Source organism: Salvelinus alpinus, chromosome 27, assembly GCF_045679555.1.
Source record: "Salvelinus alpinus chromosome 27, SLU_Salpinus.1, whole genome shotgun sequence".
NCBI lineage: Eukaryota > Metazoa > Chordata > Actinopteri > Salmoniformes > Salmonidae > Salvelinus > Salvelinus alpinus.
In genome coordinates this window covers 37893440-38036943 of record NC_092112.1, presented here as the reverse complement: position 1 = coordinate 38036943, position 143504 = coordinate 37893440, and the positions used below count along the sequence as shown (strand labels likewise).

Here is a 143504-nt window from a genome sequence, read left to right as displayed (position 1 = left end):
TGGAAGGGGAGGGGACATTTGGCTCACAGGGAGAATCTTAATCGCACACTGCGCTCCTCTTTCTCGAAGCACATTGGATGAGAAAGGCAGAGGTCCTGCCTCTCTGAACTTCTGCTCCAATGGGGTTTAAGAAGGAGGCAAGGAGAGAGGACACGAGGAGTATGCAGTTGAGATTCTCCCAGAGACTTGCTGGTCTCTTTAGTATGATCTCTAACCCGTCTCTCCCCAGAACTTAATCAAGTATCTGGCGCAATTACGCAAGATTTTCGTTCTGGTGTCTAACTCGATAACTGTTGGATAACATATATTAATATTTTGATGTCATATTCTTTATCCACAAATAATGTCAGAATGATGTTTTATTATACAATATAACACTTGAGAGTTGCATAGATGTCAGAAATCAGACGGACAGAATGGTGGACAACTCTGTTCGGCTACACAACTCATCGCTCATACACCCTACAGCAGGGGTCGGCAATAGGCTAAAACCGGCCCACAAGTGTGTGGGGGGGGGTTGTCGTTTTTGGTCAAGAAAGATATGTTTCATTTCGGAAATCTCTTCCCAAGTATTCCCACAAATTAAGCGACATGTGGGTCTTGTCTCATTGTAATCAAGGTATGAAATGTTTGTGATTTTCCAGTATAATCTCTTTTTGGGCTTAGTTGTGGTCAATTTGCAGTGTACAAATTATTATAATTATGTTCTGGCCCTCCGACCATTCGCGGCGACAAAAATTGTCCCGCGGCTAGTCGCCTACCCCTGCCCTCCAAGGTAACAAACAGTACAGAGAAAATCCATTATTGTTAACTTGCTGATATTGAATAGTCTGGACAGGGAAAGCCAGAGCGGAAGCTGCAAATGCATGACATTCCATATTGATTTAGTGATTGGCAAGCTTTTTGGTTGACTTGGTATAATGGCTATAGAGAGGTGCATAAATTCTAGAGTTCTAGGTCTATTTTTATGATAATAGCTATGCCTCGGTTTAGGGTCAAAGTAGCTTTGAGGAGGCCACCATTTGTTGTTGTTGGAGTATATATCTGCCTGTTTAAGTTAGTTCTATGTTTAAATGAGTTATACCTGCAAGTACGCATTTCATTGCACTTTGTACACCATGTACAGTATATCATGTGTATGTGACGAATAAACAATCTTGAATTTGAACTTGTGAGTATTTGCAAACCCATTCCTTCCTAGATTACATGCTACATGCTGAGATAAGCAATAATAATAGCCATTTATTTATTTTTATTATCTAAACAGTCATGGGTGCATACATTTCCATATGTATGGTCCCAGCAGGAATCCTACCCACAATCCTTTGTCCCGTATGGCTCAGTTGGTAGACCACGGGGGTGAGTATTAAAATGTATGCGCTGATAGAATTTTTTAAATGATAATGTAAATCCTGGACCTTGCAAGCACTGTGCTCTACCAACGGAATCACTAATGATAGATGCCATACATAGGGATGTTGGAAAATGTGTGATTGACAAGATTGTAATATGGTTGACTAGTTTGTGTGAGGAATCTGGTTAGTGCTATCTATAATGAAATGCACATGCAAATACAGTGTAATGTGATTGGTTCTTAGCCGTCTATGGTTAACATGGCAAAAGCTTCTAGGTCTAGGATAAGACACAAACCGTCATGGTCCATTATCTACTATGGTTTGTAGCGATGAATAGAATTTGAGTTCATGAATTACTTCTCATTTCACATTGCAGTTAATCAGTCAAATAAAAACATGTACAGTCCATTCATCAAATACAGTAGATGAATCACGTGAGATATACATATTTTGTCATTTTTCCCGACCCAAGTAAACTGTATCAGTATACACATAACTTTGCCAGTGCATGTCATTTAAAATACTAGACTTTATCTGTTTTCGACATGATTTCGTTGAAGATAATCTGAAATGATTGTGCATCAGGCTTTTTGAAAATTTGTTTATTGGCTTTTGGTAATGTCACAGATTATCCTACGCGCTATTGCGCAATCACAGTAATGTGTTGATCATGCTCAGAAGAAAAAAATGATGGGTATAAAAAAAAAGTCACACCACACCAGTGTAAGATTAAGAAACAGAACGATTTGTCACTCACCGTGCCGATCCCTCTGGGTAGAGAGAAGGATCGGTAGGGGTATCTCATCACCAGTCCCTCATCCCACAAAACTGGACTTGGACTCCTTATTCTTCCCAAAGTTTTCTGCCGCAATTCTGGAGGAGCTGCTGTTCCTACCACACCCATTTTCCTCTCCCTCTCCAGAGTTGACAATGTGTTCTCCTTCTTGATCTTAATGTCCTTCAGCTCATCCTCCCTCCGGACACTGTCAATGTCCGTCTCCAGGTAAGCTTTCCCCACAGGCATTTCTATGGGACCCTGCTCCTCCTGCATCCTGCCCCGCTGCAGTGACGCTGAGCAGGGCAGACTGCTCCTCCACCGGTACTCCACTTGGATCACGTCGTCTCCCGACCCTGTGGTGGTGCTGGGGCAGTTTCTGGGGCTGAGGGAGCTGGATCTCTGGGGAGGAGGGGGAGGCGGTAGTTTCTGGAAGGCCTCCAGGCTGCCTGGGACGAGCACTCTGCCACCGACGTCGTCCAGGAAGTTTGAGAACTTGAGTTTGGCTTCGATCTTTTTCTCCAGCCAACAATAACGTGTTGATCGTATTGCCGCTGTTGCTGCTGCTGCTGGTGGCTGTTGTGGTGTCCTGGCTACTGGAGGTCAGGCTCTGCACGGAACCAGCACTCCTCCCCCTCCCTCTCCCCCACCAGGCTCCCCCTCCCAATGCTGCCTGTTCTGCCCCCTCATGCAGCTCCACGAGGCTGCACGGCCCTCCCTGGACTCCGTGGGGACGAGCTCTGCTGTAAGGCCCTCTGGCTGAGCTGGAGCTGTTGAGTCTGGCCTGGAAGGCCTCCTGGCTGTGCTTCCTGATGGAGCTGCTGAGCATGCAGACCTCCCCGGAGCTCCCGCTGTCTAGGCTGGCGTAGGCCTCACTGCTGCTGATGATTCTGCTAGGGCTGGGGCTGGATGTCAAGCTGCATGGGAAAGTCAAGCTGCATGGGAAAGACCTGCTGGAAGTGGGGGCTGAAACATCAGATTCCTCCAACTAGAAATGCATGAATCCAGGGCAGGAACCAGAGGTGGTGGAGCCTGGGGATAGCTTGCCCAGCCCAGCCCCCTGAGAGAGCAGGGATGCTGGGGAGGCTGTCCCTGTCCGGTCAGCCAGCATGGAGCTTCTCTGCATGGTAGCTACTAACTAGATAATTTTGGTGTGCAGCACTCCCTCACTCTCTCAATCAGCATTAATGACTGGACCATTGTTCAGTGCACGTCACTGATTTTAAAGTGTTCAGGTCCAATTCTGTCCTGTTCTGCCAGTCAGGTTGACCTAGTACCAGTCTGGTTCGTTAACACCCCAGGACAAACGAGTGGCCCCTTACCATGCCAATCTGTTTCAGGACCACCCTAACTCAGATATTAAACTAGGACCCCCTGTGAGGGGTGCCACATTGCCCGTACATGCCAATCTTACAAAATTAAAATTAAATGCCTAAATGTGTGGCCCACATACTATAACCCCATCCCCCCTGTAACAGCCAGGCTAAACTGAGTGCTGTGTTAGTTACTACCCCCAAATCCACCCCATAAAAAGGCTGAAACTAGCATAACAGAAAAACTGCAAAAATACAGTTTCCTCTAATTATATCCCACATTTACATTTAAGTCATTTAGCAGACGCTCTTATCCAGAGCGACTTACAAAAGCAACAAGCCAAGCAACCTTGGAATATCTAAGTTTAATATGTTCATAGGAAGTATCAAGCAGTTCAACAGGCCCTGCTCTGAGAGCACAGTCAAAGTCCTTAATTAGACCATCTATAGATAGCATTGGAGCCAATGAGACTTTTTATGCCTTTTCCAGGTCAGTGGCTCCAACAGGGCATTGGTCACAGATAGAAACACATGGCAATTGATGGGGAGAGAGAGAATAATGGGACGCAATGTGAGAGAGGGAGACACTAATGGATAATAATCAAGTAAACAGTCACTTGTATGGCATACAAGCTACAGGCTACCGTGGCCTATATTTTCGCAGTACAAAAAGCACAGATCTGTGCAAACAATACTGTAAACCTTATTATAATCTGGCAGCTTGATTTAATTATTTACTTTTCTTCTACAAGTGGCATTATGAGGGCGTTATGAGGAGGCGCTGATGCTGTCGTACACATCGATCCAGAGCATCCCAAACATCCTCAATGGGTGACATGTTTGGTGAGTATGTAGGCAATGGAAGAACTAGGACATTTTCAGCCTTATAATGCCGAAACATGGTGTGATGGCGGCGGATGAATAGCACGACAATGGGCCTCAGAATCTCGTAGCGGTAACAGTGCATTCAAATTGCCATCGATAAAACGCAATTGTTTCCATTGTCCGTAGCTTACGCCTGCCCATACCATAACTCCACCGCCACCATAGGGACTCTGTTCACAGCGTTGACATCAGCAAACCGCTCATCCACACATCTGCCATCTGCCCGTTACAGTTGAAACCGGGATTCATCCGTGAAGAGCACACTTCTCCAGGGTGCCAGTGGCCATTGAAGGTGAGCATTTGCCTACTGAAGTCGGTTACCACGCCGAACTGCAGTCAGGTCAAGACCCTGGTGAGGACGACGAGCACGCAGATGAGCTTCCCTGAGACAGTTTCTGACAGTTTGTGCAGAAATTCTTCAGTTGTGCAAACCCACAGTTTCATCAGCTGTCCGGGTGGCTGGTCTCAGACTGAAGAAGCTGGACGTGGTGGTCCTGGGCTGGCGTGGTTACATGTGTTCTGCGGTTGTGAGGCCGGTTGGACGTATTGCCAAATTCTCTAAAACGACATTGGAGGCGGCTTATGGTAGAGAAATAAACATTAAATGTATGTCCACATGCTACAGCACAAGGTGCACCTGTGTAGTGATCATGCTGTTTAATCAGCTTCTTGATATGCCACACCTGTCAAGTGAGCGGATTATCTTGCCAAAGGAGAAATGCTCACTAACAGGAATGTAAACAAATTTGTGCACAACATTTTTGAGAAATAAGCTTTTGTGCGTATGGAACATTTCTGGGATCTTTTATTTCATCTCATGAAACATGGGACCAACACTTTACATGTTGCGTTTATATTTTTGTTCAGTTTACATAGGGAATTGTTGACATGCTGTCAAATGTTTATTCTCGATGAAATGTTATTTATACTTTTTTTAATGCATTTTTCATACCTTTCTTTAATATTTTAAAGATAGAAAGATGATCGGCTATGTGTAAGTCCGGTTTGCGAGTCTCTTAACAAAATGAATGACATCATCCAGTGTCCCAAAATGTGTATTTGTGTGATATGCAAATATGTGCATACTTAAATAAATATAACCTAATTTTCATATTTATTACAATATTTCCGGAAAATGTTTAATACAAAAAAGTATTATATTTGTGTCCACGTTCAACTGGTAAAAGTTGACTGTGATATGATTAAGAAAAAAACGACTTTTAGGGTGTGGTGCGTAGCATTAAATCACACTGCCAGATTATTATTAGAGGTTTACGGTACTTTTTGCACAGATCTGCACTTCTTTTGCACCACAAAAATGTCACCCTATTTTCTACTTGTCAATCCCTATCTTTGTAATTCCAACCCTTATCAGGGTTGGGGTGAATTCCAATTCCACATTTTCCTCATTGAAAAGCATGGAAGAGAATAGGAATTGGAATTTCAGTGTACTTCTTGAATTGTCTGGAATTGACCCCAACCCTGACTCTGATCCTTAAACTTGGAGGGATAAGCAAAATCTACATCAACAGGCATGAGTGAGTATAAGGGGAATACTGAATATACTGTGCATACTCTATTCAAATGAGAGAGCCATAGCTGTGATGTTCATCAATATTCAGCACGTTACATAACTTGGTCGATAACGCCTCTGTTCCTCTGTGTGTGTGAGAGCAGAGGGGTGTGTGTGAAAGATTATGATTGGCTATCGAGTGGCAGATAGTCAGACAGCAATGAACTCTACTTATTGCAATGGAGCAGCAGGCCAATTGAGTCACATTATACTCATCCCTGTACCAAGCTCTCCAATTTGCATGCACCCTAACTAGGCAACCATTTAATAACATACCCCACCCAAAATGCTCGCTCGGAGCTCGTATAATGATGCCTGCTACAGTCAGCATAATCACAGAGGATGCCCTGGATCAAAGAGCCGAGATCTGAGATCAGCACGACAGCCTAGCCTAGCCCCACAGTGTGTCCCTATGAAGTCAACTTAGATACAGCCATAGAGATACAGTATAATAGTGTTCTAGTTCATTCTGTGGATACAGTATATTGTGGTTTAGCTAGTATGTCTGTATTGTAAGTCTCTTGCTGGGTAAAACCCAGACTCTCCCAGTCTCCAGGGTGGTCATTAGTGGTCCATCCGTTATGTAGGGCTTGAGCGATGGCTGTGCTGGGGGGCCCTGCGCATGCGTGCCCCCTGGTGTTGGGCCCCCACACCCTGCCTGCTGCTTCAGCCCAGCCGGTCCAACGGGCCCCGAGGGGCCACCAGCCTGTCTGCTGCTGGGGAGGACAGTCAAGCCTGGCCTACAGTACATGGGGCTCTGTCTCTCTATTTCTCTCTCTCTCTCTGCCTCTCACTCTCTGTCTGTCTGTGTTTCTCTCTGTGTGTCTCTGTCTGTCTGTTTCTGTCTCTCTCTCTCCCCCTACCTATCCCCAGACTTTTCTCGACAGTCTCAGCCTCTCTTATGATAAATGTTTTTAATAATCTCTTTTCAATCTCAGGAGGAGATGGGAGGTAGCCAATTTAGAAGTATCGTCCTGACAGAGAGAGACTGTCAGCCTGTGGCTGCTGCTAGGTAATGTTCCTAAAATGAATTCCTGCTATACAGGCAGTAGAGGTGGAGATAATTGGGGGATGCTTGTTCAATGGTTGCACTGTATTTTGCTCCCCATTGTCGACTGGTTCTGGGGCTCCGGGCCTACATGGACCTGCCTGGCTGGTCAGGGGGTCTCTTGAGGGAGGAGTCGGCGACAGCCGGTCGACTCGTACTAAGCTCTTGTTTATTGCAGGGAAAAGGCTGTGTGTGGCTGTACAGTATGTCTCCAAGCAGTTACTATGGTATTGTCTTGTGTCTGGGAGATATGTCAGGAGACCTATTAGGTCCCTCTCCCATTCTGTCAGTCATTGATCTGTCTCTTTCTCTGCATGCTGGTTGGAATCTCTAGGGGGAACCCCCCCCCCCCCCCCTCCCTCTATTCAATTCAATGGGCTTTATTGGCATGGGAAACATATGTTTATATTGCCAAAGCAAATGGAATCGACAATAAAAGGAAAATAAACAAGGGAAACAGTGAAGAATACACTGTTTTAAAAGAATATAGACATTTCAAATGTTATATGACTGTTTATGTACAGTGTTGTAACAATGTGCAAGTAGTTGAAGAATTAAAGGGTAATTAAATAAATAGATAAATATAGGTTGTATTTACAATGTCGTTTGTGCTCCACTGGTTTCCCCTTTCTTATGGCAACGGGCCACAAATCTTGCTGATGTGATTCCACACTGCGTTTTTTCACCTAACAGGTATGGGAGTTTATCAATGTTTGAATTGTTTTCAAATTCTTTGCAGGTCTGTGTGATCTGTGGGAAATATGTGTCTCTAATGTGGTCATACATTTGTCAGGAGGTTAAGAAGTGTAGCTCAGTTTCCACCTCATTTTGTGGGCAGTGGGCACAAAGCCTGTCTTCTGCCAGGTCTGCCCATGGCGGCCTCTCTCAATAGCAAGGTAAATATACACTACCGTTCAAAAGTTTGGCGTCACTTAGAAATCTCCTTGTTTATGAAAGAAAAGCACATTTTTGTCCTTTAAAATAACATAAAATTGATCAGATATACAGTGTAGACATTGTTAATGTTGTAAATGACTATTGTAGCTGGAAACAGCTGATTTCTTATGGAATATCTACATAGGCATACAGAGGCCCATTATCAGCAACCATCACTATGTTCCAATGGCACATTGTGTTAGCTAATCCAAGTCTATAATTTTAAAAGGCTAATTGATCATTAGAAAACCCTTTTGCAATTATGGTAGCTCAGCTGAAAACTATTGTGCTGATTAAAGAAGCAATAAAACTGGCCTTCTTTAGACTAGTTGAGTATCTGGAGCATCAGCATTTGTAGGTTCGATTACAGGCTCAAAATGACCAGAAACATAGAACTTTCTTCTGAAACTCATCAGTCTATTCTTGTTCTGAGAAATAAAGGCTATTCTATGCAAGAAATTGCCAAGAAACTGAAGATCTCGAACAATGCTGTGTACTACTCCCTTCACAGAACAGCGCAAACTGGCCCTAACCAGAATAGAAAGAGGCCCCGGTGCACAACTGAGCAAGAGGACAAGTACATTAGAGTGTTTGAGAGTGTTTCTAGTTTGAGAAACAGACGCCTCACAAGTCCTCAACTGGCAGCTTCATTAAATAGTATCTGCAAAACACCAGTCTCAACGTCAACAGTGAAGAGGCGACTCTGGGATGCTGGCCTTCTAGACAAAGTTGCAAAGAAAAAGCCATATCTCAGACTGGCCAATAAAAAGAAAATATTAAGATTGGCAAAAGAACACAGACACCGGGACAGAGGAACTCTGCCTAGAAGGCCAGCATCCCATAATCGCCTCTTCACTGTTGACGTTGAGACAGGTGTTTTGCGGATACTATTTAATGAAGCTGCCAGTTGAGGACTTGTGAGGCGTCTATTTCTCAAACATGACACTCTAATGTACTTGTCCTCTTGCCCAAGTTGTGTACCGGGGCCTCCCACTCCTCTTTCTATTCTGGTTAGGGACAGTTTGTGCTGTTCTAGACCCCAAACTTTGGAACGGTAGTGTATATATCTATATATATATATATATATACATACACATATATATATAACATTCATACATATACACATATATATACCTACAAACACATACACATATACACACTTTTTAAAATATACCTTCCTTTATTATTCCCCGCAAACCTTCCCCCAATTGGAGTAAACTATTAAACAATAACACTTAGGCTTCTACTTCCAGCTTATACATACTATACACATTTTACAGACACAATCTATTTTACAATAGTTATTATATTTTGTTTGTTTTTAGTCCTGGCCTTCCTCTCCTTCTGATGTCCATCCAGTTTGATTTCTGTTTGCCATATATTTGTAACTGTACTATTTCACAAAAGTTCTGAACCTATATACATCTTACAGACCCCGTATGTTTTACATTTGTTATCTTGTTGTTATTAGTTCCACTCTTCAGCTCCATTCAACCCCTCCCAGCTATCTCTGAACACCATCCATTTTGGATTTCTATTTGCCATATGTTTTTCAACTGTGCTGTGATGCTTCACAAAAGTACTGAACATTTTCATTCTCATAGTTTCTACAGATTGTAAATTAAAAATAATTGCTATCTGCAGCTTTAGTTCTAGGTAAATGTTGCAGGTCTTCAGAGTCTGTACATTCTTCATTTGAGATCAGTCACAGTGGTCAGGTATTCTGCCACTGTGTACTGTTTAGGTCCAGATAGCATTCCAAATAGTTCTGTTTTTGATTTCTCATAATTTGGTTGGGTCTAAATGCGTTTCTGTCCTGGGGCTCTGTGGGGTCTGTTTGTGTTTGTGAACAGAGCCCCAGAACCAGCTGGCTGAGAATACTCTTCTCTATGTTCATCTCTAGGCGAGGGCTTTGTGGTGGACTGCTTGTGCATTGCTTCCTTTTAAGTGGTTGTAGAATTTAACGTCTCTTTTCTGGATTTTGATCATTAGTGGGTATCGGCCTAATTCTGCTCTGCCTAATTCTGCTCTGCATGCATTATTTGGTGTTTTACGTTGTACACAGAGGATATTACTGCAGAATTCTGCATGCAGTATCAATTGGGTGTTAGTCCCATTTTATGAATCTTTGGTTGGTGAGCGGGCCCCAGACCTCATAACCATATAGGGCAATGGGTTCGATATTTGATTGAAGTATTTTTAGCCAGATCCTAATTAGATGTTGAGTTTTATATTCCTTTTGATGGCATAGAAGGCCCTTCTTGCCTTGTCCCTAAGGTCATTCACAGCCTTGTGGAAGTGACCTGTTGTGTTGATGTTTAGGATCAGGTAGGTATAATTCTTTGTGTGCTCTAGGGCAACAGTGTCTAGATAGAATTAGTATTTGTTTTCTGGACCTTTTTAGGAACACCATTACTTTTGTTTTACTGAGATTCCGTGTCAGGGCCCAAGTCGGACAAAATCTGCGCAGAAGATCTAGGTGCTGTTGTAGGCCCTCCTTGGTTGGGGACAGAAGCACCAGATCATCTGCAAACAGTAGACATTTGATTTCTGAGACCAGTGGGGTGAGACCGGGTGCTGCAGACTGTTCTAGTGCCCTCGCCAAGGGTGGGGCTCAAGCTGCATCAAGGGTGGGGCTCAAGCTGTTGATAAGTATTTTGGTAAGAATTTCTTGATTCGTTTTTTACGTTCTTCATCAAACCATTTCTCATTGTTGTTAGTTGTCTTAGGTTTTCTGCCGGAATGTTAGTTGATAGGTCAAATATATTGTTCAGGCTTCCTCCTCTTCCTAAGTTTATACCTTCACTATTGCAGGAAAACATCTTGTCTAGGAGGGATTGGATTTGTTGTTCGAGACACTCTGGGTTGTGGTCGGTGATAAAGTAGTCTACAGTACTACTGCCAAGAGATGAGCTATATGTACAGTATACGTACCGTAGGAGTCCCCTAGAAGCCTACCATTGACTATGTACTGCGACAGAGCTGCAGGAGTTGTGACCTGTTTTTGTTGGTTATGTTGTCGTAGTTGTGTCTAGGGGGGCATATGGGGGAGGGAATGCTGTCACCTCCCGGTAGCCGTTTGTCCCCCTGTGTGCTGAGGGTGTCAGGTTCTTGTCCAGTTCTAGCATTTAGGTCACCACAGACTAGTACATGTCCCTGGAGCTGGAAATAATTGATCTCCCCCTCTAGGATGGAGAGCTGTCTTCATTAAAGTATGGGAATATACAGTGCCTTCGGAAAGTACTCAGACGGTTTGCCTTTTTTTCACATGTTGTTAGGTTACAGCCTTATTCTAAAATTGAGTAAATCGTTTTCCCCCTAATCAATACACACACAATACCCCATAATGACAAAGCAAAAACAGGTTTTTAGAAATTGTTGCTAATTTATTTAAGAAAAAACTGAAATATGACATTTACATAAGTATTCAGACGCTAAAATACAGTAGAATAGAATACAGTATATACATATGAGATAAGTAAAGCAGTATGTAAACATTATTTAAACATTATTAAATTGACTAGTGTTCCATTATGAAAGTGGCCAGTGATTCCAAGTCTATGTATATAGGTGCAGGGTTGCGTAACCAGGTGGAAGCCGGCTAGTGATAGCTATTTAACAGTCACCACACCAAGTCTGATGGCTTGAGATAGAAGCTGTTCAGTCTGTTTCAGTCTCTCGGTCCCAGCTTTGATCCACCTGTACTGACCTTGCCTTCTGGATGATAGCGGGGTGAATAGGCCGTGGCTCGGGTGGTTGATGTCCTTGATGATCTTTTTGGCCTTCCTGTGACATCGGGCACTGTAGGTGTCCTGGAGGGCAGGTAGTTTGCCCCAGGTGATGCGTTGGGGAGACCACACCATCCTCTGGAGAGCCCTGCAGTTGCGGGCAGTGCAGTTGCCGTACCTGGCGGTGATACAGCCTGCTCTCAATTTTGCATCTGTAAAAGTTTGTGAGGGTTTTACTGGCCTGGTTGTAAAGGCTGTTCAAGTCCAGGGTGGAGTGGTGGGCCAGGTAAACATTCGGTTTATAGGCACAGTCACTGGAAGTACTTACGTTTACCCGTTTTATGGTAGCAGGGTGGAATGATTTTTGTGGTAGCAGGGTGGAGATTAGCAGGGTGTGGTAGCAGGGTGGAGACCACTTATGCGTTGGGGAAGTTAGAAGAAGCTTTTTCAATCATTCCCTTTCCTGCTGTGCCCACCCTTTCCTGCTGTGCTTTCATGTCGTTTGTGCCTGTGTGTATTATTATGTGGCTGGGTGATCCTAGTTGGTCCTCAGACGGTAAGGTCTAAGGTCTCTCTCTCTCTCTGTCTGTCTGTCCTAACGACCACTCTACCACAGGCTGGTGTTATTTGAGAGCCAAACATCTCTGAGTTTAAATTATGATTTCGAGCAACATTGTGTGATAGATAAGATAAATCTCCAACCCTGAGACACAAAAGCAATCATCCTCACCACTGTATTCTCACACTCAAGAGCAGTTAATGCTATTCCTCCCGAGATAGATCATATTTTGTCAGTGAACACTACTAGGACACTTTCCCTCTCATCTCTAGGGCTAAGTGTCTTATCAACAAAAATCCTGCTTTCTCCATTCTTTAAAAAACACTGGCAAAGCAACCATTGATTTTAGCTTGTTTGCGGCAGTCTTTTAGGGATTCGTTCACCTGTTTCTTTTCTTTGGGCTTCAAATTTGAATTGGATCTTACGAATGTGTGTTTCTTCACTTTGCTGTGGGTGTCAATAACAGGTGATTTTGTGAAAGACATGATGGTATAGACCTGGCAGTCAATATGACATCAATAACCCATCTCATGCTGTCGATACCAGCAAACGGCTATAGGGGCCTTTCCGTGAAAGCTCACAGTGCAATCGAATGAAACACACGGATAAACTGAATAAGGTAAGACCCATTCTGGAGAAAGTAAGATTGGTTTCCTGGGATCTCAGTCGAACAACGCCGTTAGGTCTGCAATAACATCAGTTTCCGACCAATTACAGTCCTACAAAACGGAGAACTTGGAAAACAAACATCTATTGCTTAGAGGAGCAGTGTGAAGCAGCAGGATTCAAACCGGATTTGCAGAATTCAAGGCTGTTATCCCACTGAGCTAAAGCCTGGGCAATAACTCAGGGAGCCAACGCAAGTCTTCAGGTCTCAGTTTACTCATCACACCCATACAGTAAAGCAGGCCCGGACCCAGAATGAATCATTTGGATGGGCATTGGATTTCCATGGGGGTGGGGTGGGGGGGGGGATGTGTTTTTTTCAGGGATGTGCCAACAGCTTACTTTATTGAGATGTAAAACTACAATTTATACAATGGGTGGGGTTGGAATTCCCATTGTTATAGAGCATTTCAAACCCGTAATAAAAAGCACAACATGCATAAGCCTACCCATGTCCACGTTCCACGTGTTGACGTGGCTTGCCGCCGATCGGCTTCGGCATTACCGGTACGTTGATCTCTAACTTCAGCACAATGAACAATCCCGTATATTTGTATCATGCATGGCCTAGTACCTACATGACATAGGAAACACATTGACATTTAAATTAAATTCAGATGCTTTTACTAACACTCATCGCAGCTGCTTAAATCACCTTTATAATAGGCTAATGCAAATCTTTGATCGCATTTGCAGAGCAAGGAAAGATGAATTCATGACAGTAATTAGCCAGCCTGCCAGCTTAGTGGAGTCTGACACTAGTATAGTCGGTGTAGTCAGCTCAGCTATCCCCATTGAGACTGTGTCTGTGCCTCGACCTAGGTTGGGCAAAACTAAACATGGCGGTGTTCGCCTTAGCAATCTCACTAGGATAAAGACCTCCTCCATTCCTGCCCTTATTAAAAGAGATCGTGATACCTCACATCTCAAAATAGGGCTACTTAATGTTAGATCCCTCACTTCAAAGGCAGTTATAGTCAATGAATTTATCACTGATCATAATCTTGATGTGATTGGCCTGACTGAAACATGGCTTAAGCCTGATGAATTTACTGTGTTAAATCAGGCCTCACCTCCTGGTTACACTAGTGACCATATCCCCCGTGCATCCCGCAAAGGCAGAGGTGTTGCTAACATTTACGATAGCAAATTTCAATTTACACAGAAGAAAATGACGTTTTCGTCTTTTGAGCTTCTAGTCATGAAATCTATGCAGCCTACTCAATCCCTTTTTATAGCTACTGTTTACAGGCCTCCTGGGCCATATACAGCGTTCCTCACTGAGTTCCCTGAATTCCTATCGGACCTTGTAGTCATAGCAGATCATATTCAAATTTTGGGTGATTTTAATATTCACATGGAAAAGTCCACAGACCCACTCCAAAAGGCTTTCGGAGCCATCATCGACTCAGTGGGTTTTGTCCAACATGTCTCTGGACCTACTCACTGCCACAGTCATACTCTGGACCTAGTTTTGTCCCATGGAATAAATGTTGTAGATCTTAATGTTTTTCCTCATAATCCTGGACTATCGGACCACCATTTTATTACGTTTGCAATCGCAACAAATAATCTGCTCAGACCCCAACCAAGGAGCATCAAAAGTCGTGCTATAAATTCTCAGACAACACAAAGATTCCTTGATGCCCTTCCAGACTCCTTCTGCCTACCCAAGGACGTCAGAGGACAAAGATCAGTTAACCACCTAACTGAGGAACTCAATTTAACCTTGCGCAATACCCTAGATGCAGTTGCACCCCTAAAAACTAAAAACATTTGTCATAAGAAACTAGCTCCCTGGTATACAGAAAATACCCGAGCTCTGAAGCAAGCTTCCAGAAAATTGGAACGGAAATGGCGCCACACCAAACTGGAAGTCTTCCGACTAGCTTGGAAAGAAGAGCCCTCACTGCTGCTCGATCATCCTATTTTTCCAACTTAATTGAGGAAAATAAGAATAATCCAAAATGTATTTTTGATACTGTCGCAAAGCTAACTAAAAAGCAGCATTCCCCAAGAGAGGCTGGCTTTCACTTCAGCAGTAATAAATTCATGAACTTCTTTGAGGAAAAGATCATGATCATTAGAAAGCAAATTACGGACTCCTCTTTAAATCTATGTATTCCTCCAAAGCTCAGCTGTCCTGAGTCTGCACAACTCTGCCAGGACCTAGGATCAAGAGAGACACTCAAGTGTTTTAGTACTATATCTCTTGACACAATGATGAAAATAATCATGGCCTCTAAACCTTCAAGCTGCATACTGGACCCTATTCCAACTAAACTACTTAAAGAGCTGCTTCATGTGCTTGGCCCTCCTATGTTGAACATAATAAATGGCTCTCTATCCACCGGATGTGTACCAAACTCACTAAAAGTGGCAGTAATAAAGCCTCTCTTGAAAAAGCCAAACCTTGACCCAGAAAATATAAAAAACTATCGGCCAATATCGAATCTTCCATTCCTCTCAAAAAAAATTGACAAAGCTGTTGCGCAGCAACTCACTGCCTTCCTGAAGACAAACAATGTATACGAAATGCTTCAGTCTGGTTTTAGACCGCATCATAGCACTGAGACTGCACTTGTGAAGGTGGTAAATGACCTTTTAATGGCGTCAGACCGAGGCTCTGCATCTGTCCTCGTGCTACTAGACCTTAGTGCTGCCTTTGATCACCACATTCTTTTGGAGAGATTGGAAACCCAAATTGGTCTACACGGACAAGTTCTGGCCTGGTTTAGATCTTATCTGTCGGAAAGATATCAGTTTGTCTCTGTGAATAGTTTGTCCTCTGACAAATCAACTGTACATTTCGGTGTTCCTCAAGGTTCTGTTTTAGGACCACTATTGTTTTCACTATATATTTTACCTCTTGGGGATGTCATTCGAAAACATAATGTTAACTTTCACTGCTATGCGGATGACACACAGCTGTACATTTCAATGAAACATGGTGAAGCCCCAAAATTGCCCTCGCTAGAAGCCTGTGTTTCAGACATAAGGAAGTGGATGGCTGAATACTTTCTACTTTTAAACTCGGACAAAACAGAGATGCTTGTTCTAGGTCCCAAGAAACAAAGAGATCTTCTGTTAAATCTGACAATTAATCTTGATGGTTGTAAAGTCGTCTCAAATAAAACTGTGAAGGACCTCGGTGTTACTCTGGACCCTGATCTCTCTTTTGACGAACATATCAAGACTGTTTCAAGTACAGCTTTTTTCCATCTATGTAACATTGGAAAAATCAGAAATTTTCTGTCCAAAAATGATGCAGAAAAATTAATCCATGCTTTTGTTACTTCTAGGTTAGACTACCGCAATGCTCTACTTTCCGGCTACCCGGATAAAGCACAAAATAAACTCCAGTTAGTGCTAAATACGGCTGCTAGAATCCTGACTAGAACCCAAAAATTTGATCATATTACTCCAGTGCTAGCCTCCCTACACTGGCTTCCGATAAGGCAAGGGCTGATTTCAAGGTTTTACTGTTAACCTACAAAGCGTTACATGGGCTTGCTCCTACCTATCTTTCCGATTTGGTCCTGCCGTACATACCTAAACGTACGCTACGGTCACAAGACGCAGGCCTCCTAATTGTCCCTAGAATTTCTAAGCAAACAGCTGGAGGCAGGGCTTTCTCCTATAGATCTCCATTTTTATGGAATGGTCTGCCTACCCATGTGAGAGACGCAGACTCGGTCTCAACCTTTAAGTCTTTATTGAAGACTCATCTCTTCAGTAGGTCTTATGATTGAGTGTAGTCTGGCCCAGGAGTGTGAAGGTGAACGGAAAGGCTCTGGAGCAACGAACCACCCTTGCTGTCTCTGCCTGGCCGGTTCCCCTCTCTCCACCGGGATTCTCTGCCTCTAACCCTATTACAGGGGCTGAGTCACTGTTTTACTGGTGCTCTTTCATGCCGTCCCTAGGAGGGGTGAGTCACTTGAGTGGCTTGAGTCACTGACGTGATCTTCCTGTCTGGGTTGGCGCCCCCCCTTGGGTTGTGCCGTGGCGGAGATCTTTGTGGGCTATACTCGGCCTTGTCTCAGGATGGTAAGTTGGTGGTTGAAGTTATCCTTCTAGTGGTGTGGGGGCTGTGCCTTGGCAAAGTGGGTGGGGTTATATCCTTCCTGTTTGGCCCTGTCCGGGGGTATCATCGGATGGGGCCACAGTGTCTCCTGACCCCTCCTGTCTCAGCCTCCAGTATTTATGCTGCATTAGTTTATGTGTCGGGGGGCTAGGGTCAGTTTGTTATATCTGGAGTACTTCTGTCTTATCCGGTGTCCTGTGTGAATTTAAGTATGCTCTCTAATTATCTCTTTCTCTCTTTCTTTCTCTCTCTCGGAGGACCTGAGCCCTAGGACCATGCCTCAGGACGACCTGACATGATGACTCCTTGCTGTCCCCAGTCCACCTGGCCGTGCTGCTGCTCCAGTTTCAACTGTTCTGCCTGCGGCTATGGAACCCTGACCTGTTCACCGGACGTGCTACCTGTCCCAGACCTGCTGTTTTCAACTCTCTAGAGACCGCAGGAGCGGTAGAGATACTCTTAATGATCGGCTATGAAAAGCCAACTGACATTTACTCCTGAGGTGCTGCACCCTCAACAACTACTGTGATTATTATTATTTGACCATGCTGGTCATTTATGAACATTTGAACATCTTGGCCATGTTCTGTTATAATCTCCACCCAGCACAGCCAGAAGAGGACTGGCCACCCCTCATAGCCTGGTTCCTCTCTAGGTTTCTTCCTAGGTTTTGGCCTTTCTAGGGAGTTTTTCCTAGCCACCGTGCTTCTACACCTGCATGGCTTGCTGTTTGGGATTTTAGGCTGGGTTTCTGTACAGCACTTTGAGAAGCAAAGGGAAGCATCCAAAATTTGGGAAGCATCCAAAATGGAATTGCCTCATAACAATACAATTACAATAATCACTCTGTGAAAATGATAGGCTATAACACAATTTTCTGTAAAATGTTTGAACCAACTTGTGCGCTCAAGACCATTCGTGAAATAGTCACATTATGGTTATTTTGAACAGATCGCCACCACCTGGGTAAAATTATAGTTTAACAAATAAGCCTATACGATCAAATTCATTGCTTCCAAACTACAATAATAATAACACAAAAAGCTACAATAATAATAACACGAAAAACAACTGCTTTAAATACAAAGATCACCTTATTTCAACATACATCCGGAAAGTATTCAGACCCTTTGACTTTTTCCACATTTTGTTACGTTACAGTCTTATTCTAAAATGGATTAAATACATTTGTTTCCCCCATCAATCTATACACAATACCCCATAATGACAAAGCGAAAACAGGTTTTTTGAATTTATTGCAAATGTATTCAAAATAAAAACAGAAATATCTTATTCGACCTTGAGATGTTTCTACAACTTGATTGGAGTCGAGGTAAATTCAATTGATTGGACATGATTTGTACAGGCACACACCTGTCTATACAAGGGCCCACAGTTGACAGCGCATGTCAGAGCAAAAAACCAAGCCATGAGGTCAAAGGAATTGTCCGTAGAGCTCCGAGACATGATTGTGTCAAGGCACAGATCTGGGGAAGGGTTCCAAAACATTTCTGCAGCATTGAAGGTCCCCAAGAACAGTGGCCAGAGACCAGACTTTCTGCCAAAGTTGCTTCAACAAAGTACAGAGTAAAAAGGTCAATGGGTCTGAATACTTTCCGAATGCACTCTATACGAAGGAATCCGTTGAGAATGTCCATGTCATATCAATAAAGAGTAAATTATTCCATATCATTGCTGTGTTGTGGCCAGATGTTTTAAGACTACTTGTTGCAGCAGATTAGGCATTCTTTTTAGCAAACCAATTTCTAATATTCATTTTGACCACGATGAAAAAAACAAGTTAAGGTAGCCTACTCTTGAACATGACATTCCGAACGATCACAAGGCTGTTTACATAACGCTCCACCCACTATTAATTTGACTCATCAAAAAGAGAAATGAGCTTCATGATGCATTTATGATAGGTCTAAATCCCTGTCAGTCATAATTTCTTGAGCCATATTTATTTTAAGTAAAAATGTTTTGCGGTAATTAAAACTTTAAAAGGCCAAATATCCTACATTAGTGTTATAGCAACAACAAAAATATAAGTCATGCAAAGTTTCATTCAACCATGTATTTTATTTGGACGGGCTAGGAGGTGCGGCAGGGCGAGCATGGCTCCCTAAGGCTGTTAAAGGAATTTTGATTCCTGTTTATTAACCAATTCAATTAAAACACTCTGCCCATAAATAAGAATTTGTAAGATAATTATCTGCATAAAATGGACAGATACCAGTCTTAAAATCAATCAATCAATAGCGTTTATTCTCGAGAGTACTGATCATAATACATTTTACATCAGGTTATATAATAAAGATGATGTCATAGGTTTTAATGTCCAACCTCCTCTCGGATACAATGGCAATACAGTTCGAGTTCTCATTACTGTCTGCCACCTGTTCAACTATCTACAACCAACTCAAGGTCTTTCCCCTCCCTGGGTAGAGACATCATTCTAGCCTGTCTGAAGATAAACCCATTCTTTCTAACAAGGAACACATAACATTCAACATTTATGATTATAAGTCAAATGTATACATATTTTAGTCATTAAACACAAAAATCCCGTAACAAAGGCCCACCCACAACGCCAGGCCTGCAGTAAAGTAATATATGGTGTTAAATTTAAAATGCACTTTATTTACATTTGATATTATGTTTATGAAATAGATAAATAATTTTTTTGATATTTTGGAAACATATGTATAAATAATATACCCATCTGTAAAGTATGTAACATAGAGAAATGCACAAGCGATGGGCTTGTAAAGGATGCCAGAAAACATATCAAAGCTACGTGAACATACAGACTTTTAATAACTTCTCTATGCCGAAATCTTATTTTTTGTCTTTTAAAATGCTGAAATATCAAATGATCCCTCCTGGAAAACGACCTGTGAGACAAAAAATAAATAGCTTAAACATCACTGCAACTACAGCCAGGCGTTGCTGTCAATTAAAGCTAATTGAATGAATCGTTGCGGAAGGATTGTTCAGTGTCGAACCTCAAAAGGGTAAAGTGCCTGGGCCAAGTTTCTGCCTGTCAACATCGAATGGCACAGTCATCGGTGCCATGAGTGTTGCATGCTGGGCAGGGAGCAATCCAGGACCCTGGTATGGAGGCGTTGTGGTGATCCCACCAGGGTAGAATAGCTTGGGATACCTTCCCCCTAGGCTTCCATTATCTGCTGTTAGAAGGAAAGGTGTTAGCAGGAGATCATCAGAGAGGGCTATCAATGCCTGGCACAGTCTGGTAGTTAAACCTCGTGTAGTCTAAAGCACTATTCACCTGCTTTCATGGAATAAGGATTCACTCCTTTGGGGAGACTAGAGTTCCCCAGATACATCCCCATCGGTGGAGGAGGTAGAACAGGCTTGTTCTGGAAAACACATCAACAAATTTGCAAATGTATTAGTAACGTTCTTACAGTTGAAATACAATGGTCATCCACTGCTTTAATGACGTGAGTTAAAGTGAATACCTCAGTCTTGGGCATGGGACTTGCGTCAACCCATCTGTGCAGGTTTTGATCCCAGACAATCTAAGGAAGAAGATAATAAAGACAATGTGAATAAAGACACTGAGAAATAGATGAATCCACTAGAGTGGTCTCTGTATACAATATACATAACAGGTTCCTTACAGAATTATGCTTGTCATCTGGTATCCTTGTCATCTGAGGAACTTCTTCCTTTTCACCGAAGAACCACCTGATCCAGCCTCCACTGTTTGGTGTTTTCTGTACTTGGGTTGCTGGGTACTGAGGTTTAGCCACCGGCCAACTGCCAGCCTGGCTCTGAGGGTTGGCCTCGAAATGTTCTGGCTTGGTGATGGTCATTAAAGCAGGATCCGCCACATATCTACTCCGGATATCTGTGACAAGTGGGAGAAATCAAGCACTCTGCTTGTCACCGTACAGAACAACCACTAGCTGACAGTGTAACTTGCAATGATACTTTGTTACAACCCAAACACAACTACAGGCAAATGGATGAATTGAGTTAAACCTGTTTAACGTAGACACTTAGACACCACACTCATAAGATAAGGCTTTTCTTATTACCTTTTTTCCTGGCATAGAAATCTCCACAACGTGGAGCATTCAATCCAGCATCCCAGGATCCCACTATGGGGATGATGGGAGGTGGAGGTGGTCCATGAAATTCCATCTGTTCCATTCCATTGTTTTTTATTGGGATGATGCCTTGTTGGAATGATTGGTTCTTGTTGGGATCCTCCCCCTGGATGATTCCTATCGGGAGGATTCCGTCCCGCTGTGCAGGGGTGATGTTTTTCGGTTGGATCCCCTCCGCTTCAGGTGCCACAGGCATGTTGTCATCAAGGAGCTATCCAGTACAGGTGGAGTACAGGAGTTACAAAGACATAGTTACCATTACCATTCCAGTCATCATCATCATCACAATCCCAGCCATCATCATCAATCTTCATCATGATTACACATGACTCATTCTACTCTTGCCGAGACTAATCTACTACCTGAGAGAGGGCACTCTGCAACTCAGTAAACTGCTTCCACATGGAATTCAGCTGCTCATGCATGTGGTTCATTGACTGCTGCAAGTTGTTCACCTGGTTCTGGGTTCTCTGCATCTCATCCCTAGCGGTCATCAGGAAGTTAAAGATGACTTTAAGATAAAGAGACTTCACCATGTCCATTGGACCATCTTTAGGATTCTTTCTCACCCAATTCCCATTTCATTAGGATTGCACCTCTGTGCAGATGTTACATTGTGTTATGTAGAAAACCCTTACCCTGACATGGGCTCATGGACCAATGGGATCATTGGTATGTCTCCCTGCTCCTGGTTAACTAAACAAAGAACGCGAGGAAGATTAGAGGACAACGCCTTGGTTCAGCAATGGCACATTCAGCACACCATGACTATTGGACTGTACAAATGAAGTCAAATCTTGCTCCATTGGTAGTTTTGGGACAATTACCAGCATTTTTCAACCTTACATCAGTCCAGTCAGTGCTTACCTTCAGGAGAGTTATCCATGGTTAGCTTACTCAGAAAAAGACAATCCTTGTGAAGTGCACTCCGTCTGGGTCAACAATACAATGATCCACAGCCTTCAGGCAACTTTCTGTCTTGTGCCTGAATGACAGAACCACAGAACTAGAACGTGATTCTGTTTCTATGGACAGAACAGCAGTGGTATTGCTCAGTGTTCTGACCTATTGAGTCATAATCATGACTAACAGTTCATCTAGGTTAACAACGTCATAGTAACCAGAGACTCTTCTATTGATTGTGACATAATCAATCCACAGTTCCATTTATTTCCATTATCACGTGGAATTGAGATTGAATAAGTGACATGTAGGCTATAATCCTATGAGGATTATTATGTCCAATGCCAGAATCAGGACACATGAAACCACAAGGCCTAGTGGAACACTGCCGTTTCCACTGCGGAAAAGTGAAGTCATTCTAAAACCCACTGAAACTCAATACATCTAGTTTTTAAATATAAACAGAACCATTTTGTTACACTAGAAGTCTATAGCAGAGTCCTTGCTGAACATCTGCTTCCAACTCTGTGTTATAGGCCAATGTCTGGTAAAAAATGTTACCACTAAACAACTGAATAAATTCCTCTATAAATAGACCTACAATAAGTTACAGTGAGTTGATAGTCATTTGGTTGGATTACAGTATTTTAGGCCCCTCCCAGATTTTGGTGACCTGGATAATGTTGCTGCTGTGGGAATCATCCTGCTCCTTCTTGTAAGGAACGGGGCCAGCTGACCTCAATACATGTCATTATCATATCACAGTTTCCTGTTGGCAAGAAGCAGCCGTGTCACTGTGTGTGTGTCAGTCCTACATAACACAGCCTAAAGATGTGCCACATGCTAGCGCCCTGGCAGCACGATACAGTCAAGTGCTGTTGCTGTTGTTGACTTCCCTGTAGACACCAAAACATCCCCATCCCATCCCGACACACACTTATCACTAACAGACAGCGTTCATACAAACCCTCTTCAAAGATCATCCGAAATAAACCCCACATAGCCATATACCTTCTGTTTTCGTCCACAGACATGATAATACTCCGCTTCTTCTTCTTCTTGATGTTCTTGGGCTTGAACTCATTCTGGGAAGCACAAACACATACAGGTCAGTCCCAGACATCTATGGCAGTAGAGCAACAACCACAATCAACCATCTGTTGCATAGGTAAGTGCATATTGGTAGTGGATGAGGTGAACTATCTATTTTACAAAGTAAAATGCTTTGATTAAGCACCATGATCTCCACCTTCACACAAGCATACACCCGCACACGCGCACACACAGCTAATTATAGTGCCTGTGTGATGAGGATGAGGTGTATCTCATAGAACCCAGCGGGTGTACTTTGTGCCTCTAATCCTTTGTTATGATTTGTGTCTTAAACAAGCAGTGCCTACTCAGTCCTCCTAGTGTCAGCACCCAGAGTATCCATGGCAACTGCAGGCTGGGCCCAGCTCATGGAGATGCAGTCTGTTGCCCAACAGGCAGAAAGATACCTCGTGTACACTAAATAGTGTGAATGACAGTGCTCTCCTATGGGGCGTTCCTCCATGTGCATGGAAGAGAGGGTTTTGATCAATTCTGGTTCCAGCAGGGGGAGGCTGATTGATGCAAGATTTTACTCCAGGATCTGAATGAGTTTTCTACATTTGATTGCTATAGTTCACGTGAGAGCAAAAAATGCTAAAGCGAAGGCCAATGTAAACATCACAAACCAGTGAACAAAACAATTCAGCTATTTTGTAGCCATCAGCACCATCTATTGGTGAGATTTGATAATAGATAAAAACAAATCGACCATTCAAATCTATTTCTAACCTTTATTCAATCTCGCTGCAACACCATACTGCTATACGCACATGATAAACCCTTTATTCTCAGATAAAAGCAAAAAAACCTATCTTGATATTCTTAAATATAGAAATTATAGTTAAAAGGTGAACAATTCCTCAAATATGTGTTATGTAAAATAATGTTTTTTAAATACATGTGCAACATGAAATAGACTTTCCTTTTGCATAATGTTTATTTCAATTTTAAACTGTAAGCGTAACACCTGACATGTAACATTTTACAAGTGGAACAGTAGATATGGTCAACTAACTTTCTTGATATTTTGATAGAGTCTCATACAGCTTTACCTGCAAGTTGAGGTTAATTGCATTTAAAAAGTCATGTTTTTTTTATGGAATAGGAAAAACGAATATATTAGAAACATGAATGGATAGTAAAAAGTGGAATAGATATTAAGTGTAAATAAGTGTAATAAAGCCTGTTTTATATGGTAGCCTATGCATGAAAACCAAAATGCTTCATTTTCATATCAATAAGTATTCTACAGTTGAATTCGGAAGTTTACATACACTTAGGTTGGAGTCATTAAAACTCGTTTTTCAACCACTCCACAAATTTCTTGTTAACAAACTATAGTTTTGGCAAGTCGGTTAGGACATCTACTTTATGCATGACACAAGTCATTTTTCCAACAATTGTTTACAGACAGATTATTTCACTTATAATTCACTGTATCACAATTCCAGTGGGTTAGAAGTTAACATACACTAAGTTGACTGTGCCTTTAAACAGCTTGGAAAATTCCACAAAATGAGGTCATGGCTTTATAAGCTTCTGATAGGCTAATTGACATCATTTGAGTCAATTGGAGGTGTACCTGTGGATGCATTTCAAGGCCTACCTTCAAACTCAGTGCCTCTTTGCTTGACATCATGGGAAAATCAAAAGAAATCATCCAAAAAATTGTAGACCTCCACAAGTCTGGTTCATCCTTGGGAGCAATTTCCAAACGCCTGGTACCACGTTCATCTGTACTAACAATAGCACGCAAGTATAAACACCATGGGACCACGCAGCCGTCATACCGCTCAGGAAGGAGAAGCGTTCTGTCTCCTAGAGATGAACGTACTTTGGTGCGAAAAGTGCAAATCAATCCCAGAACAACAGCAAAGGACCTTGTGAAGATGCTGGAGGAAACAGGTACAAAAGTATCTAAATCCACAGTGAAACGAGCCCTATATCGGCATAACCTGAAAAGCCGCTCAGCAAGGAAGAAGCCACTGCTCCAAAACCGCCATAAAAAAACAGACTACGGTTTGCAACTGCACATGGGGACAAAGATCGTACTTTCTGGAGAAATGTCCTCTGGTCTGATGAAAGAAAAATAGAACTGTTTGGCCATAATGGCCATCGTTATGTTTGGAGGAAAAAGGGGGAGGCTTGCAAGCCGAAGAACACCATCCCAACCGCAAAGCACGGGGGTGGCAGCATCATGTTGTGGGGGTGCTTTTCTGCAGGAGGGACTGGTGCACTTCACAAAATAGATAGCATCATGATGCTGGAAAATTATGTGGAAAAATTGAGGCAACATCCAGACATCAGTCAGGAAGTTAAAGCTTGGTCGCAAAGGGGTCTTCCAAATGAACAATGACCCCAAGCATACTTCCAAAGTTGTGGCAAAATGGCTTAAGGACAACAAAGTCAAGGTATTGGAGTGGCCATCACAAAGCCCTGACCCCAATCCCATAGAACATTTGTGGGCAGAACTGAAAAAACGTGTGCGAGCAAGGAGGCCTACAAACCTGTCTCAGTTACACCAGCTGTCAGGAGGAATGGGCCAAAATTCACCCAACTTATTGTGGGAAGCTTGTGGAAGGCTACCAGAAACATTTGACCCAAGTTAAAAAAATGTAAAGGCAATGCTACCAAATACTAATTGAGTGTATGTCAACTTCTGACCCACTGGGAATGTGATGAAAGAAATAAAAGCTGAAATAAATAATTCTCTCTACTATTATTCTGACATTTCACATTCTTAAAATAAAGTGGTGATCCTAACTGACCTAAGACAGGCAATTTTACTAGGATTAAATGTCAGGAATTGTGAAAAACTGAGTTGAAATGTATTTGGATAAGGTGTATGTAAACTTCCAACTTCAAATGTACCTTGTAAATGCTCCCTTTCATACCTTTACTATGCACATATCCTTAACGTTCCTCTATGCAAAGGATTTCAAAGCTATGATAAACCGCCGTACACAAAACCATGACATGCATGGGCAGAAGTCTAGACGCAGGAGTGTTGAGAATATACAGGTCAAAATAAAGGAAACACTCAAATAAAATGTCTTAATAGGCCGTTGGGGCACCACGAGCCAGAACAGCTTCAATGCACCTTGGCGTAGATTCTACAAGTGTCTGGAACCCTATTGGAGGGTCGAGACACCGTTGTTCCATGAGAAATTCCATCTTTGGTGTTTTGTTGCTGGAAAACGCTGTCTCTGGCACCACTCCAGAATTTCCCATAGTTGTCCAATTGGGTTGAAATCTGGTGACTGAGACAGCCATGGCATATGGTTTACATAGTTGTCATGCTCATCAAATCATTCAGTGCCTACTTGTGCCCTGTGGATGGGGGCATTGTCATCCCATGGGGGCATAGCGAGGGTAGGCAAAATAATGGCATGCCCAGCATTTTTTTTTTTTAAATACAGGATGGGATGCTAATTGATTCATTAACTCAGGAACCACACCTGTATGGAAGCAACTAATTTCAATATACTTTGTGTCCCTCATGTACTCAACTCTTTTCATTATTTTGGCATTTAACTGTAAAACACATGTTTGTCTCTGCAGCAAATGAGACCAAATATCCTTCTCTAAAGATATAAAAACACTTCCCTGTGTGAAATGTGAACACACTTCATGACATACATTTTCACACAAAAACTAGATACATTTACATTTAAGTCATTTAGCAGACGCTCTTATCCAGAGCGACTTACAAATTAGATACTACATTCTGTAATATGATGACTATTTCAGAAAAGTATTCTCCCTTTTCTTCTTATGAAAGAGAACATTCGGTGACATTGTAAACTTGTTTTATTTTAGCAAAAATCCCTGAAGTGAGTAGTACATTTTTACTACAGTATATTCTGATAAAAATATCTTAGTAGAAGTGGCTTTAATTTTTTTATACAAAATCCAGCACAAAACAAAAGACTGCTGAAGACAGGGTTGTGCGCAACTAACTATTTGCATAATGTATGATACCTTCCCACCCCTAGGAGGCTCACTACATCATGTCTTTGGCAGGCTGCTCAATAAATATTCCCTTGTTGTACTTCTGTCCAATCCCATAAGGCACGTGTGCAGCGATAGTCCCCAGCTCCTTGGCACCTTCAATGTGGAACATCTGGTCATCAAAGAAGATGTGAGGCTGGATCTTCTGTAGGAGGGGCCCTTTAGGTGCCCCGGCTAGGAACAGGGCCTCATCGATCTCCAGGCCCCAGCACCTGAGTGTCTTGAGGACGCGGACCCCTGAGCTGGCTGCACTGCGGGATGTGACTAGGTAGGTACGAATGGGGCAGGTCATACGCTCGTTCTTGGCGTAGAACTTCCTCTGGAGCATCCCCAGCGCCTCCAGGAAACACTTTAAGGGGCCCTGAGTGAATGAACGAGACATAGGGTTGGCATAACATTATTATTATTATTTTTTTTTTTATCTAAGCAAATAACACATCAATGGGTTCCACTTTATTTGGACATTCTCCTATTATAGATGGTCTTTAGACGCTCAAACTATCACCAATCAATCAACTACCACGGATGATATGCAACAACTTGCAAGGGTTAAGGTTAGGTCTAGGATTACAGTAAGTGGGTGTGTTAGTTAAAACGTTTGTTGATAGTAAGTTGAACATCTATAACTATAGGGAGACTCCAAATAAAGTGTTAGCCATCGAGAAAATAAATAAATAATAATCAGAATCAAAAAGCTAAAAGAAAAATGAAGGCATGTACTCTCATGAACACCTGTGCAAGAGGTTTGTTCTCAAACTCCTTCTCATGCTCAAAGGACGTGTCCAGGCCGTGTTGTTTCACGATGATCTCCGACTCAGAGAAGAGGACGGCGTCCCCGTCAAAGGCAACTTTCAGCTGTGTGTCGGAAAGCTGGTTCTCCACATCTCCGGACGCAAACATGGTCGCTGCTGCAATGCCTATTTATAAAAGACATTATAAGGGGCTTATACATGCTCATAACAATGGTATCCTAATGTATTACATCTGTAGGCTATATTATACCTATAAAGCGTTCCCACAACGTACATCTACAGTTTTTTTAAAAACTCTGTTAAAAATGCTGTATCCATGCTAACCTAAAACAGTTTAATCCCTATAGGACAATAAAGGAAAGTAGCATTATCAACTACCCTCCTCAATGGCCTCTATGACTTTCTCTCCATCCTTGGAGAGGTACAGGTTGGTCATGTAGGCCTTCAGATAGCCAATGGGGCTTTCCCCTCCCGTCATACAGAATCTTTCAATGGTTAAATCTGTCAGGGAGAGTGAAAAACAAAAACATATCAGAACCACATAGAAATCCGATAGTATAGTCATCAGGCTGGTAGCCAAAGATGGCCACTAACATCCATGCAAAACAGGCATTTAACTATTAAGAAAAAAATATTTTGTCAAAAATACCAGTCATTCAATGAAATGCAGCACACAAGTAGTGAGTCTTAACCAAAGAAATATAATTACTAGAATTACTGGTCATTGTATTTCTCTGCTTATAGCACTGTAGTAGGCATGGCTGAGCGTCGACCACGAACCGTAGTGGTTGATGCTGTTGATGAGGCGCACCCCGACCTGGGCGTGGTTATTCGTCATCAGGATGACGTCAAACAACTCGTCGCTGTCGGGGTAGAGCCGCCTCAGCCGTGCGTTCACATTCATCAGAGCCTGCAGTGTGTGTGTGTGTGTGTTTTTAGGACAGAATTGACACAGGGATAAAGTCAAAACCTGACTGGTGGGTACTAGAGCAACTACTTACAGGTGGTTGCTTCAGACTATTTAGTCCCAAGTTGCAACATACACATATGCAGGCAGGCATGCTCACATGTACTGATAAATGCACAGGAGCGGAAGGGGACAAGAATTCGGCCCTGGCATTTTATCCACGTCAGCCCACGTCGCTGTATAAACCACCATCATGCTACCACCCCCGGCAGGCCACCAATCACAAACACTATATACCCTGACATAACATTGGTAGTACTATACAGCGTTTCTCAACCATTTTCTGTTCCAGTGACTGGCAACACATGGTCCACTTTTTTAACCAGCTTATGTAAAAAAATAAAAAAAAAGACGTAAAAACACCACAGGAAATACAACTCACCACTATAACTGGGCCTCTTCTTTAACCATTTTGCTTTGCCTCCCTGTTGTGCTGTCTATTAGTCTAAGCATCTTCTCTGCTGTCACTGTGCTGCTTTTGTTCTGTCTGCTTAAGCATTAGACGTTATAAAAGCCAAGCTAACGACTTGGGCACTAGTTTGCAATATAGCCTGGCATATATGTTCTCCTGAATCAGCACGGCTAACTCTTAAACTGGGTTAAATCAAGGTTTCTAATAATCTTGGTGCAACAAATTAAAGTTGAATTAAATCTTTCCTCTAATCTAAGCTTAGTTTAAACTTCAAACCTAGATTAATTTTAAACCTGTTCCTCAATGAATAAAAATACACCGCTCAAAAAAATTAAGGGAACACTAAAATAACACATCCTAGATCTGAATGAATGAAATATTCTTATTAAATATTTTTTTCTTTACATAGTTGAATGTGCGAGCAACAAAATCACACAAATTATCAATGGAAATCAAATTCATCAATGGAGGTCTGGATTTGGAGTCACACTCAAAATTAAAAGTGGAAAACCACACTACAGGCTGATCCAACTTTGATGTAATGTCCTTAAAACAAGTCAAAATGAGGCTCAGTAGTGTGTGTGGCCTCCACGTGCCTGTATGACCTCCCTACAATGCCTGGGCATGCTCCTGATGAGGTGGCGGATGGTCTCCTGAGGGATCTACTCCCAGACCTGGACTAAAGCATCCACCAACTCCTGGACAGTCTGTGGTGCAACGTGGCGTTGGTGGATGGAGCGAGACATGATGTCCCAGATGTGCTCAATTGGATTCAGGTCTGGGGAACGGGCGGGCCAGTCCATAGCATCAATGCCTTCCTCTTGCAGGAACTGCTGACACACTCCAGCCACATGAGGTCTAGCATTGTCTTGCATTAGGAGGAACCCAGGGCCAACCGCACCAGCATATGGTCTCACAAGGGGTCTGAGGATCTCATCTCGGTACCTAATGGCAGTCAGGCTACCTCTGGCGAGCACAAGGAGGGCTGTGCGGCCCCCCAAAGAAATGCCACCCCACACCATGACTGACCCACCGCCAAACCGGTCATGCTGGAGGATGTTGCAGGCAGCAGAACGTTCTCCACGGCGTCTCCAGACTCTGTCACATGTGCTCAGTGTGAACCTGCTTTCATCTGTGAAGAGCACAGGGCGCCAGTGGCGAATTTGCCAACCTTGGTGTTCTCTGGCAAATGCCAAACGTCCTGCACGGTGTTGGGCTGTAAGCACAACCCCCACCTGTGGACGTCGGGCCCTCATACCACCCTCATGGAGTCTGTTTCTGACCGTTTGAGCAGACACATGCACATTTGTGGCCTGCTGGAGGTCATTTTGCAGGGCTCTGGCAGTGCTCCTCCTTGCACAAAGGCGGAGGTAGCGGTCCTGCTGCTGGGTTGTTGCCCTCCTACGGCCTCCTACGGTTGTTGCCCTCCTACGGTTGTTGCCCTCCTACGGAGCTGCACTACCTGAGCCACTTGTGTGGGTTGTAGACTCCGTCTCATGCTACCACTAGAGTGAAAGCACCGCCAGCATTCAAAAGTGACCAAAACATCAGCCAGGAAGCATAGGAACTGAGAAGTGGTCTGTGGTCACCATCTGCAGAACCACTCCTTTATTGGGGGTGTCTTGCTAATTGCCTATAATTTCCACCTGTTGTCTATTCCATTTGCACAACAGCATGTGAAATTTATTGTCAATCAGTGTTGCTTCCTAAGTGGACAGTTTGATTTCACAGAAGTGTGATTGACTTGGAGTTACATTGTGCTGTTTAAGTGTTCCCTTTATTTTTTTGAGCAGTGTATATTAACTTAGATTGGAGATCATTTCTAAACTGCCACTTGAGGTGGTTTAACTGATAAAATGGCAGCATATCTACTGTGGAGAAACCAAAATGACAGAGTTCCTCAGAGAATAATTAGAAACAGGTTGAATCCTGTTGAGTTTTATGATAATTAACAAATTATTAGTGGGCTATTTACATGCCCATTTTGTACAACAATTGAATTGGGGCTTATGACATGCCCAGCCTTGATACGAGTGATGTTACGCAACAATCTCAACGGGACTGATTACGGTAACATTGTGGTGAAGTTGCATTAACGTTAGTTTTAACGTGCATTATAGGCATTGATATTTACCAGTTATTTATGCTTACTAAATATTGGTGGGTCGAGTTGTCTGTCGTCATCATAGGGGTTATGGAGAGGGGCAAACTGCTGGGAAATAATCTCGCATAACTTCTGGGTGATGGGATCAATTTCATTGGACGGAGGCCCCCCTCCGAAGAAGTGTAATATATAGACAGACTAAGTTGTTTCATCTAACATGTACAAGCAGGAATGCATGACTCAATTCATTTTGTGCAACCTAACCCAGTGATTGTCATGAATTATGGGTTGACAATTAGACTATAGTTGCTATATTTCTGTCAAAAAAGGATGCCAGATTTTTTTTTTGTTCAATAGAGATGATACATCTTAATGTGCACCTCTAATATCATAGGCTGATTAATTTGGGGTTCAAAACCTGAGGAAGAGGAAACTCAAAACACATGAACTAGATCGATAACACCCACTGCTAGTAGCCATGTATTCAACCAACAGTACATTTTATGTCCTAAAATACTTTGCATTTGTAGGCTACTACCCACCTACACTACACTTGCAATGGCCTTTGCGCATTTCGCACGTGCACCGTTCCATATCTCAAAGCCATATCAAATATCTAGGTGGTAAAATAATTGCTATTGAGCGTTGAGAAATAAAAATGATACCTACAGAAAGCTGAGGCCCTCCAATCGTCAACCAGGACAAAGCTTACAAAGCTGTGTTTCCCCCCCAATTACATTTTGAAATGTCATACGATTAGAACATATTTCTCTCTCAAGTGCATGGGGTGGGGGAGAGGAGAGTGGCTTGTTCATTACAGAAGCAGGCCCCAGTGAAACAGGCACAGGGCACACACTTTCATTACAGGAATCATGAGGCTAATGCTCTTTACCGTTTGCCCAAATCATGGTTTTAGCCACCCCCAAAAAATGACATTTTGAGTGAGATGAAATGTAAAATGTGCTCTTCCTAAGTTTATAGGCTGTGACACCCACCCTTACAGTTTACGATCCACGATGTCTGTCTAACTGATGACAGTGTCGGAACAAGTATCTTTAGCTATGCCGCATTTCACTTTGAATATGAGTTTGCATGACCTCAGCCTACCAGAAAAATCAGGCCGGCCCATCTTGGCAGATTAGTATAACAGAAACTGCACAAATTAAAAAATAAATAAATCAAACAAAACAAAGAAACTGGTCCAGCCCATCTGGCATTTCCCAGAATTGAACACCTGTGTGTAAACGGAGGACAGACGCCACAAAACATGTCACTGAAAAACACTGTTGGCTGCAACTGTGTTAAAACATTGTACTGCAGTGGAGGAGGATGGGGAAGACCATCCTACTCAGTGAATTGCAGAAATGTTTCAATAGTGAAACATTAAAAAACTTTTTAAAATCCATTTTAGATACAGTAAATATATTCACATCACCAAATAACTGATTAAAATACTGTTGATATAACGAATAATGAACCCAAGTTTGAACTCATTGGCCTGAATGCCAAGCTTCACGTCTGGAGGAAACCTGGCACCATCCCTACCGTGAAGCATGGTGGTGGCAGCATCATGCTGTGGGGATGTTTTTCAGCGGCAGGAAAAAAATGAACGGAGCAAAGTACAGAGATCCTTAATGAAAAGGTTCACGTTCCAACAGGACAACGACCCTAAGCACACAGCCAAAACAACGCAGGAGTGGCTACGGGACAATTCTCCCGAGTATCCTAGAGTGGCCCAGCCAGAGCCCGGACTTGAACCAGATCGAACATCTCTGAAGAGACTTGAAAACAGCTGTGCAGCAACTCTCCCCATCCAACCTGACAGAGGTTAAGAGGATCTGCAGAAAAGAATGGGAGAAACTCCCCAAATACAGGTGTGACAAGCTTGTAGCGTCATACCCAAGAAGATTTATTGTAATCGCTGCCAAAGGTTCTTCAACAAAGTACTGAGTAAAGGGTCTGTATACTTATGTAAATGTGATGGTTGCTTAAAAAAAATAACTATTTCTAAAAACCTGTTTTTGCTTTGTCATTATGGGCTATTGTGTAAATTGAGGAACAAAAACCTTTTAGAATAAGGCTGAAACCTAACAAACTGTGGAAAAAGTAAAGGTCTGAATACTTTCCGAATGAACTGTATATCTACCACAGTCATATACCCTTGAAAGCAGCCTCAGCTATGACATGTTTGTTTGTAAGGTCCACGTTTTTTTAAATGCCGTATTGCTACGCCATTTTACTTGTCTGTAAAGGAATGCCACTTCTGAAACGGAATAACGTCAATCACTAGCCGACCAGAATTGTCAATCAAATAATCACGAGCTGCCGGTGCACTCTCTCCAAAATAAAGTACTTTGAAATATGTTAAATACCGTGACATTAGAAAGAAAACATCTACTAGGAATGAACTCCTAAGGATTCAGTATTTTTGTAAAGGAGGAGACTGATTAGTGGCCGTACCTCCGCAAACACAAACACTTGCATCTTTCATAATGAGCTACAAAGGGTCGGAGAGAGAGGAGAGGGGCACAGTATAGGTAGGTCGGCCACCAGGCAGACGGAGTCAGAACCATGCGCTAAGCTTATATATCTGCAATCAAAAGCTGTATCTGGCACCTTCAGTAAAGAAGGGCCTATCATCAATAAATAGGCTACGATATTCTACACACAAACGACCAAAAGACTGAACACACACACACACACTCGCATAATTTGCAAAGAGAAAGAGCAGGCTAGCCAGCTGCACTGTAAATGTTTCTTAAATTTTAAGGATCCATATTTTTTTTGTTTAAACATTAACGTTCACACCCCCTCAGACTTACACAGAAATTATGAGGACTTTCGGAGGACGTCCTCCAACCTATCAGAGCTCTTGCAGTATGGACTAACATCTTGTCCATCCAATCAAAGGATCAGAGAATGAATCTAGTCCTGAAAGCATAAGCTACAGCTAGCTAGCACTGCATAAAGTGTGGTGAGTAGTTGACTCAGAAAGAGAAAGACAATCGAACAGTTAAATTAATTTCTTCCAAAATGAATGAGAAGAAGCAGAGAGAGCTAGCTATATTTCATTGTATTTATTTCCCTTCAGAGTTTACCTTTCACTTAGCTAGTTAATGCAGTTAATTTAGCCTACTCAACAACCTGCCTCAGAGGACTGCTATTTATGCAAGCTGGCCAAGCTTACCTTGACTTGCATTAATTTATTGCCACCGGGGCCGCCGTTGTAACTACTTGCTGTACTGCGTGATTGTACACATGGATTGTATTGTGGGTTTACTAATGTTTTTTTGCCTGGTCACAGATAGCTGTTGTGAACTGAAGTCCAAATTCGAGTATCATGTAGTAGCCTAAACCTATTGATGTTACATTGAGCTGGGTGAATGGAATATGAATCTCATAAAAAAATTAATTGTCCTACAAAATCTTGAATGGCACTAACCGCCACTGGTGTACAGTAAGTATATATTTAGCATTTGTGAAATTATTTTGATGTGATATGAAAGTAGGGGGCTATGTTTCTAGAACCTCAATGCAATTTAGAATCGATCTGTGTTTAAATAAAAATGTTGGCTGTTTATGCTGCCAGAGCCAATTCTCCTATAAACAGAAAATGTAAGACCCTTACCAAAAAGATTGCAGTCAGAGTGCAGTATACCTGTAGTAATGTAGTTAGAATGCAGTATAACTGCAGAAGCCTGCAAATACTACATCCAAAATAACTTTACCATAGTAATTTTGCAGTGTAACTGCAGTTACAGTGCAGTATAACTGCAGTTGTGCAATCCCTGGTCCAAAATACCACAGTCGACTGCAGTTTGTGCACTTTTACTGCAGTTTCAAAACGGCAATAATTGTAAGGGCACCCTCTGCCTTTTCCTAGCACAGACATGCAGGTAGGCCATATCCTTCAATCACTCTCTGAATTAACCTACCTTCACTAGAGGAAACGCCACCCCTGGCATGAGCGGCTCATTGTCGTGCTCCTGTTGATAGGTCACATACTTCTCGACCCCATCTTCTTTGTAGATCTTCCCCTCTGCAACCATGTTGAACAGGGAGCGAGAGGAGACGGCGATAGTAACGGCATATTGGGGTTTGGGCTGTTTGCAAAACAAGAATAGTAAAGAAAGAAAATTACGATACGAGATTAGCAGCAAATATACCCGTATTGACACTTTTTTCTACAAACTGCAAACAAGATATGCGAATGTATCACTTACAGGTCTAGGTTTGTTTGTTTTTAAACTGTCAAAAAAGGCTTTTGCTGCTGTCCAGTCCTTTTCCTCTCCAGCCTCCGTGGCTGTTGGATCGGTAGTTTTGATTTCAGCCATATTTGGCCTGGAATTGAAAAGTTTTCAGTCTGATAATTCCGTAACAATGATTACCAATGTAGACGACCAGACCATGCGACTACAAGAAAGTTTGCAGGAATGCTTGCGCGATGGTGAAGATGTTCGTGTGTTTTTACCCATGACGCTTAATCACATGAGGTTGGTGGCATCTTAATTGGGGAGGACGGGCTCATGGTAATAGCTGGAGCAGAATCAGTGGAATGGTATCGATACATAAAACCAGGGCCGGCTCCAGCCTTTTGGAGGCTCTAAGTGAGATTTGGTTGGGGGGCTCCCATCGCGGCAAAAACATTTTAGTGGCCCCCCGCTTGACGGTGGATGGAAAATGTTAAAGCTGCAATATGTAACTTTTTGGACAACTTGAACAAATTCACATTGACATGTGTGTTATAGATCTGTCATTCTCATTGACAGCAAGTCTAAGAAGCGGTAGATATGTTCTATGTGCTCTATTTCTATGATTCTCATTCTTAAGTTTAGTTGTTACACCTTTTACTTTTGGTTTTGTACACCACCTTCAGACAGCTGAAAATTCAATATTTTGGGTAATGGGAAATATATATTTCACAGCGGTTTAGATGGTACAATGATTATCTACACTATACTTGTTTTGTCACATAAACTGAAATTAAGCAAACTATTAGAATTTTTGCAACCAGGAAATGGCGGAGTGATTTCTGCATAGTGCATCTTTACACATTTTGCAAAGAGGCGTAGAGAAAATGTGGCAGTTTTAAAGCAAGTTTTCTTCTACACGTTTTGTAATGACTTATGACATGTTAATATTGTAACGAATATGATATCTGAGTGAGAATGACTAACAAAATCAATGGGGGCCCCAGAAGGTCAGGGCCCCTCGGCACGTGCCCTGCTTGCCCAGTGTGTATTCCGACAAGGTTACTACAAGTTTAGAACATGGCTAATTGAGTGACTGTCAGTGACTGACATAACGAGAAACTGCTGATGCACAACCAAATTTCGAAATTGCACCTTATGTATTCTAATATTCATACTCTTCATAGTAAGTTGAGACCCTAGCTGTGTTCGAATACCCAAACTAACATACTGTATACTACATACTTAATGAGTATATACTACATACTATATACTATTAGTTCATTTTAGTATATTGTAAACGGAACAGTATCCTTTCAGTTGAGCGTACTAGCTCTTTGCCAGTCTACCGGAAGTTGATGCTGCTGCTATGCAACCTCTTGCTAGCTAGTTAGCATAACAAATGACTAGTTAAGACATTTTACGACTTCGGGTGTGTTGTTAAATTCAATCTGGAGTGCCAGAGTGCGCTCGAAAATTCAGAGCATTGTCAGATTGTCCGTTTGTAAATTCAGAGCATTTCGCTTTCGGAGCACACTGGACGCTCGGGCCGAGGAGTAGCATTGATTTGAGCGTTCTGACCTTACAACGGCAGTCAAGCACCCAAACTAACGTTGGCTAGCTTGCTAGCTACTTCCGGAAACAAATGAGTGACCATTTTACTCGCCCTGGCAGAGCTGGTTAGGCACTTTTCATGTTATCCAGAGCGTTGGTGATTAACTGTGTTGCTGGCAACATTTGCCTTAACTGACACAGGCCATATTCAACCGATGTTGAGCGCTCGTAAATTCATTATTCTAACCTCTGCTCTGAAATTAGAGTAGATAGCCAGAGCAAATTTACGAAAGCACCCGAATGTCCATTGAGAACGCACAACTATACCATTTAGCTAAGCTAAGAATGACGGGTATAATCAAGTCAATAAACTTTGGGTAGTTAGTTAGATAGTCTATTGTTAATATACTGGCAAGTTTGATGTATAAGTAGCCAATTAACGTTAGGTAGCTAGATAACATACCGGTACATACTGCTGTAATGATGTGGTTCGTAAGGAATGCGCAGCTAACAAATGGTCAGCCAACATAACGTGTAAGGTAACTATTTGAAAAGTAATTACTTTATTACATTTTGCTCAACATTTTGTTAACATTTCTCCTAATTAGTTACAGCCATGAATTTGTATCCGCCATCGTTGTCCTTCGGCAGTAAATTTTCCGCCATTTTCTTCAAATCTGAAAACGATGTGAAGCCACGCCCATTTCCTGAAGAATTGCATTATGGGCCCTAAAGCACAGAAATAGTGTCCTCTGCGTGTATACTTCATATTTTGGTGAATTTAGTACGACATCCAGGAACTTTTGGCATACTAACTATATCCAATAAACATACTATATACTCAATTCATGTCACAAATAGTACGGTTAGTGTGGGTAGCATGAGTATTCGAACACAGCTCCTGACTGAGTTCCTAAGTGACCACTTATGTTGCTTTTGCCTGGAACCGGCCCTGCATAAAACACATGGCTTCCATGCATTTGATGCCATTCCATTTACTTTCTTCCATTGTGACTAAAACTAGCCTGTCCCTAAAACCACTACTATTGCCATCAACTGGCTATGATTAATCCTTACCACATTCATGTGAACTCCTCCTTTTCTTTCCTAGATTCCTTTCCTTCTTTCCTTGCTACTTCCGTTCCTTATTTCCTAGCGTCCTTTCCTCCTTTTCTAACTTCCTACTGTATCCGTCTTCCTTTCCTCTCTACTGCCCGTGGTTAATCCCTACCACATAAATGTGGACTCCTCCTTTTCTGTCCTAGATTCCTTTCATCCTTTCCTCCCCCCACCTTTCCTCCTATCCTACATCCTTTTATTTTCTTCTTTCCTAGCTATCTTTCCTCCTTTCCTAGCTTCCTTCCCTTCCTCAATTTCCTCTCCTCCTTCCTTATCTATTTTTCCTTATATCCTTACATTTCCTAGTTCCTTTTCATCTTTCCTTTTCATCTTTTAGCTCCCCTTTCCTAGCTTCCTTTCCTTCTTCCTTTTCTCCTTTTCTTTCCTAGATTAATTTCTTCCTTTCATCGCTCCCTTTAATTTCATCCTTTCCTGGCTCCCATTCCTCCATTCCTATATTCCTTCCCTACCTCCCTTTCCTATCCTCCATCCCTATCTCCCTTTCTTTATCTCCTTTCCTTTCCTAGCTCCTTTCAACCATTCCTATCTCCCTTTCCTTACTTCCTTTTCTTATTTTTTTCATAGATTTCTTTCCTCGCTCCCTTTCCTTTCTTCCTTTCCTAGCTCTGTTTCTTTTTCTCCTTTCTTGGCTTCCTTCCCTACCTTCCTTCCTCTCCTCCTTCTGTATCTCCCTTATCTCCTTTCTTTGCTTCCGTTCCTTATTGATTTAATTTCCTACTTTTGTTTCCTAGATTCCTTTCTTCCTTTACTTACTCCCTTTCCCTTCCTACTTTCATAACTCCTTTTTCCCCCTCCTTTCATAGCTTCCTTTCTTTTCCTCCTTTCCTAGGATTAACCATGGCCAGTAGAGAGGAAATGAAAGGAAGAAGGAAAGGCAGGAATCTAGGAAAGGGAGCTATTAAAGGAGGAAGTTAGATAAGCTAGGAAAGGAAATTAGATAAGGAAAGGGATATAGAGAAGGAGGAGAGGAAAGAGAGGTAGGGAAGGAGGAAAGGATATACATCTAGGAAAGTAGAAAAATAAATGGAGTTAGGGAAGGAGGAAAGGAAAATGAATCTAGGAAAGAAAAGGAGTAGAGTTATATAGTTACTGTTTATCTGGGCGTTATTACTAATTCATTGTAATAAAATTGATACCAGCACAAAAACACAGAACATGCAATAATGGGAAAACTGATTAATATTGAAAACTACACAAGATGATTCCACAGGTGAAGAAGTCAGATGTGGAGGTCCTGGGCTGGCTTGGTTACACGTGGTCTGCATTTGTGAGGCCGGTTGGACCTATTGACAAATTCTCTAAAACAATGTTGGAGGCAGTTTATGGTAGAGAAATTAACATTAAATTATCTAGCAGTAGCTCTGGTGGACATTCCTACAGTCAGCATGCCAATTTCACACTCCCTCAAAACTTGAGACAGCTGTGGCATTATGTTGTGTGACAAAACTGCACATTTTAGAGTGTCCTTTTATTGTCTCCAGCACAAGGTGCACCTATGTAATGATCATGCTGTTTAATCAGCTATTTGATATGCCACACCTGTCAGGTGGATCGATTATCTTGGCAAAGGAGAAATGCTCACTAACAGGGATGTAAACAAATTTGTGTCCAACATTTGAGAGAATGAACATTTTGGGTGTATGGAACATTTCTGGCATCTTTATTTCAGGTCATGAAACACGAGACCAACACTACATTTTGCGTTTATTTTTTGGTTCAGTGTATAAATATTACAAACATTTTTACTTTACGACAGTATGCATTACATAAAATAGCCTATTTGATACACACATAATGCATTCATGTTGACCTATACACTTTTTTTTATACATAATCCATCATGCAAATTAACAATTATTAAACGATGTATTGCAAATAACCTACTAGTTCTCATTGCACCTACAGGTAGGCTACAGTCAATGTGTGGTGCTGATGAACAGCGTCAAACAATGTCCCCCTCCCTCAAACACAAGAATAACTTCTCCCGAGTTTTCACCCCCTCGCCTTGGACCAGTCCGAAACAGAACATCATGGCGATTGATGGTAAGTACACCTTGCATGGGACATGGCTAGAATGCTTAGTGACAGTACCATTTATTCAGCAAGATAGATGTCTAGTAATGATATAGATGCACATTGCGTTGTCCCGTCAGCTTGGGCTGTAGGCAGCCTACATAGCGAGACGGGATGCTGAAGATTAGACGCAAGAGGCAGGGATGTTGCAGTACCTTCACCGGATGCGCGCGAAGTGGTGTTGAAGTGGACAGCGACCAATAACATAAATGTGACTCGGACATTACCTTGTCTTACCTTAGTCGTATGCATGAAGGTATCGAAATCTTGATAGGCTACACAAATGCTTCCTTAGAAACAGGAGTAAGTGTTCAAGTGTATTATAGGATAATGGGATGGGAACTTTAGGAGTGGGCCAGTCAGATAAATGCTGTCAAAGGTAGCCTACCTGTCACTTTGTCTTTTTAAAGCTCTGAAAATGTCTAGATTAAAAACGGCATGCGTGCTTCTGGGCAATACTGCATGTCAAACACATTTATGGGCTACTTGGTCACGTGTACTCGCACGTTGGTTGGTTGCGATCCCATCTCAGCATTGGAAGTGCTGCAGTCACACCTGGCAAATGTGGTGCTGTGAGATGGAAGAGAGAGAGAGAGAGGAGAGACTGTCAGCTGTCAGTTGGTGAATGTGCTAGTCCTTAGCCAATGCTCATCTATACTTTCCTGGTCATTGGTGTAAATACACAAAATGTTTATAAATGACTTAGGCTATTGCTTTTTGTGTAACCTATATCAATTTTTTTAGGAGGCAGGCTTCGGCTCAACAGAAAATTGCGTTGAGAGCAAATAGGAAGCATTTTCTGTAAGCTACAGATATTGCCAGAAGATAGAAAAGCTTTGCCTATTTTCAAGTGCTTTTGGTTTTTACCTGACTTTTTGTGCTAGACGGCTGACGGAAAATATAGAAACGGAGAGCGATAGAAAAAGTAGTCACTACTGGTCATATAGGGCTACTGCCAAAGTAAAAACATCATTCATTTCTAAGCAGTAGCCTGTTTTGCACTCTTTGAGCAACCTCTTGTTTTTTTCCCCCTTTTCCTCTGCAAAAAAATGTCAACACGGGAAGGAAAGCTTTAACCAAGCTGTTAGTCAAGTGGCTTAGACTCACAAGACAGAGTAGGGTTGAGGTTGATTTGTGTGAAAGGAGAGAGGTTGCCTCAGTGCCCTGACTGCCCTTGCTGCCTTATTGACCTCAGTGAAGTATTTCGATTTCCTTCTTCAATGTGGACTTCCCGTGTGTGCTCTGTCTCTGTAAACTCACACTCCATAGGGAGTATAGTGCACATTCAGTAGTGAGAGGGTAGTTTGAGGGTCAAGAGCCTGAGCTACTATGCGACCTAGAACCATAGTACACTCTCTCTGTAGCCACTCAGAAAAGTAAGTCCTACACGACATAGTGCCAAGTATGTGTGTGTTGCATGAGTGCATGTGCCTACGTGTGTGTACCTTGCATGTGCGTGCCCGTTTGTGTATTTGTGTGTGTGTTTGTCTTTATTGTCTTATGAGTTTGTGAAGGTTGGGATACAGGGTTAAGAACATTGATCTGTTTACAGTGCATTCAGAAAGTATTCATACCCCTTGACTTTTTACCCATTTTGTTACGTTACAGCCTTATTCTAAAATGGATTAAATAAAACATTTTCCTCATCAATCTACACACAATAACCCATAATGAAAAAGCAAAAACAGGTTGTTCAAATTTTTTGCAAATGTATTAAAAATAAAAACAGAAATACCTTATTTACATAAGTATATACTTTATATAATGTAGCAAAATGTGGAAAAAGTCAATGGGTCTGAATATTTCTGAATGCGCTGTATATAAGTATACTCTGTGTTCTCTATTCTATTTTACTTCTCGACGTTTAAATTCAACGGTTTAATGGACAGACACATTTTGTTCCATTTTAAACCCCTATTCAGCTATGATTCCCCACAGATAAGGTATTGAACCCTTTAGTGAATTCCTCCAGTGAAAGAGCTTCTCGTTATGTAATGGGACAGTGCCTTGATAAATCTAATTGAACATACTTAAACACTTGATAACCCCATGAGATTAGTTGGCTCGAGTTAATTAGTGTGACATCTGCCTCAGTAGCCTGAGGAGGAGCCAACATAGGAGCCAGAGCAATTTCTTAACCCCTGACCCCTGACGCTCGTATCCCTTTACTTACCCCTTAGGTGGTGGTGGGAGGAGCTGTGGGGTGCATGAGCTCATCTGTGCCAGACGAGGTAAGGGTTTCCCTGTTTGTCTGTCTGTACTCTACTGTACTCTATGCTTCCTTGACTGTCTGCTTGACTGTACTTGTATCCCCCTAAAAGTAGAGAGCTCTATCAAAGCACTTAGCTATCGGTTTTGCTTGTTTGTAACTTTTGAGTATAGAGGGCTACTCTATTGTTACACACTTCTAGAATATTCTATATCTGTGTGTGGCAGTGGAGGCTGGTGGAAGGAGCTATAGGAGGACGGGCTCATTGTAATGGCTGAAATGGAACGGAGTCAAACGTGGTTTCCATATGTTTGATACCGTTCCATAAATTCCATTCCAGCCATTACAATGAGCCTGTCCTCCTATAGCTCCTCCCAACAGCCTCCATTGGTGTATGAATCAAGTTTTAGACCTCTTCTCCAGAGAAGGCAATAGTATTCATTATTTATTTACCACTGAGGTTTTGTTTCGTATATGGGGGGGGGGGCAAGGTTTTCAGATTAACCAATTGCGTTTAAGTAAGCGTGCCCTACATTTCCTTAGTAACCTCAAACACGCATACAATGGCACTCTGATACTGGGTCCTGAAAAAGGATATTGCCATTGCTACCATGCTCAGCTAGTCGGGTGGCAGGTGGTCTAGCGGTTAGAGCGGTAGGCCAGTCCATGTGCCCTTGAGCAAAGCACTTAACCTTCATTTGCTCCAGGGGTGCTGCTGGACTGCTATGGCTGACCCTGTAAAACAACACATTTCGCTGCACTTATCTGGTGTAGCGAATTATGCAAAGAGGAAATACTAGAATAAATATGGCGGTTTTCTTTTCTTCTCATCAGTATTTCAATGTCATATCGTAGACTCTCTTTTTTTCCATTCGAATTTTGTGGACAAACATGGTACACATTTTTGTCAGAGTAACTCGGCTGTTGATGTATATATTCCATTAGTTGAATGTCAAATGTTCATGGTCTTTTACTTTTAATTCGTGTTTTTTTGTTGTGAACAGAATATTGTGGCAGTTATCTGGAAAACAGATGTAGCCCTGAGGCTTGGGAGTTCAAGTTCACATACTGTACAGCAGAACGCGCTCGTTGTTTTCTTTCTCTGATGCTCGGCTCATAGATTGCCCTTGGGGAAACACAACACACACACATACACAAACACATGCACGCACATACACGTACTGTACATACGCACACACAAACACAGGCACACACACACACACCCCTACCCATTCACACACACACACAGACAGACACACAGACACACAGACACACAGACACACAGACAGACAGACAGACAGACAGACAGACAGACAGACAGACAGACAGACAGACAGACAGACAGACAGACAGACAGACACTCGGCTGCTTTGGAAACTCATCATACGAGCTCATCCCATCTGTCAGTATGAGATGAATAAGTCCACAGTGTCCATGAATTCACTCACCATCAGCCTCTATTGCCTTATAACAGTAATCCTTAGTGTGTGCAGAGCAGGACAACAGCATCTCACTACGAGTGCTGATCTAGGATCAGCTCTCCCTGTCCATATAATCATATTCATTCATCTCTAAAAGGCATAACTGATCCTATATCAGCACTCTGAGACTTTGTGAACACAGGCTCGGGTCAGGTTAGCATGGGGCTAGCTAATGGCTAACGCTCCACCAGCGTCTGTCAATGAGAGAGGCATCCGGTTACTGCAGGTGTTTAAATTATTTAGGAGCAGTTGACATGCAAACAGCAGTAGCTTATGAAGTGTCACCACACTCAGGTCAGGGACAGGGACATACAGCACAGGACAGTTAAGCCTGGCTTTTGGACTTCAGGGTCACTTCAGGACCTAATTTGACTCAATTACCAGAATTGTCATCAGTGAGAGAGGATAGGTACTGTAACTGTGTTGGGTGTTGAAGAATCAAGGAATTTTTGACCAAACACGAAAGATCACCTCATGGTCTCGAAGCGTTGTTAAAGATTTTGGCTACGTTGGACTCAATATTAGGATCATAACCGATTTTTGTGTTTTTTTTTACTTATTAGAATGTCCTTTTCTTTGTGTTAGACTCAATAGTTGTATTGGATAACCGGATTACCACTAAGGGGAACAGCACACAACGCTGGTGTTTTGACAGAATGGAATAATTCACCATAGCCTAGGCGTGAAGCAATTGAGAAACATACACAATCGAAAGCTGCTAGAATGGAGGTGAGCTATGCCCGTGGGTTATTGTTCTCTTATCTCTCCCTCTCTTTCACTCTTCCTGCTGAGCTTTGACTATCAGTCTATCCGTTTTGGGAGGAGGAGGAGACAGGAGAAGCCCTCAGGCTTCAGTGGTCTCTGCCTGTTGCCATGGTGAGAAGAAGAGATAGTCCACGAGAAGTAGTTCCTTCTAAACTCAGCCAGGGTTGGATGAATGGTGGACCTTTTCCCGTGGAGATGTAGTGTGAGCGAGAGCTGTAAGGCCTTCACTCCTCAGGCAATAGACGTTTTCATATTGATGAACGTCCGCCCACGATACTCTGCCAATGACCCTTCATAGTTGCTGAATTATTCTCAGTGTTTCTGAATTGTTCTGTGGTAGTGCATGTGCATATCAGATCGAAATGGAGGCTCTCGTGGACTTTTGGTGTGTTTTCCGAGCTTTTCTGGCAGCTCTGTGTTATTTTTGTAATTGAACGCCCACTCATGCACCTGTGGCTATTCCATGGCCTGTATATTATCCATTAACTACCCTGTTTCCATAACTACAATTCCAACTACAACCCCAAATGAATGGGAACGATAAGCACCATATCATTTCCAGATCTTATTTGGTGCTATACTCTTTCCATTCATTTGGGGTTGAGGCATTTAGATGGATCGACACAATTGATGGCGTGAGACCTGGAATTGTCTTGACGTCTGGCAAACGTACATTTTTGACTGTAATATCCCTTGAAAGCTATTTGTGCCCTGTTTGTCCCTGTATCTGCTTATCAGTGAAACTCAATAACTCAGAGGTCTCCGTTGAAAATAACACATCGGCAAGAACAGGGGGATGCTGCTTAGTAACATGAGGTATTGTTGGCCTGCATAAGTGTATGCTGAGCCTTTGAAGTGAAAAATGAATCACGAACTGAACCGTAATGGGGAAGCTATCGGGTTTCTCTACTCATTCACGAACTGACCTGTACCGTAATGGGGAAGCTATCGGGTTTCTCAACTCATTCACGAACTGACCTGTACCGTAATGGGGAAGCTATCGGGTTTCTCAACTCATTCACGAACTGAACTGTACCGTAATGGGGAAGCTATCGGGTTTCTCAACTCATTCACGAACTGAACTGTACCGTAATGGGGAAGCTATCGGGTTTCTCAACTCATTCACAAACTGACCTGTACCGTAATGGGGAAGCTATCGGGTTTCTCTACTCATTCACTAGGGAGCATTCTCGCATTGTCTCCTTCATTTGTCTCTGTTTGTCTTCTCCCCCTCTTCCTTTATGTCTATGTATGTTTGTCTCCCCTCTCTCTCTCTTTCTCTCTCTCTCTCTCTACTCAGTGTCTCCTGAGCTGCTAGGGGTCCTGTCCTCCATTGCAGCCTTCATGGGCCTGATGGCTCTCTTTTTTCTTTACCTCAGCAACAAGCTGTCAGTGGAGAGCACAAGCGACCTGTCATGTCTAGACGACTATAGGCCCGACCAGCAAGGTAAACACGTCAAGGTGTATAACATGCAAAGTCTGTAAACAGTTTGTTTATTGTTCAATGGGCCTGAGATAGTTTCTCGGACCAAGATTAAGCCTAGTTCTGGACTGAAAATAATATTTTTCTTGTCCAGGTTTAGGTGTAATCTGGGCCTGGGAAATTGTCTCAAAATGATATAAATAAATCCATATACAGTGCCTTATGAAAGTATTCAGACCCCTTGACTTTTTCCACATTTTGTTACGTTACAGCCTTATTCTAAAATTGATTAAATACATTTTTCCCTCAGCAATCTACACACAATACCCCATGATGACAAAGCAAAAACAGGTTTTTAGACATTTTAGCAAATTTATGAAAAAGAAAAAACAGAAATACCTTATTTACCTAAGTATTAAGACCCTTTGCTATGAGACTCAAAATGGAGCTCAGGTGCATCCTGTTTCCATTGATCTACAACTTGATTGGAGTCCACCTGTGGTAAATTCAATTGATTGGACATGATTTGGAATGGCACACACCTATCTATATAAGGTCCCACAATTGACAGTGCATGTCAGAGCAAAAAGGAATTGTCCGTAGAGCTTCGAGACAGGATTGTGTTGAGGCACAGATCTGGGGAAGGTTACCAAAAAATGTCTGCAGCATTGAAGATCCCCAACAACACAGTGGCCTCCATCATTCTTACATGGAAGACGTTTGGAACCACCAAGACTCTTCCTAGAACTGAGCAATTGGGGGAGAAGAGCCTTGGTCAGAGAGGTGACCAAGAACCCAATGGTCACTCTGACAGAGCTCTAGAGTTCCTCTGTGGCAATGGGAGAACTTTCCAGAAGGACAACCATCTCTGCAGCACTCCAGCCATCAGGCCTTTATGGTAGAGTGGCCAGACGAAAGCCACTCTTCAGTAAAATGCACATGACAGCCCGCTTGGAGTTTGCCAAAAGGCATCTAGAGACTCTCAGACGATGAGAAACAAGATTCTCTGGTCTGATGAAACCAAGATTGAACTCTTTGGCCTGAATGCCAAGTGTCATATCTGGAGGAAACCTGGCACCATCCCTACGGTGAAGCATGGTGGTGGTAGCATCATGCTGTGGGGATGTTTTTCAGTGGCAGGGACTGGAAGACTAATCAGGATCGATGCAAAGATTAACGGAGCAAAGTACTAATTTTGGGTTATTGGTGTAGATTGATGAGGGAAAAAATGTGTTTAATAAATATTACAATACGGCTGTAACGCATCAAAATGTGGAAAAAGTATAGATGTCTGAATACTTTACGAATGCACTGTATTTGACTGTCTGACTAACAACTTAAAACTATCATAATCACTGTTGAGATACATGCTTGTGGGTGAGAATGTTGTGAATAGACATGATCCCTATTCCCAACCACAAATTGTCCTCCTCATACATGTATAAAGTGTAAGTCATGGATTTCAGATAGTAATACCTTTCCCACACACTCTCATGAACCAAATGTCCCTGCCAGAGCTGTGATTATGATATAATCTAGAACCCACCAGACAGTGGAGAAGGACAGCAGCTCCAGCCATCAGCGAATCCAACCAACATGGCGTTCTTCAAGAGCTTCGGTCAGAACCTACCATCGGTCAGCATCTCCTCCATCTTGGATTCAGTCAGCAGCAGAGTGGACGACCTAGCCAGCGCTGTCACTGATGCCACCTACAGCGTCAGTGACCAGCTGACCGAGCTCAGCGACCAGGTCATCAAGAAGGTGCAGACAGAGGAGGAGGAGGCTGCAGATGCGGCAGAGGGGGGCCCGGACAGCAAGGAAGGGAAGGCCCAGGAAGGGATGGCCGAGTCAGTGAGGAGCAAAATCAAGCGGCAGGCTTCTGAGGCCTGCTCAAGCCTAACAGACTACAGCTCCAAGCTTAACCAATCCAGTGACTATGGTTTGAAGAACAACCAATCGAGTGAAGTGACCGCAGATGACTATGTTCCAGCCCACTTGGAATGGGTGTGGAAAGACGGAGGCTGGCGAGCCGTATAACCAGGGGAGAGTTCTGCGGGGGACAAGGAACCAGAAGAAAAAAGGAAGGAGGAGGAGAAGAATAAGGAGGAGAAGGAGAAGAGGAAGGCGGATAAAGAGAAGAAGAAGGAGGAGGAAAGGCTGAAACAGGAGGAGGAGAGGCTGAAACAGGTGGAGGAAAATAAAAATAGTCATGGGGAGACAATCAAGAAAGAGCCTAAAGATATAGAAACCAGCTTGTCACCTAAAGAGAACCACACTACTTGTCAGGACAAAGAGGGCCAGAAAGAGGACAAATCCAATGGGCTCCACCAGAGTGACGACCATAGCGATCCACCACAGTCTCCTTGCCCTGAGGAAGACTCGAGAGCATCCAAAAAGAAAAAGAAGGGGGAAGCTGAAGAGGAGGAGAACGAGGTGAGCCCTGAGGGAGATGGAGAGCAGAACGAGACTGAAGGAGCTATATCTCCCGCTTCTGAGGGAAAGAAGAAAGAGCGTGACAAGAAGAATAAGAAGAGGAAAGGGAAGAAAGAGAGCAAGAAGAAGAAGAGAGGGGATAAAGGTGAGAGGGTGTGCTGCTTCCCTCCAAATATCTCTCTGGATCTCTCCTACTCTCTTCTACCACATTCCATCCCTCTTCTTCACTTCTACTCTTCATGTCTGTCTGTGACGTTAATTAACTGAAGTCATGGGTTCTAAAACTGAAAACAAATCCTATTTTAACAGTCATGGATGGATCAAAATACATCTGTCCGTAGCTGTCATGTTTACACTTTCAGTTCTTTCTCCTCACGGCTTTACCTATTTCTCTCAAATGATTGTTGTAGATGTGATATTATGGACACAGCAGAATAGCTTATCAGTTAGAAATATGATAATTCTCTGACGATCGGCTAAGATCAAGTGTAGTATCCATTCTTATCAGTCTGCTATCTAATACGTCCCCTAACTGGAGAACATGAAATACATACAGGGTCAACAAAAAAATATCCTTACATTTTTTTGTGGGGACACATCCTCTTTGGTCTGTGAGTGGAGATGTGTCTTATGTTGGCTGATTGTGATGATGTACTATGATCTTGTGTGCGTATCTGTTTGTCCAGACCAGAGCTGCCCAGAACGTGGCTCTGAGGAGGATAGTGAGGAGGACATACCAGGGAGACACTCTGAACCCTCAGCCCAGCACAGAGCCTCAGTCTGGGATAACAGACAGAAACACACCAGCGATCACAGCAGTGAAGCCTCCATTGGACAAAGTGAGAAACTCATTGATGTGACAACATACACGCATGCACACATACACACATCCGAGATGTTTACTAAGTCACAGATGAATCGTATCCATCACTCTGTTCCACAGCCAACAATATCCAGAGGATGAGACGGGGCTCTCCCCTCAACGAGAACCAGCCTCCCCCGTATCAGGACGAGGATAGACCGGTCCGGGTGTCTCTCTCACGGTCGGAGGTAGGGGGCCTGGGGGAGTCGAACCCTGACGGCAATGGTACAAGGCGCTCCAGCAAGGCCAGCGTTGACCAGGACACTGCGAGTTACCTCAACAAGGGCTATGATGAGGATGTACCTAGTGACAGCACTGCCGTCCTGGGACCAGAGGTGAGCTAGGACAAAGACACTCATGTACCAGATGGTGGACTGTTAGCATTTCCCATAGGACACTGTGTCACGCTAGCCGAGCATGCCAACACTACCTGAGCATGCTCACTGGCGTAGCACTAGGTAGTGTATATATATCGAAAATATTTAGAAAATTCTTGAAAAAATATTTTCCTTTATAACATTCCCCTAAATGTACATTTTAAGCTCAAATAATGCAACAAAATAAAATATAGTTTCCCTGCCGGACAAGGATTGTCCCGACTTTCAAGAATCCCTGAGCTCATTTCCTGCTATTCTACACATTTTGCCATGAGGCTGAGAGACATGTGTTTTTGCCCCCCCCCCCCAATCTTGGTGTTCTCTGGCAAATGCCAAAAGTCCTGCACGGTGTTGGGCTGTAAGCTGACAGACACAGCAAACCTTCTTGCCACAGCTCGCATTGATGTGCCATCCTGGATGAGCTGCACTACCTGAGCCACTTGTGTGGGTTGTAGACTCCGTCTCATGCTACCACTAGAGTGAAAGCACCGCCAGCATTCAAAAGTGACCAAAACATCAGCCAGGAAGCATAGGAACTGAGAAGTGGTCTGTGGTCACCACCTGCAGAACCACTCCTTTATTGGGGGTGTCTTGCTAATTGCCTATAATTTCCACCTTTTGTCTATTCCATTTGCACAACAGCATGTGAAATTTATTGTCAATCAGTGTTGCTTCCTAAGTGGACAGTTTGATTTCACAGAAGTGTGATTGACTTGGAGTTACATTGTGTTGTTTAAGTGTTCCCTTTATTTTTTTGAGCAGTGTATATACATATGTGTGTGTGTATATATAGATATATATATATATATATATATATATATATTACTGTATATACACACATATATAAATAGCAATAATGAACATTGACTGTAAAATTATATTTTGTAGTTTCTTACAATAGCCCTCTGTGACATTAAAAAATATTTATCTCAAAACTATGATTCATAAAAGATGTGCCTGGAGATTGTCAGATTTGTAAAAAATCCGGAAAGAGCAGGATCAGCTATACCATAAGGACCCCTTATTCATGTCCTCATTAAAGTGTTTGTACTGAACTTTTATTTGTAGAGGCAAGAATATGTCTGTTTTGAGAATCTTTGTTGTCAACTCCGTGAGTGGCTTGTCAACTACGTCACTGATGGCTAACCCCTCAATATCCTGAAAATATATTTCAATCGCTGTTCTACAGCATATGCTTAAATAATGGAAGCATTTGCTGTGCTAGACCTGTTTGCTTAATAAATGTTTTTTTATGTTTTAAATCTAGAAAAAGATGCCAAAATGCTAAGAAATTTGCCCTAGTGCATTTAATAGTGCTATAAAACAAAACAAAAAGGAGTTTGGAGATTTGTATGACATATTTGATCAAGGCCTTTAAACACTTGTTGGTGAAATGCCTTTCATGGTGTCTGACGGAGTTGACAGAAATCCATATAGTTGCATTTTATGAGAAATAACATGGTGTGAAAGCTAATACTTTGATCTATCAAAATATGTATTTCACATTTTGTTAATATTAAGACAAATATTTGTGGGAGATTATCCCGGCTTTCCAGAATCCCTGAGCTTGCTCGTACCTTGTGGTTTTATGCATTAAAATGAATCTTATCATCCTCTCTCTCTCCTCTTTCCCTCTCTCGCTCTAACACCCTCCCCCCTCTCCCACAAGATGGTTCACCATCCCATCTGCCCTTCACCCCGTGCTCTAAGGGACTATATCTACCCTCACTCTGTGATGTCATAGATGAGGACTGACTAACAGATTCATGCATTAAAATGCATATTTTCATTCTCTCTCTCTCCCTCTCACCCCTTCCCCCTCCCTCACAGGATGGTTCACCCTCCCAGCTCCCCGGTGGCTATGAGCCTGAGCCACTGGCTAAGTACGGCACGCTGGACGTGGCCTTCGAGTATGACTCGGGCAAGCAACACCTCGCCGTCACTGTTACTGCGGCAACCGACATCCCCGTGCTCAAACAGACCGGCAACATCGCGTGGCAGGTGAGAAAACTTTACTGTTGTACTTGTCTTACTTGCTCTCACACGTAAACATATTTTCTTACTAGCACTCATTTTGCTAATAGCGTTTATTTCCCAAGAAAGTTTTACTTGCAATGATTGTGATATGTGATTGTACCTACTACCTTAGTTGCCAGCACTGACTGCAAGTCACCCTGGATGAGAGCATCTGCTTCAGCTTAAGTTACGGTGAATTATACAAAAAGAGAAATAATATATTATAAGATGAAGGCTCATGCATGCCTACCGCAAGCTATAAAGCATTATACCAAACTCTCCTCCTGAAGATCTACCACCTGTAGGTTTTTACTCCAACCTTCATTTGAACACCTTATTCTACTTGTTAGCTGTTCACCAAGACCTAACTAGCTGAATCAGGTATGTTAGGTGAGGTTTGGACTGGAAACCTGCCGGACGATAGATCTCCAGGAAGAGGTTTGGGCAGCTCTGCTTTAAGTAAAGTGCTACCTACAGTGCATTTGGAAAGTATTCAGACACCTGGATTTTTCCCCACATTTTGTTACGTTACAGCCTTATTTTATAATTGATTCAATAAGAACATTTCCTTATCAATCTACACACAACACCCCATAATGACAAAGCAAAAACAGGTTTTTAGAAAATTTTGCAAATTTATATAAAAAAACAAACAGAAATACCTTATTTACATAAGTATTCAGACCTTTTGCTATGAGACTCAAAATTAAGCGAATGCTGCATCCTGTTTCCAGTGATCATCCTTGAGATGTTTCTACAACTTGACTGGAGTCCACCTGAGGTAAATTCAATTGATTGGAAATTATTTGGAAAGGCACACACCTGTCTATATAAGGTCCCACAGTTCACAGTGCATGTCAGAGCAAAAACCAAGCCATCAGGTCAAAGGAATTGTCCGTAGAGCTCCGAGACAGGATTGTGTCGAGGCACAGATCTGGGGAAGGTGCCAAAAGATTTCTGCAGCATTGAAGATCCCCAAGAACATAGTGGCCTTCAACATTCTTAAATGCAAGAAGTTTGGAGCCACCAAAACTCTTCCTAGAGCTGGCTACCTGGCCAAACTGAGCAATCAGGGGAGAAGGGCCTTGGTCTAGGAGGTGACCAAGAACCCGATGGTCACTCTAATAGAGCTCCAGAGTTTCTCTGTGGAGATGGGAGAACCTTCCAGAAGGACAACTATCTCTGCAGCACTCCACCAATCAGGCCTTTATGGTAAAGTGGCCAGATGTAAACCACTCCTCAGTAAAAGGCACATGACAGCCTGCTTGGAGTTTGCCAAAAGGCACCTAAAGACTCGCAGACTATGAGAAACAAGATTCTCTGGTCTGATGAAACCAAGATTGAACTCTTTGGCCTGAATGCCAAGCTTCACATCTGGAGGAAACCTGGCACCATCCCTACGGTGAAGCATGGGGGTGGCAGCATCATGCTGTGGGGATGTTTTTCAGTGGCAGGGACTGGGAGACTAGTCAGGATCGAGGAAAAGATGAACAGAGCAAAGTACAGAGAGATCCTTGATGAAAACCTGCTCCAGAACACTGTCGTGTCTGTGACTATCATTAATGTGAAGACTGTTATTTTATCAAATCAATTCTCTATGTGTAATTATTATTATTATGTGATTAAAGTACTCATGTATACTTTAATTAACTAAGAAGTCGGGGCACCATGGAAAAATGTTTATAGTGTCTTTATTTCCCGAATCGACTCTTTCAGATATTTTCATATCTTATCAAAACAGTCACTTATTAATGAATTGTACCTCATCAGTTCTCATTACTGAACGTCGCAATCCCTTGGATATCTGCACGAACCCTAGCAAAAATTATGAATCAGCGATATACAAATTGGCTTAATTATTTATTTACTAACTAATCAAATCACAGAAAATCATGAAAACACACACAATTAGTTCATACGTGGGGTATTGCATGATACAAAGAAAAAGTCCCTAGCGGACAAAACCGATATGACGGCTTGGTAGACAAAGGAAAGGGGGTGTGGACCACTCAATAGCGTGAAACTCATAGCTGATAACTACACTCATAGAAATTGCTAATACTTTACATGAACGACCACTCATTGGGGGGAAAAAAATGCAATTTACATATTTACGAGCGTATGTCTTGTTGTCTCTCTCTGTGGTCGCCGGTCCGTCTGCTGGAGAGAGTTGACAGAAAAGTCTCTGGTTGTGTTCCCCAGAACTCAGTCTGTCGTAGTTGTTATAATGGATACTTCAGAGTCCCATTCGGAAATCTTCTTAGAATCAGATGCGTTTACCAGACTAAAGTATTTAAACAGTTGCAGTTTGAATAATTATTCTTTAGTTTTTAGATTTCTTTGCCATTTCAACGTGGGAATGATCTCCACGTTCTCTGCTCTTGTCCTCTGGTAGAGTTGTAGTTTAAACCACTTCACACACCAGCGTCACCAGGCATGTTTTGGTCTTAGGAATTCAACCGTTTGCAACCTTAGCTTACACCGTGGTTTGCGTGGTCTGCTGTGAATTGTGCCACGGGGGCTTTTATTCTTGAGTAGAAAAGGGCCGTCTCATCATGTTTGTGCCCACCTGGGCATGGCTACTGACTGCATAAGTTACCATAAAACAATCAATTCTCATTTAGAATACTATATCACATTGTTATCTTTCCAAAAGTATTCTTATACTTATTCATCCATCTTATACAACACTCAGAAGTAAACCTGACGGGGGGCCACGATATACACCCAAAAGACCACGTCGTGACAGCACTCAGGACCTCAGACTGGGGGCGAAGGTTCACCTTCTAACAGGACAACGACCCTAAGCACACAGCCAAGACAACGCAGGAGTGGCTTCGGGACAAGTCTCTGAATGTCCTTTAGTGGCCCAGCCAGAGCCTGGACTTGAACCCGATCGAACATCTCTGGAGAGACCTGAAAATAGCTGTGCAGCGACGCTTCCCATCCAACCTGACAGAGCTTGAGAGGATCTGCAGTAAAGAATGGGAGAAACTCCCCAAATTCAGGTGTGCCAAGCTTGTAGCGTCATACTCAAGGCTGTAATTGCTGCCAAAGGTGATTCAACAAGTACTGAGTAAAGGGTCTGAATACTTATGTAAATGTGATATAAGTTATTTCTTTCTTTTTTCTTTGTCATTATGAGGTATTGTGTGTAGATTGATGAGGGGGAAATAACAATCTAATCTATTTTAGAATACGGCAAGAACGTCACAATGTGTAAAAAGTCAAGGGGTCTGAATACTTTCCGAATGCACTGTATGTAGGTACACCTGGTATTACTGCCCACTAAGAAGCAGCGGGCCAAGACGGGGGTGCAGAGGGGGCCGTGCCCAGTGTTCACAGAGACCTTCGGCTTCTCCCGGGTGGAGCAGGAGGCACTGGCGGACCACGCTGTCCGGTTCCGCCTCTACAGCATCAGGAGGATGAAGAAGGAGAAGGTTTGGGGGGGAAAACAAACATGTATGCAATAATTGTTGTAAGTCACTTTGGATAAAAGCATCTGCTCAATGGCATATATTATTATATTATTATTTATGTTAGGTGTTGGGCGAGAAGGTTTTCTATTTGACTAAACTCAACCTGCAGGGCAAGATGGCGCTGCCCGTTACGCTGGAGCCTGGCACTGCACTAATGGTGAGTGGCTGCGAAGATAGGGGTAAAAAGATGTGTGTGTGTGTATGTTTGTTTTACTATACTTGTGAGGACCAGAAAAGAGAATTCGGACAAGTGAGGACATTTGGCCGGTCCTAAAAAGGAAAAGGATTAGGTTTAGGAGTTAGGGTTAGGTTAGGTTTAGGGAAAATAGGATTTTGAATGGGCCTCAATTGTTGGTCCGCAATTTAATGTAGTAATACACAACTGTGTGTCTGTGTGTGTGGTAGGGGTCTGTTTGTGCAGTTTCTTGCCAATAAGAAGTAACCTGATTTGTATGATGTCCACTTAGATAAATGATCTTGTCATTTTTCCTATTTTGTTGCCTTACCACCTGGAATTAAAATAGATTTGGTGGGGTGGGGGTTGTATCATTTGATTTACATAACATGCCTACCACTTTGAAGATGCAAAAGCTTTTTTTATTGTGAAACAAACAAGAAATAAGACAAAAAATCGGAAAACTTGAGCGTGCATAACTATTCGCCCCCCCAAAGTGAATACTTTGTAGAGCCACCTTTTGCAGCAATTACAGCTGTAAGTCTCTTGGGGTATGTCTCTATAAGCTTGGCACATCTAGCCACTGGGATTTTTGCCCATTCTTCAAGGCAAAACTGCTCCAGCTCTTTCAAGTTGGATGGGTTCTCAATTGGATTGAGGTCTGTGCTTTGACTAGGCCATTCCAAGACATTTAAATGTTTCCCCTTAAACTACTCGAGTGTTGCTTTAGCAGTATTCATAGGGTCATTGTCCTCCGTCGCAGTCTCAAATCTCTGGAAGACTGAAACAGGTTTCCCTCAAGGATTTCCCTGTATTTAGCGCCAACCATCATTCCTTCAATTCTGACCAGTTTACCAGTCCCTGACGATGAAAAACATCCCCACAGCATGATGCTGCCACCACCATGCTTCACTGTGGGGATGATGAGAGGTGTTGGGTTTGCGCCAGACAACGTTTTCCTTGATGGCCAAAAAGCTCAATTTTAGTCTCATCTGACCAGAGTACCTTCTTCCATATGTTTGGGAGTCTCCCACATGCCTTTTGGCGAACACCAAACGTGTTTCCTTATTTTTTTCTTTAAGCAATGGCTTTTTTTCTGTCCACTCTTCCGTAAAGCCCAGCTCTGTGGAGTGCACGGCTTAAAGTGGTCCTATGGACAGATACTCCAATCTCCGTTGTGGAGCTTTGCAGCTCCTTCACGGTTATCTTTGGTCTCTTTGTTGCCTCTCTGATTAATGCCCTCCTTGCCTGGTTCGTAAGTTTTGGTGGGCGGCCCTCTCTTGGCAGGTTTGTTGTGGTGCCATATTCTTTCCATTTTTTAATAATGGATTTAATGGTGCTCAGTGGGATGTTCAAAGTTTCTGATATTTTTTATAACCCAACCCTGATCTGTACTTCTCCACAACTTTGTCCCTGACCAGTTTGGAGAGCTCCTTGGTCTTCATGGTGCCGCTTGCTTGGTGCTGCCCCTTGCTTAGTGGTGTTGCAGACTCTGGGGCCTTTCAGAACAGGTGTGTATGTATATATATATATATATATATATACACTGAGATCATGTGACACTTAGATTACACACAGGTGGACTTTATTTAACTAATTATGTGACTTCTGAAGGTAATTGGTTGCACCAGAGCTTATTTAGGGGCTTCATAGCACCACTTTTCATTTGTTTTATTTTGTAGAATGTTTTTGAAACAAGTTATTTTTTTCACTTCACCAATTTTGACTATTTTGTGTATGTCCATTACATGAAATCCAGATAAAAATCAATTTAAATTACAGGTTGTAATGCAACAAAATAGGAAAAACGCCAAAGGGGATGAATACTTTTGCAAGGCACTGTTTAATGGTACACAGTAACTCGTAGACTAACCTCGTCCCCAGCTTCCAATTGCTGGCGCATGGAGCCTGGTGACAGTGTGGGACTGTTTGGGACTTAGTGGGTGTGGCCCCCATTGATTTTGTTAGTTACACTCACTCAGATATCATATTAAAACATGTCTGCAAACATTTCTCTCCACCCTATGGTAAAATGTGTAGAATGTCAGGAAATTAGCTGTAAAACTGCACATTTTTGCACCAAGGCAAGTAGAGTAGAATTGCATGAAATTAGTTCTAAAATTACTAAATCTTCTCTTCGCTCCATAGCAAAATGTGTAGAATTGCAGCAAACGTTATTTAAAACGGCAACATTTTCTCCACACCCCATAGCAAAATGTGTAGAATTGCAGGAAATTAACTCTAAAACGTTTTTTTTCTCTCCTCTGTCAAGAGGGGGACTGCTAAAATGTTTTGCTCGCAAAGCTAAGGCCAGCTCTGACTGCATGTGTGGATATGGATGTGGGTACACCGACCGGCGAGCCACTGCGGCTTCTCATGTTGAGTTTCGATTTGTTTGTTGCTCCCACCCATCAAAGTTTCCCATCTATACACTCGATGGTGATGGACTGAGAGATCAGCCAATTAAAACCAGCGGTTGTTTTGTGCTCTCCTGTTGTGCTTGAAAACCAGACGAGAGCCAGCTGCTTTAGACAAAGCATAGTCTCACCCAATCCAAGCCATTCAGTTGCATTGTACTGATTGTTACCTGCCTCTAACTCTGCATGTGGTGTCTGTCCTCTCCTTTCTCCCTACAGGGCTGTGGGTCGTTGGTGAGTGTGTCCCGTAGTGCAGGGGCTCTGTCCTACCGTTCCAACGGGGACTCCACACCAGAAATTCTACTGGGCCTCATCTACAACGCCACCACTGGTAGGCTCTCTGCAGAGGTCATCCAGGGCAGTCACTTCAAAAACACAGCCTCAGACAAACCTCCCAGTGAGTGGACAAATAACATGTCTATTTTCTGTTGTGTCTTTGATAATGTTATGGAGTAGTTGGGTAGCTTAGCATTCAAATCCATAGAACTGAATACCTGTTCTTATTCCTATTTCTGTGTGTCTACCAGCTATTTACTTCATCAGTCTTCATACAGTCTGATCTCTCTTCTTTCCTCCCTCTGTGTGGTGTCCCCCAGGTGGTCTGTTTTGTTGTATGAAACAGTTCATAGGGGGACAACTTTACATCATGAGAGGTGAGCCCTCTGTTATCAATCCATGTACCTCTATCTATACCAGAGTCACTGTCTGTTCCTCTGGGTGTACTGATAATGTTGGCATATTGGGAAAGGGGGATACCTAATCAGTTGTACAACTGAAATGTGTCTTCCGCATTTAACCCAATCCCTCTACATATTGTATCGTGAAAAAGAACCCCAAAAAATGGCTGGTATCAAAAAGCCATTCGTATCCTATTGTGAGTCAACACAATATATTTCATTTTTTTAACAATTGCTTTTACGAGAGACCTGGCCAAAATAGTAGCACACAAAGTTGCAGACGCATTTTCAACATAAACCAGTTTAAAAACATGAATTTACACATTGAACAACAAGATGTATTGAGAAAGCGTGGTGCAACTAGGGGTCAAAACATTGACAGGCCTGGCCCCCCCCCCCACACTTTATTTTCCATCTTAGTGTTTAACCTAACTTTAAACTCATTTAAAGGGACGGGCTCCTGTAATTTCAGGACCCTTTGAAGCTCGTTCCAGGCAGAAGGGGCAGAGAACTGGAAAGCTTTTTACCATAGCTCTGTACGGCCTTAGGCACAATCAACCAAACACAGTCAGGTGAGCACAGGCAATAGTTTATTTGTCTGCTGGACAATGTAGTTACACAAGTAAAATGGTAGCTGGTTATATATACACTCTCGCAGAGGGCACAGTGATGAGTGAGGGCTTTGGAGTTAGTAACAAACTTCAGTGCCCCATGGTACAGGGGCATACATATACAAGATATCACCAGAATCAATTACAGGCACAAAATAATGGAATTACAATAGACTATACATGACTTGAAGATCTTCTTCCGCAATACGCCATTTTCTATTATTCTCCACTAGATGGCAGCCTCTCACCATCTTCCTCCTCCCTCCTTTTTCTCCCTCCCTTCCCCAGACACCTATGTGAAGCTGACCATGCTAGACTCCAAGGGCTTGGAGATGTCCAAGTGCAAGACGTCAGTTTGCCGCGGCCAGCCCAACCCCACTTACAAGGAGACCTTTGTCTTCCAGGTGAGAGAGAGGGGGGGGAAGAGATATGATGAAGGAATACATTTTACATACATGGACCCTGTTAAACAGCACACCCCATCTCTCGTCTTCCAGGTGGCCCTCTTCCAGCTGTCCGAGGTCTCGCTGGTGGTGTCCGTGTACAGCCGGAGGAGCAGCATGAAGGCCAGGGAGAGGGTGGGCTGGGTGTCCCTGGGGCTCAACAGCACCGGAGAGGAGCAGCAGGCCCACTGGAGCCAGATGAAGGAGGCCGGGGGACAGCAGGTGTGCCACTGGCACGCGCTCTTGGAATCTTGAACAGGTCTTAATGAGAATCACAAGATATCATCTCGATGACATAGGAGAATTATTATGGGGTATCTTGATCTCGGTGTTGAAAGGGGATTGGTTTCTTGACCTTCCGTCAGAGATGGAGACGAGGAACCATCTACCAATGCTATGCATATGAACCTGGAATGGGATGTGTGTGAGGGTGCAGCGCTATGAGAGGCAGGTGGATTCCACATGGAGTCTCTGTTCATTAAGTGCTGCTTTAAATACCCTTTCATATGTAAAACAGCCACTTGACCTGAGAAAGACAGACTGGTTCTAAGCAATGACTTCCTGCTCCTGTCATGATCAATGGGGACTGATCTTTTAATACAACAGCTGATAGACCTCAGTTATGAACTGATCCTGAAAGACGAAACTGCTACTGAAATGAACACAGCTGGTCCATTCAGTCTCAGATTGAGGCCAATTTTGTGTAATTCATTTCCCATATTCTGGTCCATAATAATATTTTTGCATGTAATTGTTTACAGAAGATGATCAAAATACGACCATACATATCTCGTACAATGGACCATTTTCATCCTGAACCGAGGACCAAAGAGTGTGTGGAAGAACAACGACCAAAACAAGCCAGCCCCCTCACATTCTTCTGGAGTTGTACTGGCCATAGAAATAGAATTACAAGAAAGGGAAAAGCCCCTCAGACCACTGCAATTTAAATGATACAATCATGGATTCACTCAATATGGCCGACATGGTAATTCTATTTCTAATGGTACTGACTTCAAATAACACCAGCATCAGTCATTTCTCAACTGATGCTCGCAGCCATTGGTAACAGGTATGATGCAATGGAAGACTGTTACCATGACTGTTAAAGCCAGTTGGGCCTGTAACCTGCTGCAACAACTATGCTACCGAGCTATGCTTATTTTTACACTGTTACATTCACATGACATTATGCAACATCCATTTGACTGATTTGTAATTTTTTGTTTAATATTTGGGGTTTCTTTTTACAGCTGTTTCATCTCCCGTTATAATACCGTGTATTTTCGTGTGTGCATGTGTTCAAGAACACAAAATACATCTTCAGAGTGGCCTTGCATCATCTGAATCACATTTAGCATCATTTGAGAATAGAAAAACTGTATTTGTTTTGTGGCTCACTGAATCAAACAACTCTGGAGCCTATACCATCCTTATAAAAGACCCATCACCTTTCATGCATTACATATTCGAAGCCTTGACCTTTTCCACATTTTGTGTTACAGCCTGAATTTCAAATGGATTAAATATATTTTTTTTGTCACTGGCCTACACACAATACCCCATAATGTCAGTGGGAAAAAAATATATAAATTAAAAATTACTGAAATATCTTGAGTCAATAAGTACTCAATCTCTTTGTTATGGTAAGCCTAAATAACTTCAGGAGTAAATTTGTGCTTAACAAGTTGCATGTACTCACTGTGAATAAGTGTTAAACATATTTTTTGAATGACTACCTCATCTCCGTACCCCACACATAAATATAATTGTAAGGTCCCTTGCAAAGAAGAGCACCTTTTTGTAGATGGGTAAAAAAAACAATCATTGAATATCCCTTTGAGCATGGTGAAGTTATTAATTACACTTTGGATGGTGTATCAATACACCCAGTCACTACAAAGATACAAGCGTACATCCTAATTCAGTTGCCTGATAGGAAGGAAACAGCTCAGGGATTTCACAATGAGACCAATGGTGACTTTAAAACAGTTACAGAGTTGAATGGCTGAGGATGGATCAACAACATTGTAGTTACTCCACAATATTAACCTAAATGTAGGAGTGAAAAGAAGAAAGCCTGTACATATTACAAATATTCAAAAACATGCATCCTGTTTGCAACAAGGCACTAAAGTAATACTGCAAAAAATGTTCCAAAGCAATTCACTTTTTGTCCTGAATACAAAGCGTTATGTTTGGGGAAATTCACTTTACTGAGTACCACTCTCCATATTTTCAAGCACTGGTGGCTGCATCATGTTATGGGTATGCTTGTAATCAATAAGGACTGGGGAGGTTTCCAGGATAAAAACTAAACGGAATGGAACGAAGCACAGGCAAAATCCTAGAGGAAAACCTGGTTCAGTCTGCTTCACCATTCAGCAGGACAATAACCTAAAACACAAGGCCAAATCTACACTGGAGTTGCTTACCAAGAAGACGGTGAATGTTCCTGAGTGGCCAAGTTACAGTTTTTAATCTACTTGAAAATCTATGGCAAGACCTGAAATTGGTTGTCTAGCAATGGTCAATAACCAATTTGACAGAGCTTGAAGAATTTTTTAAAGAATAATGTGCAAACGTTGCACAATCCTGGTGTGGAAAGCTCTTAGAGATTTACCCAGAAAGACTCACAGCTGTAATCGCTGCCAAAGGTTCTTCTACAAAGTATTGACTCGGGTGTGAATACTTACGTAAATTAGATATTTCTGTATTTAATTTTCAATAAATGTACAAAAATGTCAAAATACATGTTTTCACTGTCATTATGGGGTATTATGTGTAGGTGGGTGAGAAAATATATATTTAATTCATCCACACTATCCGCTCTTCCATAGAAATACAATCTAGTCATTATATTTCTATGTAGAGAATCACTGGTGAAACAGAGCATTATGGGTACTGAAGTTATGCTACAAAGGTGCTACAGTATGACAAGCAGGATTCCACACAGTGTGTCATGCAGGCCTGGACACAAGGTCTATTTCATTGTGAAACATGTTTGATGGCTGCCATCGAGAGGCAGAGGTGAACACTAGAGTCTCGTAACCACTAGCACCACACCCCGGCTTTACTGTAACAAGAACCCCCTCCTTCGCTCTCCTGGCTGGAGATGAGGGGAGTATTCTCTCATCTCTCCCTCTTGTGATGTTAGTGGCTCAGTGTTTAGTTCAGGCTTGCTGCCCGACGCCCCACACCCATTGTGTCAGGGTTTCTACAGTGTGCAGCCACACCTCGCAGCATGGAGTCATGGAGAGATGAGTGACATATTGCCTTGAGATCCACAGTATGCTGACTGAAGTAAATCCCAGAGTCTAACTTCCAGTATCATTGATTAAGCTGAACATGCTCATATTGGCTAATAACGTGTGAGAATAGAGAACGTCAGTAAATGTGTGCCTACTTTTTCATTTCTGCGGTGAAAGGAGACAGGGAGTTGGACGACAAAAGAACAACACGAGTCAGAGACACGCTTTAAACTAACGTCGAGATTTTAATTCCATGTCTGGCCTTCAACAGTTTGTTTTACCCTGTCATCAGTGGTCAGTCTGGTACAGAACAGGGCAGGCAGCAGTAGTTGCAGTTGTCTGGGAGCCTAGCCCAGGGTCCTATTCATTGGGGCACACTAGCAAACAGCTTTAAAGCGTTTTTTGTTGTTTTCAACAGAAAAAAAAATAAAAAGTACTGGACCAACACCAGGTAGGGACTTCCTGTTTCAGTCTGTTTGGTGCCTAATGAACAAGACCCAGGGCTGGGCGTGTTGGGGGAAACAGTCCCATGAGCGCATAGTTTCAGAACACTTAAACAGCTAGCTAGAGGAATGATTGGTGTTTTTTTCTGGCCCTCTTTCTTCATCTGTTGACACTAGAAAAACCAGCTGTGTCATTGTCCGCCGAGGGGGAAAACTGGGAGGGGAGAGGTGGGACTTCCGAAGCACTGCATGACACGTCACCCGAGTCGACCCCCTCCCTGCCCCAGGAAATGTTAGGAGTGTGTCTGTCAGCCAGGTAATTATGCAGACAGCATCTAGAGCTCAAACTCAAGCCACTGGTATGTGTGAGTGCACATTATTGCAAATGGACTGACTGAGTCAGTCAAAAACAGGTTTGAGCACATACCCAGACTGTAGTGGTCTCCAAGATTTGATCTCAGATCAGTTTTGCTTTTCACCTCTTAAAAAGGTTCAAGTTAGGATTGGCGCAGGCTAGAGATGATCCCTAGATCTGTGTTTTAGGGCGAGTTTTAAGTCGAGCTGTCAATGCCACCTGCTGGTTCTCGTTAGTGTCCTATTGAGCCCCCCCCCCCCCCCCCCACTGTGCACACATACACTGGTTGAATCAACATTGTTTCCACGTCATTTCAATGAAAGGACTTTGAACCAATGTGGAAGTGGGCCAGTGATGCGTGGTCAGTCAGGTGAGGAGGTTCCGTTGACCAAGATCACGTTTCATTTTATTGCAGTCATCATTTCTATTCACAAAGTTAACCCCTTCAGAAGCAAGCCTTAGTATACCCATTTTATATATTCAATTCAATAAATATACAGACATTATGGGGACGATAATGTGGAGTCCCATAGTTTGAACTTCCCAGAATCAAATAGATTCCTATTGCTGATCAACAGTATCGTCACATCTCCTGAATCATCTCAAATAAAGGATGTAGTGTTACAAAATAGATCCTCAAGTCAAATCAATGGAATGAAGCCAGAAAAGGTCAAAGTACGTTAATTAATAAGGGCTGTATAGGCACTGCCATTTCAATAGATGAGGGAGAGTCAACTTTTCTTTCTTTTTTTTTTTTTTAGGAGGGGGGAGTGCGGGGATACTGTCTAAAAGGGGTGAGGGGGCAAGGGTGTACCAGACCGCATCCTATTAACAAGCGTTCACATTGTGCACTTTGCAAAACATTGTGCTGTTTTTCAGCAGTTAAAAATCGTACCTTTTTGGCAAAGAAAACATTCATTGAGCATCAATTGTTACAAAATGAAACTTGAGGGACCTGACGTGGAGACGCTGTACAGAGAAGCAGCTCATTTTGGAGGTTAATACTGACTGGAACTGTGATGATGATGAGGGATAGAAACACCAAAATAGCTTCTGTCGAAATAAGCTTGTTTTTCAGTTCCTTGCACTAAGGTCTGATATATTTTTAGACTTGTGTTTCCCACAAGTGCCCAATTGAAACCATTATTAAGTGTTCCAGGGTGAAGTCTTCCCCTTGGTATAGATCTGGGATCAGCTTCTCCTCCCCCAATCCTAACCTTAAAAAGGTCCAATGCAGCCATTTTTTTTCTCAATATCAAATCACTTCTGGGTAACAATTAAGTACCTTACTGTGATTCTTTTTGGCCATTTTAATTGAAAACAAAACAAAAATAGCTTCTTAGCAAAGAACAGTGGTCTGAGCTGTTATTGGCAGAGAGGTCTGAAAGTCTTATTTACCGCCTGGTAATGTCACCAGGCACGCCAAAACTCCCTCCCACCAAAACAGTCTGAATTGTCTGTCTTTTCAAATAGCTCTTACACTAAAAAAAGGCGTCATAATTTTCACAATTTCACAGTATTATTCCAACCTCAGTGTGGAAATACATGATAAAACACAAATATCCCCAGTTTTGACTGCACTGGGCCTTTAACCATTGGTGGGGGAAATGCAAAACTGACCCAATATCAGAATCTAGGGGCAAGTTCACCCTCCTCCATTACTGAACACTTCATTAGAGGACTATATAGGAACGACTACTCCGTCATTTAACGCCGACCATTGATAGGTAGCCTAATACCACCAAGATCCAAAAAGTCACAAAAAGCCGTGTAAACGCTCAGTGCCGGCAGGTGACAACCATTCTGAAAACAACAGGGCCTACTAAGTGTTTCGGTCCAGCTTAAAACCATTGTAGTCTGCTGTAGCCTTAACAAACGTGTTAGGTAATTGCTTTCCCATTTTCCTATGAATATTTGAGCGATTTTTTTCAGGGGGGTAATTGTATAGAACTTGCGGCCTAATGGTCCTGTTCTTACTCTCCATCTAAAGTCATTGAGAGGCAGAGTGACAAACGGGACACTGTCTGGAGTTAGCTTACGTCTGTCCATAGAAACAAAATCTACTCTGAGAATGCCATGGTCTGAGGGGCTTTGCCCATTCTCGTAATTCTATTTCTATGGGTCTGCCAACAACAAAAGTGACTGATAATCCCACGTCGAGATTGAGATACAAAATTAAACACCACGTAAAAAATAAAAAATAAATCACTGAAAAAAAATACTTCTGCGACCATCAGTGCCTCTCTTGCGGTTTTATATACAAGAGTAGAGTATATAAATGTAAAATGAGTAAAAAAAATGAAATAAAGAAATGAGTGCAATGACAAACCGTACAAACCGTATATGCCTTTGCCCCTTTGTTTCTCTCCCAAAAGGTTACATGTCTAGCTAGCGATTCAGGAGCTCAGGGCCCACTGCGACAGTCCACTGTCTCTCGGTCTCTCTCTCCCTGTGTCAGTTTAAAACCAGTCGTTTACATTGTCAGTTTGAGTTTGGCTCTGCGAGTCAAGTTAAGTCGTTGGGTAGGCAGTGTTACCACCCCTCTTGCCCATAAAAAGTGGCGCAAAAAATTGAATCTGTAGTGGTTGCTGATAAAACACACAGACGACACGAGGACAGAAAAAAAATATGAAAAGGCTTTTTGATTGGCAGCGGCCCTTCTCTGCTTCCAGCCTATCAGGGGTTCCAGTAAAGGTGTGGGGGGGCAGGTCTGAGGGGGTTCAGCCAATTAACTGGAGAGGGTTGTTATTGTACATCCTAGATCCAATTCTTGGGTGTAGGCCCTCACCCCCAAACCTCCATCCATCTCAGAACCAGCCCTCTCTGCTCCCTCTTTCGCCTTTCTTCCGTTTTGCCCGAGTTCCTCATTCTCTTGCTTCGTTCTGCCCAACTTCCTTAGCTGAGCCTAGCCCTGGGCTAGATGAACTTGAAGCACTTAGTCTTGTCGTGGGGCAGACGTGTCTTGAAGAGCACAGAGTCCACGCGGAACTGTGTGTAGAGTAAGGGCATGTAGCCGTACACCTTGACAAAGAAGTTGATGCACTTATGGCGCTCGTGGAAGTGAGAGTCGTCGTGCGACAGGGCCTGCGGGCAGCCGGGGCAGCGGAAGGTCCAACGAGACGTCACCTAAGAGGGAGGAAATGGAAAGGGTGTGTCTGATCACAATGCTACAACCATTTTGATTGCTTTGTCGATACCATGAACATGTGGTCGTAAAATATGGCAGTGTGTGCCAATGAATACTGGCACAGAATACTTGCACAGAATTGAATACTGCGACACATATTACAGTGCATAAAATGAGGATGACTCTTAGGGTTGATTCTCCAGGAAAAGGAAAGTCACTCATTGGTTATAGGAGGTTACTTCCCACCACATGCATTATTCACCTGCCTTATTCCTACCAGGGCCAACTTGCTGTCAAGTCACACACGCCATCGAAGCCTGTTCTAATTCCTGAATGGAACACCTGGGAATATTCCAAGATTCCGGGTCCCACAATTCCCCCTGGCTCGATTGGCATAATTAGTCCGCTAGCCATAAATATGTATATACTAGTATAAATTTCTTGCAAATAGATGTCGAGGGAAACGCAAGCGTAGGGCAACAATCCAATCTTGCTGTGCTCTGATTTATAATTTGCCAGAGAATATTGAACATGTCAGGTTGAGTAATGGTTGGCTAAGTGAGCAGAAATATAAATAAACAGTGCCCGGGGTGTGTGTGTCTTTTTGGAGTATACGTGTGTGTGTGTGCGCCCCACTGACCTTGATAGGGGGCTTTCGGGTGATGTGTGACACCAGGAAGTTCATGGCGATATCCTCGCAGTTGATGTACTCGTCCACCATGTCGCGGATGGCCTGAGGCATCACATACGAGTACAGGTACGCGTAGTACTGCAGCAGAGAGACAAAACATATGAGGGAATCAACCGGCGCCCCGTTCATTTGAACACGCAACCTTTTTAAACATTTTGCAACAGAAAATGAGCGAGTCCAGTGGACAAGTCATCCCTCCCTGTTTTACGTTCTTTTCTTCCGTTTAGTGCCTAATGAATATGGCCCAGGTGGAATGAGGAGAGGGTGAGACAGGTCAGACCAAAGAACGTACAAGAAAGTCATGGAGAGGAGGGATGAGGGTGATGCATCTTACAGAAGACAGGTAAGTTTCGGAAAGCATTCAGACCTCTTCACTTTTTCCTTTTTGATACGTTACATTCTTATTCTAAAATTGATTAAATAAAACATTTTACTCATCATTTTATACACAATACCCCATAATGACAAAGTGAAAACAGGTTTTTTATTTTTTCCCCACATTTAATAAACCTAAAATATAGAAATACCATATTTACATAAGTACTCAGACCCTTTACTATGAGCTCAGGTGCATCCTGTTTCCATTGATCATCCTTCAGATGTTTCTACAACCTGATTGGAGTCCACCTGTGGTAAATTAAATTGATTGGACATGATTTGGAAAGACACACACCTGTCTATATACGGTTCCACAGTTGACAGTGCATGTCAGAGCAAAAACCAAGCCACGAGGTCAAAGGAATTGTCCGTATATCTCCGAGACAGGATTGTGTCGAGGCACAGATCTGGGGACGGGAACCAAAATATTCCTGCAGCATTGAAGGTCCCCAAGAAAAAAAGTGGCCTCCATTATTCTTAAATGGAAGAAGTTTGGAAACACCAAGACTCTTTATACAGCTGGCCGCCCGGCCAGATTTAGCAATCGGGGGAGAAGGGCCTTGGTCAGGGAGGTGACCAAGAACCCGATGGCCACAATGACAGAGCTCCTCTGTGGAGATGGGAGGACCTTCCAGAAGGACAACCATCTCTGCAGCACTCCACCAATCAGGCCTTTATGGTAGAGTGGCCAGATGTAAACCACTCCTCAGTAAAAGGCACATGACAGCCTGCTTGGAGTTTGCCAAAAGGCACCTAGAGACTCTCAGACCATGAGAAACAAGATTCTCTGGTCTGATGAAAGCAAGATTGAACTCTTTGGCCTGAATGCCAAGCGTCACATCTGGAGGAAACCTGGCACCATCCCTACGGTGAAGCATGGTGGTGGCAGCATCATGCTGTGGGGATGTCTTTCAGAGGCAGGGACTGAGAAAATAGTCAGGATCTAGGGAAAGATGAACAGAGCAAAGTACAGAGAGATCATTGATGAAAACCTGCTCCAGAGCGCTCAGGACTTCAGACTGGGGCAAAGGTTCAACTTCCAACAGGACAACGACCTTAAGCACACAGCCAAGACAACGCAGGAGTGGCTTCGGGACAAGTCTCCGAGTGTCCTAGAGTGGCCCAGCCAGAGCCCGGACTTGAACCAGATCAAACATCTCTGGAGAGATCTGAAAATAGCTGTGCAGCGATGCTCCCCATTCAATCTGACTGAGCTTGAGATGATCTGCAGAGAAAAATGGGTGAAACTCCCCAAATACAGGTGTGCCAAGCTTGTAGCGTCATACCCAAGAAGACTCGAGACTGTAATTGCTGCCAAAGGTGCTTCAACAAAGTACTGAGTAAAGGGTCTGAATACTTATGTAAATGTGATATCATTTTTTTTTTTATATTAGCAAAAATGTCTAAACCTGTTTTTGCTTCATCATTATGGGCTATTGTGTGTAGATGAGGGAAAACTATTTAATCAATTTTAGAATAAGGCTGTAATGCACAACAAAATGTGGGAAAAAGTCAAGGGGTCTGAATACTTTCCGAATGCACTGTATGATATAATAATATACGCCATTTAGCAGATGCTTTTATACAAAGTGACTTGCAGTCGTGCATACATTTTACATTACGGGTGGTCCCGGGAATCAAACCCACTATCCTGGTGTTGCAAGCGCCATGCTCTACCAACTGAGCTACAGAGGACCACCGAACAGAGCTACGTGCAGCATAGAGGTCAGGGCTCACGGGGTTGAAAGGTGTCACGACGGGGGAGGGAGGAGGTGAGTACCTTGTGAAAGAAGGCGGCGCCCGTCAGCACCATTGACAGTTCACAGGAGTAGTTAGAGTTGTAGAGCCAGGACTGGTGGTTGACGTCCCAGGCATGGAACCTCCCGGGGAAGCCCACGATGCGGTCCCTGGCCTCCCGCCACACCCTGATCCACACAACCACACCAAGAGAAACATGACGAAAAAGGCAGCAATATACTGGGGAGAATGAGCTGAGGAGAATTGCATCAAAATGCGACCACAATATATTCATATTTTATTGTACATGTAGGCCTATAAGGAAAATCATACTGCTGACAAAAAGGTCTCCACAGCTCGTCAGCGAGGACGGCAATCTACAAGGAGAAGAGATAAGTGTTCTGTTGTGTATTATTTTCGGACGTGCACACAGACACACACGAGACTACAAGGACGTGCTCACTGAGTGAGGAGTATCAACTGCTACATGTAGTTATCAGACGACACGTTCCTACTTAGAAAAAAAAATATGCTTTGCACGTATAAGAGTATAACCTCTTCCCTTGGAGATGTAGTACATTCACGCTATAGAACGTCCCAGTGGGAATTTAGCGGTGGTTCTAGGTGAGGAAAAAAATTATTACAGGATATTTCATGACAAATGACCCCATTCATACGGTGCCTGCCTGGACACGCTGCAAAAGTGGTAAAACCTTTGGACAATGCTGCAGTCGGGGATTTTGGGAAGCTGTTCAATGGTCATTTCAATACTTGATATTTACCCATTGATTCTTGAAGAATGTAACTTATAAATAAATGACTTACGGGCAATGATCTATCTTTATCATAACCCAAAAATACAGGCCAAGGTTGTATTTCTCCCTTGTTTACAAACAAAGAATGTAAACAAAGTACGTATAGTTTCAAGATATGGTTAAAATATGAACAAACATGTCCAGTCATTGCATCTAGAGCGCTGTCTATGGACTTGAGAGGTGTTACATTTCCTAGCTCAGCTTTTTTTTCTCTCCTGTAGCTTTGCACATGGCCCTGATGTGATATTCAAGGTGAGGCAAGTCTAGTACTGTACGCTCATGTGGCGTTTGAACGTCAACATGGTCCATTTCTCTCTTGTTGATCTGTTAGGGTAAGTTGCATTAGTGTCAGGTTTTGGTTTATGCTGTGGTACTGAGCTGAAAATGCTTTTAAAATGTCAGTGTGCGTTTTTTCATTATTATACTTTATTTTTTTTAAACTTTTGGAATAAGTGTCGATTCACATGATGCTTGTCGATATCTGTAGACAGATCATCGGTCTGCTGGGCTCCAGCAAAAATGCATCTCTTTGAAAATCAATGAGGCACAAAACAAAGTAAACTTTCTTTCTCCAAAGAGCTTTGGATCCAATGACTGGTCCCAGATTCCCCTCTAACTGACCTGAACCCAAACATAATCTCGTCATGGCGGAGGTGGGCGTCGTCGTCGATGGACAAGATGGCCTCCGTCTCCACGGCGTCCCAGGGCAGGAAGCGGTTGTTGAGGCTGTTCTTCTCCGTGCGCACCACCTGCAGGACAGGAGAAGTGTTAAATAGAAAATATTTGAGTATTTTCTTAATTAGTTCACTGTTAATACAATCCCAAGAATGTGTGCATGTCGGTAGTCAACTTTTCAAGATAGAGGACTTTTAAGTACAGAGCAAAAACAGTATGTTTTGCATCACTATTCATTTAATGTGGAATATCATGAAAGTATAGCACAGGGTAATGGTCCAAACCACTCAGCCCCCCCTTTCTCAACAGCTTTATTAAGCTAACCCATCTAACAAACAACATGAAAGTATGGAATGAGCTAATATCATTCAATAGTTATGTGGTTTGTCAAATGTGTGGACCAATTAGGCTATTCATTCAAGATCATTAAACTATCCTCCCATATCTCCCTACAGAGAGGGAATCTCTTTCCTACAGACAGTGTAATTGGGATACTTGAGTATTCTGTTGAAGTTCCATTCTAAAAGCCAGACCTATTCTGTGGACGTAACACTTTCTATTTCCTTTATATCAGCTGGTGTAATTTGTCTGGCTGCCCTGCAGAGTTGTAAGCGAAGCAGGGGGAGCAGATGAAATCAGCGTCAGCAGCTAGACCAATGTGCTTGAGCACACTCTCAGACACATACGGCCTTCCAAGACTGCTGCGCCACAACAAGTTACACTATTTGCATTTCAGAATGGAGTAGACGAGCAGGGCCTTTCAGATCACCCTCTCCCATTCAATCATATTGTTCAGTCTGAGCAGTGAGCACTAAGCAGCAGGGCATGTTTTGTATTCATCGGCGGTGGAAAGTACTCACCACGATGGGCAGGCCGATGTCTGGCCACAGCAGGTCGTCTGAAGGAGGCTTGGGGGAGTTCCACACCACCACCACCTTGTTGAGGTAGGGCAACCCGTTGAGCCGTTCCAGGGAGTTCATTAGCACCTCCTCCCTCTCGTAGGTCAGCATGACCACCGTGAACTGCTCCCGGGGCACGTTACCACCCAGCGCTGCCTGAAACTCCTTCCCCGAGCCCCCAGCACCGCCGCCAATGGGGCGGAAGCCCGTGCCCGAGCCCAGAAACTTGGCCTCCGAGGGCAGCACGGGGTCCAGCGGCGTGTGGGGGAACAGATGGAAAGGTCCCGGGGCACGGTTCCAGGTCTGGTAGGTGTTGGCTGACGTGTAGGTAAAGTTGCGGAGGAAGCGTGGCGAGGCGTAGGGTGGCTCCGTCTCCACGGGGCCCAGGTCCAGGTCACCGTTGTCGGCCAGGTTGGCGTCCGTGCCGGCCATCTTGCCTGCTTTGTGAGGGATCTCCTGGGCGGGCTCCTCGCGGATGGGTGCGGCAGGCACCTGGATGCTGGTCCGGACGCTGGCCAGGATGGTGCCCAGTACATTCTCCGAGGTGGAGAAGTAGGTCTCCCACAGGAAGCGGCCCTGTCGTCGCATGGCCAGCAGGTCGTTGTCTGATAGGCTGCGCAGCAGGAAATGCAGCTCGGTGATGCGGGGCTTAGGCACCATGATGGCTGCCTCGCTCCAGCGGATCAGCATATGGTAGGGCAGCCTAGCGTGGTCCCCAAGCACCACAGGGATGGCCCCCACCTCTAGGGCTTCAAACAGCCTCATGCTACTGCCTGCCGAGGCCACCAACTGACAGTCCCCGGGGGAGATGACCAGGGCGAAGGTGGAGGCCTTGAGGACCTCGAGCCGCTCCTCCCTCTCTCCACACAGAGCCCACTCGGTAGGCAGGCTGGGCCGCGGGGTCTTACAGGTGAACTCCACCAGCACCTGGTCCAGGTGGCTGTCCTGCACTGCCTTGAGCGTGCCGATGATGCGGTCGTCGTAGTCGGCTGGCGCATCTCCCTCCATCTCCTCCTCAAAGGACTGGTGCGGTCCCTCCTGCAGGCTACTTCGCAGAGACTCCACCTTCTCGCCCTGGAAGGTGAACAGGTACTTCCTCTTGACGGGCACCTGGGGCGGCACCTCCAGGAAGTTGGGCTCAGAGAGGGCGTGGACCAGCGGGGACACCACCAAGTCAAAGCCCTCGCGGTACTGCTGCTCCAGGAAGGTGGACTGGGCCACTGCCGCTCGGCCCGTGCTCACATTGTACAGGAAGTTCTGCGTCATGGACTTCCTGGAAAGATGGACGAGGAGGTGGTTGTGTCCATCGGACCTCCAGTAGGGCAGGGCCTTCAGCTGCTTCTCCAGCTCCAAGGGAGCCGGGAGGGGGGAGGAGGGAGTCTCCTGCAGCTCCCCAACCAGCACCACATACAGACAGGCGATGCTGGGGTTGTTCGTCACATAGATGCTGCTCTTTACCGAGGTGGCAAAGGCCTGCTTGACCAATGGGTCCAGGGACTCGCCCCAGGGGTAGGAGGCCGTGTCATAGACGTACACAGGGAAGCCAGAGGTCAACGGGCAGCGGGCGTAGTCGAAGCAGGAGCGCAGGCGGCAGGCACGGGCAGACTTGGGCGGGGGCAGGCCCGGGTCGTCCTTGTCGGGTAATAACCTCACGGGCAGAGAGAGCTTGGGCTGGTTCTGGGCCATCAGCTCTTTGTACGAGTGCTCCGTCTGGCTGATGACATTCTTCAGCTGCAGCAGGTCCTGCTTGGCACTGTCGATGCTCCGCTTGCACGCCTCGATTCGCAGGTTGAGCCGGGAGATCTCCCCGTTCAGCTCCTGCCGCTTTGCCTCCAGCTGTAGCAGCTCCTCACTGACTGACTCACGGATGCGGCACAGGTCTTGCACGTGCTTGGCCTCGCACAGTTCGCCACCGGGCCGTGGGCCGAAGATGCGCTTGTCGGGGCCGCCCGCCTCGTCGATGGTGGTGAGGTAGTAGTGGGCGATGAGTGGGAAGAAAACCAGGATGAAGAAGAGCATGAAGCTGAGCCAGGTGAGGCGCACGCGCCGCAGCAGCCACGGCTGGCCGCCGGGCCCCACCCCGCCACCGTTACGCTGCATCATGGGTTAGGGTCACTGGGCTTAGCTCAGCGCCGCGCCGGAGTCTCTACTAGTCTACAGGGATCAGCAGCCATGGTGCAACCTCGTCAACATGGTGAAACAGTGTTGGAGCTAAACCATCAGAATTGTTAACTCGACTTGTTTTGTCCTCATAAAATGTCATCTGAGTGGCTCTACCTGATTGTGGTTTTCCTTTTGGTATCAGGATGTAGGGGGACTTCACCTTTGTCTTGCTGGTGTGCCATAGTTCAAACAAGTCCTTGCCATCGTTCCTCTTGTATGGTGTAGTTGTATTTCTGACCTATGTGAGCAAACTGTCGGGTGGAGAGGAGCCCCTTCTGGTAAACGTTGGGGAGGAGGGCATGGCTGGTCACAGTCCTGCAGAGTGGCATCATGGGTCAGCTGCTACTGCCCTGGTTGTGCCCATTTTCTAGGTCCGTCAAAGAATGAAAGGCCTCCAAATTCTCCTCCAACGTTGAATAACAAGACCTGAAACTGATAAAGAGAAACTATGTCAAAACGATATTATTTAAGGTCACTTAGTTGGCATTCTTAGTATATCAGATTAAAAAGAAAAAAATCCAGAAAAGTCCAGCCTTCACCTCATAGCCCAAATAAGTACCATACCAGAATTCTGATGATATCACTAGGATAAATAACATTCTTAACAATTAAATTGTGTGCGTGACGTGACATATGTTTTAAGTTAACACAAAAATGCATCATTTTAACATACATTTGAACGTAAATACAAACCAGCCAATGTGAAAATGTATTTCCCCAAATAATGCTTCTTTGATGGTTTAAACATTGTTGTGTTATCATGATGATGAGTCTAGTTTTTCCCATGTGTCTCCACAAGCCTGAAACAGAGATCAGTAACCTATCTGATAAGCAGCACTGTGCATACTGTATCAAAACTGCTGACACAAGGTATGGTTCATAGTAACAGCATCTCATCCCTTTAGGCAACATCCTCATTAGGAACTAACGGTTTTCTCCTCCTTGCTGGCTTTCCCAGGCTAAATCACGAAGGAGACAGGTCTTCCTGTTGAACAGCTCATTTCTAAAAAGAGAGACTGCGAATCACAATACTCTGTGTTGGAGGAAACAGTAACAACAAAGTTTAGGCTTTGCAATCAGCAGATAAACTAAAGCGCTGATAGGAAAGACATACTGATTAAAATGGTAAGGACAGCCAGGGACAGGAGGAGAGACCAAAAAGGACATTTTGGGCATTTGTTCCCAGACAAGAGTCCTAATGCATCAGAAAAGAATGAAAATAGCCCATTCTCCAGCAGACCAAAGACAAAAAAGGCATGGAACACAAACTAATCAATGCTGGTTCACACCAGTCTTTGGGAAGGCGACAGAACACAAACAGGACAGAACTAGACTATCTAAAGGCCAGAGAGTACAGTATCCTCACTGCTACATATTGGTAGATAAGGCTTGTTTGGATGAAGGCCTATCAACTAGGCCTACACACTAAACCCAAAACACTATGTTCCCTGATAGGACTAACGTTACAGAATGGAGTTCAGAATTACATTACATTGATATAATATCACAGAATACAAAGTGTGAACAAGTACGTGTTTACCTTGGCAACAGACAAGGTTCAGTTGCAGATGAGTCATAAACTCACAGTCCTGACAATTAGGCTGCACCATTCATTGGGCTACTGTGAGACCTAATCTGCAGAAGGGCCACTTTCACTGCTGTCCGATTATAACATGTGTGCCTGCCTGCTCGATTATAACACATAGATTACTAAAAGCCTTGTGACGATTTAGAGGCTCAAGCATCCAGCATATGCATTTTTCTTCCCTAATGGAGCATATTGCAATATGGCCACACAAGTCTGCTCTTATTTTCCACACTGTACTGGCTATCTGGCTAGCCTTCTTAACACAGTGTGTGCCATTACAGCAGCAGTGGTCATCAGCACAGCTCCCAACAGGTCAGCTCCAAAGTGCTACTGTGTCACATGACGTCATCTCTGCCTGCTGGCCCTTGCACCTCCGAGGTGCCACTGGGAGACAGAGAGAGGTGCTGGCACTCAAACCCTCTAGGTGCCACTGGGAGACCCGAGAGAGTGCCTATCAGGAGCCTCCGATTAATTGCTGCGGGGCTGGGATGCAGATCTACAGTGTAATGGGAGGCAGATGCTGCAGCCTCTCGGGGGCAAAGCCACATCTAATCTGGGGCCATAAACACACAGACTAGAGCCCCAGCTCGTGTTAGCCCTTGGGTGAAACAGTCTCATCTACAGCGGCAGGACTTCGGTAATCCTCAGAGTGCATAGTCTTTACTCTACACCACAGAGTTTAATTTAATCTGTAGAGCATGGATGTGGAACACACAAACATCCACGCCAGTGTTTCCTCTGGAAAGTTTTGTAGCAGTGGGGGGGAAAGGTCACGGAGTAGATGGACTTCTACGGTCCAGTAGGACTGAGAAGCTCAGTTCTGGTGACCTTTTAAAAAAGGACATTCTAACAAAAATGTGTTAAAATAAATTATGTTGCCACAATCTAAAATAAAATTTCCACACTGAGAAATGAGCCCAATAACATATTGGTAAACTTTGCATGGCCCATATTATTAGGCATGTTATTAGCAATAAGAATGGCAGTGTTTTCCACGAGTGAATAGAAAACACAGCCAGCCAAGTGTCACCGGGTCAGAGCTCTATTTTGCTGGCCTCTGGTACATTCTAATGCCTAGATTCCATCTGAAATACACAGCAAAATTATTGCACACTTGAATACGAGTTTACCTCAGATTGGAAATATTTGTTGTGGTATTGTGTAGGAAAGTCATGACTTCACAATTTTAATGACTGAAAATGTATGAATTCAGGATATCGTAAATTGTTCTGGATATTGTCTAGGTCTAGGCCTGCAGTGCCTTCAGAAAGTATTCTTACTCATTAACTTTTTTTGTGTTACAGCCTGAATTCAAAACGGACTAAATATATTTTTTTTTACCTCACCCATCTACACACAAAACTCCATAATGACAAATGGAAAACACGTTTAGAAATTTGGTGAAATGTATAAAAAAAATGTAATTGCAGAAATCTAATTTACATAAGTATTCACACCGCTGAGTCAATCCTTTGTAGAAGCACCTTTGGCTGCGATTACAGATGGGAGTCTTTTTGGGTAAGTCTCCAAGCGCTTTGCACATGTGGATTGTACAATGTTTGTCCATTATTCATTTTTTTTATCTAAAAGCTCTGTCAAGTTGATTGTTGATCATTACTAGACAGCCATTTTCAAGTCTTGCCCTAGATTTTCAAGCCGATTTAGGTCAAAGCTGTAACTAGGCCACTCAGGAACATTCAATGTTGTCTTGGTAAGCAACTCCAGTGTAGATTTGGCCTTGTGTTTTAGTTTATTGTCTTGCTGAAAGGTAAATTCGCCTCCCGGTGTCTGTTCCAAAGCAGACAACCAGGTTTTCCTCTAGGTTGTTGCCTCTGCTTATTGCTGTATTCCATTTACTTTTATCCCCCCAAAAACTCCCTAGTCCTTGCCGATGGCAAGCATACCTGTTACATGATGCAGCCACCATGCTTGAAAATACTTGGTGATGTGTTGGACTTGCCTCAAATGTAACACTTTGTATTCAGGACAAAAAAAATGCATTTCTTTGCCACATTTTTTGCAGTATTACTTTAGGGGCGCATTAGTCATTTACAAATCATGTTAAACACTATTATTGGACGCAGTGAGCCCATGCAACATACGAGACTTTTAAGCACATATTTACACCTGAACTTATTTAGTCTTGCCATAACAAAAGGGGTTGAATACTTACATAAATCTGAAATGTCTCGAGTCAACGAGGGGCTATGCGTTCTATGGAAAATAATGAACGACGTGGACTGTGTGTTCCACAACGCGCTAGCGGAGAGGAACTGACCTTCCACGGAGTTGCATTATTTTCCAGAGAAAGCATAGAACCCCGAGTTGATTATCCCTTTTATACCATGGCTATAATTTAAAACATTTGTTGATAGAAATGTGTCCATTTGCCAATATAATTGCGTTAAACATCCACTGAAGTAGCTTGCAATTTTCTAGATAGCTACAGTAGGCGCCTTCGTAACCAAACCGACTTGCTAGTTTAGCTAACCAAACCATCAGTCCAAGCTTGCTTTTATGAAAATCAAATTCAACAATGCCAACAATGTTTTCAATTCGACTTTTGCTTTCAAAAGCAGCTCAAACATAGAACATGAAAGAAATTAACTATAGACATTGAATTCTACCGTGCTGATATACTGTGCGTTATAATCAGAAATGAGTATTCAACAATGACATGGTATAACAATTTAATAGATTTTTAATTCAGGCTGTAACAAAATGAAAGGAAAGTAAAGGGGTGTGATGAACTGTACATGATCAAGACTAAGAGAACAACTAAGCCAACAAACCTGTTAACATTTAAACTTCTTCTCTTGAGATGAGTCTTATTTACAGTTGTACTGCAAGATATGAATTTCCACATTGTATGTTTTTCAAATTATGTATTTTATTAAAACAGAACAATTTAAGGTTGAGTTTTTTCAGGTTTCCACGTTTCCCCTCTGAAATCACAAGTCCACAGCAATGCTTAAACCGCATCAGGAGACTACTTTTGAGGTCTGGGAAGAATCTGGAATAATTTTGGGTGTAGTTACTCTTTATTTGAAGTGCTCGCTCACCTAGCTGTTTTTGTAGTGCACACGTGATGGTAGAGTTTGCAAAACAAATACCCACTGGATTGATTAAAATAATTAGGATATCATTCTGCCAGGGAAGCATAACTTGTAGTTAACATTTAATTGAGAAGGTTTTTGGGAAAGCCTTTTCATCTACCAGAAGAGTGTTTTTATTAGCATCCTCGCTAATGGCTACACAAAGCGTTAGACGCCCGCACTGCATTCACTTTGCCTCTAAAGAAAGTTTCATTTTTGACAGGTTTTGGCGAGAGTGAAACCGCTAGCTTCGCCTCTTTCTCGCTGCTGCGTTTCCCCGTCGTCGTTCGCTTGGTGACTAACAGGCGCCTATCCTATCAATAGAGCACTAGAAGATGCATATCGTTCTTTCTAGCTGGAGAGGGCTCGACGGACTAGCGAATTGAAACGTTTAAATGGAAAGTAGCCTGGTTAATATGAAGTGGAAAATGTAACCCGCTGAGTAGCGACAGCCGGTGCTAATGGAAACACTAGCATTATCACCTTTAGCCCAACTGAAGCAGCATAGAAAAGAAAAACATGCTTGGTTAAAAACAACCCAATTTGGATACTTTGGTAACCCAGCACTGCGTAAATATTGGACTGAAAACACGCAGGGTTATTTTTACCCAGCCAGTTGAGTTGCATGAATAACCCAACATGTTTGGTTGTTGGGATTACCCAAACATGGGTTAATTTAACCAACAGTTTCTTACTTTCATGCTGGATTTTATCCCAACAATGAGATTTGCATATGCTTTTTGGGAACTCATAGGTCTGTATGCCTCATTGAAGCTACACAAATTTGAATGTTCAACCTTATAACATGTGATAACTATACAAAAGAACAGGAATACATTTTACACAGGTGGAAAGCCACGCCCCTACTAAACTACGCCTCCAGTCTTCTGATCTGACCTGCTGGGTCATATCTTTATAACGCAGCACCAAAACACATCAACAACCACCCATCCTGGCTCTTTTTAAAGAAAACCCAACACCTACAACCCAGCAGCTGGGTCAACCAAACAACCCAGCAGCTGGGTAAACCAAACAACCCTGCAGCTGGGTAAACCAAACAACCCTGCAGCTGGGTCAACCAAACAACCCTGCAGCTGGGTCAACCAAACAACCCTGCAGCTGGGTCAACCAAACAACCCTGCAGCTGGGTCAACCAAACAACCCAGCAGTTGGGTCAACCAAACAACCCAGCATGTTTTAGTGTAGCGGTAATAAATAAAGACTGAAACATGGGGTTGCCTATCTGCATTTACTCAACTGAGCTCATCATTAGCTAGATCCAAAACGTGATCTTTTAACTAGTTAACATCCATTTAATGAAATTGAAGTCCCAAAAAACTTGCACAAACACAGTTAATATAACGTAGGCCTATCTGTTCGGGTAACGTGATTCCAGTTCATCTGTTCTTTTGTATAGTTACCACAGTTATTCATTGGATGGTTCTCCATCGATCGGGTTCCCGTACATAAATATCTGGGCATTTGGATTGACAACGTTATTTTTTTTAAACTACGGACGAGCTAGTTAAAAAGTGAAGATTCAAATAGATCTTGCCTCTCCTTAAATAGCAGGAAGCAGATTGTACAGTCAACTTTCCTGCCAGTTCTTGACTATGGTGACACCATTTTCCAGATTGCAGCAGCCACTACTCTTAAACCTTTGGATGCCGTCTACCATAGCGTTCTTCGCTTTATCAAGGGGACAGTTTTAATACTCGCCATTCTGTATCAAAATGTTCGCTGGTCCTCATTTAACCTCTCTTGGGTAGGGGGCAGTATTTTCACATCCGGATGAAAAGCGTGCCCAGAGTAAACTGCCTGCTACTCAGGCCCAGATGCTAGGATATGCATATTATTAGTAGATTTGGATAGACAACTTTCTAAAACTGTTAGAATGATGTCTGTGAGTATAACATAACTCATATGACAGGCAAAAACCTGAGAAAAAATCCAACCAGGAAGTGGGAAATCTGAGGTTTGTAGTTTTTCAACTCTTTGCTTATCCAAGATACAGTAGAAATGGGGTCATATTGCACATCCTAAGGCTTCCACTAGATGTCAACAGTCTTTAGAACCTTGTTTGATGCTTCTACTGTGAAGGGAGGCCGAATGAGAGGGGAATGAGTCTGAGGTCTGCCAGAGAGCCATGAGCTGACCAGGCGCATTCATGTGAGAGAGTTAGCTTGCGTTCCATTGCATTTCTGAAGACAAAGGAATTCTCCAGTTGGAACATTATTGAAGATTTATGTTAAAAACATCCTAAAGATTGATTCTATACATCGTTTGACATGTTTCTACGGACTGCAACGGAACTTTTTGACTTTGTCTGCACCTAGTGATCGCGCGTCATGAATTTTGATTACTGGGCTAAACGCGCGAACAAAAAGGAGGTATTTGGATATAAATGATGGACTTCATCGAACAAAACAAACATTTATTGTGGAACTGGGATTCCTGGAGGTGCATTCTGATGAAGATCAAAGGTAAGTGAATATTTATAATGATATTTCTAACTTCTGTTGACTACACAACATGGCGGATATCTGTTTGGGTTGTGTTGGTCTCTGAGCGCTGTACTCAGATTATTGCATGGTGTGCTTTTTCCGTAAAGTGTTTTTGAAATCTGACACAGCGGTTGCATTAAGGAGAAGTGGATCTAAAATTCCATGCATAATAGTTGTATCTTTTAGTAATGTTTATTATGAGTATTTCTGTAAATTGATGTGGCTCTCTGCAAAATCACCAGATGTTTTGGAACTACTGAACATAACGCGCCAATGTAAACTCAGATTTTTGGATATAAATATGAACTTTAACAAACAAAACATACATGTATTGTGTAACATGAAGTCCCATGAGTGTCATCTGATGAAGATCAAAGGTTAGTGATTAATCTTCTCTCTATTTCTGCTTTTTGTGACTTCTCTCTTTGGCTGGAAAAATGGCTGTGTTTTTCTGTGACTTGGCTCATACCTAACATAATCGTTTGGTGTGCTTTCATCGTAAAGCCTTTTTGAAATCGGACACTGTGGCTGGATTTACAACAAGTGTATCTTTAAAATGGTGTAAAATACTTGTATGTCTGAGGAATTTTAATTATGGGATTGCTGTTGTTTTGAATTTGGCGCCCTGCAGTTTCACTGGCTGTTGACGAGGTGAGACGCTACCGTCCCACATACCCTAGAGAGGTTAAGTACCGTAGGTCTCTTAATTATTCCCTTTTTGTTTACAAAGCTCTACTACAAAAGCTCCCGACTTACCCAACTTCGCTGTTAAAATATATAAACATGATACCAAACCCTTTCACAAAGATGTTTAACTCTTGAGGTTCCCCGGGTCTCCACCGAACTAGGTAAATCCACTTTTAGTTTTAAACTAAGCATCTCATTGCTGGAACCAACTACAAAATACAGTGTACAAAACATTATGAACACCTGCTCTTTCCATGACAGACTGACCAGGTGAATCCAGATGAAAGATGTGACATCAATAATGGATAATTTGTTAAATCCATTTCAATCAATGTAGATGAAGTGGAGGAGACAGGTTAAAGAAGGATTTTTAACCATTGAGAGAACTTAAAAGCATGTATGACATGTATTGGGGTCCAGAACGGTGGATTAATTTAAAATACAAAAGAAGAATCTTAAAATTAATTCTAAAACTCACAGGCAGCCAGTGCAGAGACCTTAAAACCAGTGTAATGTGTGCTCTGGTCTTGGTCAGTACACATGCTGCAGCATTCTGTATGTTTTGCAGTTGACCAATGGCTTTCTTGGGTAGACCAGACAGGAGAGCCTTACAGTAGTCAAGCCTGCTTGTAACAAAAGCATGAACGAGTCTCTCTGTATCAGCCTGAGAGAGAAACGGTCGCACCTTGGCAATGTTCCTCAGGTAGTAAAAAGCTATTTTGGTCACATTCCTAATGTGTGATACAAAACTGAGTTCAGCATCTAAAATAACACCTAGGTTTTTTACCTGGTGTTTTATCTTTATTGCCCGTGAACTAAAATGTGCAGCCAGATTCTCAGCTCTGTGCTTTTACTCCAACAATAAGTACCTCGGTCTTGTCTTGATTTAGCTGGATGAATTTGTGAGCCATTCAAGTATTTAAATCACTAATACAGTCTAATAATTAATCTGTGGCGCTAAAATCCTCTGGTGACACAGAAATGTAATGTTGTGTATCGCCTGCGTAGCATAGGAAATCAATGCTGTGCTTTCTGATAACGCTGCCTAGGGGTAACATATACAGTTGAAGTCAGAAGTTTACATACACTTAGGTTGGAGTCATTAAAACTCGTTTTTCAACCACAGCACTAATTTCTTGTTAACAAACTATAGTTTTGGCAAGTTGGTTAGGACATCTACTTTGTGCACAACACAATTTTTCCAACAATTGCTTACAGACAGATTATTTCACTGTATCACAATTCCAGTGGGTCAGAAGTTTACATACACTGAGATGACTGTGCCTTTAAACAGCTTGGAAAATTCCAGAAATTATGTCATGGCTTTAGAAGTTTCTGATAGGCTAATTGACATAATTTGAGTCATTTGGAGGTGTACCTGTGGATGTATTTCAATGCCTACCTTCAAACTCAGTGCCTCTTTGCTTGAAATCATGGAAAAATCTTAAGAAATCAGCCAAGACCTCAGAATTTTTTTTGTGGGCCTCCACAAGTCTGGTTCATCAGTGGGAGCAATTTCCAAATGCCTGAAGGTACCACGTTCATCTGTACGAATAATAGCATAAGTATAAGTACAAGTATAAACACCATGGGACCACCTACCGTCATACCGCTCAGGAAGGAGATGCGTTCTGTCTCCTAGAGATGAACGTACTTTGGTGTGAAATGTGCAAATCAATCCCAGAACAGCAGCAAAGGACCTAGTGAAGATGCTGGAGGAAACAGGTACAAAAGTATCTATATCCATAGTAAAACGAGTCCTATATCGACATAACCTGAAAGGCCGCTCAGCAAGGAAGAAGCCACTGCTCCAAAACCGCCATAAAATAGCCAGACTACGGTTTGCAACTGCACATGGGGAAAAATATCGTACTTTTTGGAGAAATGTCCTCTGGTCTGAAGAAACAAAAATAGAGCTGTTTGGCCATAATGACCATCGTTATGTTTGCAGGAAAAAGGGGGAGGCTTGCAAGCCGAAGAACATCATCCCAACTGTAAAGCACGGGGGTGGCAGCATCATGTTGTGGGGGTGCTTTGCTGCAGGAGGGACTGGAGCACTTCACAAAATAGATGGCATCATGAGGAATAAAAATGATGTGCATATATTGAAGCAACATCAAGACATCAGTCAAGAAGTTAAAGCTTGGTCGCAAATGGGGGTTCCAAATAACCCCAAGCATATTTCCAAAGTTGTGACAAAATGGCATAAGGACAACAAAGTCAAGGTATTGGAGTGGCCATCACATGGCCCTGACCTCAATCCTATAGAAAATTTGTGGGCAGAACTGAAAAAGCGTGTGCGAGCAAGGAGGCCTACAAACCTGACTCAGTTACACCAGCTCTGCCGGGAGGAATGGGCCAAAATCCACCCAACGTATTGTGGGAAGCTTGTGGAAGGCTACCCAAAAAGTTTGACCCAAGTTAAACAATTTAAAGGCAATTCTACCAAATACTAATTGAGTGTATGTAAACTTCTGACCCACTGGGAATGTAATGAAAGAAATAAAAGCTGAAATAAACCATTCTTTCTACTATTATTCTGACATTTCACATTCTTAAAATAAAGTGGTGATCCTAACTGACCTAAAACAGGGACTTTTTATGAGGATTACATGTCAGGAATTGTGAAAAACTGAGTTTAAATGTATTTGGCTAAGGTGTACGTAAACTTCCGACTTCAACTGCACATTAGAGTGTCTAGTTTGAGAAACAGACGCCTCACAAGTCCTCAACTGGCAGCTTCATTAAATAGTACCCACAAAACACTAATCTCAAGTGGCGACTCCACGATGCTGGCCTCCTAGGCAGAGTTGCAAAGAAAAAGCCATATCTCAGCCTGGCAAATAAAAAGGAAAGATTAAGACGGGAAAAATAACACAGACAATGGATAGAGGATGATTGGAAAAAAAGTGTTATGGACAGACGAATCTAAGTTTGAGGTGTTCGATCACAAAGAAGAACATTTGTGAGATGCAGAAAAAATGAAAGGATGCTGGAGGAGTGCTTGACGCATTCTGTCAAGCATGGTGGAGGCAATGTGATGGTCTAGGGGTGCTTTGATGGTGGGAGGTTTGTACAGGGTAAAAGGGATCTTGAAGAAGGAAGGCTATCACTTCATTTTGCATCGCCGTGCCATCGCCTGTGGACGGTGCTTAATTGGAGCCAATTTCCCCCTACAACAGGACAATGACTCAGAAGCACAGCTCCAAACTATGCAAGAACTATTTAGGGAAGAAGCAGTCAGCTGGTATTCTGTCTATAATGGAGTGGCCAGCACAGTCACCTGATCTCAAACCTATTGAGCTGTTGTGGGAGCAGCTTGACCGTATGGTATGTAAGAAGTGCCCATTGAGCCAATCCAACTTGTGGGAGGTGCTTCAGGAAGCATGGGGTGAAATCTCTTCCGATTACCTCAACAAATTGACAACTAGAATGCCAAAGGTATGCAAGGCTGTAATTGCTGCAAATGGAGGATTCTTTGACAATAGCCAAGTTTGAAGGACACAATTATTATTTCAATTAAAAGTAATTATTTATAACCTTGTCAACATCTTGACTATATTTCCTATTCACTTTGCAACTCATTTCATGTATGTTTTCATGGAAAACAAGGACATTTCTATGTGACCTCAAACCTTTGAACGGTAGTGTATACAATACCAGTGAAAAGTTTGGACACACATACTCATTCTAGGATTTTAAAATGTTACTATTTTCTACATTGCAGAATAATAGTGGAGACATCAAAACTATGAAATTACACATATGGAATCATATAGTAACCAAAAAAAGTGTTAAAATCAAAATATATTTTATATTATTCAAAGTAGCCACCCTTTGCCTTGACAGCTTTGCACACTCTTGGCATTCTCTCAACCAGCTTTATGGGGTAGTCACCTGGAATGCATTTCAATTAACAGGTGTGCCTTGTTAAAAGTTAGTGTGTGGAATTTATTTCCTTCTTAATGCGTTTGATCCAATCAGTTGTGTAGTGACAAGGTAGGGTTGGTTTAAAGGAGATAGCCCTATTTGGTAAAAGACCAAGTCCATCATTACTTTAAGACATAAAGGTCAGTCAATTCGGAAAATAGGGCCGGGCAATGAAGTTATATCTACTGTAAACCTTTACAGACATAGAACACCGCTACATGTTGATAGTGACAATTGATCACTTTTCAGACGATAAAAAAAAAAAAAAAAAGCCGCATCAGGTCTGTACCTTTTCCAACAATAGAATTCTGCTCCGGCATAAAATATTCTGTATTTTTCCCCGACAACAATAAACGTTGCTGATTGATGTGCTGCAGTGTTGTTGTTTTTTATGCTGTGTTAGCTAGATGTGTTTATTTATACTAAATGTCTTGGTAAGTCACGGTATTCAACTAACTTTAAAGTACTTTTTTAGGAGAGAGTGATCTGCGCGCAGGCAGCAGGCTGCATGCGTCAAGCTCACGATTATTTGATTGACAGTTCTGGTTGCCTGGTGATGGATTTTAGTCCCGGTTCAGAAGAGGCATTCTTTTAAAGGTAAGTAAAATGTCTGTTCAGATCACCAGAGAAGGTTTCATGTCGGCATAAAAAAAACGTAGCGTAGCCTACCCTAACAGACATTCCATAGCCGAGGCACTTTTAAGGAGCCACATTCCATTGTCTGAAAAGCATAAATCGATCCAGGCTACCGGAAGCCTACTGCAATTTCATACGAGGCAAAAATGAAGAGCAGGCTATCACGTGCCTGCAAGACTGGCCCGAAGACATCAGTGCCACGAATAGGCTAGGGTTTCCTTTAAACCTGTTTGGGATAGAGGGTAGCATTTTCACGTTTGGATGAAAAGCGTGCCCAGAGTAAACTGCATGTTACTCAGTCCCAGTTGCTAATATATGCATATTATTAGTAGATTTGGATAGAAAACATTCTGAAGTTTCTAAAACTGTTTGAATGATGTCTGTGAGTATAACAGAACTCATGTGGCAGGCAAAAACCTAAGATAAAATCCAACCAGGAAGTGGGAAATCTGAGGTTGGTCGTTTTTCAACTCATTCCCTATTGAAGATACAGTGGGATATTGGTCATGTTGCACTTCCTAAGGCTTCCACTAGATGTCAACAGTCTTTAGAACCTTGTTTGATGCTTCTACTGTGAAGGGGGGCCGAATGAGAGGGGAATGAGTCTGAGGTCTGCCAGAATGCCTTGAGCTCGTGACGTTCTTTCACGTGAGAGCGAGCTCTATTCCATTGCTTTTCTACAGAAAGGAATTCTGCGGTTGGAACATTATTGAAGATTTATGTTAAAAACATCCTAAAGATTGATTCTATACTTCGTTTGACATGTTTCTACGAACTGTAATATGACTTTTTGTCTGAACTTTTGCCTGGACCTGCCCGCGCATCGTGAGTTTAGATTGTGTACTGAACGCGCAAATCAAAAGGAGTTATTTGGACATAAATTAAAAGATACACTATGTAAATCCAAAAAGTGAACACCCCTTCAAATTAGTGGATTTGGCTTTTTCAGCCACACCCGTTGCGGACAGATGTATAAAATTGAGCACACGGCAATGCATTCTCCATAAACAAATATTGGCAGTAGAATTACCTTACTGAAGAGCTCAGAGACTCTTAACGTGTTACCATCATAGGATGCCACCTTTCCAAACAAGTCAGTTTGTCAAATTTCTGCCCTGATAGAGCTGCCCCGGGCTACTGTAAGTGCTGTTATTGTGAAGTGGAAACGTATAGGAGCAACAACGGATCAGCCACAAAGTGGTAGGCCACACAAGCTCACAGAACGGGATCGGTCTGTCCTTGGTTGCAACACTCACTACCGAGTTCCAAACTGCCTCTGGAAGTAACATCAACACAAGAACTGTTCGTCGGGAGCTTCATGAAATGGGTTTCCATGGCTGAGCAGCCGCACACAAATGTAAGATCCCCATGCACAATGCCCAGCGTTGGCTGGAGTGGTGTAAAACTCGCCGCCATGGGACTCTGGAAACACCTTCTCTAGGAGTGATGAATCACGCTTCACCATCTGGCAGTCCGACGGACGATTCCGGGTTTGGCAGCTGCCAGGAGAATGCTACCTGCCCCAATGTATAGTGCTAACTGTAAAGTTTGGTGGAGGAGGAATAATGGTCTGGGGCTGTTTTTCATGGTTCGGGCTAAGCCCCTTAGTTTCAGTAAAGGGAAATCTTAACACTACAGCATACAATGACATTCTAGACGATTCTGTGTTTCCAACATCGTGGCAACAGTTTGGGGAAGGCCATTTCCTTTTTCACAATGACAAGCACAACGCGACCTCACTAATGCTCTTGCGGCTGAATGGAAGCAAGTCCACACAGCAATGTTCCAACATCTAGTGTAAAGCCTTCCCAGAAGAGTGGAGGCTGTTATAGCAGCAAAGGCGGGGACCAACTCCATATTAACGCCCGTGATTTTGGAATGAGATGTTCGACGAGCAGGTGTCCACAAACTTTTGGTCATGTAGTGTAAAATAGAAATCCATCCCTGGTAACAAGCCCCCTGCCTGTACTTCTCACAGAAACCACTTCATGTCACAAAAGTATGTGTAGACTGTTCTAGCATCTTTAAAGTGCGCCTCGACAGAATTGTTTTCTTCATTTTCCATATTTTTTGGGGCGGTGGCGGCAATTCATTTGCAGTGGCACAGCTCCACAGCTAAATTACTTCAGCGGAAACACTGATCCACACACACAGTATTGATCATGCCAGACACAGCTTATGTGAGAATCAATGATCATCTAATCATCGGCGTTGCGAGGCAGTTTTATGTTCAGCTCCTAATCGACGGCAGTGTCCGTTTGCACTTGCACTTTCGGGGGATAGACAACCACTAGGAGGTACAGACTGAGGCTGTAAAAGGCAGCCCGGAACGCATTGTATTACAGCGGCATGCATTACGATACTGTTTCTTTGTCTTCACCTTAAAGCGGCTACATCAACAGGAACATGTAAGGCTTGGGCCACCTCTATTATTTCAGCTCTATTTCAGAATTCTGCAACATGATCAAATCAGGAGGCCCGGGCTGTTCTCCCGGGAGGGGGTAGAGGCAGAAGCACAGCCTGATGACGCAGACAAAGGAGCAGCCAGTCGAGGAGTTATTCAGCACGTCGGTGCTCAGAGCCGGGGAACAGAGCCGTCTAATCTAATTGCGATTTCAAAGTTAATTTCATTTCGGCCGTATAGTGAGGCTGCTATGAACTCTTGAGCTATTAACGTCTAGCTAACTTTTTTAATTTATAGAATGTGCGTCAGGTGACAGTGACAAGGCAACATGATGAAGTTGTCATGAGGAAAGGGGAGTAAAAAGGGAGAATTGAGCGCAGAATCATGAAAAGGGCCAAATGTAAGCCTAGTTAGTTAGGCTGGAAGGCTTTAGGCCTAGATCTTTATGGTAAAGAGTAAGACCAGGCAGGTCTAGACTGAGCTCGTCAGAGCGTAAGGCCCTATAAATCTTGTGATGCGGTGAATGCGGACGGAATCACAGAATCCAGTTATTAAAATGGAATTTAACAATATTCCATATGGATTTAATCAACTAGGTAATCAACTAAATGTATTGAACTAGAAAACGTATTTGCCCAAGATTATGACAAGACACGAACAAAATGCATAAGTGATTCATATTTCCCTTCAACTTTTCTGAAGAGGCATTGGCGCAGGAATGCCCGGCTGTGTGTGTGTGTGTGTGTGTGTGTGTGTGTAGCCGTTAGCATCATGTTCTATAAAAAAAAGTGTGATTGAGTGAAAGCTAAAAAAAATAAGGAATTGGGCAAAAAATACAAACCGATTTTATAAGGACCTAAGAGAAGTGAGTAAGGCAAGCGTCAGTGGCTCTAGTTTCTGAGGTTGAGACGAGTTGAGCCCCCACTGGCTAACCCTCCAGACAGAGTTTAAGAAACACACAGTCAGAGGAACAAACTTCCCGGTTCCCATACTATCATTTCGCCAGGCAAGCGACAAGTGCATCTCTAAATGTTTGAACAGTCTCTCTGCACATTGGCTGGGTGAGTGAATGAGAGGGAGTCATAGGACACTTCTGGCCAAAATATCATATCAGGGTATAAAATAAATAAAAGAATTGACAGTATTTTATGTTTTTGAATAATGAATGTTCAAAATTTGCTTCATGAGTAGTGCATGACCCTAGAGTGGCAACAGATACATTCTAAGTGATTTCAATGCGTCTTTCTCCATTCTGATTGCTTTATACTGTTCAATTCAACCAAAAATAATTTTCTGCATTTCCTGCACTCATTTGAGATCATTTCCACACTGCCACTTAGGGCTGCACAATATGGGCAAACAATCTAGGCCTTATTTTTAACCAAATATTTCAATTGCGATTTGACTTGTGATTTAGAGCAAAACACTTGGGTGAACTGTTGGAATCATGAAAAAATAATGATTATTCTAATTCTATAGTTATAATATAATAGCGTACATTTTGAATACAGTGTTAGACAACAAATGAAAAATGCCAAGGAGGAGTTATTGTGACGGGAAGGAACCAAGTGTTGACAAGTGATTCTTAAGGGGCCCTATAATCATTGGCTACATGTAATGTTCTCTCTTAGCTACTTCACGTTAGAGGTCGACCGATTAATCGTAATGGCCGATTAATTAGGGCCGATTTCAAGTTTATAACAATTTTGCAGATTTTTTTGACACCTTTATTTAACTAGGCAAGTCAGTTAAGAACACATTCTTATTTTCAATGACGGCCTAGGAACAGTGGGTTAACTGCTTTATTCAGGGGCAGAACGACAGATTTTTACCTTGTCAGCTCAGGGATTCAATCTTGCAACCTTACGGTTAACTAGTCCAACGCTCTAACCACCTGCCTCACGAGGAGCCCGCCTGTTACGCGAATGCAGTAAGAAGTCAAGGTAAGTTGCTAGCTAGCATTAAACTTATCTTATAAAAAACAATCAATCAATCATAAATCACTAGTTATAACTACACATGGTTGATGATATTACTAGTTTATCTAGCGTGTCCTGCGTTGCATATAATCGGTGTGGTGCGTATTCGCGAAAAAGGACTATCGTTGCTCCAACGTGTACCTAACCATAAACATCAATGCCTTTCTTAAAATCCATACACAGAAGTATATATTTTTAAACCTGCATACTTTAGCTAAAAGAAATCCAGGTTAGCAGGCAATATTAGCCAGGTGAAATTGTGTCACTTCTCTTGCGTTCATTGCACGCAGAGTCAGGGTATATGCAACAGTTTGGGCTGCCTGGGTCGTTGCGAACTAATTTGCCAAAATTTTACATAATTATGACATAACATTGAAGGTTGTGCAATGTAACAGGAATATTTAGACTGATGGATGCCACCCGTTAGATAAAATACGGAACGGTTCCGTATTTCACTGAAAGAATAAATGTTTTGTTTGAGATGATAGTTTCCGGATTCGACCATATTAATGACCTAAGGCTCGTATTTCTGTGTGTTATTATGTTATAATTAAGTCTATGATTTGATAGAGCAGTCTGACTGAGCGATGGTGGGCACCAGCAGGCTCGTAAGCATTCATTCAAACAGCACTTTCGTGCGTTTTGCCAGCAGCTCTGCTGTTTATGAATTCAAGCCTATCAACTCCCGAGATTAGGCTGGTGTAACCGATGTGAAATGGCTAGCTAGTTAGCGGGGTGCGCTCTAATAGCGTTTCAAACGTCACTTGCTCTGAGACTTGGAGTAGTTGTTCCCCTTGCTCTGCATGGGTAACGCTGCTTCGAGGGTGGCTGTTGTCGATGTGTTCCTGGTTCGAGCCCAGGTAGCGGCGAGGAGAGGGATGGAAGCTATACTGTTACACTGGCAATACTAAAGTGCCTATAAGAACATCCAATAGTCAAAGGTATATGAAATACAAATCGTACAGCGAGAAATAGTCCTATAATTCCTATAATAACTACAACCTAAAACTTCTTACCTGGGAATATTGAAGACTCATGTTAAAAGGAACCACCAGCTTTCATATGTTCTCATGTTCTGAGCAAGGAACTTAAACATTAGCTTTCTTACATGGCACATATTGCACTTTTACTTTCTTCTCCAACACTTTGTTTTTGTTTCATTTAAACCAAATTTAACATGTTTCATTATTTATTTGAGGCTACATTGATTTTATTCATGTATTATATTAAGTTAAAATAAGTGTTCATTCAGTATTGTTGTAATTGTCATTATTACAAAAAAAATGTTTAAAAAAAAAATATCATTTATTTTTGTATTTTTTTAAATTATTATTATTATTATTATTATTATTATTATATATATATTTTTTTTTTATTTTTTTTTTAATCGGCCGATTAATCGGTATCGGTCTTTTTTGGTACTCCAATAATTGGTATCGGCGTTGAAAAATCATAATCGGTCGACCTCTAATGGCTAGTTATGTTTGCTCTGACAGTACATGTATTAGCTAGCTAGCGATTAGTATTAGTGATTAGCGGCTAACAATATTTGGGCCCAACTTGCTAAAAAATGACGAACTTGCTGTTTGCAGATGTAAGAAGCAAAGTAATAGTGTAATTATAACAGCATCGTTGTCATCAACATTGTTGCATGTGCTACATTGACCATGCAGGGACTGAATGAAAGTGTCTCGTGGTCGAGGAACGACAAACGCGCTCCTTGAGTGACAGGGGGCGGGGCAAGGTCTGTGTGGAAAGCAGCATGGAGAGAGAGAGAGAGAGAGGAGAACGATGACTAAAGCGAAGTAAACTATAAAAATGGACATTACACACGGCGGATCACATTTAACAAACCAAACATTCAAAAACCGTTATAGAAGGTAAAGTAAAAACCCAAACTGGTCCGTGCATCACTACCGGTATATCGTAAAATACATAATATCATTCAGCCCTAGGAGAGAAGGATGGCAGAGACAGAACTGGCAGTCAGGCACATCCAGAGAGAGAGAGAGAGCGAGAGATTAGAAGTGAGTGGACTCAAATAGACCGGGGGCATTGTCTCAACTAGATTTGGGGATGGCAGGAAGAGAGATTTTGTAGCTTGTCTGCGGTTGTCAGTGTGAGTAATGAAAAAGTTTATGCAACACCAATGGAGAAAAAAAACTGCACAGACCTGAGGCCTGCCTGGCTGCAAAGTTATTTTTAATGTGAATTTGACAGAGAGCGAGCGAGACAGACAGTGAGAGAGAGATCACACAGCCTGTATTTTTAATAAGGCCCAGTGTACTGTGTGTGCACTCCTCCAGATGGGTACAGAGATCTCACTCTGACGCTTCGATTTCTGTTATTCTTTAGTTCTTGCATCTGTCTTGTAAAGTAGCCTATAGCTCCGCAACGCACAACTTATTATATAGGTCTTAAAATGGAAAGGTTCACACATTTTGAATGTTATTGTTTTTCTACATCTGCGCGATGTTCTATTGATTCCCTGGGTCAATTCATGTTTGAGTTACGTCAAAATACAACATCTGTTCACAAAAAATATTGTTCTCACAGAATTATTTAACACTGTAAATGAAAGGAATTAGTGGTTTGGGGTGGATTTTTATTTGAATTCACACAAAGCAGACTTTAGATGACATGGTTAAAGCTTGCTGACCATTGAAGACAGGGGGCCTCGGTGTACCTCGAGGGGGCATCATCGTTGAGCAGATGTACGCCAGTCATGAACAGCACGAGGGACTTAGGGATCCAGAATCAGAATGCACAGACTTTGCACAGAATGTCTGAGTTTGCTGCTTGCTGAGGCAGCAACTGGCACAGGCCTCTGGAGGTGCTCTGCTATTGAACAGATGATCCCAGCAGATGACACTGTCTGCGTCCCAAATGGCACCCTATCCCCTACATAGTGCACCACTTTTGACCGGGCCGTGCGCTATACAGGGAACCGTTTGGGACGCAGCCACTGTGTGAGCACTAAGCGAGTACGGAGTGAGAACAGTATCTGAGAAATGTGCCTGCGCATGTCTGATTTCCTAATAGGGTCCCTCCCTTTGTGCTTCAGTAAACTACCAACTGAAATCACAGTAACTTCACGGCAAGGGGAGTATTCTCTGAGGAGAAGAATGAGGAAGAGGAGGAACGCAGCTTTGGAGCAAGGGGACAGGGCTGTGGGAGGGAGTGGAGAGCAGCAGCTGTTTCAGCCATGGCTCATGCCTCATCTGCAGCCAGCTGACTGCCCTGGGGGCCTGTCTCTAGCAGAGTTACAGTGGACCCACAGAGAGGAAGAGAGACACAGAGAACATTCTTCTCGGACTCCTCATTAAAAGCAGATAACTCAGCACCAATAACTAACAATGAACTGGATTGTGATCAGACCGTGTCTGTGGTGGTGCGCATACATTGGTAATTGGAATGCTCGCCACCACTGTGTGTGCAGGTACAGGTCCTGTGTGGCTCAGTTTGTAGAGCATGGCGCTTGCAACGCCAGCGTTGTGGGTTCAATTCCCACGGGGGACCAGTACGAAAAAGTATGTAAGTCGCTCTGGATAAGATTGTCTGCTAAATGACTACAAAAAAAACGACAAGAAAGACAGTCGTTTAATGTGAGCGGCGTTGTCAGGATTTTGAAAGCCGCGCAGTATATGCCTGGTATTAGAAAACTAGGCGATGCATGGTCCGTGTGACGCATTGGTGCGCCCATCGTCAGGATGAGAATCCATCTTCACAGGGGATTTACAAACGAAAGGGCTGTGAGTGATTGCCGTTTGACCCTTTCATTACCGCAATCAAATTACAGACAAAGGCCTCATGGTACTCGTTAAATCCTATGTGCCAGCCTAATTTGGCTAGATAGAGGAGGGAGTGGGGTGCAATTAAGTTAGTAGCCACTAGACTAGCCTAAAAGGTCAAAGTCCGGTTCTGTACACGGACAGCGTAATGGAGCAGCAGAGCAAACATCTACTGTTATGAATGAAATACAGCATCAAAAAGGTCTGCAAGCAATATATTACAAGCATGTGCGTGAGCGAGCGAGAGAGGTGAAACCGAAAATGCAGAAGCACTGACCAGAAAAACAGAGAGAGAACCTTTCACGCCCATTTCCCTAAAATACTTATGACACGAACAAACTGAAAAACACCTCATTTTAAAGCACCTTGCTTTATTCCCAGTTAGAGACTCGCAGGTAGCTACATTAAAATAATTTTGAATTATGGGAAACATCTGATACAGATGGGGTAGTGCGGGCCCCTCCTGATAACGGCTGTAAATCCACCGGGAGGAGATTCAAGGCCTGAGAATGACCAAGGGCTCCAATTGAAATGCATTACTTCTCTTTCCAGGTCTTTCCAATCACAGCCTTCTCTCACTTACTTATTATCTGACCGGGAGTCTTTTGCATAAGTGTATTGGCTATAAAGCTCAACGCTAATTTTCTTATGTCATTGAATGCCCCCTAAAATGTAAATTTCTACTCTTTTTTAAATTGATTTACACTTTAGGCTGCAGATCAAACAGGCCGTAGGACTCTGACGCAGTTCTTGATGAGGATGGATTGGCGCCAATTTAATCATGAGCTGAGGACCAGCGCTCGCTTTGGTATTTGAAGGGCAGGGCAACCTTAATTAGTCAACCGGGCTGTAATCAAGCATCGTCTCCAGCAACGCGAAGCCAGACATTACACCCCACAAGCACTTCGACGGCTTAGCGTCACAGCATTACAACAGGACATTCAAGGGAAGTGAGAGAAAAATTTGAGGGGGGAAAAAAAGTTCCTTTTTATATTCTAGAGTGGAGGCGGCTGGCTTCGGTGATTGATTCCATTTCAAATTCCCTGCGGCTGACGCTCTCTCTTGGAGTGTCAGACGCACGCACACGGACACGCACGCCTCTCCCTTTCTCTGGTCAGGACTGACATCCGCAGCCATCCGAGGCGAGGCGCTGCAGTGAAGTGCCCCAGGGCAGAGGGCACAACAGGAGACGCTGGCTGTCTGTGCTAATGGAGAAACGAAGTAGAGAGCAGCAGAGGAAGCAGCACAGGCCAGATCAGCTCCATCCATGGCACACAGACAGACAGCACTGCAGTCAGTCAGCAGGACCTTGTGCCAGGCAGAGAATGGAGACCAGTTTAACCCACAGACAGGATCTGTCAAGCAGCGCAATAACGAACAGGCAACCACACAGAAGAAAACAGGTGCTCTGAATGTTAAGGCCACAGCATATTAAGTCTACCTGCCAAACATTGTCAGTGTAATGACTCAAGCTTAGTCAATAGAACTGTACAGTGCTATAGTTAACTTTTGGGAGGGCGGAGTTTGTGCCAGAACTCTCCATGAACACAGAAAGTTGATCATGCAGCTGACCAAATTAAAGGGATACTTCGAGATTTTGGCAATGATGCCCTTTTTCTACTTCCCCAGAGTCAGATGAACTTGTGGATACCATTTTTATGTCTCCTTGTCCAGTATGAAGAAAGTTCGAGGTAGTTTCGTGAGCCAATGCTAACTAGCGTTAGCACGACTGGCAATCTATGGGTATCTACTAGCAGATAGCGCACCGACTGGAGGTCTATGGGTAACGCTAGTTGGCAATTACACTAGTTAGCAACTTCCTTCAAACTGCACGCAGAGACAAAAATGGTATCCGTGCGTTCATCCGACTCTGTGGAAGTAGATAAAGGCCCTCGTTGTCAAAATCCTGAATATCCCTTTAAGTAAGATTAACAGAGGTTAGAAGCAACCCAATGGAAACAGCGGTGTAAAAAATCTGCCAAATTAGCCTAACACTTGCACACAGCAAACCAGTTCTAAATAAATAAATCCTACCTCTTGTAATCTGGCCATAGCAGCGGTGGCAGCCCTGGTTTCCAGGGCCTCCTGAGAGCCTCTCTCTCGCTCTATCCCAGCCTAGGCAGCTAGCTTAGCCCATCACAGATGGAGGTAAGCCCTGCCAACAGCTGCCAGCCCCCCCCCCCCCCCCCTCTTCCTCCCCCCACCCCATTCTCCAGACTCTCTTGGATTGTGGGAGAGGAGCCAGGGTGATTAGCCCCTACCATGGGGGATTTACTTCGGTATACCGCCCCAATGGAAACGGCACCCAAATCTTAACAGTTAACGGAAACATTCACAAGGCATAGACCTACATTTCACTTGTATGCATTTTGTACGTCAATGAAAGAGCAACAGTGAATATCTGGCGTTGGAGACTGCCATTGAGCCATTCCAGTAACAAGTAAGCACCATTCCAACAGCATCTAGACAAAAGCTTTCAAGAGCCCAGAAAACAGAGGGCCATGGCACTAGCAATTTGGTCTGAAAAGGACCCACGTAGACCACGTCCTGTTCATTGACAGCCTATTCACAGGACTTTATGTTCTGCCACCACTCTAACACAACACACTGACTGGGCTTCCATTCAAATATTTACCCTTGGCCCGTGCTAGGCTAGCTATTTATTTCTAACCGCTTTCATCTTAACTACACATATGTTTACATTGTGTGGGGGTGGGATTGCCATCGGGATCCTCTGGGAAGTGGGCAAACGGGGCTCTGGAAAAATGTATCTTGGGGGAGGATGGATTAGCTAAGTAATCCCGATAGTGAAGCGGGGCCAGGATTTAACATGCGTGTTCCTCTGCTATCCACCGTCTCTGCCAAGAGCACATTAATTCTGCCACCTCCCTCCCTCCCTCTCAAATACCAACATTATATCACAGTGCAATGTCTTTACTCTCCATGCTGATTTAATCTGCCTCTGATCCCTTCATGTTCTCTGCCTACACAGTGGACTACTCTGCATATTCTCTGAAACGCAATGAACTGAACTTCAGAAGTGGCGCTTGGCCCGTATAAATACCTTTTCCCCTCTGACAGAGAGAGAAAATAAAACAGATGTTGATGAGTCAGGCTTTAGAGCCCGCCCTGCAACACAAACATTCATCGACAAACACGGCCAAACTTCTGCACTCTCTCAGCGCGGTCGGGAGAAAGTCGAGCAGACACTGCAAAAGGCAACACCTCTGGCTTATTTGCTCATTTATTGTCCTTAAACTGGCACCAGTAGACATAGCTTGCACATTAAAAAAATGAAGTAATTACCCACGCACATAGACGCCTGAGCAATGGATCAAACGGAGCAGCTGCATCCATTCTCCCACAGGAGCTTCATGAAATAGGTTTCCATTGCCAAGTAGTCGTACACAAGCCTAAGATCACCATGTGCAATGCCAAGCGTCGGCTGGAGTGGTGTAGAGCTCGCCACCATGGGACTCTGGAGCAGTGGAAACGCGTTCACTGGAGTGATGAATCACGCTTCACCATCTGGCTGTCCGACGGACGAATCTGGGTTTGGCAGATGCCAGGAGAACGCTACCTGCCCCAATGTATAGTGTCAACTGTAAAGTTTGGTGGAGGAATAATGGTCTGGGGCTGTTTTTCATGGTTTGGGCTAAGCCCATTAGTTTCAGTGAAGGGAAATCTTAACACTACAGCATACAATGACATTCTAGAAGATTCTGTGCTTCCAACATGGGTTAGACCCTTTCCTGTTTCAGTATGACAATGCCCCCAGTGCACAAAGGGAGGTCAATACATAAATGGTTTGTCAAGATCGGTGTGGAAGAACTTGACTGGCCTGCACAGAGCCCTGACCTCAACCCCATCCAACACCTTTGGGATGAATTGGAACACCGATTGCGAGCCAGGCTTAAATCGCCCAAGATCAATGCCCGACCTCACTAATGCTTGTGGCTGAATGGAAGCAAGTCCCCGCAGCAATGTTCAAACATCTAGTGGAAAACATTCCCTGAAGAGTGGAGGCTGTTATTGCAGCACAGTGGGGGGACCAACTCCATATGAATGCCCATGATTTTGGAATGAGATGTTCGACGAGCAGGTGTCACATACTTTTGTATTGCATTTTCTTTTGTTGAGGTGGAATGAAAAACACACTTTTTTCCCACAAATTGTGCTCTGATGGACTAACAGATACTCTAAATAATGATTCTTTATTATGAAAATGTATATTATTTAATTACATGTTATTTGTGGTTTACATGATAACCACTAAAAAGCAACTATATCCTCTATAAATACGCAAGTAAATACGAAACACTTGTTCAGGTTACCTTAGGTACAACTTAAAGATCGATGGCAGTGGATAAGAATGCAGAAGTGTTTGGGCTGAAGCACCACAAGCACACAAAAAAACAAGGCGGCTGAATGAATGAAACTGTCTCAAAGTCAATCTGAAACTTTCCACAAGATCAAACTATGCACTGAAATCCTGTAACATGCAGTTCATAATGTCACCACTTTGTATTGAGTAGATTCACTACATTGCTTTACAACAGTCAAAGGTCATGTAAAGAAATACTTTTCTCCATCTCTGGCTTGTTATCACAATGCACTAGCACACGCTAGCTGTTCATTACGAAAAATGTTTTCTTACGGAAATCAATGTAAACTACACTGTTATCGAATTCAAAATGTATTAGCTATATATTTCAACTGTAAATGGCATGCGCTGGCGACTGAAAACGTCAATGCAGGAAAATGCTTGCCACACTGGTTTTAGTCACGCGCTCTAATTTAGCTAGCTAACAATATTCTCATCACGAATGAAGCACATGGCCTGACTGATAGATCTTCACCAACTCAGGGTTTCCCAAACTCGGTTTGTTCATTCACTTCCTGATCAGTCTTGGTCAAAAAGCCCTGAGTAAAGTAGGTGCAACCACATAGGGTGGGGTGATATGGCCAAAATATCACATCACAGTATTAAAAAAGACATGTTATGAGACTGTATTTTATCTTTTTGAATAATAACAATTCTACATTTGCTTTATGAGTAGTGCGTGACCCTAGAGTGGCAACAGATACATTCTCAGTGATTTCAATGGGTCTTTCTCCATTATGATTGTTTTATGCTGTTCAATTAAACTTCCACATCAAATTATTTTCAGCATTTTCCTGCACTCATTTGTGGTCATTTACACACTGTCACGTAGGGTTTCACGATATGGGCCTTATTTTTAACCAAATGTTGCAATTGCGATTTGACGATTAAGAGCAAAAGACGTCGGTGAACTATTGGAATCAGTGGGCACTTTGAAGTGTTGTTTGACATGACAACAAATTAAAATGCCAGGAGGAGTTATTGTGACAGGAACTAAAGTGTTAATAAGTGTTTCCTAGGGGACCCGAGAATCTTTGGCTACATTGAATGTTCTCTTTTTAATTTTACCTTTATTTAACTAGGCAAGTCAGTTAAGAACAAATTCTTATATACAAAAAGGCCTCCTGCAGGGACAGGGGCTGGGATAAAATAAAAAATAAAAATATAGGATAAAACACATCCCAACAAGAGACACCACAACACTACATAAAGAGAGACCTAAGACGACAACACAGCATGGCAGCAACACATGAAAACACAGCATGGCAGCAACACATGGCAGCAACACCACATGGCAGCAACACCACATGGCAGCAACACCACATGGCAGCAGAACAAAATATGGTACAGACATTATTGGGCACAGACAACAGCACAAAGGGAAAGAAGGTAGAGACAACAATACATCACACACAGCAGCCACAACTGTCAGTAAGTGTCCATGATTGAGTCTTTGAATGAAGAGATGGAGAAAAAACGGTCCAGTTTGAACGAGCTGCAGCGAACTGAAAAGAGGAGCGACACAGGGATGTGCGTGCTTTGGGGACCTTTAACAGAATGTGACTGGCAGAACGGGTGTTGTATGTGGAGGATGAGGGCTGCAGTAGATATCTTAGATAGGGGGAGTGTGGCCTAAGAGGGTTTTATAAATAAGCATCAACCAGTGGGTCTTGTGACGGGTATACAGAGATGACCAGTTTACAGAGGAGGATAGAGTGCAGTGATGTGTCCTATAAGGAGCATTGGTGGCAAATCTGATGGCCGAATGGTAAAGAACATCTAGCCGCTTGAGAGCACCCTTATCTGCCGATCTATGAAATTAAGTCTCCGTAGTCTAGCATGGGTAGGTTGTTCAGCTGAATCAGGGTTAGTTTGGCAGCTGGGGTGAAAGAGGAGCGATTACGATAGATGAAACCAAGTCTAGATTTAACCCTAGAGTGCAGCTTTGATATGTGCTGAGAGAAGGACAGTGTAGCCATACTCACAAGTACTTGTATGAGGTGACTACCTCAAGCTCTAAAATCTCATAGGTAGTAATCATACCAGTGACGTGAGGGGCATTCTTCTTACAAATCCACAACCTTTGTTTTGGTGTACAGAACAAGGTTAACTTCTTATGGCTGCAGGGGCAGTATTGAGTAGCTTGGATGAAAGGTGCCCAGAGTAAACGGCCTGCTCCTCACTTCCAGTTACTAATATATGCATATTATTAGTAGTATTGGATAGAAAACACTCTGAAGTTTCTAAAACTGTTTGAATGATGTCTGTGAGTATTACAGAACTCATATGGCAGGCAAAAACCTGAGGAGAAATCCAAACAGGAAGTGAGAAATCTGAGGTTGGTAGGTTTTCAACACAGTTCCCATTGAAATCCCCTTGAGATATGAATGAATTTGCACTTCCTAGGGCAAAGTTATAAGACACATGAATGTCTGAGGAATTTTAATTATGAGATTTCTGTTGTTTTGAATTTGGCACCCTGCACTTTCACTGGCTGTTGTCATATCATCCCGTTAACGGGATTGCAGCCCCAATAAGTTTTAAGGGCTTAGAAAGATTGTTGGACTCTAAGAAAGCTTTTTTTGTAGAGCGTTTAACATAAAATCCAGGGAGGGGCCAGCTGATTATAAGACTGTCATCTGCATATAAATGGATGAGAGAGCTTCCTACTGCCTAACCTATGTTGTTGATGTAAATTGAGAAGAGTGTGGGACCTAGGATCGAGCCTTGGGGTACTCACTTGGTGACAGGTATTGGCTGAGACAGCAGATGTTCTGACTTTATACACTGCACTCTTTGAGGTAGTCAGCAAACCAGGTCAAAGCCCCCTCAGAGACACCAATACTCCTTCGCCAGCCCACAAGAATGGAGTAGTCTACCGTATCAAAAGATTTGGCCAAGTCAATAAAAATAGCAGCACAACATTGCTTAGAATCAAGGGCAATGGTGACATAATTTATGACCTTTAAGGCTGCAGTGACACATCCATAACCTGAGCGGAAACCAGATTGCGTACCCGAGAGAATACTATAGACATCAAGAAAGCAGGTTAGTTGATTATTGACAAGTTTTTCAACACTTTTGATCAACAGGGCAAAATAGAATTTGCCCTATAACAGTTAGGATCAGCTTGATCTCCCCCTTTAAATAAAGGATGCACTGCAGCTGCCTTCCAAGCAATGGGAACCTCCCCAGAGAGGAGAGACAGGTTAAAAAGGTCAGAGATAGAGTTGGCGATGATAGGGGCAGCAACCTTAAAGAAGAAAGGGTCTAAACCATCTGACCCAGATGCTTTTTTGGGGTCAAGTGTAAGGAGCTCCTTTGGCACCTCAGACTCAGTGACCGCCTGCAGGGAGAAAGACGGAAGAGCATTGGGGATAGACGCATTAGAAGGACTGGGAGATGAGGAAATGTTGGACGGGCAAGGAGCCATGGCAGAGTCAAATAGGAATCCTGACTTAATGAAGTAGTGATTAAACAGCTCAGCCATGTGCTCGTCAGTAACAACCACATCAACATTAAGGGACATGGGTAGCTGTGAGGAGGGTTTATTCTCCAGGTCTTTAACCGTTTTCCAGAACTTCTTGGGGTTATTAAATAGCTTCATTAAATAGTACCCACAAAACATTAGTCTCAACGTCAACAGTGGAGAGGCGACTCCGGGATGCTAGCCTTCTAGGCAGAGTTGCAAAGAAAAAGCCATATTGCAGACTGGCCAATAAAAATAAAAGATTAAGATGGGCAGAGGAACTCTGCCTAGATGCCAGCATCCCTGAGTCGCCTCTTTACTGTTGACATTGAGACTGGTGTTATGCGGGTACTATTTTATTAAGCTGACAGTTGAGGAATTGTGAGGCGTCTGTTTCTCAAACTAGACACTGTACTTGTCCTCTTGCTCAGTTGTGCACCGGGTCCTCCCACTCCTCTTTCGATTCTGGTTAGAGCCAGTTTGCATTGTTCTGTGAAGGGAGGAGTACACAGCGTTGTACGAGATCTTCAGTTTCTTGGCAATTTCTCACATGGAATAGCCTTCATTTCTCAGAACAAGAATAGATTGACGAGTTTCTGAAGTAAGTTATTTATGGCCATTTTGAGCCTGTAATCAAACCCACAAATGCGGATGCTCCAGATACTCAAGGCCAGTTCATTCGCTTCTTTAAATCAGCACAACAGTTTTCAGCTGTGCTAACATAATTGCAAAATGATTTTCTAATGATCAATTAGCCTTCTAAAATGATAAACTCGGATTACACGTGCCATTGGAACACAGGAGTGATGGTTGCTGATAATGGGAGTCTATATGCCTATGTAGATATTCCATGAAAAATAATCAGTTTCTAGCTGCAATAGTCATTTACAACATTAACAATGTCTACACTGTATTTCTGATCAATTTTATGTTATTTTATTGGACAATAAATGTGCTTTTCTTACAAAAACAAGGACATTTCCAAGTGACCCCAAACTTTTGAACGGTAGTGTGTGTGTATGTATGCATGTATGTATATATCTATACATACACACACATACATACATACATACATATATATTACACACATACATACATACTCTACCGGTCATAAGTTTTAGAACACCTACTCATTCAAGGGTTTTTCTTTATTTTTTTACTATTTTCGACATTACAGAATAATAGTGAAGACATCAAAACCATGAAATAACACATATGGAATCATGTAGTAACCTAAAAAAGTGTTTTAACAAATCAAAATGTTTTATATTTCAGATTCTGCAAATATCCACCCTTTGCCTTGATGCCAGCTTTGCACACTCTTATGTACACACACACACCATTTAGCAGACACTTTTATCCAAAAGAGACCCACTATCCTTTTAGCGCGATGCTCTAAAAACTGAGCAACAGAGGACCACATAACATTTGGATTTTAGTGACAGGATTTGGGCATGCATTTTGAAGCATCCTGCCATAGGCCCTACCACTCCCATTGTTTCAATAGCGGTGATGCTAATGCTAGCTGTGGGGTAAGTCAATAAAGGCAACTAAGCCATATTCTCTATAATTTTCTCTTAGGATCAATGGATGAAACACTGTCAATAAAATGAAGTATATATACATTTGATGTACTACCCCTTTTACAGAATATACAAATTAAGTGTAATTTTACTCAAATAACAGTCTGTTTTGGTTATTTTATTGCAGAGGACATTATTTACATGTCTAATGATGTTTTGCTATGATTGTTTCTTTTTTCAATAGTTTCTTATTGGGGTCAAAATGACCCTAGTTGGTAACCCATGCATGTAAAATATCAATATAGCTAACATATGAAATACAAAAAACGATAGTGTTAAGGAAACCTGAGGTTTCCAATTACCTCTATTTAGTACCACTATTACTAAGTAGTAGCTTTTCTGGGGACCTCTACTGAGGCTTACAGTAACAGAACAACATAACATCCTTGTCCCAAGTCCTTGTTGTTGGTGTGGTGTCACCCTTCTTCGTACCATGATTCACTCCATGCCAATGGCACTGAATTGGCTAAGTATTGTGGCAAGCCAACTTCATTGCAGCACGCAAATCCAATGGGAAAAAGACTAGCTAGTTGCATTGACTAGGTAACCAGCTAGCTTACTAATTAGCTGCAATAAACAACATTTTGCTTGCCTGTAACACTGACACCAAGTACTGTTTGGTCACCTTAATCATGTAATGTCTATACACTACATGGGATCCCGAGTGGCGCAGCGGTCTAAGGGACTGCATCTCAGTGCTTGAAGCGTCACTAGACACCCTGGTTCGAATCCAGGCTGTATCACAACCGGCCGTGATTGGGAGTCCCATAGGACAGCGCACAATTGGCCCAGCGTCGTCCGGGTTTGGCCGGTGAAGGCCGTCATTGTAAATAAAAATGTGTTCTTAATTTAACTAACTTGCCTTGTCAAATAAAACGAAATAAAAAAGTGGCGCTAGCTAGCCAATGACTTACTGCTGGGTTGATGTGTGTGTCGTGTCGGTCAGAGGGGGGAGATCAAAGCAAACACGCTCGCGAGGGTACTAAGAACGACCCACACACAAACACAACGCTGGCTTTTAATAGCGTAATACTCGAGGCTAAATGGCTAAGTTCATTACTTAAGAGTAATAGACGTCTCCGCACAACAAGATAAGGGGATTGGAGAAAAGGCAAAGGGGGTCCATGTCTCATCTGACCAATAAACCAGCTAGCCATAACAGGCATTTACTTGCTAGCAGACGAATGTTAGTTTAGCTAGCTAGTTAGCTTGCTACTCACCCGGTATGAAGCTCCAAAATGTCTCCAAATAAAACCTTCAAAAGGCTTCAAAAGATATGTCACGTTATGCAAGTTGATAACAAAATGGCATGCTCGGTGTTTAATGTACGCGTAGGTAGCTAGATCTAGATCCCCCTGTGTGCACGATCAATTTTACATTAAGCTGCATTGTTGGAGAAGGCTAGGCAAGCATACTGAAGCATTCTGGGAATGGGAGTTGCTGAACCTTGGACAAACTGTAGCGGTGAAGTGCTACACCTTGTGGCCATAAAAAGTGTACTGAGCAGTTGTGGTTGTACTTATACGGAGTATGCCTGCCCACAAGATGTACTGTACAACCTAATAAAACAATACATCCATAAAAAGTTAATTTCATAATTTAAACAGTTACATTATGTAAACTAAGGGGTATGTAGCAGGGGCAAATTAAGCACGACAGCCTCTGACAAAAGGTCTTGACTAGTCTTTACCGATGGCACAGGGCAGGAGGTACTGTTAAAAACCCTCTCCAAACCCTAAACTATTATGGCATTAGGCTTAGCAAGTATTGAGGGAGGCAGCCAGCTGCCCATAAAAGCACGTCTATCATGTTACAAAGTGAGAGGTATTAAAACTGCCCTGCTTGTAGACCATGCATACCTCTTTTGAGCAAAGGAAAATCATACATAAATTTGATTTACTTATTTTCTATGCTTCTTCATCTGTAATTAAATCTAGAGCAGCATTAAAAAAGTAAGCACTATGTAAAGGCTTTAAAAGTAACCTACACCGTACAAACACAGATTAAAGGGTGTTAGTTGTCATAACCTTTGGTACAAACTAACGATGTGTACGAACTAACGATGTGTACAAACTCTGGATGACAATTTTATAATTTGACACGTTTATTCTGTTATTGAAGCCACCGCGCAGCCATCTTGGTATTCCTCCTCAAGTGTAAAAACATATTTCGGAAGCTATACAAATGCATTTATTAATTTCTAATTTGACACGTTTATTCTATTACAAACACCTTAATGCATACTTTCAAATGATGGCGTGTGAGCTAGACATAAACGATTACAAATTAAAACATTTTTTTTTTTAACTCTTTTTTTGAGCGCTAATATTGCTGTCCTCACAACTGAAATACATGTAATTTTGTCCTTAAAACATTCAATTGAAATACTGTCTAATTCCATTCATTTCTATGGACTGCTCCTTCCAGGGAGGGGCAATATGGCCAATACATAGCCTAACATTCGAGGGTTTACATACATCGTTGGTAAAAGCACTCGTATGTATGACCAAAGATGTATGAGTATGACCAAAGAGATTGCTGCATCTGACAGCCTGCACAGTAGAGGGCGATAAAGTTATTTATCTAGCTGTAGTTAGCTGATTTACAAATAAAATACCCTAATAATTTTTTATTTTTTATTTTTTTGTTTGTTTATTCATAATACAAAACAAATTACATCGCTACACCAAACATGTCTAACAAAACAAAACACAGGTATAAACAAGAAAATACTAAATACATACAAAACATTTAATATATAAAAATTATTTTTTTAAAGAACAGCAATTCTAGTGCAATTGCATTCACTCAGAAAAAATCTCATTATAATGATTCAGGAAGATGTTATTATTTTTGTTATTCACTAGGTATAATGTCTCAACAAGATAATTAAATTCAATCAAAAATATTTGTAATTTTGGTATAAAATTCTGGAATTTTTGTTTGTGTCTAAAGTATTTGGCATTTTTTTTAAATAATTCACAATAATTTCAATTGTCTTGTTATCATTGCAAAAGTAACATGTTATATCCTTCATGTCAAAAACTTGGGTAGTGTTCAAAAAAGTAAATAAGTATTCTGTTAGGTTTTCCCAAAATGGTATTTATGTAGCAATAGTTTGTGTCGGTGGGCTAGGGTCAGTCTGTTATATCTGGAGTATTTATCTTGTCTTATCCGGTGTCCTGTGTGAATTTAAGTATGCTCTCTCTAATTCTCTCTCTTTTTCTCTCGTTTTCTCTCTTTTTTTCTTTCTCTTCTTTCTTTATTTCTCTCTCTCGGAGGACCTGAGCCCTAGGACCATGCCTCAGGACTACCTGGCCTGATGACTCCTTGTTGTCCCCAGTCCATCTGGTCGTGCTGCTCCTCCAGTTTCAACTGTTCTGCCTGCGGCTATGGAACCCTGACCTGTTCACCAGATGTGCTACCTGTCCCAGACCTGCTGTTTTCAACTCTCTAGAGACAGCAGGAGCGGTAGAGATACTCTGAATGTTCGACTATGAAAAGCCAACTGACATTTACTCCTGAGGTGCTAACCGGTTGCACCCTCTACAACCACTGTCATTATTATTATTTTACCCTGCTGGTCATCTATGAACATTTGAACATCTTGGCCATGTTCTGTTATAATCTCCACCCGGCACAGCCAGAAGAGGACTGGCCACCCCTCATAGCCTGGTTCCTCTCTAAGTTTCTTCCTAGGTTCTGGCCTTTCTAGGGAGTTTTTCCTAGCCACTGTGCTTCTACACCAGCATTGCTTGCTGTTTGGGATTTTAGGCTGGGTTTCTGTACAGCATTTTGTGACATCAGCTGATGTAAGAAGGGCTTTATAAATACATTTGATTGATTGTCACAGATTTACATTCATAAAACAAGTGAGTCAGATTTTCACCTTCTTTTTAGCAGAAAATGCAGACATCCTCAATAGCCACAAATTTGGACGACATAGAATCTTGTGTAGAATCTTAACGTGCACTTCCTTAAATTTGTTTGGTATACAATATTTGTAAGGCATCAACCAAGACAATGTCAGGAATAAGCATGTTCCAGAAAACGTTTCCTCTAGGCGTAAGTTGGTTCCGTGAATGGGAAATTTGTCAACAAGATTTCTCAAGTAAGCCAACGCCTTCCAAACTGAGATCTGGATAAGCTCTGTGATCATCACCAAAGCTAAAATAAGTTTTCATTAGTGTAGTTAGACCCCTGGGAATGGCTTTGATCACAAACATAAACTCTCTGAACGGTATTGGAAACTCATTCAATGTTATAAATTGTGCATATGCAAGAATATTACCTCTGTTGTCGAAAACATCAAAAACCAAGTAAATATTCCTCTTGTGCCAGCTTGGGTAGAACAATGACTTATTCCTTATAGATATGTTTGAATTATTCCACAAATAGCTTTATGAGGGGAAAATTATGCAGAAAACATATTTTCCAGGACATTAAAGCTTGTTGGTGAAACCTAGCCAATTTAGCGGGTAATGTTTCAGGAATATAATTACATTTCAGTAAAAATTGAAAACCTCCAAACTTATTAAACACATTGTTTGGAATTAAATACCAAATAGATTTTGTATTGACCAAACATCTTTTCAACCAATTGATCTTGAAAGTGTTATTTATGTCAACAAAATGCAATACTTCCAGACCTCCTTCAGCTCTTTAATTGAGAGGACTGACTTTTTTAGTATGTGAGATTTATTTTTCTAAATGAAGTAAAGAAAGGTCTTGTTGATCTCTTCAGAGGTAGAGGGATTTACTAATAAAGATAATGAGGGGTACACAAAGTGAGACAGTCCCTCTGCCTTGGACAGAAGCACTCTCCCAAGTATAGACAGATACCTTTGTAATTATAAAAAATATTCTTGGTTTTCTTAATTTTAGGGGTGACATTCATATGTTGTCTAAGTGTTTTTTTGACAGATGTATTTCTAAATATTTAACACAGTCCTTTACAGGGATATTTTCAGAATATCCCTGTTGTCGCACTATTGATGACGTCAGGAATGAGAAAATATTCGACAACATGGAGAGGAAACATCTGTCAGCTTTTGCATTGTACCAAAATGCGCTATTAGCATCGTCTCCTGAAGTTAAAACATCATCTGTGAAGGTACTTTGGGTTAAGTTATTACTACTGGTGTTTGCTCGCTTGCAATTTCAGATAGGCTATGTTTTTTTTACAGTGTCGTATTTTGTCGGCAAACGTCAACCGTGTTGACAAATCAACTGAAGTAGCTAGCAAATGTATGTAATTTGAAGTTGTCTTCTTCCATAATGTGTATATAAGTAAGGAACATGTGTTTAATATACTATTGCAATATGCATCAGAGCAATTGACTGTTGATGGCCTAATACCATTTCATGGCTGACTGCCTCTGCATACTGGATGCTTTTGTAGATTACAGCAAAGAAGCGGAAGGAAAATGGTATCCAGTCCCCCAAATCCATCAAAAAGACCAAAAGGAAACAGATGGGCAAGCAGGTCATAAAAGCGGCACAGAGAGAGGAGAGGGTGGAGAGACTGGCAGAGGTTAGTTTGGGGCATCAGCATATAGCCTATGTAATTGTTTGACTGTGGTTCCTTAGGTGTTTCAGTCATTGTCCGTGTTTGAGATAAACTACATTGTATTCAGACAGAGCAGAATCGCTGCTCTACAATCACTTTGCATCCCAAATAGCTCAACTGATTGTGATCAATATAAGCTATTCTGTGCCTCGCTGGTCAAACTGAACCCCTTAAACATGCTGATTGTCTGGTTGCATGCAGGAGGTACAGTGTGGAGAGAGAAGCGGAGTGGCACTAGATGCTCTGCTGAGTGACCTGGCTAAAGTCAGCAACAGCAGGGTGAGAGCCAGCAAACTTTTCCAGTGGCTCATCCACCCAATTCCCTCCAAGAGTTTCTTCAGGTAATGATGTCAGTGTAGCTTTTCACAGTACCGTATTGTAGTCGATTGCACAGGAAGATATCCTTTGTTAACTATTGACTTCCTTGATCTTATAGAGATGCATGGGAAAAGAAGCCAGTTTTGATCAAACGCCAGAATCCAGACTATTATACGGGACTGTTCTCCACAGCAGAGTTTGATCGCATTTTAAGACGGGTAAGGTGTCATGACTAGCTACACATCTTCTGTGTTTAGTGTCATTTTTGTTGCTCAAATAAGGTTTTTCCTATTGATATTTTCAGGATGACGTTCAGTATGGGGTGAACCTGGATGTCACCAGCTACAGAAACGGCAAAAGAGAGACACACAATCCTCCAGGAAGGGCTCTCCCATTCACTGTATGGGACTTCTATGAGGTAAAAAGCCAAGTGAAAGTCTACTGATTGTCAAGTTTCATTTACAAAGTGTGAGCAAGTGTTGGTTAGATCATACCAATGGCTGTGTAACATGTTCTAGTTAGAAGTCCTCAGTACCTCAACATAATATTGAAACCCAACCTGTTGTCTTCCATGTCGTCCAGAGTGGTTGCTCGCTGCGTATGCTTAACCCCCAGGCCTTCTCCTCCACTGTGTGGAATGTGCTGTCCATCCTCCAAGAGCACTTTGGCAGCATGGCAGGAGCCAACATGTGAGTGACCCTCTCTGACAATCTATCTGACCAGTGAGATGCTCTCACACAACATTGAAAGTTATTGAACATGTATGGGACAGTGAACATCATTTCCTCCTGGGAGGACAAACTATTATGTTGAATTCTTACCGCATGCTGATGCACTTCCTCATGACATTTCAGTAAAAATGTATTTTGTGTCCCCAGGTATTTGACACCTCCAGGAACACAGGGCTTTGCTCCACATTATGATGATATTGAGGCCTTTGTGGTTCAGCTGGAAGGGAAGAAGCACTGGAGAGTTTACAACCCCAGGTGACTAGTTTCTCAGTAAAATTCCCAAAAAGGTGATCAGCACCATCAACCCATTTTGAACTTGATTCATGTCAGTAAACTCTGCGAGAAACAAATATATTTTGTGGGATGTTTGTTTCCTGTCACTTTTCAGGTCAGAAAATGAGGTCTTGCCTGTCGTTTCCAGTCGTAAGTAGTCTTTTGTCCACTGTTGTGCCTATGAATAGACAATAAGCATGACAGATCACTCCCCTGTACCTCAGCCTCATTCCTTACAGATGGCTTGGTATTCCTCCTCCAGCTAACTTCAGCCACTCAGAGATCGGGAAGCCCATCCTGGAGGTAGTCCTGGAGGCTGGGGACCTCCTCTACTTCCCCCGAGGGTTCATCCACCAGGGGGACTGCCTGTCGGATGCTCACTCCCTCCACATCACTGTCTCATCTTACCAGAGGAACAGTTGGGGAAACCTACTGGCAAAGGTTTGTTATTAACCTGCTTAATCCTATGCATTCCTTGTATGGGACATTGTCCAGTTCTTTGTCTAATTTTGTATCATTAAATACATTTACACTTTGAGTAAGAAAAAAACTGAAAATATTGCAGGATATACAATATGGCATGTCTATACAAAAAAATGCATTTACTTGTAAGTATAGGCTTGTATTGTGTATTATGCAGAAAATTATCTCTTTGACAGGTGGTCCCAGCAGCCCTAGAGATGGCCATGGAGGAGGATGTGGACTTCAGACGAGGCCTGCCTGTGGATTACCTGACGTACATGGGGGTGCAGAACTCAGACAAGGTACTTCAGATGCCACCATTTACCTGTGCCTGGTTTCCAATGTACAATAAACCTCGAAGCACCCACCCTCAGCAGGGGTGTGTTCAGAAGGGTGACACGTTTGAAGATAGAAACGCTACAGAGCTGACACCTATGCCCCATTGCGAAGAACATCTGTTCTGCATAATCTATTTCTACCGGAACATACTGTAACGTTGCACCCTCGTAACGGCCCTCAATCTACCTGTGCACGTATAGGAGGATCCACGCAGGGCCCAGTTCCTATCCAGAATAGAGGGTCTGATGAAGAAGCTATCAACCTTTGCCCCTGTGGATGCTGCTGTGGATCAGAAAGCTAGGGACTATCTCCATGACTGTCTCCCCGCAATGCTGACCGCAGGTACCACATAAGGTTTTACTTGAAATTGTGATAGGTGGTTGTTTTTACCTACTTCAGTTGAAACCACTTATTGTAAGTCACTCTGTATAATAGTTGCTAAATGACTCAATGTAAATATTTACTCTAAAATGTCACATTTAAAGTGACTAATGTGACTCCGCCAGTGTAAATGATTCTGATGATTATCCACAGAGGAAAGGGCCAGCAGTGTCCAGGGAGCTCCTTCCAGGTGGGAGAATGGAGAGGCTGTGGACATGGGTGTGGCCATCAGAGGCCAGACCAGAGTCAGACTCGTCCGTTCTGGAGTCGCCAGGTAGCTCTCAGCATTAAACACAAAAGCATGGCTATAGAGGGTTTACCTTTCCAGAAAAGACCATGACTTTCCTTTGTGCCCCTGCAGGTTATGCAGTGATGGAGAAGCAGTTTGGCTTTACTACACTGCCGACAACTCCAGAGTCTACCACAAGGAGGAGCCCAAGAGCGTTGAAATAAAAGCAGAGGTATGAATGTTTGGGTCTCTGTAATTGCCTTGCTAATATAGCAGTGATGTGTGCCTGTCATATGCTGCACTGCAGTACCTTTATGATGTAACTCTTTCAGCACACAGATGCCATGGAGTTTCTGATCCATGCATATCCAAAGTTTGTGACAGTGGGCAGCTTGCCATGCAAGTTGGCTGAGGACAAGGTGTGTTTCTCAACATGTTATGCAACATTGCTAAAACATGTATGCTTTCTTCTGCATAAAGTCTAACCACATATGCATCTCTGTAGTGCATGGTCAAGCCTTGATGATATACAGTGTTGGTCTCTGCACTGCAGTTTTCTTAAAGATGTAATTCACTGCTCTTCCAGGTGTCCTTGGCTGAGCTGCTGTTTAAGAGAGGGCTTATTCACACTGCAGAACCTCTGCAGCAATCCTGAAGAGTTTCAAAATAAATGTCTGCCACGCCAGCATCATTCACTTCACTATTATGTGTAGGTAGAATTGTTCTGATTTTTAGGACAGCGGTCATTAACTCAGTAGTCCATCAGCATTGCCCTCTACAACAAATTCATCTAGACTCTTCAAAAACTGTTAGTAATAGAGCTGTAATAGCTATTTTACAATGTTACCCTTTACTTGTTCAGTACGTATTGAATTAAACTTACTTGCATATTGGTGTAAATTACTCCTTGTTTGTGTGTGTTGCTAATGTCCAACTTTGCCTTATTGCTATAGTTGTGTATACTTAAATCACAAATGAATGACTAGAGGTTAAGATGACAACGGGACATGTTTATTGGTTGATACAGTGACAACGCGACATGTTTATTGGTTGATACAGTGACTGAAATGTATCGGGGTGCTTGATTTGAAGACCATCCAGAAAATGTAAATCACACAACAGGATATGTGACTAACGCACAATAAATATTCCAAGACAGGTGGGTCTACTTCCAGGTGACTTCCTCGCCAGGCTTCAGCTCCCTTTTTATAGGGGAGAAAATTCAGAGAACCATTAGAGCTCACTTAGATTATTGCTAGGAATGTATGCTTTCATATGATGTCTAGATACTGTCATGCCTGATTCACTGGGACTAAGCCATACTGGCCTGGTTTCACATCCACTACAGTTGCTTGAAAATACAATGTGAAAAGAAATATCTCTGCCAGCACAGTTCGCATCTATAGTATCAGTGTGTGGGTGCTGCAAATTTATAACTTACCTGCTGTACAATGCGCTTTTGTTCCTGAAAGCGGTCAGCTTCTGGTCCTGTGCTCTGTCCATGTAGATCCCGATCACAAAGCCAAGGGGGACAAATATGTTAACCCAATGGTCACGCATCAGGGCAGCAAAGTTCACCATACTTCCTGTTGGTGTCAAAACACACATTTTTAGTTTACTGTATCCAAATTGTATAACAAATCTTTGGTGCAGCTATAGATGGTTAGCACCATAAGTTAGCATAAGTCTTTCTATTGTCAATTTCATAAGCAGTTGATAAAGGGTGAAAGTCATAACATTTGGCACTCAATTAGCTAGCTACAGTAGTTTAATCTAGCAAATTTGTCAAATTGCACATTTGCTAAATTCTAGAAATAGCTACAGTACCAGCCAAACGTTTGGACACACCTATTCATTCAAGGGTTTTTATTTACTATTTTCTACATTGTAGAATAATAGTGGAGACATCAAATATGAAATAACATATGGAATCATGTAACCCAAAAAATGTTAAACAAATCAAAATATATTTGAGGTTCTTCAAAGTAGCCACCCTTTGCCTTCATGACACTCTTGGCATACTCGCAACCAGCTTCATGAGGTCATCACCTGGAATGAATTTCAATTAACAGATGTTCCTTCTTAAAAGTTAATTTGTGGAATTTCTTTCCTTCTTAATGCATTTGAGCCAATCAGTTGTGTTGTGTCAAGGAAGGGTTGGTAAACAAGATGCCCTATTTGGTAAAAGACCAAGTCCATATTATGGCAAGAACAGTTCACATAAGCAAAGAGAAACGACAGTCCATCATTATTTTAAGACATGAAGGTCAGTCAATCCAGAAAATTAAGAACTTTGAAATTCAGTCGCAAAAACCATCAAAGTGCTATGATGAAACTGTCTCTCATGAGGACCGTCACAGGAAAGGAAGACCTAGAGTTACCTCTGCTGCAGTGGATAAGTAAATTTGAGTTACCAGCCTCAGAAATTGCAGCCCAAATAAATGCTTCAGAGTTAAAGTAACAGACACATCTAAAGATCCACTGTTCAGAGGAGACGGTGTGAATCAGGCCTTCATGGTCAAATTGCTGCAAAGAAACCACTACTAAAGGACACCAATAACAAGAAGAGACTTGCTTGGGCCAAGAACTACCAGCAATGGACATTAGAACAGTGGAAATCTGTCCTTTGGTCCGATGAGTCCAAATTTGAGATTTTTGGTTCCAACTGCTGTGTCTTTGTGAGACGCAGAGTAGGTGAACGGATGATCTCCGCATGTGTGGTTCCCACCGTGAAGCATGGAGGAGGTGGTGTGGGGGTGTTTGCTGGCAACACTGATTTATTTAGAATTCAAGGCACACTTAACCAGCATGGCTACCACAGCATTCTGCAGTGATATGCCATCCCTCTGGTTTGCAGATAGTGGGACTTATTTGTTTTCAACAGGACAATGACCCAACACACCTACAGACTGTGTAAGGGCTATTTGACCTCAACCCAATTGAGATGGTTTGGGATGAGTTGGCCCGCAGAGTGAAGGAAAAGCAGCCAACAAGTGCTCAGCATATGTGGGAACTCCTTCAACACTGTTGGAAAAGCATTCCAGGTGAAGCTGGTTGAGAGAATGCCAAGAATGTGCAAAGCTGTCATCAAGGCAAATGGTGGCTATTATATAATTAATTGTATTAACAGTGATTCATCCATTGATCCTAAGAGAAAATGATAGAGAATATGGCTTAAGTTGCCTTTATTGACTTACCCCAGAGCTAGCATTAGCATTACCGCTATTGAAACAATGGGAGTGGTAGGGCCTATGGCAGGATGCTTCAACTTGCATGCCCAAATCCTGTCACTAAAAACCCAATCTTATGAGATCCTCTGTTGCTCAGTTTTTAGAGCATCGCGCTAAAATGATAGTGGGTTGGAGTCCCGGGACCACCCATACTTAAAATGTATGCTCAAATGACTAAGTCTCTTTTAGATAAAAGTGTCTGCTAAATGGTGTGTGTATATATATAACACAGTGCCTTCGGAAAGTATTCAGACCCCTTGACTTTTAACACATTTCCACTGCCTACCAATGAATATGTACCCAGTATGCAACAGAGCAAAGAGTGTGCAAAGCTGTCATCAAGGCAAAGGGTGGCTATTTGAAGAATCTCAAATATAAAATATATTTTGATTTGTTAAACACTTTCTTTGGTTACTACATGATTCCGTATGTGTTAGTTCATAGTTTTGATGTCTTCACTATTATTTTACAATGTGTAAAATAGTACAAATAAAGAAAAGCCCTGGAATGAGTAGGTGTGTCCAAACTTTTGACTGGTAACCATAGCTAGTTTGTGTCCACACAACTGCTATCAGCAAATATTTAATTTCTGACAAGAATGAGTGTATTTGCTCAAATCTAGAAATAGCTAGCTATATCAGCTGGTTACCATAGCTAGTTTGTATCCACAACTGCATCAGCAAATACATTCATTCCGGTAGCTACCGGTAACTATTTTCTTTAGCTAGCTAATAGCTATCGTCAACTATCGTTTAAATTATTAGCATATCTGTGTTATTAATCTAAACCAGAAAACTAGCTCACCAGCATGGACTCAATAGGATCAGCTAACATCGTTAGCTAGCAAGTAATATGCCTCGGTTCTTCCCACAATCATTCTACAGTATGTTGCAATTGGATTATATACATTTTAAGTATTGCACTGCTATAGAAATACTTATAACGACATCAAACTAATAAGTAATTGATAGGAAGGCATAAAAAAAAGTGACATTTTACCTAGTCTTGGCCTTCTACTTCTCTTGCTCACTGGCTCAGAGGACGTTGGACCCTACCAACTACTCTAAAATGGTGTTGTTGCCTTCTAACAGTGAATCATTAAAAAATACTTTTTAATTCAATATGCCTTCAACTTCAGAATATTAGAACATTCGTCTGGGGGATAATTTCAATGTAAAAAACGGGTGCTCTCTTCTTTGAAAATAAATGTTATTCTATTCTCGATGTGATAAATATGATTTGATGGTACCTCCCCAGTGACCTCTCACATTTTCAGCGGCAAGCTTCCGCTTCGTTGAAAGACGTGTTGACAATCGTTGCTGAAAATGCCGTAATGTTAGACTGTTCATGTTATTGATTTCTTTGCTCAATTTTTGTGAAATCTTATATGGCACTTTATGGTATGTTACTCTATGGCCCATTTTATAGGACAATTAGTCTGATGGCCAACTTAGCATGCTAGCTAACGTTAGCTAGCTTGGACTGCAAACACACAATAGGTAGCTTGGCGTCTCTAACTAGTTCTGAATGATGAATAGTGTTAATAATTGCTGTGTAAGTGTATCATGTCCATGTACCGTTCATGGACCATGTCTGTTCGCGTTTTTATAAAGATCAGACCTGCAGACCTGTTTGTCGTCAGTCATATTTTCTGCATGTGAAAGTGGATCGAAATATATATATAGCCATCTTGTTGATAACTAGGTAATGGTCTGTCTTGTCCCTGCAGTATGACAGCTGAGGAGAATGACTTCTATTATCAAACTGACCGCTGTGTCAGGGGTGCAGGAGGAGTCTGCCCTCTGCTACCTGCTGCAGGTGGATGAGTTCCGCTTCCTCCTGGACTGTGGCTGGGATGAGAGCTTCTCTATGGACATTATTGATGCCATGAAAAGGTAGAACACACATCATCTAAGCCAGTAGCTCTCAATGGGGTACTTGGCCTATCCAAAGGGAGTACTTGGTAAGACTCAGAACATAGGCCTAATGATTGGTTACACATGAAGGGGTACATGTGCAGAGCAAAATGTGATTGGAGGTACGGATTGAGAATCACTGATCTACGCTATCTAGACATTGTCTTTGATTCCTGAAGTCAACAACTAGAACTTATCCCTGTCAATCAGATCTCTTACGGGCCATTCCCCTTCTCAATAGGTATGTCCACCAGGTTGATGCGGTGCTCCTCTCCCACCCTGACCCCCTGCACCTGGGGGCTCTGCCCTACGCCGTGGGCAAGCTGGGCCTCAACTGCCCCATCTACGCCACCATCCCCGTCTACAAGATGGGTCAGATGTTCATGTATGACCTGTATCAGGTAAAGGCAGGGGCGTGTTAACCTGGTCCCAGATCTGTTTGTGATGTCTTGCCAACTCGGCAGGACAGCAGAAACAGATCTGGGACCAGGCTAGGGGATGTGGGTGATGTCCTACACCCTATTGAACAAGAGGTGACAGTGCACTCTGTTTTGGTAGTCGCGCAACAACACTGAGGACTTCAACCTGTTCACCCTGGATGATGTGGACTGCGCTTTTGATAAAATCCAGCAGTTGAAGTACTCCCAGATTGTAAATCTGAAAGGTCAGTAAAACAAATATCAGTCTACCATAGTGATTGAATGATCACATTTCTATTGAGTAACCTCCTTGTTATAGCTGAAACACTGGTTCAATCGACCTTTTTACTTTTCTGGACAGGGAAAGGACATGGTCTGTCCATCACTCCACTTCCAGCTGGTCACATGATCGGTGGGACCATCTGGAAGATTGTGAAGGACGGGGAGGAGGAGATTGTTTACGCGGTGGACTTCAACCACAAGCGAGAGATGTGAGTAGAGGCTAGATAGAGCATGTTTATTTTGCTGCTGAACCTTCAAGGTACAGTACCTGACCAAAAGTATGTGGACACCTGCTCATCGAACATCACATTCCAAAATCATGGACATTATTATGGAATTGGTCGCATCAATTTGAAACGGCTGCGCGGCAATAATGACCTGACCTGTGTCCCATAATGAACCTGCATTTCATATAGAACCTGGCTAATAATGACTAGCCATCTTTTAAATTAGCATGTCCTTGCAGGGCTTGACATTCAGGTACACTACATGATCAGAAATATGTGGAGACCTGCTCATCAAACATTTAATTTCAAAATCATGGGCATCAATATGAAGTTGGTCCCCCAACATATTGTAAATCTTTCCTCCAGCCACCTGAATGGGTGTACATTGGAGTCGGTGAGTCGTCCCTCTCTGCTCATCACAGACTCCTTTAACGCTACGTACGTGCAGCCGCGTCGCAAACAAAGGGACGAGCAGCTTCTAAGTAAGTTAATCAACTCTCACTCATGTGTGCAGTAATGCTATCCTGATCACAAATATGTTTATGCTGTCTTGCCAACTCCTGTGGTCACTGTCACGCATGGCCATGGCTAGACAGCACAAAAAGATCTGGGCCCAGGCTACAGTAATACCTAGTAGTTGAATATTTAAAAAATGTATAATCCGCCAATCATTTCCCCCTTCAGCCAATGTGATGGAGACGCTACGCGGTGACGGCAACGTGCTGATTGCCGTGGATACGGCGGGCCGTGTGCTTGAGCTGGCTCAACTGCTGGACCAGATCTGGAGGACGAAGGACGCCGGTCTCGGGGTCTACTCTCTGGCCCTGCTCAACAACGTCAGCTACAACGTGGTGGAGTTCTCCAAGTCTCAGGTCTCGGCCACACGCATACCCTTTTCATTACATGGTCACACAGTACCAGACAATCTTTAAAACACTTTTAAGTGTTTGTTTCAGCCTGCCTGCACTGCCAGATGGGTGGGGTTTGCACCTTTGGGACTGTTCCATTGGTTCAATTGCACCGTGCAAGCTCAGTGAAGCAGAGCTAAAGTATTTGAAAGATCTCATATGATCTTTGAACCCAGGTCTCTAGCTCACTCACCATGAGGAGATGTGTCATTATCCTGTCATTGTAATAGGCACGTTAACAAGAGACGTGAGTCTGCCTGTTATATTCTCCCCCTACAGGTGGAGTGGATGAGTGACAAGCTGATGCGTTGCTTCGAGGACAAGCGCAACAATCCCTTCCAGTTTCGCCACCTGTCCCTGTGTCACAGCCTGGCCGACCTGGCCCGTGTGCCCAGCCCCAAGGTGGTGCTCTGCAGCCAGCCCGACCTGGAGTCTGGCTTCTCCCGCGAGCTCTTCATCCAGTGGTGCCAGGAGGCCAAGAACTCAGTGATCCTCACCTACCGCACCACGCCTGGCACCCTGGGCCGCTACCTCATCGATAACCCCGGGGAGAAGATGCTAGACCTGGAGGTGAGACTAGGACAGGGGTTGGCAACTAGGTTTGCCCTCGGGGGAATTTTTCTGGGCTAGTAGTCAACGGGTCAGAACATAATTAGTATAGTAGCAGCCCAATTCATAGGCCTACACTACAAATTGGACACCGTTGGTCCAATGCAGCCATTTTTATCTCGATATCAAATAATTTCTGGGTAACAATAAGTACCTTACTTAGAGTGTTTTCAATTAAAATGGTCAAACAGAAACAAAAAAAGTTTCTTAGCAAAGGTCAATTTCTCAAGCAAGAATTTTGCTATGACTGTTTGGGAGTGGTCTGAGTAGGGAGGGAAATACTGACAATTTGCTGTTATTGGCAGAGGTTTGGAACGTTCTTCTTGGTCTATTAACTCATTTGCCGCTTGGTGATGTCACCATTGAAGGCCAAAACTCCATCCCACCAAAACAGGAATAAAGTTTGAAACAGCTCTGGCACTAAAAGGGCATTATCATCATTTTCACAATTTCACAGTATTATTCCAACCTCACATTCTAGAAATATATATAAAACATCACGATTTTGACTGCACTGGGCCTTTAACACATCTGGTTAGTATAATGAACATAAATAAACGCAACATGCAACAATTTCAAAGATTTTATTGAATTAAAGTTCATATATGGAAATCTGTCAATTTAAATAAATAAATTAGGCCTAATCTATGGATTTCACATGACTGGGAATACAGATATGCATTTATTGGTCACAGATAGCTTTAAAAAAGTTAGGGGCATAGATCAGCGAACCAGGCAGTATCTGGTGTGACCATCATTTACCTCATGCAGTATGACACTCCTTTGCATAGAGTTGATCAGGCTATTGATTGGGGCCTGCTCTTCTTCAATGGCTGTGCGAAGTTGCTGTATATCAGCTTCCAGGAATTGTGTACAGATCCTTGCGACCATTGGGCTGTGCATTATCATGCTGAAACATGAGGTGATGGCGGCTGATGAATGGCACAACAATCGGCCTCAGGATCTCTGTCACGGTATCTCTGTGTATTCAAATTGCCATCAATAAAATGCAATCGTGTTCGTTGTCTGTAGCTTATGCCTGCCCATACCATAACCCCACCACCACCATGGTGCACTCTGTTCACAACGTTGACATCAGCAAACCACTCGCCTGCATGTCCCCATACACGTGGTCTGCAGTTGTACAGTCGGATGGATGTACTGCCAAAACTTCTAAAACGACGTTAGGGCGGCTTATGGTAGCGAAATGAACATTAAATTCTCTGGCAACAGGTCTGGTGGACATTCCTGCTGTCCACATGCCAATTGCACGCTCCCTCAAAACTTGAGACGTCTGTAGCATAGTGTTGTGTGACAACTGCACATTTTAGTGGCCTTTTTTATTGTCCCCAGCACAAGGTGCACCTGTGTAATGATCATGCTGTTTAATCAGCTTATTGATATGCTCACTAACAGGGATGTAAAGAAATGTGTGTACCACATTTGAGAGAAATAGGCTTTGAGGGTATGGAACACTTCTGGGATCTGGCAGCTCATGCTGCTTTTTATATTTTTGTTAAGTGTATATAGTCAATTCAATGACAATAACATAATCATTTCTATCTGATTACACTGATACAATCAACAAAGACTTTCCAAAATTAGTTTTTTTTAAATGTATTTTTGTGCGTTGATTGGGGAAAATCATCTTGCAATCAAGAGAAAATGTCGCTCTCAAAACAAAGGTGGCTAATGAAAATAGAAGTTTAAGGGAAGACTGGGCACAGAAATATGCATTCTTACCATATTTCTCCAATGTCAAACCAGAGTGTCTTTTTTTGCTACGAAACTGTTGCTGTTTGCAAATAATGAAGTCTGGGACGTCCTTATGAATCTAAGCATGGTAGCCTACTTTCAAAAGTTAACTTTCCACCCAGACAGCATCCCGACAGATGCAGAAAATGTTTAGCTTCGAGTGACAGGATAGCAAATTCTATTTTTTTGTCTCTTTCGAATATAGGTCGTAGCACAGCTTCAAAATGTCATAGACAGAAACCATATGCATCAGTCAGATATTTTGCGTGCATTTTAAAAAGCTTGTTTGAGATGTTAGGCATCAGTGTTGAGCATCGTTATAGAACACTTTATGTCATCCGGGTCCTTTTTTATTATTTCATTTCAAAATATTAAGCTAACAATAAGTAGGCTATCCCTTCTGTCCTTTTCTTTAACAAAGGATATGTCAAACCCTCACATACACCCCTCAGTTGAAGCCCTGCTTTAAACCAAACACTCCAACCCCTTAACGGACACGGAGGGAATGGTGACAGTATTGGAGGATTTGGCTACCGACAAATCTATGTAAAGCATACATGCGCCTGTCAAACAGGTAGGCCTGTCAAACAGGTAGGTCTGTCAAACAGGTAGGCCTGTCAAACAGGTAGGCCTGTCAAACAGGTAGGCCTGTCAAACAGGTAGGCGACCCTGTATTTCTTAAATAGGAAGAAATAGTCGAATTCAAATGAAGAAAATGAATTACTCAAATTGCTTTCAGCCTCATTCGCTGTCCAACTCAGTTGATTGTACGCTGCCGCCGCTTCACGTTTCATTACTAGGCTTGTCACGATTCCCAAATATGACAAACAATAGGATACCAGGCCAAGGATCACGATACCGAGTAGTATCGCGATGCCATGGTGGGAAAAAAATCGGTGGCCTAGCATCCTGTTCACCCCGTCCCCCGGACGCTTGTTCACATTTTCTAAACCTCCAAAAACCTGTCACTGAAATTCACACTTCTACTCAATACAACACATTGAATTTAACTTCACACTGTTAAGTGTATAACATAATACTGCATAGAATGGCTGATTTGCTCATATTTGCAAAGGCATACCTGTGATTTGGCTGGAGGAATGGGAAGAAGGAATATGGAATGGAATCAAACACATAGAAACCGTGTTTGATACCATTCCTCTCATTCCGCTCCAGCCATTACCACGAGTCCGTCCACCCCAATTCAGGTGCCCCCAACCTCCTATGATATACCTGCATAATGATCTGCATGTCATTGTGTCAGTGAGGAGAACAGACTGCATAATGATCTGCATGTCATTGTGTCAGTGAGGAGAACATACTGCATAATGATCTGCATGTCATTGTGTCAGTGAGGAGAACATACTGCATAATGATCTACATGTAATTGTGTCAGTGTGGAGAACATACTGCATAATGATCTACATGTAATTGTGTCAGTGAGGAGAACATACTGCATAATGATCTACATGTAATTGTGTCAGTAAGGAGAAAATACTGAATACTCTTCAGTTAACACATACTCACTCTCATAAACACACTCTCTCTCTCTTTCACAAACACACATACACACACTGCTTCCAATTTTTCAACCGTTAAGACACCAAACAGAATGTAAGGAGCACCAGAAATACAGATAGCTGTTTGATATAGTTTAGGCTTACATTAGTTAGGCCTTATATGAATTATACCTTTTGAAGTAGAAGACCCTTTTCTTTTCTTCCTGTGCCAATCAAATGTGCCTAAACCTACTGTCAAGTTACCAGGTTGTTAGCTAGCTAGGTGACATGACTGAACAACATTGTTTATTATCAAACCAATAATTAGCGACCCTGGATTAGTTTAAAACGGCCCGCGACATGGTTTGTGAAATGATATAAAATGCGCACGAATCCCGATAGAAAGAATAAAAGGCATCTCTGGTAATATGGGTCTTATTTTTTTCATGTTTAGGCTAGAGACAAGACGTTTTCTTTGCTGTAAAGCTGCGAACATGCTTGTCGCAAAGCGGTGCTCCATTTTCCCTCCCTGACACTCCGAGTCTGCATGACAGTGAACTTGCAAAGTCTACTCAGACTGGTCCGTGCTCTTTGTTATAACAGGCGATGAAATGATACAATGTATCCGCTTTGCTCACTTTGCGCACTAATCCAATGTAACAAATGTACAATTCTAACAACAAAAGACTCATAAGGGTCTGGGTCTGCATCCCTGCTCGCCATCACGGTTAAATTATATTGGGGGTAAAAAAAACGGAGGAATAGACGCGAGGACAAAGTGAAGCAGGTGTGTGAGCATTGGTAGGGGATGCGGCTGGCTGGTTCCAGCTGACACAGGTGATATGCGCTTGAAAGTGAAGTGGATATTGGACCTGCATATACAAGTGGCTATTGCTTCATTTCAACTGAATTATAATCCAAACTAACTTTATAAACATTTTATAACTGGCACCAGCAGGTTCTTAATATCGGTATGGCTGAAAAAGGTGGTAGTATCATATGAAACGGTACTACAGTATTCTATAATGTTATTGTAAGTGTCGTGACGTTTTGGTACCTTGATATTACACCATGGTACCGGTATACTGTGCAACACTTTTCAGCACAACCTAGCACGCTTGACTTATTAGTTGACTGTCTCTTGCACTCTCTCCTCATGGATTGAAGTTAAAATGTAACTTTTGCATTATTTTGGTGGAGTAACTTCTTCTTGGGACATTACATTTGGATCCGATACTTAAAAAAACATTTTATGCATAATTAATACGGGGGGCTTTGGGGAACCCCAAAAAATAGAAGGAGGCTGTGCGGCCATTTTGGCTCAGAGTGATAGCTTTTTGGATTTATTTATTTTGGTGCAGCATCTCCCTAGGGCTCTTCCTGTCTCTGTTTCCGTCTCAACTCAAGCGTGGAACAGCTTGATGTGTCACTGGCATTCGCACTGTTCCTCCCCCCTTTTCTTATTTTTTTCTCCATTTCATTTTCTTGTCATGTTGACAGATTAGAAAACGGGTGAAGCTGGAAGGCAGGGAGCTGGAAGAATACCTGGAGAAAGAGAGAATGAAGAAGGAAGCTGCCAAAAAACTTGAACAAGAAAAAGAGTGAGTCACTGACACTGTTTGTGTGTTTTGGGCCTCAATTTATTTACAATATTTGGGCACTGTGAATAATATTCCCAGACGTGGGTATTGTTCTGTGTGTGTTACGCGCTCTGTGTGTGTTACGCGCATGTGTGCGTGGCGGACGTACTATACAGATTCATGAAGTTGGTCTCCGGGAATGAAGATGTTTGTTTTTGAGATGAAGAAACACAGCAAGACTGTGGGTGTGTGAGTCTAATATATTTGTGTCTCTCAGGGTGGATGTGGACTCCAGTGACGAGAGCGACATGGAGGATGACCTGGAGCTGCCGGCGATGGTGAAGACCAAACACCACGACCTGATGATGAAGGGAGACGGCGTCCGGAAGGGCAGCTTCTTCAAACAGGCCAAGAAGTCCTACCCCATGTTCCCCACCCACGAGGAGAGAGTCAAGTGGGATGAGTACGGAGAGATCATCAGGTACTGTAGTCATTAAGCTATTACCCTTTTCACACTAAGGCGCTGATCCAAACTGAGCTGTGCTGACCCGGTTATGCATCAACCATAGATGCTGGACAAGGGAAATATCAGCGCCAGTACAGTTCGTTTGGCACAGAAGTGTAAAAATGCTCTACACAGACTGTCTTTTACCTCGGTAGAACCTAGAAATCGAAACATGAACCCCCTTTGAATAATGAGCTATGCATTGGATTTTTTGTTGAAGCAGAGCTAACTTCACACAATGATGTATTAATTAATGACTGTCTCCAGACCGGAGGACTTCCTGGTACCAGAGCTCCAGGCCACAGAGGAGGAGAAGAACAAGCTGGAGTCAGGCATGGCCAAAGGAGACGAACCCATGGACCAAGACTCCTCATCCAAAGTACCCACCAAGTGTACCTCCACTACAGAGAACCTAGAGATCAAGTAAGTTGGCCTACCCACCTAAATTGAAAGCAGACTTCTTCAGAGAGCCTCTCAATGCAAAAAACAATATGATTCATATTTATATTGTAATGATTTACAAGGAATACATAGTGCTGAAACATGTACGTTTGGGATTTTAATGATCCTTGTGGATATGCCAAGACTATAGTTATTTTAATTTGCGCAAAATATTAAAAGTACCTTAGTATTTTTATCTAATATTATCAGGGACCCCCTCTCAGGCAAACCGGCGACCCACCCCCATCATACGTTAGCAAGAGAAAAAACATTCACATGTCTTGTCGTCAAGGGAATGATAATGGTGTGTAAAAGTAATGTTTTTTATTCTTATTTTATAGCTTTAGTAGATCGTTTTTTTCATTATTTTGATCTCCCCACATAATTGGAATAGGAAGTGTAAACTCTTAACAGCCTACTAGCTAGAAAGGTAACTCAAACACATGTTTGCTAAGAGTAGCTGTTTAGCAGCTTAACAGCAGCCAGCGGCACTTGGTGGCCTATTTGCAGGTGCTTTTTCAATCCTATGTCAGATACTCCAGTGAGTGTAATTTGCTCGGTATTATGAGTTAAGAGATAAAGTTGGTATCGTTAGAAATAACATATTCTCCTCTTTTCTACTGTAGGTATGTAATTCAACATGTGTTTATTTTGTTGCTAGCGATATTCATGAAAACATTGAAATAAAACATATTTTATCTTTTTTTTTTTTTATGAAAATAAGTTGTATACCGCTGATAGTATTTTTTTTACATCACATTTAAAATGAATATCTCAATTCATATTTAAAATATTGGGAAATTATAAATTCTTATCTGATCATTCTGTGCAGAGCCAGGGTGACGTACATCGACTACGAGGGGCGTTCAGACGGCGACTCTATCAAGAAGATCATCAACCAGATGAAGCCGCGGCAGCTGGTGATCGTGCACGGCCCTCCCGAGGCCAGCCTGGACCTGGCCGAGTCCTGCAAGGCCTTCACCAAGGACATTAAGGTCTACACGCCTAAGCTGCAGGAGACTGTGGACGCCACCAGTGAGACACACATCTACCAGGTCAGTCGGGTTAGAATTTTATACAAAATGCCATGCTAATTTAAAATATTTTGGGACAGATTGGCTAATGCCCTAAATGATTGTGAATAACTGACATAGAATGTTGTGTTATCACAATTCCCCAATCAGAATGTTGATGTGCTTAAGTAACTGCAACTAATTTAACCCAGGTCAAGCCATCTTAGAATTCTCAACTTGACAATGGGTCAATTTGGTATAAGGTTTATAATAATACTATTATAACATATGCCATTTAGCAGACACTTTTATCAAAAAGCGAGTTACAGTTGTGCGTGCATAAATATTACGTACAGGTGTTCCTGGGAATCGAACCCACTATCTTGGCATTACAAGCACCGTGATCTACCAACTGGGATACAGAGGCCCCAGTTAAGCAGTTTGTTTGTGTGCAGAAACCTTTTAAATGTTAAGCTTAAGCACTTTCTGTCATATATATACATGGAATATTTTATTCTTCCTCCTCAGGTGCGGTTGAAAGACTCGCTGGTGAGCTCGCTGCAGTTTTGCCGCGCCAAGGACACGGAGCTGGCGTGGATCGACGGCGTGCTGGACATGCGCGTCGTCAAGGTGGACACAGGCGTGCTGCCCGAGGAGGGCGTGGTGAAGGGTGAAAAGGGAGCCGGCGAGGAGGCCGTGGAGGACGGCGAGCTGGCCATGGACGTGACCCCTGCTGACGACGGCACCACAGACCATAGCGTGGTGGCTCAGCAGCGCGCCATGAAGACGCTGTTTGGCGAGGACATGCGTGAGCCGTCGGAGGAGAGTGACGTCATCCCCACCCTGGAGCCCCTGCCCGCCCACGAGGTGAGAGAGCGAGAGATGGAGGGGAAGAGGAGATGTACTGTAGCGAGAGATACTGTAGATAGACGGAGGGGAGGGCAGAGAGTAGGGGAGGGTTGGCTGTAATCTCTTAGTTCAGACAAAGGGAGAGAGGAGATGTAAAGAGGGTAAAATAAGGTTGCTTTGTCCTCAGTGAAAGAGGATGGGAGAGGGCTGACCCCGAGGGAGAGGGAGACGAGTGTTGATCCCGGGACCGTTTTTTATTCAGAGGGAAATGATAGGTTGAATGGTTCCTCTCTAGGTTTCTTCCTAGCCACCATGCTTCTACATCTGCATTGCTTGCTGTTTGGGTTTTAGGCTGGGTGTCTGTATAGCACTTTGTAAAAAGGGCTTTATAAATACATTTGATTGATATGACAATAGACACAAAGAGCAGCAGAATGCACAGGAAGAAAGCTAGCCTGTGGCTAATTTAGCAACAGAGAGAAGGGAGTGCACCGAGTAAAACTGATCTGAGGTTATATGTATAGAAATTATTAGTGATGGGGGAAGAAATTGATAGTTACATATTGCAATATTATTTTTGGATGATATTATATTGATATTTGACTCCAAATATTGATTTGTATAAAAATAACATCTATTTGATTTAGCTAGATAATGTTAGCTAGTGCTAGTCGGCTGTACCTGTGCCAAATTTTTCATCCAATAGCTTGTTCTCCATCTTCTCTTTAAGTAGTTTCTCTGCAGCAGACATATAGTGAGCAATATGTTTGGAACATCAAATCGCAGCAAAGTCGCAGTAACAAATAGCAAAACATATAGCATTGTGAGAATCACCATACATATGGTATCGGCACAGAAAGATCGTGATAATGTCAGATTGTGAGGTCCCTGGCAATTCCCAGCCCTAGAAAATATATGGTTAGGGTTCTACAGAGTCCACAGTCAATAGAGTCAAGCTGATCTGAGATCAGATGTAAAGAAGCTATGAAGTTGTAGTTGCACTACAGGGGTAAAAAACGAGGGTGCCAGTGAAGAAAGATTTCGCTGGTCACGTCAGTTTTTTGGTTCACAATTTTCTTAAAAATTTTTTTTTTTTTCAAACAGCAATGGGTATGCAAACCAGGTATTCAAAAAGTTTGGTACAAAGTCTTGGTTGAATCTTTTGCGATGTGCGATTCGGTCATCATGCACTGTATGAATGAAAATGTCTAAAGGCTTTCCCAAAAAAACATACCAATTAAATGTTGAATGCATAGTAGGCCTGCCTGGCAGAATCATTTCATGATGATTTGTATCAATCACGAGGCATTTGTTTAGCAAACTCAGCCATCACATGTAGCCTACACTGTACATTGTAACCTCTTTTTTCCCCCCAATTTTTGTTATTGTTCACAGACCTCTTAAGTGGTCTGCTGATGTGGTTTATGCGTTGTTGTGGACTTGGTACATCACATTTGAGGGTTTTTTCTATAAACAAAAAGTGTGATTATGAGAGTGAAAGAAGAAAAATCTCTGAAACCTGGATCATAAAACCGGGAAAACGGAATTTACCAAAATATAAAACTGATTTTATAGGGCCCTACAACTGTAGAGTGACTGTTAAAAATCGCTACCAATAACACTATTTTTGAGATTGAGTAAAAAGGTTTTATTTTTTCCATCCTAACAATGTACACTATATATACAAAAGTATGTGGACACCCCTTCATATTAGTGGATTTGGTTATTTCAGCCACACCCGTTGCTGACAGGTGTATAAAATCGAACACACAGCCATGCAATCTCCATAGACAAATATTGGCAGTAGAATGGCCATACTGAAGAGCTCAGTGACTTTCAACATGGCACCGTCATAGGATGCCACCTTTCCAACAAGTTAGTATATCACATTTCTGCCCTGCTAGGGCTGCCACTGTCAACTGTAAGTGCTATTATTGTGAAGTGGAAGCATCTATTAGCAACAACGGCTCAGCCGCGAAGTGGTAAGCCTTACAAGCTCACGGGACCACCGAGTGCTTCAGCACGTAGCGTGTAAAAATCGTCTGTCCTCAGTTGCAATACTCTCTACCAAGGTCCAGACTGCTTCTGGAAGCAACGTCAGCGCATCAACTGTTTGTTGGGAGCTTCATGAAATGGGTTTCCATGGCCGAGCAGCTGCATACAAGCCTAAGATCGCAAGATGCACAATGCCAAGCGTTGGCTGGAGTGGTGTAAAGCTTGCCGCCATTGGACTCTGGAGCAGTGGAAACGTGTTCGCTAGAGTGATAAATCATGCTTCACCATCTGGCAGTCTGACGGACGAATCTGGGTTTGGCGGATGCCAGGAGAACGCTACCTGCCTTAATGCTTAGTGCTAACTGTAAAGTTTGGTGGAGGAGGTTTGTCATAGATCGGGCTAGGCTCCTTTGTGAAGGGAAATCTTAGTGCTACAGCATACAATTACATTCTAGACGATTCTGTGCTTCCAACTTTATGGCAACAGTTTGGAGAAGTCCCTTTCCCGTGCACAAAGCGAGGTCCATACAGAAATGGTTTGTTGAGATCGGTGTAGAAGAACTTGACTGGCCTGCACAGAACCCTGACCTCAACTCAATCGAACACCTTTGGGATGAATTAGAACGCTGACTGCGAACCATGTCTAATTGCCCAACATCAGTGCCCGACCTCACAATTGCTCTTGTGGCTGAATGGAAGTCCCCGCAGCAATGTTCCAATCTAGTGAAAAGCCTACCCAGAAGAGTGGAGGCTGTTATAACAGCAAAGGGGGGACCAACTTCATATTGATGCCCATGATTTTGAAATGAAGTGTTCAATGAGCAGGTGTCCACATACCTTTGATAATGTAGTGTACCTGGATGTCAAGCCCTGCAAGGACATGCTAATTTAAAAGATGGCTAGTCATTATTAGTCTGGTTCTATATGAAATGCAGATTCATTATGGGACACAGGTCAGGTCATTATTGCTGTGAAAAATTGGTGCGACCAAATCATGTGCTGATGCCATCAACTGAAAAAGTTGGATTCACACCAGTGCCACAAGTGCAAAAAGTTTGTCTCGAGCCCTGAACTAATCCACAGAGAGTCCAACTGATCTGAGGTCAGATTGACCAGTATAAAAACTGTATGGTTGTGGTTCCACAGAGTCCATTCAGTTCAACTGATCGAAGATCAGAGGTGTGTTCAATAAGGTAAATACTTTGTGAATGTTAGCTAACACATTCCATTTGTTTGTGTTGGCCATGAAGTTGCAAAATTTTGCTAACGTTATCAAAAAGCCTGAGAATGTAGTGTGCAGCGAACGTACGTGTCTGTTTCGGATCTAAACTGTCACTACAAATAATCAAATCAAAGTTTATTTGTCACGTGCGCCGAATACAACAGGTCTACTACACCTTATAGTGAAATGCTTACTTACGGGACACAATGCAAATAGTCCGTTAGCCATTTGATTACCTGTTCAGAAGTCTTATGGCTTGGGGGTAAAAGCTGTTGAGAAGCCTGTAGGCTTGCGGTAGAAGAGAGAACAATCTATGACTTGGGTGGCTGGGTTCTTTGACCATTTTTAGGGCCTTCCTCTGACACCACGTGGTGTAGAGGTCCTGGATGGCAGGCAGCTTAGCCCCAGTGAATGGGGGTGTGCTCAGTCCTCCTTTTTCTGTAGTCCACAATCATTTCCTTTATCTTGATCACGTTGAGGGATAGGTTGTTATTCTGGCACCACCCGGCCAGGTCTCTGACCTCCTCCCTATAGGCTGTCTCGTCGTTTTGGTGATCAGGCCTACCACTGTTGTGTCGTCTGCAAACTTAATGATGATGTTGGAGTCGTGCCTGGCCATGCAGTCGTGGGTGAACAGGGAGTACAGGAGGGGACTGAGCACGCTCCCCTGAGGGGCTCCGGTGTTGAGGATCAGCGTGGCAGATGTTTTGTTACCTACCCTCACCACCTGGGGGGGCTGCCTGTCGGGAAGTCCAGGATCCAGTTGCAGAGAGAGGTGTTTAGTCCAAGGGTCCTTAGCTTAGTGATGAGCTTTGAGGGCACTATGGTGTTGAACGCTGAGCTGTAGTCAATGAATAGCATTCTCACGTAGGTGTTCCTTTTGTCCAGATGGGAAAGGGCAGTGTGGAGTGCAATAGAGATTGCATCATCTGTGGATCTGTTTGAGCGGTATGCAAATTGGAGTGGGTCTAGGGTTTCTGGGATAATGGTGTTAATGTGAGCAGTTACCAGCTTTTCAAAGCACTTCATGGCTACAGACGTGAGTGCTATGGGTCAGTAGTCATTTACGCAGGTTAACTTGGTGTTCTTGGGCACAGGGACTATGGTGGTCTGCTTTAAACATGTTGGTATTACAGACTCAGACAGGGAGAGGTTGAAAATGTCAGTGAAGACACCTGCCAGTTGGTCAGCACATGGCCATGTAGGTTTTCTATGACTTGTAGTTGGAATAGCAAAGTCATTTGCAGTTTGATTATTTCCTCTAAATGCCACAGTAATCCTTAGAAAATATTTTGTTTCATGTTTCACCGTAACATTTTTGAATGTTCATTCAAATTGTTTCTAAGGCTGCATTTACACAGGCAGCCCAATTCTGAGCTTTTTTTCACTAATTGTGTCTTTTGACCAATCAGATCAGCTCTTTTGCCAGTAAATGGGCAAAAAATCTAACGTAGTCCTTAGTCATACTGATCTGAGGTCAGATGTACAGAAACTGTATGGTTGTGGTTACACTAATCCACATAGGATGCGTTTACACAGGCAGCCAATTCTGATATTTTGGCATGACCATGGCAAAAGAGCTCATCTGATCAAAAGACCAATTAGTGGGGAAAAAGATCAGAATTTGGTTACCTGTGTAAATGCAGCCGTAGAGTACAACTGGTCTGAGATCAGTTGTATATAATTCTAACCCATACACACCCTGTCTAACTCACAGATCCCAGGCCACCAGTCGGTGTTCATCAACGAGCCGCGCCTGTCCGACTTCAAGCAGGTGCTGCTGAGGGAAGGCATCCAGGCTGAGTTTGTGGGAGGAGTGCTGGTGTGCAACAACATGGTGGCCGTCCGCAGGGTGAGTTGTCCGTCTGTCTGTCCTTCTCCCCCAGCACACCACAGTACAGCCACAGTCATTCATTTAGTTCATTCAGCTCGCTTTGACAGCATAAGCTAATCCCAGCCCTGACCTGCTTCATGAGAAAGGGGAAATGGGCCCAAAGGTGGCATGTTTTTCAGCAAAAAGCTGTGACACAAAATGGCATCCTATTGCAGACCTATTATACATGTATGTACCTATTATCTAACTTTAATTTAATTGAAAACCAATTCTTATTTATTTACAAGAATGCTCTGAGGAAGGAACGATGACGCAGGATTAAACAATCCATTTTACTCAGTTGGCGATAAGTAGTTTGTAGACTGAAGGGGCAACCTATGTGTTAACAAACCATTTCTGCTGCGTACTGAAGTCAGCACCACTCCATCTCCACTCCACATCTAGTGGGGGATGTTAAAGGGGGGGGAAATGGTTGTGACTATGCGTGACCCCTCTAACCCTTGTACGTATCGCCATCCCCCCTGTACAGACGGAGGCAGGGCGCATCGGCCTGGAGGGCTGCCTGTGTGATGACTACTATAAAATCCGTGAGCTGCTCTATCAGCAGTATGCTGTGGTATAGGAGAGACGAGCAGCCGCGGAGACGGCGTCGGCCGTTACATGATCACACAGAGACATTCCGTTTGGGAGGAGAGAGAGTGGAGAGAGCGGACTATACCCAGAGGACCACAGTGTTCTAGGTGTTCTACACACACAGGCTACCTGAGCTCCCCTCGAGCATCTCCAGCTGTTTTACTTCCTACCGCTGTGTTGATTTCTCCTTTTTTACCCCCTTTGTCTGTTTACTGTTATTTTTTATTGTGCGTCTTTCCCCCCGCAGTGAGAGACAGATGGGCTCTCCCTTAGTGACCTCTCCTTGATGCGAACACATGATGTGCGAACCAACGGTAACCCTTAGGGTCTTTTTTACCTCCTCAAACCCTCAGCTCTGGAGAAAATTCACTACACACTCGCTGGAGAGTGCCAACATCGCTTGACATAGGCTGAAATGGTTTCTGTTTTTTTGTTTTCTTCAACTCATTAAATTCCCTTTTTTGAACAATTTAATTGGTTTGTGTCATATATATTTGCTGTTGGTTGAGAGGGGAGCCAGACTTGTATATGTACTGTATGTAGGTTTGGGGTCAATTCAGTTAATGTTTCAATGAGGGCAATTTTGAATGGGAATTCCAGTTTACTTCCTGAATTGAGTGAATGGAAATGGAATTGACCCCGACCCTGACTGTATGTAGTACCATTAAAGGGCTTTGCTCTATTGTGCTGCTGCAGTTACGGTTTGATAACATTAGATGGAGACATTTTTCTGCCTCTTCCTCTCACACACACAGCAGCAATTCCAGGGTTGAGAGATGACATTGTCCCTGCAGTGATATCTTGGAAAATTTGCATAATTCACTCAGTTATGTACATAACAAGGTATAATACTTCATTCTCTAATGCTTATATTTCAGGTAACTGAAATTAGGTTATATAGTTAAGATTGAGACAGAGGAAAGTGAAAATGTATTTCAAATGGCTTGCTGGTTTGTGATCTCTTCTAATCCACATATAAGGCCAATGTTATTATCCCTGTGAATTTTAAATTCACCATTGTCTCAGGAGACTGCTTGGGTGGAGGGGGTGTCCCAAATTGCCAAATTAACCGGAGCCTTATGGTGAAAACTAGTGCATTATAATGTGAGTAGGGTGGTGTGACTGTGATGATGCTAAGATGGAGGGGGGGTGCGAAGCAGCCTTTTTCTCCTCGGCTGCGGTGTGTCATTGGCTGGCTGAAGTCCGCTGCTGCAGTAGTGGTGGCACATCGTCTCAGCCCATTACGCTGACAGACGGGCAGACAGTCAGCGTTGTGCGAATCCCTGGGGTGGCCCCTTGCCTAGCCACCTTACCACATGGGCAGTTGTGGTATGTCACTGCCGTGGCTCTACCCACAACAAAGGACCCCCCTACCACACACACAATCTATCTCTCTCTCTCTCGCATACACTACACACACACACTCAGTGACCTATCGTCATGGGTCAAAGCACCTCCCCTACCATACACACAGTGACATCACTTCACCCTCAGTCGTTGTCGACTACCAAACTCTGCCCAACCTATGGACCCGCAGCCAGTCAGAGTATGGTGGGCCACGAACGTTTTAGTCTGGGCCGACCCGACGAAGCGAGCTGACTGGGCAGAGGGAGAGAGGGATCATGGACATGGATGGATGGAGGGAGTTATAGGCATGAGCAGCATGGATGGCTGGCCCACTGATGCGCAGCTAGGTTAGTTTTGTACAGAACAGTTGCGTAACATATAGTTTTGCACTTTAGAAACATTAAAATTTAAATGGCCTTTTTTATAATCCATGGCACAGGCACACACACACACAACATTTGCGGCAGAAAATATGCCTTTATTCTCTCTGTGTGAACTTCAGTAATCCCTTCTGTGACAGAGAGAATGGGATAGAGATAAACCGAGAGAGATGGAAAAAGAGCGAGGCTCCTGCGCCAGTCACTACTTTTCATTTTGATAATTGACGGCGGGAACGCCAGAAAGGTCCATCAGCGTAATCCTCTTAGTGCATTGTTTATAATGTTGACTGTCACTGAAGCCCCTATTTTTTTATGTAACGAGCAGCTAAGGCCCCACTTTTCCCCCAGGAGGCAGGGAGGAGACCTGAGCCCTGAATGCATCCTAAATGACACCCTATTCCCTAATGTACTACTTTTGACCAGAGACCTATGGGCCCTGGTTTAAGTAGGACACGAAATAGGGAATAGGGTGCCATTTGAGAAGCACAGAATTTCTCCCCTTCTCACTCAACAAGTGCCCTTCTCATTTGTGCCATGGGATGGGAAGAGGACAAGCAAGGATATTAGGACAAAAGCAAAGTTACAAATTGGGCATCTACTGTATGTGTATTATTTCATAGCTCTGTGGAGGACAAATTAATTCAACCTAATCCCGTTGAATTCCTGGTGGCCTCTCTCTCTCCCTCCCCTCTCTTCTTTTCTCTGTATTAAGCTGACCACTTAATGCTGCCAGTGACATCAATGGAATAATGTGAAATATGAGTGGTTTTCTAAGAAAGAATCTTTGAAACAGCAAATGGCACAGGCACAAATAGCAAATCATTTGTTGTCTGGGCTTCCAAAGGTAGGCTATGTTTGAGCAGTTCCATGTGGGTGTGAAACACTCCTGATTCGCTGCATACGGGTAGGATGAGGGGTCCGCTTTCACTTTCTCTCTACCCCTCTCTCCTTCCCCTGCCCTCTCTCTCTGTCTCTCTCTCTCTAATTCCCTCTACTCCATGGGGCTGGGTAATCCCTCTGTGCCAGTGTCTTCAAGCAGTAATGGCCCTTAGCAGGGGGGCCAGTCATGCCCACCCACTCATAAGACACATGGAGGGGGCTGGGCTGTCTCAGGGGGCTGCTGGGGATGCGATGGGCTGAGCATCCTCCTTTGAATTACACAATTACTAAGGTGATCCTCTTACGCAACCGGCTCCTCACACCGGCCCACAATACAAGGTAGGCGATCCCTGTGAGCATAAATCCATCCACAAAGGCAGGCAGCTCGATGACAGATTATCCCCCAGGCCAATAATACAGGCAGCTGCCATATTGCCTTTGTGATAAAACAATTGTGCATTTGTGGATGGAGGACATTGGGTTGGGTGAAAGTCAAATTTTATTTGTCACATATGCCGAATACAACAGGTGTAGACCTTACAGTGAAATGCTTACTTACAAGCCCTTAACCAACAAAAGAAAATACAAAAAAAGTAAGAGATAAGAATAACAAATAATTAAAGAGCAGCAGTAAATAACAATAGCGGGGCTATATACAGGGGGTAACAGTACAGAGTTAATGTCAATGTGCGGGGGACACCGGTGTCGAGGTAATATGTACATGTAGGTAGAGTTATTAAAGTGACTATGCATAGATAATAACAGAGAGTAGTAGCAGCAGTGTTCTGGGGGGGGGGGGTGGGGGGTGGGGGGGGGGTGCTATACAAATAGTCTGGGTAGCCATTTGACTAGCTGTTCAGGAGTGTTATGGCTTGGGGGTAGAAGCTATTTAGGAGCCTCTGGGATCGTTTGCCGTTCGGTAGCAAAGAGAACAGTCTATGACTAGGGTGGCTGGAGTCTTTGACTATTTTTAGGGCCTTCCTCTGGCACCGCCTGGTATAGAGGTCCTGGATGGCAGGAAGCTTGGCACCGGTGATGTATTGGGCCGTACGCACTATCCTCAAAAGTGCCTTCTGGTCGGAGGCTGAGCAGTTGCCGTACCAGACAGTGATGCAACCGGTCAGGATGCTCTCAATGGTGCAGCTGTAAAACTTTTTGAGGATCTGAGGACCCATGCCACATCTTTTCAGTCTCCTGAGGGGGAATAGGTTAGTTTGTTAGTTTGTTGGTGATGTGGACACCAAGGAACTTGAAGCTCTCAACCCGCTCCACTACAACCCCTTCGATGAGAATGGGGGTGTGCTCGTCCTCCTTTTCCTGTAGTCCACAATCATCTCCTTTGTCTTGATCACGTTGAGGGAGAGGTTGTTGTCCTTTCACCACACGGTCAGGTCTCTAAACTCCCTATAGGCGGTCTCATCGTTGTCAGTGATCAGGCCTACCGCTGTTGTCATCAGCAAACTTAATGATGGTGTTGGAGTCGTGACTGGCCGTGCAGTCATGAGTGAACAGGGAGTACAGGAGGGGGCTGAGCATGCCCCCCTGAGGGGCCCCCGTGTTGAGGATCAGCGTGGCGGATGTGTTGTTACCTACCCATATCACCTGGGGGCGGCCTGTCAGGAAGTCCAGGATCCAGTTGCAGAGAGAGGTGTTTAGTCCCAGGGTCCTTAGCTTAGTGATGAGCTTTGAGGGCACTATGGTGTTGAATGCGGAGCTGTAGTCAATGAATAGGTGTTCCTTTTGTCCAGCTGTGAAAGGGCAGTGTGGAGTGCAATAGAGATTGCGGATGTGGATCTGTTGGTGTGGTATGGAAATTGGAGTGGGTCTAGGGTTTCTGGGATAATGGAGTCCATGTGAGCCATGACCAGCCTTTCAAAGCAGTTCATGGCTACAGACGTGAGTGCTACGGGTCGGTAGTCTTTTAGACAGGTTACCTTAGTGTTCTTGGGCACAGGGACTACGGCGGTCCTCTTGAAACATTTTGGTATTACAGACTCGGACAGGGAGAGGTTGAAAATGTCAGTGAAGACACTTGCCAGTTGGTCAGCGCATGCTCGGAGTATACGTCCTGGTAATCCGTCTGGCCCTGCAGCCTTGTGAATGTTGACCTGTTTGAAGGTCTGCGTGATCATACAGTCATCCGGAACAGCTGATGCGCTCATGCATGTTTCAGTGTTACTTGCCTAGAAGCGAGCATAAAAGGTATTTAGCTCATCTGGTAGGCTCGTGTCACTGAGTAGCTCTCGGCTGTGCTCCCATTTGTAGTCTGTAATAGTTTGCAAGCCCTGCCACATCTGACTAGGTATGATTCGATCTTAGTCCTGTATTGACACTATGCCTATTTGATGGTTTGTCAGATGGCAGAGCAGGGTTTTTTATAAGCTTACGGGTTTGAGTCCCGCTACTTGAAAGCGGCAGCTCAACCCTTTAGCTCAGTGTGAATGTTGGCGGTAATCCATGGCTTCTGGTTGGGGTATGTACGTACAGTCACTGTGGGGACGATGTCGTCAATGCAAAGCAGTCCTGTAGTTTAGCATCTGCTTCATCTGAACACTTTCTTATTGACCGAGTCACTGGTGCTTCCTGCTTTAATTTTTGCTTTTAAGCATGAATCAGGAGGATAGAATTATGGTCAGACTTTCCAAATGTAGGGAGAGGGAGAGCTTTGTATGTGTCTATGTGTGTGGAGTAAAGGTGGTCTAGAATTTTTTTCCCTCTGGTTGCACATTTAACATGCTGATAGAATTGCGGTAAAACGGATTTAAGTTTCCCTGCATTAAAGTCCCCGGCCACTAGGAGCGCCGCCTCTGGATGAGTGTTTTCCTGTTTGCTTATGGCGGTATACAGCTCATTGAGTGCGGGTTTAGTGCCAGCATCGGTCTGTGGTGGTATGTAAGACAGCTATGAAAAATACAGATGAAAACTCTCTAGGTAGATAGTGTGGTCTACAGCTTATCATGAGCTACCTCAGGCGAGCAAAACCTTGAGACTTCCTTAGATATCGTGCTCCAGCTTTTGTTCACATATATGCATAGGCCCCCGCCCTGTGTCTTACCAGAGGCTGCTGTTCTGTCCTGCCGATGGAGTGTATAATCCGCCAGCTACATGTTCTTAATGTCGTCGTTCAGCCACGACTTAGTGAAACATAAGATATTGCAGTTTTTAATGTCCCGTTGGTAGGATATACTTGCTTTCAGCTCGTCCCATTTAATTTCCAGCAATTGGACAGTAGCTAGCAGGACGGAAGGCAAGGGCAGATTAGTCCTTGCCTTACTTGGACTAACAGTATACACTTTGACACTGTAAAGAAGCATTATGACCATCATAATTATATAAGCCAGATAAGCCTATCCCTTACATGCCCTTTTATCAGTCATCAGTTATTAATAGGTTGTTTTCTTGTCCTGCTCCTGAAATCTGCTCCTGCATTCATCCCAGTCATCAACAGGGCATTGGGATGGGTGCATGTTGGACATCAATGTGTGCTCAATTACAATGATCATTTAATAGGGTCAATTAAAACATATATATATAACATAGCCTACGTGTCAACATTATGTTTATGGTGTAATGGAATGTTTTGCCTTGTGTGGTTGGTTCTGTGGGTTTTTACACTCTTGTGTAGGTGTCATGACCAGCCATAAAATAACGCAATATATATCACAAAAGGTCTAAATATGTGTCATGACAGTGTTATGACCATATTATAACAGGTTATGTCAGCTGTTATGACATTAGGACATGGTTATGACCGTGTCATAATGTTATGACGCTGGGTGTCAAGTCAAGCAGAACCTGCTAGTCAAATTATTCTAGATGACGCAGTCACGCGTGTGCAGTGTAGCCTTTTTGTCTTCTACCAAACCAATCAGATGGTTGTTCGACATAACGAAGCTTCGAACATCATTGATCACGTGCTTCTGATAAAGGATACAAGCATCGGCACAATGTTTCGAAGCTCCGGTATCAAAAGTAACATCAGGCCCTATTATGCTGTTTGGAGAATGTACAGTTGAAGTCGGAAGTTTACATACACTTAGGTTGGAGTCATTAAAACTCGTTTTTTCAACCATTCCACAAATTTCCACAAATTTCCACAAATTTCTTGTTAACAAACTATAGTTTTGGCAAGTCGGTTAGGACATCTACTTTGTGCATGACACAAGTCATTTTTCCAACAATTGTTTACGGACAGATTATTTCACTTATTCACTATATCACAATTCCAGTGGGTCAGAAGTTTAAATACACTAAGTTGACTGTACCTTTAAACAGCTTGGAAAATTCCAGAAAATTATGTCATGGCTTTATAAGCTTCTGTTAGGCTAATTGACATACTTTGAGTCAATTGGAGGTGTACATGTGTATGTATTTCAAGGCCTACCTTCAAACTCAGTGCCTCTTTGCTTGACATCATGGGAAAATCAAAAGAAATCAGCCAAGACATCAGAAAAAATCTTGTAGACCTACAAAGGTCTGGCTCATGCTTGGGAGCAATTTCCAAATGCCTGAATGTACCACGCTCATCTGTACAAACAATAGTACGCAAGTATAAACACCATGGGACCACGCAGCTGTCATACCGCTCAGGAAGGAGACGCGTTCTGTCTCCTAGAGATGAAAAGTGCAAAACAATCCCAGAACAACAGCAAAGGACCTTGTAATGATGCTGGAGGAAACAGGTACAAAAGTATCTATATCCATAGTAAAACGGGTCCTATATTGACATAACCTGAAAGGCCGCTCAGCAAGGAAGAAGCCACTGCTCCAAAACCGTCATAAAAAAGCCAGACTACGGTTTGCAACTGCACATGGGGACAAAGATCGTACTTTTTGCAGAAATGTCCTCTGGTCTGATGAAACAAAAATAGAACTGTTTGGCCATAATGACCATCTTTATGTTTGGAGGAAAAAGGGGGAGGCTTGCAAGCCGAAGAACACCATCCCAACTGTGAAGCACGGGGGTGGCAGCATCATGTTGTGGGGGTGCTTTGCTGCAGGAGGGACTGGTGCACTTCACAAAATAGATGGCATCATGATGGAAAATGTGGATATATTGAAGAAACATCTCAAGACATCAGTCAGGAAGTTAAAGCTTGGTCGCAAATGGGTCTTCCAAATGGACAATGACCCCAAGCATACTTCCAAAGTTGTGGCAAAATGCCTTAAGGACAACAAAGTCAAGGTATTGGAGTAGCCATCACATGGCCCTGACCTCAATCCTATAAAAAAATTGTGGGCAGAACTGAAAAAGCGTGTGCGAGCAAGGAGGCCTACAAACCTGACCCAGTTACACCAGCTCTGTCAGGAGGAATTGGGCCAAAATTCACCCAACTTATTGTGGGAAGCTTGTGGAAGGATACCCGAAACGTTTGACCCAAGTTAAACAATGTAAAGGCAATGCTACCAAATACTAATTTTAGTGTACAGTCGTGACCAAAAGTTTTGAGAATGACACATGTTAATTTTCACAAAGTTTGCTGCTTCGGTGTCTTTAGATATTTTTGTCTGGTGTTACTATGGAATACTGAAGTATAATTACAAGCATGTCATAAGTGTCAAAGACTTTTATTGACAATTACATGAAGTTGATGCAAAGAGTCAATCCCTTCTTTTTCAAGACCTCTGCAATAAGCCCTGGCATGCTGTCAATTAACTTCTGGGCCACATCCTGACTGATGGCAGCCCATTCTTGCATAATCAATGCTTGGAGTTTGTCATAATTTGTGGGGTTTTGTTTGTCCACCCGCCTCTTTAGGATTGACCACAAGTTCTCAATGGGATTAAGGTCTGGGGAGTGTCCTGGCCATGGACCCAAAATATCGATGTTTTGTTCCCCGAGCCACTTAGTTATCACTTTTGCCTTATGGCAAGGTGCGCCATCATGCTGGAAAAGGCATTGATCATCACCAAACTGTTCCTGGATGGTTGGGAGAAGTTGCTCAGAGGATGTGTAGGTACCATTCTTTATTTATGGCTGTGTTCTTAGGCAAAATCGTGAGTGAGCCCACTCCCTTGGCTGAGAAGCAACCCCACACATGAATGGTCTCAGGATACTTTACTGTTGGCATTACACAGGACTGATGGTAGCGTTCACGTTGTATTCTCCGGACAAGCTTTTTTACAGATGCCTCAAACAATCGGAAAGGGGATTCATCAGAAAAAATGACTTTACCCCAGTCCTCAGCAGTCCAATCCCTGTACCTTTTGCAGAATATCAGTCTGTCCCTGATGTTTTTTATGGAGAGATGTGGCTTCTTTGCTGCCCTTCTTGACACCAGGCCATTCTCCAAAAGTCGTCGCCTCACTGTGCATGCAGATGCACTCACACCTGCCTGCTGCCATTCCTGAGCAAGCTCTGTTCTGGTGGTGCCCCGATCCCGCAGCTGAATCAACTTTAGGAGACGGTCCTGGCGTTTGCCGGACTTTCTTGGGCACCCTGAAGCCTTCTTCACTACAATTGAACCGCTCTCTTTGAAGTTATTGATGATCTGATAAATGGTTGATTTAGGTGCAATCTTTCTGCCAGCAATATCCTTGCCTGTGAAGCCCTTTTTGTGCAAAGCAATAATGACGGCACGTGTTTCCTTGCAGGTAACCATGATTGACAGAGGAAGAACAATGATTCCAAGCACCACCCTCCTTTTGAAGCTTCCAGTCGATTATTCAAACTCAATCAGCATGACAGAGTGATCTCCAGCCTTGTCCTCGTCAACACTCACACCTGTGTTAACGAGATAATCACTGACATGATGTCAGCTGGTCCTTTTGTGGCAGGGCTGAAATGCAGTGGAAATGTTTTTTGGGGATTCAGTTCATTTGCATGGCAAAGAGGGACTTTGAAATTAATTGCAATTCATCTGATCACTTTTCATAACATTCTGGAGTATATGCAAATTGCCATCATACAAACTGAGGCAGCAGAAATGTAATATTTGTGTCATTCTCAAAACTTTTGGCCATGACTGTATGTAAACTTCTGACCCATTGGGAATGTGATGAAAGAAATAAAAGCTGAAATAAATAATTCTCTCTACTATTATTCTGACATTTCACATTCTTAAAATAAAGTAGTGATCCTAACTGACCTAAGACAGGGAATTGTTCTCCGATTAATTGGCAGGAATTGTGAAAAACTGAGTTTAAATATATTTGGCTAAGGTGTATGTAAACTTCCAACTTCAACTGTAAGTCTTAAATAAAATATTATTTCTGCCCTATGTTCTATCCCTTTGTATGTCCATGCCCTTAGTTCCTATTCCTTTTAGTCACCTGCCACTACTTTCCTTCAAAGCTCATGAGGCATTTCTAAGCTATGTTCTTCAAGAATCAATGGGTATATATCATTCATTTATAAGTCCAAAAATGGATGTTGCAACTAAGGATTCCAACTTTTAAAAAGTGTCAATGATTTCACTCCTGGTCCCTCCCCATTCATTGTGCAATAAGATGTATTTTTGCTTTGTAC

At 42.9% G+C, this 143504-nt stretch overlaps 6 protein-coding genes, 2 long non-coding RNA genes and 2 pseudogenes across 11 annotated transcripts; 4 read left to right on the top strand and 6 right to left on the bottom strand.

The window, feature by feature from the left end:
* Positions 1–1626: 1626 nt before the first annotated feature.
* On the bottom strand, positions 1627–3256 carry LOC139555878 (uncharacterized; annotated as a pseudogene).
* A 15907-nt stretch (positions 3257–19163) lies between these two features.
* Positions 19164–20303, bottom strand: LOC139555834 (uncharacterized). The gene is made up of 2 exons (XR_011671028.1): positions 20215–20303; positions 19164–20113 (listed from the first exon to the last, which is right to left on the bottom strand). It is a non-coding gene; the product is annotated as an uncharacterized lncRNA (long non-coding RNA).
* A 103-nt stretch (positions 20304–20406) lies between these two features.
* LOC139555833 (uncharacterized) lies at positions 20407–21258 on the bottom strand. The gene is made up of 3 exons (XR_011671027.1): positions 20990–21258; positions 20570–20799; positions 20407–20467 (listed from the first exon to the last, which is right to left on the bottom strand). It is a non-coding gene; the product is annotated as an uncharacterized lncRNA (long non-coding RNA).
* Positions 21259–26848: 5590 nt separating this feature from the next.
* LOC139556510 (cytosolic 5'-nucleotidase 1A-like) lies at positions 26849–36505 on the bottom strand. Of its 2 annotated transcripts, none has more exons than XM_071370556.1 (6): positions 35526–36505; positions 35238–35405; positions 28600–28729; positions 28198–28320; positions 27788–27984; positions 26849–27428 (listed from the first exon to the last, which is right to left on the bottom strand). In XM_071370556.1, the coding sequence occupies exons 1-6, from the start codon at positions 35634–35636 to the stop codon at positions 27060–27062; spliced, it is 1098 nt and encodes a 365-aa protein (XP_071226657.1). In that variant the 5' UTR covers positions 35637–36505; the 3' UTR covers positions 26849–27059. The 2 variants fall into 2 exon arrangements, with proteins under 2 accessions (XP_071226657.1, XP_071226658.1); XM_071370557.1 differs by having other exon boundaries at positions 27800–27984; positions 35526–36488.
* A 555-nt stretch (positions 36506–37060) lies between these two features.
* Positions 37061–62379, top strand: LOC139556509 (synaptotagmin-14-like). Its single transcript, XM_071370554.1, has 13 exons — positions 37061–37585; positions 40092–40229; positions 42440–42490; positions 46015–46161; positions 49257–49409; positions 49514–49767; positions 51640–51810; positions 55092–55265; positions 55369–55461; positions 58116–58293; positions 58493–58549; positions 59473–59588; positions 59682–62379. Exons 2-13 carry the CDS (start codon positions 40106–40108, stop codon positions 59880–59882), a joined length of 1719 nt encoding a protein of 572 aa, XP_071226655.1. The 5' UTR covers positions 37061–37585; positions 40092–40105; the 3' UTR covers positions 59883–62379.
* LOC139556799 (U2 spliceosomal RNA) lies at positions 49028–49206 on the top strand (annotated as a pseudogene).
* A 719-nt stretch (positions 62380–63098) lies between the features above and the next one.
* LOC139556508 (exostosin-like 3) lies at positions 63099–105679 on the bottom strand. Its single transcript, XM_071370553.1, has 6 exons — positions 105432–105679; positions 71960–74593; positions 71046–71173; positions 69653–69797; positions 67444–67572; positions 63099–66802 (listed from the first exon to the last, which is right to left on the bottom strand). Exons 2-6 carry the CDS (start codon positions 74099–74101, stop codon positions 66593–66595), a joined length of 2754 nt encoding a protein of 917 aa, XP_071226654.1. The 5' UTR covers positions 74102–74593; positions 105432–105679; the 3' UTR covers positions 63099–66592.
* A 3497-nt stretch (positions 105680–109176) lies between these two features.
* On the top strand, positions 109177–113416 carry LOC139556504 (ribosomal oxygenase 1-like). Its single transcript, XM_071370548.1, has 15 exons — positions 109177–109324; positions 109613–109744; positions 109982–110121; positions 110217–110316; positions 110403–110516; positions 110681–110787; positions 110977–111084; positions 111218–111252; positions 111365–111543; positions 111762–111866; positions 112104–112245; positions 112438–112558; positions 112646–112745; positions 112846–112932; positions 113100–113416. Exons 1-15 carry the CDS (start codon positions 109238–109240, stop codon positions 113166–113168), a joined length of 1626 nt encoding a protein of 541 aa, XP_071226649.1. The 5' UTR covers positions 109177–109237; the 3' UTR covers positions 113169–113416.
* An 86-nt stretch (positions 113417–113502) lies between these two features.
* Positions 113503–116984, bottom strand: LOC139556505 (NADH dehydrogenase [ubiquinone] 1 beta subcomplex subunit 1-like). Its single transcript, XM_071370549.1, has 3 exons — positions 116743–116984; positions 113955–114099; positions 113503–113715 (listed from the first exon to the last, which is right to left on the bottom strand). The coding sequence occupies exons 2-3, from the start codon at positions 114092–114094 to the stop codon at positions 113679–113681; spliced, it is 177 nt and encodes a 58-aa protein (XP_071226650.1). The 5' UTR covers positions 114095–114099; positions 116743–116984; the 3' UTR covers positions 113503–113678.
* Positions 116985–117001: 17 nt separating this feature from the next.
* On the top strand, positions 117002–133899 carry LOC139556503 (cleavage and polyadenylation specificity factor subunit 2-like). Of its 3 annotated transcripts, none has more exons than XM_071370545.1 (15): positions 117002–117143; positions 117473–117638; positions 117901–118060; positions 118218–118323; positions 118440–118569; positions 118954–119069; positions 119272–119459; positions 119775–120065; positions 124859–124959; positions 125216–125419; positions 125711–125866; positions 126717–126939; positions 127426–127764; positions 132681–132815; positions 133327–133899. In XM_071370545.1, the coding sequence occupies exons 2-15, from the start codon at positions 117490–117492 to the stop codon at positions 133417–133419; spliced, it is 2391 nt and encodes a 796-aa protein (XP_071226646.1). In that variant the 5' UTR covers positions 117002–117143; positions 117473–117489; the 3' UTR covers positions 133420–133899. The 3 variants fall into 3 exon arrangements, with proteins under 3 accessions (XP_071226646.1, XP_071226648.1, XP_071226647.1); XM_071370547.1 differs by having other exon boundaries at positions 117056–117073; XM_071370546.1 differs by having other exon boundaries at positions 117111–117242.
* The last annotated feature ends 9605 nt before the right edge of the window (positions 133900–143504 follow it).

What these genes read in the sequence shown, in the direction of transcription:
- LOC139556510 (XM_071370556.1), bottom strand. Translation starts at nt 35,636, where the DNA reads ATGGCTGAAATCAAAACTACCGATCCAACAGCCACGGAGGCTGGAGAG. An exon ending in TGGCGTTTCCTCTAGTGAAG is followed by an intron (nt 28,730 to 35,237) that starts GTAGGTTAATTC and finishes CACACACTGCAG; the next exon opens with GCTCTGATGAATGTGAACGC. An exon ending in CAACAGCATCAACCACTACG is followed by an intron (nt 28,321 to 28,599) that starts GTTCGTGGTCGA and finishes TCTCCCTGACAG; the next exon opens with ATTTAACCATTGAAAGATTC.
- LOC139556509 (XM_071370554.1), top strand. Translation starts at nt 40,106, where the DNA reads ATGTGTGGTGCTGATGAACAGCGTCAAACAATGTCCCCCTCCCTCAAA. An exon ending in CTATAGGCCCGACCAGCAAG is followed by an intron (nt 46,162 to 49,256) that starts GTAAACACGTCA and finishes CTGTTTGTCCAG; the next exon opens with ACCAGAGCTGCCCAGAACGT. An exon ending in AGGAGACCTTTGTCTTCCAG is followed by an intron (nt 59,589 to 59,681) that starts GTGAGAGAGAGG and finishes CTCGTCTTCCAG; the next exon opens with GTGGCCCTCTTCCAGCTGTC.
- LOC139556508 (XM_071370553.1), bottom strand. Translation starts at nt 74,101, where the DNA reads ATGATGCAGCGTAACGGTGGCGGGGTGGGGCCCGGCGGCCAGCCGTGG. An exon ending in ACATCGGCCTGCCCATCGTG is followed by an intron (nt 71,174 to 71,959) that starts GTGAGTACTTTC and finishes CCTGTCCTGCAG; the next exon opens with GTGGTGCGCACGGAGAAGAA. An exon ending in GCGCCGCCTTCTTTCACAAG is followed by an intron (nt 67,573 to 69,652) that starts GTACTCACCTCC and finishes TCTCTGCTGCAG; the next exon opens with TACTACGCGTACCTGTACTC.
- LOC139556504 (XM_071370548.1), top strand. Translation starts at nt 109,238, where the DNA reads ATGGAGAGGAAACATCTGTCAGCTTTTGCATTGTACCAAAATGCGCTA. An exon ending in GGGTGGAGAGACTGGCAGAG is followed by an intron (nt 109,745 to 109,981) that starts GTTAGTTTGGGG and finishes GGTTGCATGCAG; the next exon opens with GAGGTACAGTGTGGAGAGAG. An exon ending in CTGTATGGGACTTCTATGAG is followed by an intron (nt 110,517 to 110,680) that starts GTAAAAAGCCAA and finishes CATGTCGTCCAG; the next exon opens with AGTGGTTGCTCGCTGCGTAT.
- LOC139556505 (XM_071370549.1), bottom strand. Translation starts at nt 114,094, where the DNA reads ATGGTGAACTTTGCTGCCCTGATGCGTGACCATTGGGTTAACATATTT. An exon ending in AAAAGCGCATTGTACAGCAG is followed by an intron (nt 113,716 to 113,954) that starts GTAAGTTATAAA and finishes CCCTATAAAAAG; the next exon opens with GGAGCTGAAGCCTGGCGAGG.
- LOC139556503 (XM_071370545.1), top strand. Translation starts at nt 117,490, where the DNA reads ATGACTTCTATTATCAAACTGACCGCTGTGTCAGGGGTGCAGGAGGAG. An exon ending in CCAGATTGTAAATCTGAAAG is followed by an intron (nt 118,324 to 118,439) that starts GTCAGTAAAACA and finishes TTTTCTGGACAG; the next exon opens with GGAAAGGACATGGTCTGTCC. An exon ending in AGCCCCTGCCCGCCCACGAG is followed by an intron (nt 127,765 to 132,680) that starts GTGAGAGAGCGA and finishes TCTAACTCACAG; the next exon opens with ATCCCAGGCCACCAGTCGGT.